The sequence below is a fragment of the Hyla sarda genome, chromosome 3, assembly GCF_029499605.1.
Source record: "Hyla sarda isolate aHylSar1 chromosome 3, aHylSar1.hap1, whole genome shotgun sequence".
Lineage (NCBI taxonomy): Eukaryota > Metazoa > Chordata > Amphibia > Anura > Hylidae > Hyla > Hyla sarda.
The window spans coordinates 118,476,615-118,620,793 of NC_079191.1; positions in this window are offsets into that span (position 1 = coordinate 118,476,615).

Sequence of the window (144,179 nt, forward strand, 5' to 3'; positions counted from 1 at the left end):
ACATCAGAGGGCTTCAAAGTTCAGCAGCAATTTTCCAATTTTTCACAAAATGTTCAAACTCGATATTTTTCAGGGACGAGTTCAGTTTTGAAGTGGATTTGAAGGGTCTTCAAATTAGAAATACCCCATAAATTACCCCATTATAAAAACTGCACCCCAGTATTCAAAATGACATTCAGTCAGTGTTTTAACCTTTAGGTGTTTCACAGGAATAGCAGCAAAGTGAAGGAGAAAATTCAAAATCTTCATTTTTTACACTCGGATGTTCTTGTAGACCCAATTTTTTAATTTTAGCAAGTGGTAAAAGGAGAAAATTTTTACTTGTATTTGTAGCCCAATTTCTCTCCAGTAAGCACATACCTCATAGTGGTGTTCGGCGGGCGCAGTAGAGGGCTCAGAAGGGAAGGAGCAACAAGGGGATTTTGGAGAGAACATTTTTCTGAAATGTTTTTTTGGGGGCATGTCACCTTTAGGAAGCCCCTAGGGTGTAAAAACAGCAAAAAAAAAAAACACATGGCATACCATTTTGGAAAATAGACCCCTCGGGGAATGTAACATGGGATAAAGTGAGCCTTAATACCTCACAGGTGTTTCATGACTTTTGCAAATGTAAAAAAAATAAAAATAAATGTTTACCTAAAATGCTTGTTTTCCCAAAAATTTTACATTTTTAAAAGGGTAATAGCAGAAAATACCCCCCAAAATTTGAAGCCCAATTTCTCCCGATTCAGAAAACACCCCATATGGGGGTGAAAAGTTCTATGCTGGCGCACTACAGGTCTCAGCAGAGGAGCAGTCACATTTGGCTTTTTGGAAGCAAATTTTGCTCTGGGGGCATGCCGCATTTAGGAAGCCCCTATGGTGCCAGGACAGCAAAAAAAACAACACATGGCATACTATTTTGGAAACTAGACCCCTCGGGAAACGTAACAAGGGGTTAAGTTAACCTTTATACCCCACAGGTGTTTCCCGACTTTTGCATATGTAAAAAAATAATAATAATTTTCTACCTAAAATGCTTGCTTTCCCAAAAACTTTTAAAAAGGGTAAAAGCAGAAAATACCCCCCAAAATTTGTAACACAATTTCTCCCGAGTACGGCGATACCCCATTTGTGACCCTAAACTGTTGCCTTGAAATACGACAGGGCTCCAAAGTGAGAGCGCCATGCCCATTTGAGGCCTAAATTAGGGACTTGCATAGGGGTGGACATAGGGGTATTCTACGCCAGTGATTCCCAAACAGGGTGCCTCCAGCTGTTGTAAAACTCCCAGCATGACTGGACAGTCAGTGGCTGTCTGGTAATACTGGGAGTAGTTGTTTTGCAACAGCTGGAGGCTCCGTTATGGAAACAGTGGCATACCAGATGTTTTTCATTTTTATTGGGGAGGGGAGGGGGGCTGTGTAGGGGTATGTGTATATGTAGTGTTTTTACTTTTTATTTTGTGTTAGTGTAGTGTAGTGTAGTGTTTTTAGGGTACAGTCGCACGGGCGGGGGTTCACAGTAGTTTCTCGCTGGCAGTTTGAGCTGCAGAAAATTTGCCGCAGCTCAAACTTGCAGCCGGATACTTACTGTAAACCTCCGCCCATGTGAGTGTACCCTGTACATTCACATTGGGGAGGGGGGAACATACAGCTGTTGCAAAACTACAACTCCCATGACAGACTGTACATGCTGAGAGTTTTAGTTTTGCAACAGCTGTAGGCACACTGGTTATGTATCACTGGGTTTGTGACCTAACTCAGTGTCTTACAACCAGTGTGCCTCCAGCTGTTGCAAAACTACAACTCCCAGCATGTACGGTGCATGCTGGAAGTTGTAGTTTGCAACAGCTGGAGGCACACCGGTCGTGAAACACTGAGTTAGGTAAAAAAAAAAAAAAAAAACTCTGAGTTTCACAACCAGTGTGCCTTCAGCTGTTGCAAAACTACAACTCTCAGCAGTCACCGACAGCCAACGGGCATGCTGGAAGTTGTAGTTATGCAACCAGCAGATGCACCACTACAAATCCCAGCATGCACTTTAGCTGTTTGTGCAAGCTGGGAGTTGTAGTTATACAACAGCTGAAGGTACACTTTTCCATAGAAAAAATGTGCCTCCAGCTGTTGCAAAACTATAAGTCCCAGCATGCCCATAAGGGAATGCTGGGAGTTTTGGTAGTCTGCCTCCTGCTGTTGCATAACTACAGCTCCCAGCATGCCCTTTTTGCATGCTGGAAGCTGTTGCTTAGCAACAGCAGGAGGCTGTCACTCAGCTCCAACTGCTGATCCACGCCGCCGCTGCAGGTCAGTCCCTCGCCGCCGCCGCTCCTGGGGCCACGATCCCAACAGGGATGCCGGGGATCGGGGTCCCCAGCTGCTGGGGTCCTCTTCCCGCACCCGATCACGTCCTCCGGAAGAGGGGCGGAGCGGGTTGCGGGAGTGACACCCGCAGCAGTTGCCCTGATTGGTCGGCCGGTAAACCGGCCGACGAATCAGGGCCACCTCACCCCTGCTGGCTATGGCTGTTCGGGGCCGTCACCGGGTCACTGGAGACCTGATTGACCGGGAATGACAATTTTAAACATATTAATTTTCATGCATGTAGTTATGATTTTTTCCAAAAGTATGACAAAATCAAACCTAATCGTTTGGACCTACAGAATAAAGATAAGGTGTCATTTTTATAAAAAAATTTATGGCATCGAAACGGAAGTCCCCAAAATTTACAAAATGGTGTTTTTTCTTCAATTTTGCCGCACAATGATTTTTTTTTCCCGTTTTGCCGTCCATCACCAATTAACGCCTTAGAGCATAAGCAGTATTATGATATTGGATGTTCACAGCCAGATATACAAAAATTAAAAGATGCAATTTAGATAAGAGAAAGGTATGATTTAGTATAAATATATAAATATATATATATATATATATATATGGCATTATCTGCACGGCCCTTGCAGAAATGCCAATAGATATATAAGGATAAAATACAATAAAGACTTTATGTAAAAGTACACATTATCCAATCTATATTGTTCAGCCTCTATAGCGAAATAGTGTGCAGGCAATGTGCCCACATTGCATGTGATGAGCAATGTAAATTTTCAGTAGCATACAAGTCTATGTTGGTATATAACAGTAGAGAGCTTATTGTCCGTGTAGTAGTTACTATGTAACTCTAGAAATACTTGTAGTCTGTGCAGTCGCTAGATAACTAGTTGTAATAGTTCAGGACAGTTTGTCTCACCCATCCTGGCGTGGTCCCGCAGAGCTCTCTCTACTTATCTGCTGTGGATTCCAGCCTGGATGTTTAGTCACTTCCTGGGTTTAGGGAGTCGTTAGCGCCGGAGAGCCAGGGAGGGAGAGGTCTGCTGGCCGGCATGTCGGCAAATTGTTTTGTGCACTGTGTACACCAAGAGTGGATACAGTTGATTGTAGCTGTATCTTTGCTTCAGTATGCGGCTGTTATAGATTGCTGTATAAGATGAGAGGGGGCTAGACGCGTTTCAAGATCTGCTGGATTTTTTTTTTTCAATAGTGATATAACGCTTTTGAAAAAGAGATCCAGCAGATCTCGAAACACATATGTTAGCATGCTATATCCTGCCCTGTTTGTATATTTATAGCCTGTCTGGTTTATCTGGTTGTTTGGTTGTTTCCCCGACTATGTTCAGTATTATTTAATTACCTTTACCCCCAATGCACATTAGTGCGGGAAGTGACCGGCACCCTGGTTTAGGGCAGATGGCCAAGTAGCAGGGAGAGTGTTTCTAGGGAGAGCTTAGGGCTCACTCTCCCTGTCCATCTCATCGGTCATGACAACAAATGGCACATAATAGGTTGAGGGCTTATAACAGATTTTATGGGTAATTTAAGATATTCCTATGTCTGGGACAAATTCCATCTGAGAATCCTTTGAAAATGCAGCCATGATACTATAGTTGTCCATCAGGTTCTCAGGAAGTACCTCTGCAGCTAATGTACGTATGTAGACAAAGGCAATCTTAGTCATTTATTTTAAATTTCTGCTTGGCTCCATCCCAGGAACTACTTCACTTATAAAATAATGCATATGTGGAAAACATAGCTTATGTTTACGGACAATATCAGATTCACGCTAGCAAGTCAACATCAAAATTGTATTTAATTTAAAGAAAAAAATATATATTGTATTTGTTTTGAGTGTTATGCTATTTTGTACATGTGTATGGTTGTAGGGATGTGCAAGATATGATAATGTATTAAAAGAAGATAATACAAATCCTCAAAAACAATATCTGACTGTTCTTTAAAAATACTGTTCGCAGATACACAACACAAAAAATGATCTTGGATTATATACAAATTGATCCATGGTCAAAGAAGAAAGGGCGAAAACCACGACTTGAGTAAAACCTGTCACATTGATATACAGCCAATATTTTAAATACAGTTAAAAACACTTGTGCACCAGGCCCACCAGCTGAATATTGAAATTCAATTTCTGGGAACATGAGTGGGACCAGATTGCTGAAATCTGAAATTTATTTAGGAGGCCTAGAATATAATGTGAAGGAAAATGGTTTTTACAGTGATACATAAAAGCCAATATTCTATAAAACAACTTGTAAAAAAACATCCACCCATTGGTGGAAAAACCACACAGGACCTTCCACATGTGTGGAGAAGAAACATGTAGGTTTATCTGAAAATTAAAAACACAGTCAAGTCATATGAAACAAATTTTATTAAAAGTCACCAGAAGTTAAGATACATGACTGCATTCAAGTCTGCAATAAAAATATGATACACACAGATATAGAGTGCTGTGAAAAAGTATATCCCCTTCACCAGGTTTCTTCTATTTTGTCTCTAATTTATCACATTTGAATGTTTCAGATCCCTACCCGCAACATGATTAATAGCAGCCTGCATGACACTGCCCGCTGAAACATCACTTGCAGCCCTCCGGAACCCTCCGCCTTTCACAGCTGAATAGATACTTCACAAGTCACGCCCCTGGTAAACATTAAAGCAAAACTGACAGTGGATTCACCTGTACTAAACCTGGTACACAGGGTTATAGTGCAGGTGAACTGGATATATTTTACCAAAATCCATGGTCCTATTCTGGAGACTGATCCATTATCAGCCAGTATCCCTAATATGTTTCTTATTGGTTCTGTGCATTAGAGGCGGAACTCGGCAAGGAGGCAGGGATGCTGGGTCCTTTCTCCATTGTGCAAAACCAGTGATTAAAATATTAGCAATGCTGGATAATAACGGGTCTGTCTTTGTCTGGAACTGACCGGGGATTGGGGTGAGCCCAGAAAACCTGTACCAAGATTAGGTTTGCCTTATTGTATATTCATATTTATTCACACATCCTATTGCTCTCCCCTGGAAAGGGGTGTGATGGAGGGGACATTTTGGCCCATGCTTCGTGCGGGGGTTGACACGCTTAATTCCTGGCGACTGCCAGGGTGCAGTGCAGGGTCCCAGCAGTCGGACTTATCCTTTGGATAGGGCATAAATTTTACTGCACGACAGTACTCCTTTAAGGCCACATACATTTGCATATTACAATCTGTCTCATGTGCATCACAAATATAGGCTCAGAATTATCAACCTTTCTGACAAAAACTGGGTTGCCCATCACAGCTTTCATTTTACCAGAACCATTTAAGATATGAAAGCGGAGCTATGTTTAATTCCTATGGTTAAATCAGACAGTTTTTGTCAGACAGTCATTGCATTTCAGGGTAGCTCCGCACACCACTAAAGACATGTATAATAAAAATGCTGTGTTATGTAGATCAGATAAATTCAGTGCTTTCTAGCAAAAAAAAAAAAAAAAACTCCATGAGTAAAATGAACAAATTAACCGCAATAAAATGTACAATATGTTTCTTTTTTGCTCCCCATATTACAGGTCAAAATGCATACACTCATGTGCCTAAGGCCTAGGTTATTATTTTTGCTTCATTTCACAAAATGGGTATCTTCTCTATTTTCTTGCAGCAGGGACACTTAAATGTATTTCTCATGAGTAAAGGATATTCTGAGAACATGGGCACAGGACACCCATCAGAATTATAGGATTAAATGTGAGTCTGTAAAGCAATCTTGAAGCGCACTGGATGTCCATCTCATGTGGGTATTATTAGGACATCTTCACAGTAGTCACATATAAGCATGTCATTATTCCACTGAATCTATTTGCATATTATGAAGTATATTTGCAAATAGAATATGTGATTAAATCTACAGTATCCGGCTGTCTCTGTCGTGCTGTGACTTTTCCTAACACAAAGAAATAGCATATTTTTAGGTGTTGTCAGTAACTTCATGTACTTCTTAATTAATTCATTAACAAAGACATCAGGAGGCAGATTTGGACTGCTGGGAGGATAATACTGTACTTTACATGCAGCTTTATAACAGCCACTGTTCTTCAAATACAGTTCATTTATTTCTTAGCTGTATCTCAGAAGAGAGACGAGGCAGATATGGAAATGACTAAACAGTGTCACTTATGGAATACTTGGCTGTTTCTCAGAAGAGACTTTGAACAACTTTATTGAACAGCTGCACCTGCACTTATTTCAGTTATTTGACCTTGATTTTATTTTCAAAGTTATAGTACTGTACTTCACTTAATATGAGAGGGAACAGGAAAGAAATATGAGAACTTGTGTGTCTCATCACTTTGTCTGCTAACCCCAATACTCAATATTGTCTGAAAAAGGGATATTTTTACCTGAAAGAGAAAACAGATTGCTCCCATGATTTGGAGGTGATACTATCAAGGCGTACCTTACTTTAAAGAACAAACAAGAGACAAAGTAATTTTACTGTCTAAAAATGGGAGTACATTTCAGTAAAGAAGTATTTCAGGTTTAGTTTTTGCCCATATCATTTACATTCACCATCATTAGTCCTACAGCACCATTTGTTTTATCCCAGCACAGCTAAATCTATGCATTTCACTACTGTAACTTGGTTGTGCGATCATCAGTCTGTCCTTAGTGTGAGTCACAAGATGTCAGCTGGGTTCTGTCTTCCTGTGAACTATAGGATGACATCATAACCTTCCAGATCCCTGCTACGAGCTCTCAGACCTCTCCCCACCCCTCCCAGCTTCAATTGCTATCTCTATGGCATCAGGATAAAAAGTTATACATCTCACTTGAGGTTGTGTTTACACTTTGCGTATCTTGCTGCAGTTCTTCTGTTTTTTTTTTTTTTTTGCTGTAATTTTCCCAACATTGTGGCAAAAATAGTGCTATTGTACTGCAATACTGCAAACCGCAGTAAAGACATATTGCAGAAGATTTATCAAAACCCGTCCAGAGGAAAAGTTGCTAAGTTGCCCATAGCAACCAATCAGATCGCTTCTTTCATTTTGCAGAGGCCTTATTAAAAAGGAAAGAAACAATCTGATTGGTTGCTATGGGCAACTCAGCAACTTTTCCTCTGGAAAGGTTTTGATAAATCTCCCCCATCATTTTTACCCACAATGATACAAACAGGTATATGCTGCATAACTGGGACCACAATACTACAAAATAGACATTAACTTTTTCATTGCTCTGTTACATAGTTACATAGTTAGTGTGGTTGAAAAAAGACATACGTCCATCAAGTCCAACCAGGGAATTGAAGTGAAGGGTGTAAGGGGATAAGGGAAAGGGATGTAGTTTTATAATTCTGCATAAGTATTAATGTTATTTTGTTCCAGGAATGTATCTAACCCTGTTTTAAAGCTGCTAATTGTTCCTGCTGTGACCAGTTCCTGAGGTAGACCGTTCCATAAATTCACAGTCCTCACGGTAAAGAAGGCGTGTCGCCCCTTTAGACTAAACCTTTTCTTCTCCAGACGGAGGGAGTGCCCCCTCGTATATCACCTATTGTGAATACATGTAACCCCTGAAATGGAGGCATTGTGTGCAGTGGGTGCTGCAGCTGATTCCGAGAAGAGACACCAGCAGGCAGCAGCACTTCTTTTCCTAATGTGCCCGACTCTACAGTTCACAGAGCTTCTATATACCTCTACAACCTGGAGGGGGAGTTACAGAGATAACAATTATTTAAAAAATAATAATTATGGCAGAGCAAGGAACAAGGGGATGTGGTTATGCAAAAAGAGACAACCACACAGACAAGAGGCAGAGAAATATCCTGAAAGCCATCTGGCTCACTTTAAGAGGTACGGAGATAATCCCGGAGCAGCATCACCTCTGCAAATCCTCTAGAGCCCCTTGAGTCACCAACAGAACAGGAGTCTGCCCTAGGAAAGAAACCTGAATCCTATTCCATTTGTGTTTTTTCATTTAAATGATATGATCCCAAGATTGTTCCTGATATGACTCTATATCTGCTGCAATAAGGAGTGTGTGGACATTGCTAAGACTTTGATGTATGTGTGGTGTCCCGGTACAGGACCTGGTCCTGTCCCTTTGTCTAAAGTCCCCTCAGCCAGAGTCCCTCCATGTCAATAGTGCTCTCCTGTAGGACTAACCCCTAGTCGCCTCATATAAATGGTATTTAATGTATATATATATATATATATATATATATATATATATATATATATATATATTTAATGTTATATAAGAATACCTCTGTATAGGACCTTAGAGGTTACGTGCCTTTCATTAAATTGCACTATGGTTTAAGGACCTTTAGGTCATGTGATACCCAGAGTCCACTGGGTCAGGATTTACTGGTCTGCTGACCAATGAGCTTTGTCCCACCCCCTTAATATATAAGGGGCTGCTGCCAATAAATTTGCGCTCTTAATTCCGGATTATCAGAGAAGCACAATCATTTCAGCACAAATCGTAAATCAAGCTAGGCCTCCAGCCTAAAGTCCAGCAGCCACAAAACCGTGAGTTACTCCAAGCTCAATCCTACAAATTCTGTGTGACTACTAGAAACTCAATTCTCCTAAAAATAGTAGCACAGTGGCTAGCACCAAAGCTCATTGATCCCAGAGTCCCAGCAAACCTGTGAGGAACCTGTACTGTTGTTCTCTCTCGCAAAGACTGCTATGTTCCATGCCGTTGCATAAAATATGCAGTAAAGTACTTCAAGTTTACTTCATAAAATCTGCTGTGGACATTCTGTTATTTCTCCCTGCCGTTTGTGGGATGGTAGGCGGTAGGATTAGTACATTGAGGAAACCTCACCCTGGCGTGATGCCAATTTAGGGTTAATTAGTACTAATATACCCTACACTATCACCGCAGCACCACAGACACCATTCCCCTTTTCCGGCACCACATATGTAATAGTAGTAGTGTGTCAATTTCTACAGCGGTGGGGCCTAATGATTGGACTGAATCTGTTGTATTGCTGAAGTTATTTTAAACTGTGCATTCTGTATTAGTTAGTGGAATATGTGCTAGTTTTCACTCACAAATTGGAGTATGATCATTATTAATTGTGGGTCAAAGTTATGGGTGTTTACAGAGATAGCTTGACAACCCTTTGCTAAACCTGCCATATTTGTATATGGTTACCTAAGCCAACCATTGAAGTTAAGCTTTGGCTCTTACAACTAAGGGTGTAATTATACAATATTTGAAATGTGTTGTTCTATATGTATTGATTTTTCTGTCAGTCTTTCTTCTGCTTGGTCTATCACCATTTAACCTCCTAAAAATAGATTGCCCAGTTTTTTTTATTCGTACTTCTTATCGTTATGTATTAAACTTAGGGGGAGGTTTCTGAGTTCACCCCTGGCAGAAGAGGAGTACCCTCCTGCATTCCTACAGAGCTCCAGAAAGATTTGGGGGAAGACACCGTACCATAGTGTGGTGAAAACCAAAAGTCAACCTGCCTACAGAGGTTTCTACATACAATATAAAATCACGTATTCTATTGTACTAGGCAATATTGTAGCTCCATATAACATGACCACTGAATAGCTTTCATAATAAGTCCTTATGTCTCACATATAATTCAACTGTTTAACAGAGTCATAGCTACTTTTTTTATTCTCTAAGAGCAATGATTTAGTTTGCTGTCCTAGCCCTGTTGTTTAAAGTTTTAATTTTAATATTTTATCTCAAAATGGAATCACAAAATCATTTCATAATAAATAAAAACAAAAGCTATGCTCTTACTGTATAGGGAGACCGTTTTTCTTTACTGCAGTTTTATGCATGAGGATCGGGACTGAATATATTAAGGTTCCAGGACTGCCAAATATATATTTTAATTGTAGAATATACAGTATATCAATAAAACCAAATTGGTATAATGTAAAATGATTCTCAGTTGGAAAGCTAATTTTCTAACCAAAGAAGGTCTCTAAATATTAAATATCTAAGACATAGATTTATTTGACTTAAATAGTAGTCAATATGAATGATGAATAGCAACAAGGTACTGTATGCATAAAACAATAACACAGTGGCATTTTGTTCATAGTGTTGCAGTGACATTTTTAATCTAAAATCAATGGCAGTCCGCTAATGGAAAAAAAAACCAACATTAACACTTGCAATTCCATCTTGTAAAATATCCATCAGTACGTAACTACAGTATGTGACAGTTTAATTACAAGAATGACCAAGTATATACAGTACTATAAGCATACTGTAGGTGGATCAAAAGGAAACCACAATATTTATTTGGAAGATTTGTTATATCCTGAATGTAAATAAAATGAGGGAACATTGTGTGCATGTGGAATAGCTTTGTGATGTCTGATATTGCTTTGACACAGCTGTTCTCCTCTGGGTGTCCTCGTAAGTCTCACATTAGGAAAATATTGAACGTTTGAGCAATTTATGAAACTCTAGTACGGGCAGCTGGTCATGATATACTGATCCATTCTATCATCACCATGGGCTGAAGTATAAATGAAAATATGTTATATAAAGAAGAGTACAAAACTTGGGGTTTATTGCACTAATGCTATATGGATTCGGTGTCAAGTAAAGCCAAAATAGTATTATGCAGAACTTGCACTATGTCAAATGTCTAAAGGATTTCTAAGCATGTAAGATGTTGTTGAATAAGAGATCATGCACACGTGGCTAGGATGTGTATTGTTATGTCATAGGATATGATCTGTTGATCTTGTTTATAGAACAGTAAATGGAAGAGCTACTGAACTAAAAAAAAACATTTTAAAGGGAAGAACATACAGATGTGTGTCAACTTATCCCATTAAAGTGCTGTACAGGCTGCAAGTGGTCAGCAGAAACGTTGCATGGGTGAATAAACTACCCTTTTTTTCGAATGCGGTTGGATCACTTGTATTGCTATAACCGTATATATATATATATATATATATATATATATATATATATATATATGTGTGTTTTTTCTTTTAAAGAACTCATGCTTTATATGGCGCATGGTCATGGCAAAGGAAGTGGTTGAGATATCCAATGTATATAACTGTGTAACATAGGAAAAGTTGTTTATGTCTAATGTAGGTCCTAGCTATGAGGAAGGAAATGTGTTACCCGCTTTTTTTTTTTTTTTTGTGAGGAGGGAAACTTTTCAAGATGGGTGGTGACCATAGTGGCCATTTTGAAGTCGGCAATTTTGAATCCAACTTTTGTTTTTTCAATAGGAAGAGGGTCATGTGACACATTAAACTTATTGGGAATTTCACAAGAAAAACAATGTTTTTAACGTAACTTTATTAATTCCTTAGTTATTCACAAGTTTCTGACCACTTATAAAAATGTGTTCAATGTGCTGCCCATTGTGTTGGATTGTCAATGCAACCCTCTTCTCCCACTCTTCACAGAGCAGAAATGCTAGCACAGGCTTCCAGTATCTGTAGTTTTAGGTGCTGCTGAATGGGCAAAACAAAAATTGGAACAGGACCCTCAGTTTACGCAGAAGATTTTGTTCAGTGATGAGGCAAACTTTTATGTGAATGGTGAAGTTAACAAACAAAACCACTGCTATTGGTCTGACACTAACCCACATTGGATAGGTCCCTCCAAGACTGTTGGAACACAAAAAATTGATGGTATGGTGTGGTATATGGGGTACAAAGATAGTGGGGCCATTCTTCATCAATGGAAACCTCAAGGCCACTGGATATGCAAAATTGTTACATGATGATGTGTTTCCCTCTTTATGCACTGAAACCGGCATGTTCCCTGAGTTTTTCCAGCAAGATGGTGCACCACCACATTATAGGTGTCAGGTCCGAGCATTCCTAGAGGAACAGTTTCTTGGAAAGTGGATTGGTCGTTGTGGGCCAGTTGAATGGCCCCCAAGGTCTCCCGATCTGACCCCCTTAGACTTTTATCTTTGGGGTCATCTGAAGGCAATTGTCTATGCTGTGAAGATACGGGATGTGCAGCACCTGAAACTACGGATACTGTGCTAGCATTTCTCCTGCGGTGTTGCTATCAGTGTGTGAAGAGAGGGAGAAGAGGGTTGCATTGACAATGGGCAGCACATTGAACACATTTTATAAGTGGTCAGAAACTTGCAAATAACTCATGAAAGAATCAAGTTACGTTAAAACCAAGCACATCATTGTTTTTCTTGTGAAATTCCCAATAAGTTTGATGTGTCACATGACCCTCTTCCTATTGAAAAAACAAAAGTTGGATTCAAAATGGCCGACTTCAAAATGGCCACCATGGTCACCACCCATCTTGAAAAGTTTCCCCCCTCACATATACTAATGTGCCACAAACAGGAAGTTAATATCACCAACCATTCCCATTTTATTAAGGTGTATCCATATAAATGCCCCCCCCCCCCTGTATATCTGTATATGTATATATATATATATATATATATATATATATATATATATATATATGTATATATATATACACACACACACCAATGAATACATACAGTACAGCACCAGGGAGCACCACCTGATTGTTTCGTCTGACTATGAAGAAGAGAGAGCAGTTTGTACTATATGTGAAAATATGCATGATGCAAATGAGCAACAAACTTTTTTTTTTTTTTTTATAAATAAGACCTGTGGAATTTTTTTTTTTTTTTGCTCCATAATAACTGCAGTGCAATAATTGAAAATAAATTCCATATAAGTGTGTTCATTGTTTTAAGGCAGTGTTTCCCAACCTCCATCTGTTGCAAAACTACAACTCCCAACATGTCCCGCATCTTCGGCATGCTGGTGGTTGTAGTTTTGCAACAGCTGGAGGCACACTGGTGGAGAGACCTTGCATTACAATCTTGTAGGACTCATGATGAATGCCCCAAGTACAAGTACAACTTCTCTTATTAGACACTGAAAAATGTGTCCTCCACCTTAGATAGCAAGCCACTCCTCTATGACGGCCCTTTTGAAAACTTTCTTAGGTGTCTTAAAAGAGTCCCAGCTGTTGGATAAATGTGGATTCAGTCTCCTTAGACAGTTTTAGAGCATTTTTACTACCATTTCACAGCTGCAGAGCTGCTATAATATGACTGCAGTTCGTATCTGGGTATAAGCTGTACAATTAAGTTAAAGGTGAACCTGCACTATATCTTACACCATATTTTTCAATAAACTTCCAGCAAGATAAATACTGGTGAGAACACAGCTGTCAAACTATTATCCTATACACATTCTATTAAGCACATAGTTCATGCTGCCATCTTTGGCCAAATGTAACTCCTTAGCATCTACTATTCATAAGGTCGCGATACACCAACATATGCAATGAGACACTGGAGAGAAAATGGAAAGTCAAACGACGAGCTATTATTCTATAGTCCATGAAAATCCATCTCACAGGTCAGACATCACTCTCTCTGTCAACCCCTTCTTCACCGCAGCCACTGAATTCCACTCTAATAGAAAAAAGACCTGCTGCCATGACCATTTTCCTTCTGAATGCTGGTGTGGTTTTCCATTTACCTCCATTTGTCTGGATAGCTGAAATGATACACTTGGCACCCAGAGAGTAACCATTGTACCAACGATGGGTCTGAAAAGCTGGAGAATATACAAATTACAGTAAGTGGTTGTAGTTTATCCTGGTGGTGTCTGAAAATAAATTCTGCAGGATCACCTTGCGTTTCCCCGTAATGGATCGTTTTGTACAGGTGTGCAGTTGAAAACTGAAAACAGCCGTGCTTAAGAAAGCAAGAGATACGATGTGCCACTGCATTAAATAAGGTAACAGCACATTAAAAACGCATGGGAAGCCGGCCAGAGTCTGACTGAAGAATTGACTTCAATTCTTACATAAATAAAACCCTCTATTTCAAATTAAATAAGTATGTGTGTATTTGTGGAAGGGAAAAAAGAATCAATCGTGGTTTGGTCTTGGGGCTTCATCTTTGCCTTTTTCTGTAACTCTGTGATTGAAAACAAATTGCAAGAAGTAAATTCTATTTCCCTGCACTGAATAAAATATCAGAAAAATCCCAAATCTGCCAAATACCTTTGCTTTCTCTTCCCAAAACCCAGACAAAAAATAATAATTATAAAAACTCTGAATCAACAGCAAAGTTATGGAGTCCAAATAATAATGGTATTTTGATTTAGTTCTCTCTAGGGCTTGGCAAATCTCCAATCTGAATAACTGGGTTTGCCCTGGCATATATTATATACAAATGCCATATTTCCTGAATCTGTAGATATATTTGTTACAGCTTTAATTTGCTATTTGCTCATGACTGGTATTATTCATGGTTAGATCCCAGGTGGTTTTGAGTAGTCCCCCGAGAAAATGAACAAGACCTTTTCACTCCCTAAATTATTGTATTAGCGTCATTTGATGCTGGCAGTTTATGCAGCTCAGTGCAAATTAGTCTCCAGGTTTCACATTGAATCCCTGCTCAGAAAGAAAATTGCTGTATTTAGACCTTAGCAGAAGCACACAATGAACAGAGAACATGAAGACGCTTCTTTGTAAGAGATATATGCTGTTAATATTCAAAGTGAGCAGTGTTTTACCTTTCATACAGCAAGCCGGCCAAAAATATTTGCAAAAAAATATCTATGCTGCTAGACCATGTTACATGTTTGCCCTCTCCATCCTTTTCCAAGTTCCATTCGACCTCTAGCTACACAACCATTCCTTTCATTCATAACTATATATTCAATGTCAAAAGGACTAGACATATTAGACATTTTGCTTAGGAGTCAAGTGAAGTGGCTATATTTCCCCTTTAAAAAAATATAAATAAAATCTATCTATTTTTCTGTCAGCCTATCTATCTATCTATTGTCTATTTATCTATATATCCAAATCTACCTATCTACCTACCTACCTACCTATCTACCTACCTATCTAAGTACCTACCTATCTACCTACTTATCTGTCTACATATCTATCTGTCTATCTATCTGGTGTATACACCTCTATTAGGTGTATATAAGGTGCCTTGGATGTTTCAGACCTTGCAATGCCTGCTGTACTGTTCACACAGAGGCATATTCATAGTGTAGGGTCCGTCCCAGAATGAGGTCACCTTACCGTGGCGGGACGGTCCACGCTATTTGGCCGCCAAATTTGCAAGCTAAGTACCTCATAATTTCATAGTTTCATATTTTCATTTATTGCACTACAGCTGTATAGCTTTTCATGTTCTATCTATATACTCATGTTTTATCTATTTACTCATGTTTTATCTATATCTTTGTGCTAGCAGTGTGCTGCTGTATTCTCCTGTTGCTGTCTATCTATCTGTTTGTCTATCTATCTGTCTGTCTATCCGTCTATCTATCTGTCTGTCTATCTATCTACATATCTATCTATCTACATATCTATCTATCTATCTATCTATCTATCTATCTTATGAATCCAGTGATTTATTGAACAAGTGTAAAAGAACTGCTGTTTTAATAAATCACTGGATTATTTTTGACCATTTTTATGTGCTGCTGGAATATTTTTTTGCTGTTTCAAAAGTGTGCCCCTAACCTTGACTCCAGAACCTGCGTGCACCTACTGAAATCTCCTCTAATTGGGATATGCTGCTTTTCTTCTTTTGCTATCTTTCTATCTATATCTATCTTTCTATCTAATTCAATGCAAATGGAGCAGCACAACCAGCAGTGTCTGGGTGAGTGGGTGCAAGCGGGCCCAATCGCAGCCCTGGTCAGAGGCAGCTGTGTTCAGATACCAAAAAGACAAATGTCCCACAGCACTCCAGTTAAGGTGAAAAGCAAAGGATGTTTATTCCTCACATGCGGCAGCAACGTTTCAACTGTCAATACAGTCTGAAAAAGACTGTATTGACAGTTGAAACGTTGTTGCCGCATGTGAGGAATAAACATCCTTTGCTTTTCACCTTAACTGGAGTGCTGTGGGACATTTGTCTTTTTGGTATCTTTCTATCTATCTCCCAAATCTCATATGCTAAATGTTACTCTCCATTAATCATTAGACACCACATAAATCAATTTACGTTAGCCAAAAAACTAACTAAGTAATAGTACCATAGGCCACTATAACATACTCTCACTAAAAACAATGAGGCCAAATATGGAAAAAAATCATATACTTTATTGAAAATACAATAAAAACTTATATTAAAAAATTACATAACAATAATAAATCGGTGGTCATACAACACACACTGCAAAAGAATGATGAGAATGTCCCGTATGAATAAACAGAATGCACAAAATACAGAAAGTCTCATTCAAAATGGTGGCATACCACATGGGTTATGTCAATATGTAAACACATAATATGTATAGGAATGAGATTATGAGGAACAGGAATCGAATACAAAGAAAGGAAGGGCAGGGTAAACAAGGAATGGAAAAAGCAAACAGATTCTGGTCATGCACCCTATCCTGGGACAGCTCACCTACCCCGAACGCGTTTTCGCTTGCCGCTTCATCAGGGGGCGTCAAGCGGCAAGCGAAAACGCGTTCGGGGTAGGTGAGCTGTCCCAGGATAGGGTGCATGACCAGAATCTGTTTGCTTTTTCCATTCTTTGTTTACCCTGCCCTTCCTTTCTTTGTATTCGATTCCTGTTCCTCATAGTCTCATTCCTATACATATTATGTGTTTACATATTGACATATCCCATGTGGTACGCCACCATTTTGAATGAGACTTTCTGTATTTTGTGCATTCTGTTTATTCATACGGGACATTCTCATCATTCTTTTGCAGTGTGTGTTGTATGACCACCGATTTATTATTGTTATGTAATTTTTTAATATAAGTTTTTATTGTATTTTCAATAAAGTATATGAATTTTTTCCATATTTGGCCTCATTGTTTTTGGTGAGAATAAATCAATTTACATTGGAGCGAAGGCAGCAGTAGAAGATCATGAGGTTTATAGAGTGCGTATTATTGGACAAGGTAAGATAAAACTGACAATTACTACATTGAAATTCCCTTACAGTGCTTACATTTCCTTTTGGTTTAGATTAAATCCAATATCCCATTAGGACAACTCCAGTTCCAGACCTTACTAAGGCAACTATTTATTATAGAAGACCTCCACAATGAGCACATACCATGATGGAGGATACAACTATGTATTAATCATTATGTAGAGAAGAATAAAGTATTGCACTTGCCCAGGTCTATGCAAAAGCAGCTTTAATAACCCCTTAAGGACACAGCCCATTATGACCTTAAGGACCAGAGCATTTTTTGCACATTTGACCACTGTCACTTTAATCATTAATAACTCTGGGATGCTTTTCCTAATCATTCTGATTCAGAGATTTTTTTTTCCGTGACATATTCTACTTTATGTTAGTGGTACATTTTTGTCGATATTTGCATCATTTAATTCCAAAAAATGTCATGAAAAATTTGAAAATGTATCATTTTTCTAATTTTGAAGCTCTCTTCTTGTAAGGAAAATAGACATTCCAAATACATTTTATATTGCTTCACATACACAATGGGGGAGATTTATCAAGACTTGTGCAGAGGAAATGTTGAGCAGTTGCCCATAACAACCAATCAGATCACTTCTTTCATTTTACAGAGGCATTTTAAAAAATGAAAGAAACGAGCTGATTGGTTGCTATGGGTAACTGGTCAACTTTACTTCTGCCCAGGTTTTGATAAATCTCCCCCAATATGTCTACTTTATGTTGGCATCCTAAAGTTGACATGTTTTTACTTTTAAAAGACATCAGAGGGATTGAAACTTCAGCAGCAATTTTCACATTTTTCATGACATTTTCAAATTTTTCAAATTACTGAATTTTTCAGAGACCAGTTCAGATTTGAAGTGAATTTGAAGGGACATCATATTAGAAATATCCAATACATTACCCCATTATAGAAACTGCACCCCTCAAAGTATTCAAAATGACATTCAAAAAGTGTGTTAACCCTTTTGTTGTTTCACAGGAATAGCAAGAAAGCGAAGGAAAAAATTCAAAATCTTAATTTTTTACACTTGTATGTTCTTGAACTGCTTTTGAATTTTCACAAGGGGAAATAAGAAAAAAAGCTCCCCAAAATTTGTAAACCAATTTCTCTCGAGTAAGGAAGTACCTCATATGTTCTGTGGGTACGCAAGAGGGCTCAGAAGGGATAGAGCGACAATGGGATTTTGAAGAGTGAATTTTGCTGAAATGTTTTTTGGGGGGCATGTCACATTTAGGAAGCCCCTATGGTGCCATAACAGCAAAAAAAATAACACACATGGCATATTATTTTGGAAACTACACCGCTCAAGGCATGTAACAAGGAGTCCAGTGAGCCTTAACACCCCACAGGTGTTTGACGACTTTTCTTTAAAGTCGGATGTGTAAATGAAATTTTTTTTTCACTAAAGTGCAGTTTTTTCCCCTTATTTAAAGGGTAATGGGAAAAATGCCCCCCAAACGTTGTAATCCCATTTCTTCGGAGTATGAAAATACCCCATGTGTGGACATAAAATGCCCTGTGGGCGAACTACAATGCTTAGAGGAGAAGGAGCCCCATTTGGCTTTTGGAAAGCATATTTTGCTGAAATGGTTTCTGGGAGGGCATGTCACATTTAGAAAGCCCTATGGTACCATAACAGCAAAAAAAAAAAAAAAAAAACATGGAATACTATTTTGGAAACAACACCCCTCAAGGAACATAACAAGGGTACAGTGAGCCTTAACACCCAACAGGTGTTTGACAACTTTTCGTTCAAGTTGGATGTGTAAATGACATATATTTTTTTCACTAAAATGCATTTTTTCCCCAAACTGTACATTTTTACAAGGGTAATAGGAGAAAAAGCCCCCCCAAAATTTGGAACACCATTTCTTCTGAGTATGGAAATACCCCATATGGGAATGTAAAGTGCTCTGCTGGCCCTAAACTGTTTCCTTGAAATATGCCAGGGCTCCAAAGTGAGAGAACACCATGCGCATTTGAGGACTAAATTAGGGATTGCCTCCGCTACCAAAAATATTCTACGCCAGTGATTTCCAAACAGGGTGCCTCCAGCTGTTGCTAAACTCCCAGCCTTAACACCCAACAGGTGTTTGACAACTTTTCGTTCAAGTTGGATGTGTAAATGAAATATTTTTTTTTCCACTAAAATGCAGTTTTTTCCCCAAATTTTACATTTTTACAAGGGGTAATAGGAGAAAAATCCCCCCCAAAATTTGGAACATCATTTCTTCTGAGTATGGAAATACCCCATATGTGGATGTAAAGTGCTCTGCTGGCCCTAAACTGTTTCCTTGAAATATGCCAGGGCTCCAAAGTGAGAGAGCACCATGCGCAATTGAGGACTAAATTAGGGATTGCCTCTGCTACCAAAAATATTCTACGCCAGTGATTTCCAAACAGGGTGCCTCCAGCTGTTGCTAAACTCCCAGCATGCCTGGACAGTCAGTGGCTGTCCGGAAATGCTGGGAGTTGTTGTTTTGCAACAGCTGGAGGTTCCGTTTTGGAAACACTGTCGTAAGATACATTTTTATTGGGGGGTACAGTGTAAGGGTGTGTATATGTAGTGTTTTACCCTTTATTTTGTGTAGTGTATTTAGGGTACATTCGCACTGGCAGGGTTTACGGTGAGTTTCCCTCTAGGAGTTTGAGCTGCAGTGGAAAATTTGCCACAGCTCAAACTTGAAGCAGGAAACTCACTGTAAACCCGACCGTGTGACTGTACCCTGTACATTCACATGGTGGTGGTGGTGGTGGTGTGGGCAAACCTCCAGCTGTTACAAAACTACAACTCCCATGCTCCCTCACTCCTATCCCTTCAGGCGGATTTGGGGTGTCCTGGACAGCCCCGATCCCCCTTATTTTCTGGGTCACCGGAGACCCGTATGACCTGGAATCGCCACAGATTGCCGGTCAATCCTTTGGCTAGGGAATAAGATGTCTAGGGGCAGAGTGCCCCTTTAAATAGGTGTTCAGACCATTACCATGTGAACTGGTGAACACTGTAATACTACAGACAATGAAGTGATTAACAAATGACTAAATAATTTGTACAATTCAAGCCCAATGGGCCAAGGGCATTGAGTCTTGTAATCTACCTAGTTTCTCTTTGTATCAAGAGGATATCCTTGTTTCCCCTGGATTCTGGAGTAAACAACAAATCTCAGCAGTTTACCATCCCCATTATGGCCATCATTCATATGAGAGATAAGTCGAAGTGCTCCCATACCTGTCCTTAGAGAGCTGATCCCCACTTTAGATAGGCGAAATCCAGTTGTGTTGAGCATGAATATTCGAAATGCAAATTTTTACCGCGAATATCGGCACATCGCGATTTCACGAATATTTATAACATAGCACTATATATTCATAATGAAGAATATTAGTTTTTTTTCTTCACAGTACACATCACTAGACATGAGCGAATCAAATCTGATGAATCCAAATTCGTTATGAATTTCCTAAAAAATTAGATTCTCAACGAATGCGAATATCACCACAATTCTCTCACGGGAATTGCTTCATTAAACTCTATTTAGTGCAGTCCAGGCTTCAGGGCATCTAAAATGGCAGCTCCAAATGTGAGGACATGGGGCAAGGAACTCTGGGAAGGAAGGAACAAGAGTAGGCGGGATGACCCTGAATCACATGCAGGATGCAGCCTATCAGCAGCCAGTCACCCCTGTGATGTAACAACCCTATATATTCGGCAGCCATATTCCGACTAGTCACTTCATCCTTTCACTGCAGGGACATAGGACAGCGCTGTGTTACACAGACAAGCTTTTACCAGCAGCGTTTCACCTCCTAGTCACATCAGTGATCCGGTGGACAGAGAGCAGTGCATTTTCACAGAAAATAATTTTTACTGCAGCCATCAACTGTTGGTGTGAAAATCAGCTACTCGGGGGTGTGGCAGTTTTTCATCAAGCATCCGGAGGAGGTTAACATAGCCATGTGCAAGATGTGTCAGGGTCCCAGTTGAAGCGTGGTCAGGGTCCCAATGTTGGAACCACAGCCCTGCGTCAACATATGCTGTGCCACCATAAAGTGGCCTGGGAGAACTGTGGCTCCGATGTAGTGGTCCAGCCTGCTGCATCACCCAGTGGCCATCTGCTCCCTCCTTCATCCAGCCAAGGCTCCACCACCTCAGCTGAAGGGAGCTGTGTGTCAAACCCTCCTTCTGTCGCTCCAGATGCTCCTGCTCCTCCTACTTTAAGTCAGTCATTCTGCCAGCAATCCATAGGTGAAGCCCTGTCCAAGAGACAACAGTATGCGCCCACTCATCCAACAGCGCAGAAGCTGAATGTACTCCTGTCCAAGTTGCTGGTGCTGCAGTCCCTCCCTTTTCAAGTGATGGACTCTGCACCCTTCAGAGAACTGATGGCTTGTGCCGAGCCGAGGTGAAAAGTGCCAAGCTGTCATTTCTTTGCGTAGAAGGCAGTACCAGCCCTGCACAATTTTGTGGAAGAGAAGGTGGTCCAGTCCCTGAGCCTGTCTGTGTGTACCAAAGTGCACTTCAGCATCGACGTCTGGAGCTGAAACTATGGTCAGGGACAATACATGTCCTTTATGGCCCACTGGGTGAATGTGGCTCATGCACAGTCACAACATCAACTTGGACAGGTCACGCCGCTTCCTCCTCCACGCTCTCATGCCGTTGGTCCTGTGACAGTGTGCGACTCCACCTCCTTATTCTCCACCGTGTCATCAGCCTCCACTGCACGGACAAGTCCACTGCACAGACGGATTCACACAGGGGAAGAACTGCTAAAAGTCATCCATAGAGAAATTGGAGCATGGCTTACTCCACGAAAACTGGAAATGGGAACCATGGTGACTGACAATGGGAAGAACATCTTGTCTGCCCTGCGTCAAGGAAGACTGAGCCATGCACCCTGCATGGCACACAAGTCCAATCTGGTTGTCAAGCGGTTCCTGCGAGACATCCTAACAATGGGAAGGAACTTTTGCATGCACTTCAGCCACTTGTACACCGCAAAGCACACCCTCCTTGAGCTGCAGCATCAGAATGGTATCCCCCAACATAGTCTGATTTGCGACGTTGCCACACGTTGGTATTCCCCACTCCATATGTTGGACCGACTATACGAAGAGAGAAAAGCCATCACCGATTTCTTGATGATCCAAGAGACTTTTCAAGTGAACACTCAGAGTATGGGGGTGCTCTGAGAGGCAGGGGCTGGAACAGGTGTTAGCTCGCCTCGTGGCCGACCGCCAGCTTGATGCTCACCAGAATAAGTAATCAAAAAATGTTAATAAATGAAAATGAAATTAAATGAAAATTAAATAAAATATCTGCCACATCCAGACGCTCTGCAGCAGTGATTCTAAAAGTGATACCGGTAATCTGCATGTCATACTGAATTACAGTATTATTTCACTAACACAGCACACTCCCTATGTGTGTTAGGACAAAGCAAAGTGAACAAACCACATTTTTAAAGAAAATTCGGCGAATCGGCCAAATCGAATTTTTGAAAAATTTGCTTATCTCTACACATCAATAATGTGTACTGTGTAAAAATAAAAAAATTATGATCCCTCCCTGCTTCCAGCTTGTGGTCCAAAGATTGCTCCAATATTATTTACTGTGTGAGTTGGTGTGGAGCGCGAATATTTTGTGTATGCGAATATGCAAATATTTGCAAATATTGGCACTTCCAGATGACACTGATCCCTCCCTTCTCAGGTTAGTTTAGCCGATAGGTTCTAGTGTAGGGTATAGTGTTAGTTAGTTGAAAGATATAATTGTTCATGCGCACTATACAAATTTCATTATGATTTTCGCACTGGAAAAAAAAAATTAACGAACATAGCGAATATGCGAATTTTGCGAACATAGGATGAATATATCATCCATATAGTGTATTTGCGAAATATCGCAAATTCAAATATGGCCCCTGCCGCTTATCACTAAAATCCAGTAGGATAAGATCTGAGGATGGTGCATAGCTTAAGAGAAAAATCATTGTGTAGCTTTTCATACATTGACCCATTGTCTAGCTGTCATTTAGCTTCTTCTTTATAATAAGCCTTTGTTACTATAACTATGCTGCCTCCCTTGTCACACTGAATCACTCTGAGATCATCTTTAGATTTTCATCACTTTAATGTGTGTTTATCATCTTCAGTTAGATTACTCACAGCTTTGGGTTATATCAAGGATTTTATTTCAGCAAGAATAGATTTACTGAATATGTCTATTGAACTACCCAGAATGACTAGGGGATAAAATGTTGACTGCATTCCTACTGTAAAATAAGTGTCTGTGGGTTCAGAGATTGTGGCTGATACGGCCTTAGCTGCCAATTTGGCTAGCAGAGTAACACATTTGGATTCCTCCTCGTCAAATGATTACACTACTCTGAACCCTAACAGGCCTATTACATAGGGCATTTCTCCTTGTCTTGTAATGTCAATTTTAAAGGGGTACTCTGCTGCTCAGCTTTTGGAACAAACTGTTCCGAACGCTGGAGTCGGCGTCGGGAGCTTGTGACTTTATAGCCCCGCCCACATCATGATGTCACGCTCCGACCCCTCAATGCAAGTCTATGGGGATGACAACCCATTGTTTACCAGTTTTAGGTCAAAGTTTACCAGTTGCAAATAGCAACCGATCACATTGCTTCTTTCATTTTTAACAAGGCCTATGAAAATGAAAAGAAGCTGTTTGGTTGCTATGGGCAACTGGGCAAACTTTCCTCTGGACAAAATTTGCTAAATCTCCCTCGTTGTCTTTTTAGCCCCCTATTTTTTACCCCTTAACCCCCATATGGGAAACTGAGCATCTCTGCAGTGGACCATGGAACCTTATTATCCAGATAGCTTGCCAACAGTGGAGCTGCCTGATAAAATAGCTGGTATTTGCTGATCAGATTCCAATACATGAGTTGGCCCTTTAAGATGCTGAGACATAGCATTACATAGAAACATAGAATGTGTCGGCAGATAAGAACCATTTGGCCCATCTAGTCTGCCCAATAATCTGAATCCTATCAATAGTCCCTGGCCCTATCTTGTATGAAGTATAGCCTTATGATTATCCCATGTATGCTTAAACTTCTTCACTGTATTTGCAGAGACCACTTCTGCAGGAAGGCTATTCCATGCATCCACTACTCTCTCAGTAAAGTAAAACTTCCTGATATTACTTTTAAACCTTTGCCCTTCTAATTTAAAACTATGTCCTCTTGTGTTAGTTTTTCTTCTTTTAACCCCTTCAGGACCAAGCCCATTTTGGCCTTAAGGACCAGAGCGTTTTTTGCACATCTGACCACTGTCACTTTAAACATTAATAACTCTGGAATGCTTTTAGTTATCATTCTGATTATGAGATAGTTTTTTCGTGACATATTCAACTTTAACATAGTGGTAAATTTTTGTGGTAACTTGCATCCTTTCTTGGTGAAAAATCCATAAATTTGATGAAAAATTTGGAAATTTTGCATTTTTCTAAATTTGAAGCTTTCTGCTTGTAAGGAAAATGGATATTACGAATATTTTTTTTGGTTCACATATACAATATGTCTACTTTATATTTGCATCATAAAATTGACAAGTTTTTACTTTTGGAAGACACCAGAGGGCTTCAAAGTTCAGCATCAATTTTCCAATTTTTCGATTTTTTCAGGGACCAGTTCAGTTTTGAAGTGGTTTTGAAGGGTCTTCATATTAGAAATACCCCATAAATGACCCCATTATAAAAACTACACCCCCCTAAGTATTTAAAATGACATTCAGTCAGTGTTTTAACCCTTTAGGTGTTTCACAGGAATAGCAGTAAAGTGAAGGAGAAAATTCAAAATCTTCATTTTTTACACTCGCATGTTCTTGTAGACCCAATTTCTGAATTTTTGCAAGTGGTAAAAGGAGAAAATTTTTACTTGTATTTGTAGACCAATTTCTCTCGAGTAAGTACATGCCTCATATGTCTATGTAAAGTGTTCAGCGGTCGCAGTAGAGGGCTCAGAAGGGAAGGAGCGACAAGGGGATTTTGGAGAGTACGTTTTTCTGAAATGGTTTTTGGAGGGTATGTTGCATTTATGGCACCCTATGGTGCCAGAACAGCAAAAAAAAAAAACACATGGCATACTATTTTGGAAACTAGACCCCTCGGGGAATGTAACATGGGATAACGTGAGCCTTTATACCCCACAGGTGTTTCACGACTTTTGCAAATGTAAAAAAAAAATTATAATTTTTACCTAAAATGCTTGTTTTCCCAAAAATTTTACATTTTTAAAAAGGGTAATAGCAGAAAATACCCCTCAAAGTTTGAATCCCAATTTCTCCCGATTCAGAAAACACCCCATATGGGGGTGAAAAGTGCTCTGCTGGCGCACTACAGGTCTCAGAAGAGGAGTAGTCACATTTGGCTTTTTGGAAGCAAATTTTGCTTTGGGGGCATGCCGCATTTAGGAAGCCCCTATGGTGCCAGGACAGCAAAAAAAAAAAACACATGGCATACCATTTTGGAAACTAGACCCCTCGGGGAATGCAACATGGGATAACATGAGCCTTTATACCCCACAGGTGTTTCACGACTTTTGCAAATGTAAAAAAAAAAAAAAAAACTGGAAACTAGACCCCTCGGGGAATGTAACAAGGGGTTAAGTGAACCTTTATAAACAACTTTTGCATATGTAAAAAAATATATATATATTTTTTTACCTAAAATGCTTGTTTTCCCAAAAATTTTACATTTTTAAAAAGGGTAAAAGCAGAAAATACCCCCCAAAATTTGTAACACAATTTCTCCCGAGTACGGCGATACCCCATATGTGACCCTAAACTGTTGCCTTGAAATACGACAGGGCTCCAAAGTGAGAGCGCCATGCGCATTTGAGGCCTAAATTAGGGACTTGCACAGGGGTGGACATAGGGGAATTCTACGCCAGTGATTCCCAAACAGGGTGCCTCCAGCTGTTGCAAAACTCCCAGCATGCCTGGACAGTCAATGGCTGTCCGACAATACTGGGAGTTGTTGTTTTGCAACAGCTGGAGGCTCCGTTTTGGAAACAGTGGCGTACCAGACGTTTGTCATTTTTATTGGGGAGGGGAGGGGGGCTGTGTAGGGGTATGTGTATATGTAGTGTTTTTTACTTTTTATTTTATTTTGTGTTAGTGTAGTGTAGTGTTTTTAGGGTACAGTCACATGGGCGGGGGTTCACAGTAGTTTCTCGCTGGCAGTTTGAGCTGCTGCAGAAAATTTGCCGCAGCTCAAACTTGCAGCCGGATACTTACTGTAAACCTCCGCCCATGTGAGTGTACCCTGTACGTTCACATTGGGGCGGGGGGGGGGGGGGAAACGACATCCAGCTGTTGCAAAACTACAACTCCCAGCATGCGCTGACAGACTGTACATGCTGAGAGTTTTAGTTTTGCAACAGCTGTAGGCACACTGGTTATGTATCACTGAGTTTGTGACCTAACTCAGTGTTCACAACCAGTGTGCCTCCAGCTGTTGCAAAACTACAACTCCCAGCATGTACGGGGCATGGTGTACGCTGACTGCTGAGAGTTGTAGTTTGCAACAGCTAGAGGCACACCGGTCGTGAAACACTGAGTTCGGTAAAAAAAAACTCTGAGTTTCACAACCAGTGTGCCTTCAGCTGTTGCAAAACTACAACTCTCAGCAGTCACCGACAGCCAACGGGCATGCTGGGAGTTGTAGTTATGCAACCAGCAGATGCACCACTACAACTCCCAGGATGCACTTTAGCCGTTTGTGCAAGCTGGGAGCTGTAGTTAAACAACAGCTGAAGGTACACTTTTCCATAGAAAAAATGTGCCTCAGCTGTTGCAAAACCATAAGACCCAGCATGCCCATAAGGGAATGCTGGGAGTTGTGGTTGTCTGCCTCCTGCTGTTGCATAACTACAGCTCCCAGCATGCCCTTTTTGCATGCTGGGAGCTGTTGCTAAGCAACAGCAGGAGGCTGTCACTCACCCAACTCCTTCAGGTCAGTCCCTTGCCGCCGCCGCCACTCCTGGGGCCCCAATCCCAACATTGACTCCGGAGATCGGGGTCCCCAGCTCCCAGGGTGCACGTCCCGCACCCGCTCACTTCCTCTGGAAGAGGGGTGGAGCGGGTTGCGGGAGTGACACCCGCAGCAGGCGCCCTGATTGGTCGGCCGGTAATCCGGCCGACGAATCAGGGCGATCGTGAGGTGTCACCAGTGCCACCTCACCCCTGCAGGCTGTGGCTGTTCGGGGCCGTCAGAGTAATTCCGGGTCACCGGGTCACTGGAGACCCGATTGACCTGGAATCGCTGTAGATCGCTGGACTGAATTGTCCAGCAATCTGCGGCCATCGCCGACATGGGGGGGGGGGCATAATGACCCCCCTGGGCGATATGCCGGGATGCCTGCTGAACGATTTCAGCATGCATCCGGCTCCAGTCCCCAACTGGCTAGCGGTGGGGACCGGAATTCCCACGGGCGTATGGCTACGCCCTCGGTCCTTAAGGACTCGGAATGCAGGGCGTATCCATACGCCCTATGTCCTGAAGAGGTTAAAAATCATCTCCTCCTTTACCGTGTTGATTCCCTTTATGTATCTAAGTCTCTATCATATCCCCTCTGTCTCTTCTTTCTTCCAAGCTATACATGTTAAGGTCCTTTAACCTTTCCTGATAAGTTTTATCCTGCAATCAATGTACTAGTTTAGTAGCTCTTTTCTGAACTCTCTCTAGAGTATCTATATCCTTCTGGAGATACAGCCTCCAGTACTGTGCACAATACAAGTGAGGCCTCACCAGTGTTCTGTATAGCGGCATGAGAACTTCTCTCTTTCTACTGCTTATACCTCTCCCTATACATCCAAGCATTCTGCTAGCATTTCCTGCTGCTCTAATACATTATCTTCCTACCTTTAAGTCTTCTGAAATAATTACTCCTAAATCCCTTTAGGGTTTTTACGCCCTAGGTGCTTTATCTTGCACTTATCCACATTAAATTTCAGTTCCCTTCAGTTGTCGGAGTCCTGACCATTCTTCTAGTCTTCCTAAATCCTTTTCCATTTGGTGTATCCCTCCAGGAACATCAACCCTGTTACATATCTTTGTGTCATCAGCAAAAATACATACCTTACCATTAAGACTTTTTGCAATATCCCTAATGAAGATATTAAACAAAATTGGTCCCAGTACAGATCCCTGAGGTACCCGTTTAGCCGAAGAAAAACCAGGAGTGTGAATCAGAATACAATGTGAGGAGCAGGGCTAGATCATCATTGGCGCTTCTGGAGTGCCTGCTCCGGGCCCTGTGCCAGCAGGAGGCCCCCATCACATTCTGGACAACCCTGTGTCCCGAAAAATATTTTCAGGACACAAGGATGTCCTGGTTACCTCTCTGCGGCCCCTCGCTAACTTTAAAAATGCAGGGGGCGCCGGGAGGTAGCGCACGCAGGGACGTCACAGACATCCGTGCATGCGCCCATAGGAGAAGAGCAGAGCGGAGCATCGAGAAGGACGCGTGCATGATAAGTCACCAGCACCAGCTATCAGCACATCATCTTCAGTGTTCCAACCACCGCTCCTCCGGTCCTGGGACCTACTGCTATGGCCCATAGGCCATAGCAGTGCATCGTGACCCTCGACTGGAGGAGCGGTGGTTGGAACACTGAAGTGGAGCAGTACACAGGCATATAGCCTCCAGCCATACACTGCATATGGCTGAAGGCTGTATGTCTGTGGGGAACTATATTGCACCTAATGTGGGGAAATGTACGGCACCTAATGTGGGGGAAATGTACTGCCAACCTAATGTGGGGGAACTGTACTGCACCTAATGTGGGGGAACTGTACTGCACCTAATGTGGGGGAACTCTACTGCACCTAATGTGAGGAAACTGTACTGTCAACCTAATGTGGGGGAACTGTACTGCACCCCTAATGTGCGGGGACTTATACTGGACCTAATGTGGGGAACTATACTGCCAACCTAATGTGGGGAACTATACTGCCAACCTAATGTGGGGGAACTGGGGGTGGGGTTGGTGAAGAAAAGTGTAGTGTAGAAGGACCAGGAGGGCATGAGGGGCTGAAGTGAGGTTGTTTGGGGGTGTGGGGTGAGGTAAGGTAAGTGTGGGTTTGGTAAAGGGGGCAGATGAGTGTGAAGGGGACTTTGGGGGGTAGGGGGTGCATAAAAGTGGAATAGTGGAGAAGGACCATGAGTGTTGAAGGGGGGGACTTAAGGACCAGGGGAGGACTAAGGCTAAGTTTCCAGAGAAGGCAAAAGCACAAGAAAAAATGCCAAAAAATAACCATAACACAGGAAAAAGCAGTAGCATTTTTTTCTGTGTTTTTACAGGTAAAAAAAAGAAACCTTGCCTTAGGGGTCTCTGGGAGCAGGAGTCTAGAGGAGGACTTAGGGGTCTGGGGGGGGGGGGGGGTAGAGGGATCTGGGGTAATTAGGGCTCACCACACTACGAACTTCCACCAGCAGAATTTTGCTTGTTTTCAATGGGATGCTGCTGCAGTGTGTGGTAGTTTTATTTTTATTTTTAAATAATGATGTTTGGCAGTATAATATACAGGGTACACAGGGTTTGGCAGTATAATATACAGGGTACACAGGGTTTGGCAGTATTATATTTAGGAAGCACAGTCTCTTGAAGGGTTATAATGATTGTTGTCTTTATACAGAGGATGAGGATCGGCTGACAAAGTGATAAACCAATTTTGTCCAGGCATTGAACTTTACAGAGGAAGATGGAGCTGGAAGAAGACAAGGCGTCTGGATCAGATGAAGAAGAAAAGAAAAGGAAAGACAACAGAGAAGACATATTCTGTGAGTCATTTTATGTTTATGTATTCTCCTGACTGTCCCATTAGATCTCTCCTCACTTCTAAATTTTGCAATAATAATGGATGAAACTGTACCCCAATTTGAGGCTCAAGCTGTTACAAAACTACAACTCCTATAATACCTGAAGCTCTTGGGTGTTGTAGCTTTGCAACAGCTGGAAAGAGTGACTTGAACTGAAGTGATTTCAGACCATGCAGCCCATTTTATTTTAACAGGGGCCTGACTCCTGTGACATCCACCAAAAAAAAAAAAAAAAGAGTCGTCTAATATGCCCATTGCCCAGGCCAATTTTTGGTATCAGCCTGTTCCTTACTGGACAGGCCCGCAACAAGTCTCAGTGGAAGGGAAGGGGGACTGTCGGGGCACAACCAAGACCACATGAGCAGAAGGTAATCCTACTGCTACGTCTATACGGAGGCACAGCACGCTGCTATGACTGAACCACTAGTGTTACATAATGTTTTTGACCTTTCAGAAAACTCAGGACAGAAATAGAAAGATTTATATTTTAACTCCTCTTGTACATGCAACCCTTAATCTGGCCAAACTATATATGTAACTGATGAGTTTCAAGTTATAAGGGACAATAGGGGCTATAGAAAGAATATTAAAAGGGGGCAAGCACTGACTTAAAGGGGTACTCCACTGCTAGACATCTAATCCCCTATCCAAAGGATAGGGGATGAGATGTCTGATCGCGGGGATCCTGCTGCTTGGGCCCCCCCGCGATCTCCCGCAGCACCTGGTGTTCTAAACAAATGCTGGGTTCCTGCGGCACTGATCATGATGTCTTGGCTATGCCCCCTTGTGACATCATGTCACACCCCCACCATTTCATGTCTTTTGAAGGGAGCATGTTCGCCGATAGACATGAAGTGAAGAGGGCGTGGCCAGATTGCAACATCTGGAGGGCTACAGTTTAGAGACCATTGTATTGTGGTCTAAGACTGTAGCCCTCCAGATGTTGCTAGGCAACTCATCGGCTTCCGTAGGATCCAGGGAGCCAGCCTCACGACATTGCCCGCCGATCACTGTCACTGATCGCAGCCCGCTGCCGCCGAATATGTAAGTGGACCTTCGGCGCCGGTCCTCTGTCGGTTTCCCCGTTCTGCCCCACCTATTGTAGGTGGGCAGAACGGGGAAACCGAAAGTTAACCCCCCTGCCCCCAATCTGCTATTGGCCTTCGCTGCTATACGACCAATAGCAGGAATGGGAGGGGTGACACCCCTGCCACCTCACTCCTATCCCTTCAGAGGGATCGTAGGTGTCTTGGACAACCCCGATCCCCCTTATTTTCCGTTTCACCGGGTCACCATAGACCCGTATGATCCGGAATTGGCGCAAATCGCCGGTGTGAGTTCACCGTCTATTTGCGGCGATCTCCCCCTGGGCATTTGCACGTGGGGCCTGCTGATAGATATCAGCAGTCATCCCAGTCAGGTCCCCGCCCGACGTGCTGCAGGGACCAAAATTCCCACGGGTGTACAGTTACGCCTTTGGTCCTTAAGTGGTTGTGCAACCTCAAAGCCATCTTCCCTTTTTGCAGACACCAGGACTTATGTTGTGTCAGCAAATTGTTTACTCAGAAGGAGCTATATGTTATAAGTTCCCTGTGTGCAGACAGCTCGCTACCTCGTTAGCATCAAGCACCTATGCACGGACAAGCCAGCAGCGTCCCCGGACTTGATCAATAGGCAAAGAAGGAGAAGTCCAGCGCTAGGTGCAGCAAATTCAGGTATTTATTCTAGGATCAAGGATACAAGCAATGCATCAAGACAAGCAGCTGACGCGTTTCGGACCTCTAGGGTCCTTAGTCATAGCATAACAAATAAGAATAAAATCTGAGTTTAAATACTTTACAAAATTAGTCACATGTGGTATGACATCATCATTCAAAATGGGACACCTGCAAAACCTGGAAAAACCTGATAAATGCAGGAGAGCATTGTATACACTTACAGTGATAAAGTGAAAAAATTATCAGAAAAATATATAATACTCAAGAAAATAATAAATAAGTAGGATGTGTCGTCCAATACATTCAAATTGAGGAAGAGAGCACGGAGAAATAGGGTTTAAAGGGAACGATCTAATATGTCAATATCAGATCGTGTCTCAGATTCATACCATTTGGTTCCCTTGTGTTCAATAAAAAAATCCAAGAGGACTCTCCATTGAACAATTTTTGTTTTAGATCTCCGCCTCTTACTCCATTTTGAACTTTTTCAATGGCACTAACGCATAGTGTGGATACGTCCCCATCATGACAATTTCGGAAGTGTTGGGACAATGCTGAAAGATTGAACTGATTGCTTCTAGCATCCGAAATGTGACGTCTAATGCGCATTTTTAGGGCATTAGAGGTACATCCGACATCTGTGGTGCCAATCTTCAAAAAGGGCTCTAGGTCTTCCCCAGGAAACTATAGACCGGTAAGTTTAACGTGCATTGTGGGTAAATTGTTTGAAGGACTTATAAGGGATTACATACAGGAATACATAGGGGATAATTGTATTACAAGTGATAGCCAGCATGGGTTTACTAAGGATAGAAGTTGTCAAACCAATCTAATTTGCTTTTATGAAGAGGTGAGTAGAAGCCTTGACAGAGGAATGGCTGTGGATATAGTGTTTCTGGATTTTGCTAAAGCGTTTGATACTGTCCCTCATAGACGTCTGACAGGTAAGTTAAGGTCTTTGGGTTTGGAAATTTTAGATTGTAACTGGATTGAACACTGGCTTATGGATCGTACCCAGAGAGTGGTGGTCAATGATTCGTACTCTGATTGGTCCCTGGTTATTAGTGGTGCACCCCAAGGTTCAGTACTGGGCCCGCTGTTGTTTAATTTATTTATCAATGATATAGAGGATGGTATTAACAGCTCTGTTTCTATCTTTGCAGATGACACCAAGCTTTGTAGCACAGTACAGTCTATAGAGGATGTGTATAGGTTACAAGATGACTTGGATAGACTAAGTATCTGGGCATCCACTTGGCAAATGAGGTTCAATGTGGATAAATGTAAAGTTATGAATCTGGGTACTAATAACCTGCATGCATCGTATGTCTTAGGGGGGATTAAACTGTCAGAGTCACTGGTAGAGAAGGATCTGGGTGTACTTGTAGATCACAGACTACAGAATAGCATGCAATGTCAGGCTGCTGCTTCCAAAGCCGGCAGGATATTGTCATGTATCAAAAGAGGCATGGACTTAAGGGACAGGGACATAATACTCCCCCTTTATAAAGCATTGGTACGGCCTCACCTGGAGTATGCTGTTCAGTTTTGGGCACCTGTCCATAAAAGGGACACTGCGGAGTTGGAAAGGGTGCAGAGACGCGCGACTAAACTAATATGGGGCATGGAACATCTTAGCTATGAGGAGCGATTAAAGGAGTTACAATTGTTTAGTCTTGAGAAGAGACGTTTAAGGGGGGATATGATAAACGTATATAAGTATATTAATGGCCCATACAAAAAATATGGAGAAAAACTGTTCCAGGTTAAACCCCCCCAAAGGACGAGGGGGCACTCCCTCCGTCTGGAGAAGAAAAAGTTTAGTCTCAAGGGGCGACACGCCTTCTTTACCGTGAGGACTGTGAATTTATGGAACGGTCTACCTAAGGAACTGGTCACAGCAGGAACAATTAACAGCTTTAAAACAGGATTAGATACATTCCTGGAACAAAATAACATTAATGCTTATGAAGAAATATAAAATCCCATCCCTTCCCCAATATCGCGCCACACCCCTACCCCTTAATTCCCTGGTTGAACTTGATGGGCATATGTCTTTTTTCGACCGTACTAACTATTTAACTATGTAACTATATATTGGCAGCGGCATACACTACAGGCAGCAAGGTAAACCACCGAACTGGTGTTACAATTTATATTGGTTTTATTGAAATACCTCTTGCCTGTACTGTATGACGTAGAAGAATTTGAGACTGTTATATGAGAACATGTGATACATTGTTTGTGGCCACATCTCCATGTACCAGGAGAATGAAGCCAGGTAGGATTGATGTGTTTTTTGTAATGCTCATCTAAAAATAGGCTGGGGGACAGTGTGGAACCAAGTGACGGGCCCCTTTTTGAGACCACCCTAATAGAAGACTTATCCACTAGATTAAGATCCGGATCATTTTCAAGTATAGGTGAATGCTTTTGTAGTATATTTTTATGGGATAAAATTGTTTGCTGTAGTTAGTAATAAAAAGCGGTAATTTTGACTTGTTATTTGTGTTATTAGAAAGGGGGGAAAAAAGGGCTGGTGGCTACTATTAGTAATGAGCTTGTCCCGTGTTAATGTCTTGGCTCTGTTATACGCTATCCTTAAATTTTTCTCACTGTAACCTCTAGCTTTTAATCTATCATGAAAAATTGCTGATTTCCTCTCAAAGATATCATCACTAGAACAGTTTCTTCTGAGGTGAACCCATTCTCCAAATGGTATATTATTAATTACATGTTTAGGATGACATGAGTTCGCCTGCAGAATACTATTGCCTGCTGTTTCTTTTCTGTATGGTTCCACAACTATTTTAGTAGTTGGATACCATATCTCCACTAAGAGAGGGAGCACACAATTTGACATCCAAAAATGAAATACTGGAATGGGAAAATCGGGATGTAAATTTGAGATTGAAGCTATTGTTATTGATATATGACACAAAATCAAGAAAACGAGTCTCTGTATCCATCCAGACCACAACAAGATCGTCTATGTACCTACCAAAATATTTAATTGACGAGAAAAATGGATTGCTATCTGAAAAAACAAATTGTTTCTCTCAAAAAAATCGTATAGATATTTGCACCAGTAGCTTCATATAACGGCCCAAAAAAAAAAAAAACGCTGTACACATGTTATACTAACAAACACCACAATATATACTCATTGCGGCAAACACGTTCAGCTCCACAGTATACAGCAGTGATTCTAAACCACGGTGCCGGGGCACACGTGTGTGTCGTTTTGCACTGGCTGTGGAGTCGTGGTATTTTGCCGTGCTTTATAATTTATATATATATATATATATATATATATTTATAGACAAAGAATAAGTCAGCCAGCACTTTAGTTGATATCAAACTATTATATGGACCTGGCCTACAGGAGCACGCTACTTGGCTAGATATACAGCAACAGAAGAATGCAGCAGCACACTGCCAGCACAAGGATATAGGTGAAACATGTAGACACAGTTAAAACATGGAGAGCTATACAGCTATGGTGTAATAGATGCAAATGTGAAACTATGAAATAGTGAGGCACTTAGCTCGCAAATTTGTCTCCACCGGCGGTCAAATAGCTTGGACCGTCCCACCGCGATAAAGTGGCCTAATTGGGACGGACCCTACACTGTGAATATGCCTCTGTGTGAACAGTTCAGTAAGCATGGCAGGGTCTGGAACATCCAAGACACCTTATATACACACCTGATAGAGGTGGGTGGGGTGCAAGGCAAACATGGAGGTAGCCACTCCCCCGTATGTGCAATACAGACAAAGAATAAGTCAGCCAGCACTTTAGTTGATACTAAACTATTATATGGACCTGGCCTATTATGAACTGTTCACACAGAGGCATATTCACAGTGTAGGGTCCGTCCCAATGAGGCCACCTTATCGCGGTGGGATGGTCCAAGCTATTTGACCGCCGGCGGAGACAAATTTGCGAGCTAAGTGCCTCACTATTTCATAGTTTCACATTTGCATCTATTACACCATAGCTGTATAGCTCTCCATGTTTTAACTGCGTGTACATGTTTCACCAATATCCTTGTGCTGGCAGTGTGCTGCTGCATTCTTCTGTTACTGTATATCTAGCCTAGTAGCGTGCACCTGTAGGCCAGGTCCATATAATAGTTTGGTATCAACTAAAGTGCTGGCTGACTTATTCTTTGTCTGTATTGCACATACGTGGGAGTGGCTACCTCCATGTTGGCCTTGCACCCCACCCACCTCTATCAGGTGTGTATATAAGGTGTCTTGGATGTTCCAGACCCTGCCATGCTTACTGAACTGTTCACACAGAGGCATATTCACAGTGTAAGGTCCGTCCCAATTAGGCCACCTTATCGCGGTGGGAAGGTCCAAGCTATTTGACCGCCGGCGGAGACAAATTTGCGAGCTAAGTGCCTCACTATTTCATAGTTTCACATTTGCATCTATTACACCATAGCTGTATAGCTCTCCATGTTTTAACTGCGTGTACATGTTTCACCTATATCCTTGTGCTGGCAGTGTGCTGCTGCATTCTTCTGTTGCTATATATATATATATATATATATATATATATATATATATATATATATTTTTTTTTTTTTTAAATATCCCGCCCCGGCCTGCGTGCTTATGACTGTCGGCGCAGGAAGAAAGGGAAGTCTGCGTTCGCACTGCGTACATAGCGTCCCTCTGCATCCCTCTGCATCCCCTGTGTCCTTCTGCGTCCTTCTGCGTCCCCCTCCCTCCTGGAACCCCCATCCCCCTTGCGGCGCAGTGAGACGAAAATGGTGCCCTGGGACGTAACAAGCTGCGTCTGCGCCAGACTCCCGTGCCTGCCGTGGAACTGCAAGCTGCGCGGGCCGGCTTGCTTAAGGTACCGTACCTTTTCCACCCCTCTGTTACCCCTTCTCAACCCTGTCCAACCCCCCCCCCACCGTCACCCGGGTCCACTGTCTACGTCCACCCCCCTGTCATCCATGTCCACCCCCCGGTCATCCATGTCCACCCCCCCTGTCACCCATGTCCACCCCCCCTGTCACACATGTCCACCTCCCTGTCACTCCTGTTTACTCCCCCTGTCACCCCTGTCCACCCCCTTTGTCACCTCTGTCCACACCCATGTTCACCCCCCTGTCACCCATGTCCACCTTGTCCACCTCCCTGTCACCCATGTCCACCTCCCTGTCACCCCTGTTCACTCCCCCTGTCACCCCTGTCCACCCCCTTGTCACCCCTGTCCACACCCATGTTACCCTCCTGTCACCCATGTTCACCCGCTGTCACCCATATCCACCCCCCTGTCACCACCTGTCACCCATGTCCACCCCCGTCATCCATGTCCGCCTTGTCCACTCCCCTGTCCATCCCTGTCACTCATGTTTACCCCCGTAGTCTACCCTGTCCCCCATGTCCACCCTCCTGTTCACCCATCTGTCGTTTTGTCGCCCCAGTCCACCCCTCTCTGTCACTCCTGTCCCTCTTTTACCCCCTTGACACCCTTGTCCCCCCATCTGACCCCTGTCTCCCATGTCCACCCTCCTGTCATCAATGTCCACCCCCCCATTCAACCCTCTATCACCCCTGTCACCCATGTCCACCCCCTATTCACCCCTCTGTCACCCCTGTCCACCCCTCTGTCACCCCCTATGCCCCCCGTCACTCATGTTCACTCTTCTAAACCCATCAATCACCCATGTACACTCCTCAATACCCCTCTGTCACCCATGTACACTCCTCTATACCCCTCTGTCACCCATGTACACCCATTTGTCACCCATGTACACTCCTCTATACCCCTCTGTCACCCATGTACACCCATCTGTCACCCATGTACACTCCTCTTTACCTCTCTGTCACCCATGTACACCCATCTGTCACCCATGTACACTCCTCTATACCCCTCTGTCACCCATGTACACTCATCTGTCACCCATGTACACTCCTCTATACCCCTCTGTCACCCATGTACACTCATCTGTCACCCATGTACACTCCTCTATACCCCTCAGTCACCCATGTACACTCATCTGTCACCCATGTACACTCCTCTATACCCCTCTGTCACCCATGTACACCCATCTGTCACCCATGTACACTCCTCTATACCCCTCTGTCACCCATGTACACCCATCTGTCACCCATGTACACTTCTCTATACCCGTCTGTCACCTATGTACACTCCTCTATACCCCTCTGTCACCCATGTACACCCATCTGTCACCCATGTACACTTCTCTATACCCCTCTGTCACCCATGTACACCCATCTGTCACCCATGTACACTCCTCTATACCCCTCTGTCACCCATGTACAACCTTCTGTCACCCATGTACATTCCTCTATACCCCTCTGTCACCCATGTACACTTTTCTACACCCCTCTGTCATCCATGTACACTCCTCTATACCCCTCTGTCACCCATTTACACTCCTCTACACCCATCTGTCACCCGAGTACACTCCTCTACACCCATGTACACGCCTCTACACCCCTCTGTCACCCATAAAAACTCCTCTACACCCCTCTGTCACCCATGTACACTCCTCTATACCCCTCTGTCACCCATGTACAACCTTCTGTCACCCATGTACATTCCTCTATACCCCTCTGTCACCCATGTACACTTTTCTACACCCCTCTGTCATCCATGTACACTCCTCTATACCCCTCTGTCACCCATTTACACTCCTCTACACCCATCTGTCACCCATGTACACTCCTCTACACCCATGTACACGTCTCTACACCCCTCTGTCACCCATGAAAACTCCTCTACACCCCTCTGTCACCCATGTACACTCCTCTATACCCCTCTGTCACCCATGTACAGCCCTCTACACCCCTCTGTCACCCATGTACACTTTCCTACACCCCTGTCACCCATGTACACTCCTCTGTACCCCTCTGTCACCCATGTACACTCCTCTACACCCCTCTGTACACTCCTCTACACCCCTTTGTCACCCATGTACACTCCTCTACACCCCTCTGTACACTCCTCTACACCCCTTTGTCACCCATGTACACTCCTCTACACCCCTTTGTCATCCATGTACACTCCTCTACACCCCTCTGTACACTCCTACACCCCTCTGTACACTCCTCTACCCCCCTCTGTCACCCATGTACACTTCACTACACCGCTGTCACCCATGTACACTCCTCTACACCCTTCTACACCCCTCTGTCACCCATACACACTCCTCTACACCTCTCCATACACTCCTCTACACTCCTTTATCACCAATGTACACTGCTCTACAGCCCTCTGTCACCCATGTACACTCCTCTATACCCCTCTGTACACTCCTCTACACCTCGTTGTCACCCATGTATACTCCTCTACACCCCTCTGTACACTCCTCTACACCCCTTTGTCACCCATGTACACTCCTCTACACCCCTTTGTCACCCATGTACACTCCTCTACACCCCTCTGTCACCCATGCACACTCCTCTACACCCCTCTGTCACCCATGTACACTCCTCTGCACCCCTCTGTACACTCCTCTACACTCCTTTGTCACCCATGTACACTCCTCTACACCCCTGTTTCATTCATGTACACTCCTCTACACCCCTCTGTAACCCATGCAGAGCCTAATAGGTTTGTTTTGCAGGTTTAACGGTGAAGAATTGTGTGCGGAAGAAATCGTGATGATGGCCTGGACCAGATGGAGAAGAGAAGGCAACGATGCAAATTAGAGAAGAAGTCATTGGTGAGTTGCTGTATAAAGCAGCACTTTAAACTACATACCCACCGTTTTTTTTCCGAGGTGTGCCCCGACCCGAAAAAGGTTGGGAAACTGGTATACAGGCTCATAGCCAACGGTGTACATATTTTGCACTATATCTTTTAGATTTTATTTTAAAACTTTTATTGTACAGTGCCCTGCAGACACCACACATAAAGCACTGATGTATGTGCATTTTTTGATGAAATAATAAATATAAATAATTTTAAACTCATTTCTTTAGCATTTCATAACACATATGCACATATTTACAGGATTTACCTTCAGAACAGTAATACTCTTCTTTTTCTCCTATAATCTGAAGATTAAATTAATTTCTAATCCTAAAAGTCACAGTTCACATATTGATTGATTCCCCTATACCATACAGGGGAGAAGCCTGTCCAAATACATAAAAGTTACTAACAAGAAATAAGTTACAGAGCAATGTCATAGTAATGTTTTTTGGCAAAGTAACAAGTTACCTTTCTGAAAGCTGGTCTTTCCTAGCAGCTGCCTGCTTTAAGCTGAGTTAATGCTTGTAAATTAGGGCTGGGCAAGGTACAGAAGTGGCCCACACATTCAGAAACCTGGGTGAACTGCTGAGTGTGGCTACAAAGTGAGTGACACTAAAAGGGGATTTTAATTACACTTTCTTAGGATCATGATTCCAAATGTACAGGAAGAAAAATATCTTTCTCCGCATGTCGGAAAATGTGATATCACCCACCTACATGATGTTCCAAGCTGCACGCAGCAAACATTTCTTTCTACTTCGTTGATATAAAGTATAGAGGCCTCTCAAATGTTGCTTGTTTTACAGGCTACAGTATACAGACTCTTTTTTACAGTTTGATATTTTGTAGATTATTATACTGCTTTTAGCAACATATGCTACTGATATGCGTGCCTGTGGATACACAGCTTCTGATAGTCACAATTGTACTATTCACTGCAGTTGCACAGTTCATATAGATAATTTGGCATATTTACTGTCTATGAGATAAATATAATGATCAATGTCCATTTATTTCATACAAATGTTATGTTCCAAAAGAGTTACCACAAATGCTTTAATATCTAAAGTTTTATAGCTGTTTGCTTGTTTTTTTTAAATGGGCACTATCAGATCCAAAACACTTTTGATATGTTGTTACTAATAAAAAATTAAGACTTTTTGTAATATGGTTGTTTACAATATTTTTTAATATTTAATGAGGAAAACAGCTCTTTAAAATTCCACCTCTAGGGGTCCCCATACCTACTGGGACACTAACTAGTCCTGGAGCAGCATCAGGCTTGTCCATTAGTCATGGACAAGAGATGACTCCTGGACAATGTTGCATGGGCAGACACACCAATCACCCCCCACCGCCACAAGGAGGGACACACCCCTTCCCCTGAGAGGATTTCTAACACTGTGAGCTAATGAAAAAAGGTATTTTATCATAAATATAGGTGATAGTGGCATAAAAATGTGATTTACATGGACAGGATTAGGTACTGAGTAACATAATAATTCTATTTTTTGTGGGATATGACAGGTACACTTTAACAATATAGTGAGTCCAGTTCTAAAATATTTCTGCTCCAACATTTGGAAATAGAAAATACATTTGATACCCTATGATTTACACTATACACTATAAGAACCTCTGATAACTTCATGATAGTGCCAAAGTCATAGATGACTCATAGGGTGCCAGCCACAGTGCCTCCCTATTTGCATTGGCCTAAGCTTCTTAACTTAGTCTGGAGTCAAAATACCCCCAATAGTGCCTTATTTGATAATGATACACACTTTGTCTTATGGGAGAAGTGACCCTGATCTATAGCATGTAATGGAGTTATTCCAGCTTGAGTGCAATATTACCTGAGATCGTACATTCCCCAGTCCCCCTAGATTAATGTTTACTTTTGCTTGGAATAGATTATATTATTTTAGATTAGTAGATGCTTATTCTCTAAGTGTCTTACCCATTTTAGTTGTTAAAGTAGGCAGAAATAGGATCCCATCTGTCTGTAAAATGTGACAAGGTCAATAGAAGACAGGAGAATCAAACATTACCTGTTGCCGGGGTTGGGTCCGCGCTGCTTCAGGCCTCCGATGTGCATCCCCTGCGTCATTGCTATGTGATGCGAGACGCAATGACGTCAATGACGTCGCCTGAAGTAGCGCGGACCCGACCCCGAAAACAGGTAATTATACAACCGGGGATGGGGGAGGCAACGGGGAAGTGGCGCCGGAAATGGGTGCCGCTGCCCCTTCTCTCCCACTGGCTATCGGCGCCGCTGCCCCATTGCCGGCGCCGCTTTTCTCCCCCTGGCTATCGGCTTCGGCAATGGAGCGCCGGCACCAATAGTCAGGGGGAGAGAACGGGCAGCGGCGCAGATAGCCAGCGGGAGAGAAGCGACGGCCTCTCTCCCCCTGCCTTTCCTGGGGGCTTCTGCGGGGTCAGAAACAGTGTATCGGGGTATATGCATGCACACACACACACCCTCATTTTACCATGGATATTTGGGTAAAAAACTTTTTTTACCCAAATATCCTTGGTAAAATGAGGGTGTGTGTTATAGGCCGGTGCGTGGTATACCCCGATAAATACGGTATTTGTCATTATTACACCTTATTCATATACATTGTTTCCAGTCAGGAGACCTTTTTTATGCACCTTTGAATGATTGCACTTTATCATACTTATTTATAGCTCCCTGGTGCCCTAAATAGAGATCAGTGTTGGATCCCTAAAACATATATATACTATTTTTGCCCTAGCCACTGCCACTTTGGTTCTGGTCCACTGGACTATAATTTTTTGAAATATTTGCCATGATTTGAATTGTTCTTACTGTGGTTTGTCGATTTTTTGTCATAACATTGCTCTAATAAAATTTGTATTATTTGATCCATACAACCACATTTGTCTCTTTGGTGTTCTGGTTGGGTCTTTGTAACCCCCGGGATCTCTCTTTTGTGTAAAACCTGTAAAAGTAATTTGATTGGTTGCTATGGTCAACATTTCCCAGGTTTTGATAAATTTCCCCATTAACCCCTAAGGACTCAGCCCATTTTGGCCTTAAGGACTCAGACAATTACATTTTTACGTTTTCATTTTTTCCTCCTCGCCTTCTAAAAATCATAACTCTTTTATATTTTCATCCACAGACTAGTATGAGGGCTTGTTTTTTGCGCGACCAGTTGTCCTTTGTAATGACATCACTCATTATATCATAAAATGTATGGCGCAACCAAAAAACACTATTTTTGTGGGGAAATTAAAACGAAAAACGCAATTTTGCTAATTTTGGAAGGTTTTGTTTTCACGCCGTACAATTTATGGTAAAAATTACATGTGTTCTTTATTCTGAGGGTCAATACGATTAAAATGATACCCATTATTACATACTTTTATATTATTGTTGCGCTTAAAAAAAATCACAAACTTTTTAACCAAATTAGTACGTTTATAATCCCTTTATTTTGATGACCTCTAACTTTTTTATTTTTCCGTATAAGTGGCGGTATGGGGGCTCATTTTTTGCGCCATGATCTGTACTTTTTTTTGATACCACATTTGCATCTAAAAAACTTCTAATACATTTTTTATAATTTTTTTTTAATAAAATGTATTAAAAAAGTAGGAATTTGGGATTTTTTTTTTTTCGTTCACGCCGTTCACCGTACGGGATCATTAACATTTTATTTTAATAGTTTGGACATTTACGCATGCGGCGATACCAAATATGTCTATAAAAAATGTTTTTTACGCTTTTTGGGGGTAAAATAGGAAAAAATGGACGTTTTACTTTTTTATTGGGGGAGGGGATTTTTCACTTTTTTTTTACTTTTACATTTTTTTACATTTTTTTTTACACTTGAATAGTCCCCATAGGGGACTATTCATAGCAATACCATGATTGCTAATACTGATCTGTTCTATGTATAGGACATAGAACAGATCAGTATTATCGGTCATCTCCTGCTCTGGTCTGCTCGATCACAGACCAGAGCAGGAGACGCCGGGAGCCGCACGGAGGAAGGTGAGGGGACCTCCGTGCGGCGTTATGATTGATCGGATCCCCGCAGCAGCGCTGCGGGCGATCCGATCGTTCATTTAAATCGCGAACTGCCGCAGATGCCGGGATCTGTATTGATCCCGGCACCTGAGGGGTTAATGGCGTCCTTAAGGGGTTAATATATCTTTCTCTTTCTAACATTGCTTTACTACTATTTGATCATCTAGCTCTAGGAAAGGAATTGCAATATCAATTATTTGAATTGATCCAAGATATGAGGTCCACAATTGTACCAAACCAACATTACCATCCACAAGCTACATCCTCAGCTAATAAGAAGATGCTACCAAAGTTTCAATGACAAGACTTCATACCTTCTTTCTTCTGAGAGCGTTAACGCGATATTACGCGGATATATATCAATTCCAGTTAAAGGGGTACTCCAGTGAAAAACTTTTTTTTTTTTTTTTAAATCAACTGGTGCCAGAAAGTTAAACAGATTTGTAAATTACTTCCTGTACTTATTAGCTGCTGAATACTACAGTGGAAATTATTTTCCGTTTGAAACACAGAGCTGTCTGCTGACATCATGAGCACAGTGCTGTCTGTTGACATCTCTGTCCATTTTAGGAACTGTCCAGATTAAAAGGAAGTCCCCATAGCAAACATATGCTGTTCTGGACAGTTCATAAAATAGACAGAGATGTCAGCTGAGAGCGCTGTGCTCATGATGTCAGCAGACAGCTCTGTGTTTCAAAATTATTTTTTAATATAAGTAATTTACAAATCTCATTAACATACCCATAAGTCAATTCCGCTGTCTTAAAAGGAATTGTACAAGAAATGAACAATTTGAAATTGAAGCAGAAGGACTCACACAACAATTTTTAAACAAAAAATATCAGCCAGATAAATTGAAACAATCTTTGGACAAAATCCGTGGACTAGATAGAGCCACTTTTTTCTACCAAAAAACCCCAAACCCCTGAGTAATATCTCTACAGATAATGCTAAATTAATTATGCCCCACAATACCCAACACCGAAAAATAGAAAGCATCATTAAACGTTATTGGCCACTTATCCAACAGAATAAAATTATAGGGAGTATTATTCCAGAAAGACCTCCTATAGTTTACACCAAAGCCCCAAATGTAGGCATAAAAATAGCACCGACTGTACGATCAAACAAACAAGAGAAAAATCCTGAGTCCACTTTATTAAATCTTAAAGGCTTTTTTAGGTGCGGCCAATGCCCTAATTGTAAGGCCACAAAATTTGAAAAGAAAACAACCCTAGTCCAGTTTACTGCCAATGATTTTAGCTATAATATCAAAGATTTTTTGAACTGGACCAGCAGGGGAGTAATTTATTTAATCCAATGTCCGTGCCTTAAACAATATGTGGGACATACATCCCGAGCATTGAAAACACGTATTCTAGAGCACAGATATAATATCAAAAAACAGAATGAGAAACACCCCCTGTCGGCACATTTTAAATTATTTCACCAAGGTAATCCCAATAACCTCAAATATGTAGCACTTCAGAAGATACAACCAGACTGGCGAGGTGGCAACTTTATAAGTAAAATGTCCCGAGCAGAGTCACGAAAAATATTTGAATTCGGATCCTTGGCCCCCAGAGGTTTAAATAGTGATATTGAAATATTCGGCTTCCTAGATTAATCTTATGGTTGGGTGCCCTTAGACGGTCCGTCGTGTGTCTGGCTGTTCTATCAGCACCACGACGAACCCTTTATCGGGCCCTTTCCTAAATTCTTCGTTTTTATATGATACATTTTTATATGACACGTTTTTATATGATACATTTTTAGATATGATACTATTTTTTATACAATACTATTTTTTTACATGATACAATTTTATGTCATACTTTTTTATATACTGGCATTTGATATTAATACATCAATTAATTAGATAGAGTATTTAGCATACATTTTTTACGAATTTTTTTATATTTTTTTAAAATATTTTACACATTTTATGTTATATGTACAGTACATTATGATTGATATTTTTTCATGTATTTCTATCAATATTTATATTGTATTATGTTTTTTATAATTCTATGTATCATATATTGTTCACATTTTATATAAATATAATTATATAGCGTATGATTTATATGATATATAAAATTTATCTGGGGTGTCCTTCGTTCTCTCTGGTTTCTATTCCCATTAATTCACTTATACACTATTCTGACACGTATTTATACATCCTCAATAGATCACATCATATCACATTTACACATATGTCCTTTACTATTAATTTCTACATTTATTCTCATATAATTATATTTTTTTGTAATTTATCTATATAGGTTTATATATAATTGATTTTTATGTACAGTTTTTGTGTCCTTTTATTAATATTATTATCACTTTTCTTAGTCATATGATTACCTTCTAGTGCAAATAAGACTTCCCATATATACATTTGTTTATTTATATTTAATATAGTAAGGTATATAGTACTTATCTATACACAGCCATTTGTTCAATTTTAAAATTCACTATAGTTCCATTCATGTTTTTTTTACTACTACAAACGTCTATTCACACTGGAAGTGACATTAGTTATTAGAGGAGGGGTTAATTATATACAAGAACGTTTAGGATCCTATATAGATTTATACTTATTGCTGCTGAGGAAAATACTGAGAAGGTATTGAAACGCGTCCAGCTTGAAGTATTGACCACTGAGACCACCACCATATACATCCTGCCAACCACAGACTTTGCCACTGTACCTTCCAACCAACGCCAGTCCCATGTGCGCGCTCATCAGCCACGAGGACGTGACCGGCATCACTAGTGGAAGCGCTGGAGCACCCGTGTTTGGGACCCACCGCCACCTAAACGCCACCAACCTAGGAGACGGCCGAGTCTCCGACGCCGTTCGCTCCTGCTGAGGGAGACATCTTACCACACAGGCAGACCATCGGATCACACGAAAGACAGCAGGAGAGATCGCAGTATCTCACACAGACTACAGTACCTGCCCTTCACAGACTGATGCCCGAGCGGTGAGCCTGTTCCATCCGATACCAGCTGAGCGGTGAGCATACGAATATCCCTTGCCACTTGCTTTAATTAGCATTGTCTACTAACTATTTAAAGATACATGTTCTAACTTTTTCAAGATACATTTCCTATATGCCGGCTACATCACTGAATATGGAAACATAGTGACAGTGATTATTCATCTAAAGCATATCTAAAGCATACCCATATTATACCACACAGACTGTTGCTAGTGGTACCTTCTGACTGTTGCTATAGGATACAGCAATCTGATTGTCACTTGTTACATCAGCGATTTTGGGAAAAAAATTTTGGATGGTTTTTATTGCAGGACTAATTAATCATTGGACTTTGTGCTATTAGTGCTATAGGCTATTATTTATAGGTGGTCCTATCATCATTTTAATTACCTTTTTACATACCATTTTATATTAGTTCTTATATTATTTCTATATTCAGTGATTACCATAATTACACAAGGGCCCTGTGAGTTATTGGTGTCCCTGTACATAGATGTATTATTTATAGAATATGTATTATTTATAGAATAAATTAATTTAAATATTTTAATTATATCTGCATCCTCAAATCCTTGACCTTGAGCCCCAATATTCTCTTTATCATTTATAATTTACAAATCTGTTTAACTTACTGTCACCAGATGATTTAAAAAAAAAATATATATATATACCCCTTTAAGTATTTCTGCCCATTACGTATGACTGCATCATAGGGTAGGAAAGGGTTAAAGAATTTTAGAGGTTTTTATTATTTATATATATATATATATATATATATATATATATATATATATATATTATTTTTTTTTACAATTTTCCTCATTACTATCTTTATTATAAAAGAATTCTGAAATCTTGCAGTTTTCATTCTGGTCACCTTGACTAATAATAAGCTGACACTTCCTGATCTGTGAATAAAACATTTCAGCAGTTTCCCCCATTATTATCATAGGGATTTTAATGGGAAAGAGACACTAGTATACAGAAAACAGAGGATCACACCGTTCACAATAGCTGATGTTCAGAGTTCAGCCTCCCCATCTCTGCAGTTTGATCTCTGCACAGTTCTCAGAGCATGTCTAGAAAAGTCTTGCATACTGTGCCTTTGTCCAAAGGATTAAATGGGTATTCTGGCCAAAGACATTTTCCTTTGGATAGGGGATAAGATGTCTGATCACAGGGTGGCCCACTGCCGGGACCTCCTGTGATCTCCATGCAGCAACCACATTCTATGTGGGGCTCCTGCTACAGTCTCGGAAACCTCTGTGTTTCTGGGAGTGGAGACCTGACATTTCACCACGCCCCCTTGTTTTTATTTTTATTTTTCAATTCTTTATTTTTTAATTTTTTTTTTTTTTTTTTTTTTAAATCTTAGTACAAACGTTAAAGGGTTCACAGACCCAACATATAACCCGTCACTAAATGACAACATTGATACGTCCATCATTCTGTCAGTAGAACATGAATTGCGAGCAAAAGTACAGACACATCGTATGGTCACATTTCACCAGTCTAAGTGCAAAGGCCTATGGCTGGTATTACAATCTGGTGTGTGAGTCGTATTGTATAATGAGCAGGAATGGTGTCACGCAAGTAAGAAGTTCAATATTATTAAGATTTGATAAGAAGTGGGAGATAAATTCAGGTAGAGAGTTGATACTAGTAAAGATGGAGAGGAAGAAAAGGAGGAGGAAAAGGGAAAGGAAGAAGAAGAAGAGTAGGGAGAGGAGCGGGCGTGTGTTCCATGCATGACATAAGGGAATAGGAGAGAAAGGGAAGGAAAGGGGTATCAGAGGGAGGGCCTACACAATGAAGGGCAAGGGAGAGGGGGAGGAGTGGGGGAGAGTAGGTGATCTTTAGTAATAGTGGAGCAAGGGGGGAGGGGGGGGGCATTGTTAATGCTGTGCATTGGCTGCTGAGGGGGGGTGGGGGCTAGGTAAGGGTGGATCTGTGTCCCTATAGTGATGCCACGGATGCCATGTGGCAAAGTGTTTGTCAAAGGAGCGGTCACTCCAGCTGGATAGTTCCTCCAACCGGCAAATGGAGTTAACTTTTGAGACCCATTCTTGGTATGTGGGAGGATGAGGGTCTCTCCAGTGTAGAGGTATTAGTGCTTTCGCGGCAAAAAGAAGGTGTGCTAAGAGGGAATGTTTATGTAGCGGCACATGCTCTGAAGACAAGTTTAATAAGACCAACGATGGTGTCAAGGTCAGCTGTTTGTCGAATATGTCATTCAGCCCTTTGTTAATCTCTGACCAAAACCGTACTATCTCAGGGCATGTCCACCATATGTGAAAAAGACTACCAGTGGTTCCACAGTTCCTCCAGCACTTATCTGACGGGGAAAGCCCCCATCGCTGAAGAAGCTCGGGAGTCCTGTACCAACGAGATACCAATTTAAATTGGCATTCTTGTAATCTGACACATCTGGAGAAGCCATGAGAGCGGTTCAAGATCGTTGCCCGGTCCACATCAGAAAAAGTCTGACGCAAATCCTTTTCCCACGAGAGTAAGTATGCAGGTGCGCCCCCAGTTTGTTCCTCCATAATGCGCTTTTTTACAGCAGTTAATTTGATTCTGGCTTCCCTAGCCAGTGGTAGGAATGACTCAGGCCAGGTGGGGTCAGCTCTGATGGTGTATGATTGTAACAGCTCCGAACACGCACCAGTGATCGCACGTTCATGTAAGTAATGCAGTCTAACGTTAGGTAGCAGTTCTCTCAGTCGCTCCCTCCCTGGAGGTCTTTTACCTGGGCAGAGGTCTAAGAGCGGGATTGTCGTAAATGTGGACCATATATCAGGGAGTAGCGACTCCCTTCCAGTCAGTATGTAGGGTATTAGTGAGCTCGGCATCATGGGGGACAGGGACTTGTTATGTGAGGCATCCCAGTTCATTTGGATATCATGGCACCTTTTTACCTCAAGTGTTCCTTTCAACAGAGGGTTTTGTTGTTTGTTTATCATTTCTTTGGTAGGGACCCACAATGAGCGCCTATCCGTCACCTCTCTCCCACCAAGTTGGATCAGTTCTAGTGAAGACCCCTGGAGTAAGCTGGTCTCTGACACCAACTCGATCCACCTGTGGATGTGTATAGCTTTATGAAGTTGTGCAACGTCCTGTATGCCTATTCCTCCATATTTTTTGTGTCTAGTCAGGAGGGAGTGTGTGAGGCGGGGGCGCTTTGAGGACCATAAAAACGATGAGAAGAGCCTCCTCCATTGGGCCAGGTGGTTTTTCGGGAGGTCAATTGGGGCCATACGCATCAAGTACAAGAGGGGGGGAACTATATAGGATTGCAGCAAGTTTCTCCTACCCAACCAGGATAGGTATGGTAGTTTGTATGCTTCCAGTTTGGTTCTAGTTTTTTGCAGCAGTGGGACGTAATTAAGGGCAAAAATCCTATCCAAGGATGAGAGCAGGGTAATCCCCAGGTATGTTAAACTACTCGGTGGCCAACGGTAGGGCGAGTCATGTTTTATGTCTTTTAAATCTTTTGGTGGTACAGATATATTAAGTATCTCCGACTTCGTGTAATTGACTTTAAAGTTGGACATGGTGCCATACCTATCAAGGATGAGTTGTATTTTTGGAAGGGCGGAGATGGGGTTTGTGATTAACAATAGCAGGTCGTCTGCAAATGCAGCTGCTAAGTGAGTGTTACCCCCCACCGTCAGCCCCCGAATCCCTTTTTCTTGTCTGAGTGTCTGCAGAAGAGTTTCCATCACTATGATATACAGGGTGGGGGATAGAGGGCAACCCTGGCGCGTCCCATTGCTAATATGAAATGAGGGGGATAAGGTTCCGTTTACCTTGATACGTGCACTAGGTTTGTCGTATAAGGACATTATTGCACTTATGAAGGGCCGTGGTAGGCCAAACTTTTGACACGTCAATTGCATGTAGTCCCAGGCCACTCTGTCGAAGGCCTTTTCTGCGTCCGTACTTACTAAGACCAAGGGAGTTTTTGTAGAGTTAGCGTAATGAATGGCCTGCATCACCCTAAGCGAATTATGCTTTCCCTTCCTGACCCTCACAAATCCTGTCTGATCCGGGTGAATAAGGTCTGGGAGAAAATGACTCAGTCTCGTAGAGAGCAACTTCGCCCATATTTTCACATCCAGATTCAGTAATGATATAGGTCTGTAACTGGGGCAGAGAGAAGCATCCTTACCCTCTTTCGGGAGAATGGTAATGTGTGCCTCTAATGCCTGCTTTGGTAGTGTGGCGCCGTTAAGTAGGGCATTGCACCAATTGGTGATTTGAGGGAGGAGCGGGGTTTGGAGCTTTTTATAGTAAAATAGGCTAAGACCGTCAGGCCCTGGGCTTTTCCCCATTGGGAAGGATTTTATGACTCGCAGTACCTCGTCATCGGTACATGGAGTTAGGAGTTGTTTGCCGTCTTCTAAAGTAAGTGTCGGCAAATGTAAGTCGTTAAGGAAGTTCTTTATAGCCTGAGTCCTATTTACTCCCACTTCCTCAGCTATTGGTAAATTGTATAAGGACTCGTAGTATTGTTGGAAGGCAAGGGCTATGTTTTTAGTGCTCGTGTGGGTGGAGCCGTTCCTATCAATTATTTTGGGGATAAACGCTTTTTCTTTCCGTTTCTTGAGCATGGCCGACATTAGGCGGCCTCCTTTGTCCCCGTGCATGAATAATTTGTGACGGAATCTAATAACGGTCTCCGAGTGTTTCTTATTAAGAATGTCTTTCAACTTGTCTCTCAGGGATTGTTTTTGTGCTTCCCAGGAGCTATCTGGGGTCACCTGAGACACATTTTCCAACAGTGCAAGGTCCTTAAGTATTTGGGAGATGGTTTCGTTGCGCTCCCTCTTTTTACGTGACCCGAGGGCAATCAACAGTCCTCTCATGAAAGCCTTATGGGTTTCCCAAACCACGGGCATGGGCATCCCAGGTGTCAGGTTAGTATCAAAGAAGGAGCTCAACTGTTCCGACAACTGGGATACCACTAGGTCATCCGTCAATAATGCTTCATTTAGTCTCCATGTCCAGTCTCTGTCAGGGATGTGGGGGAGATGAATAGTTGCCAAGACCGGCGAGTGATCTAATAGTGTTCTCGGGTTAATATCAACTGATTAGACAGTTGACAGGATAATGTCGTGGCAGAACAAGTAGTCTAGGCGTTGGTATGAGTCATGTGGTCTGGAGTGAAAAGAATAAGTGCGGTCAGAGGGGCTTAGGGCTCTCCAGATGTCTACTAGGCCCAGTTCATGCAATTTATTCCTCAGGGTGCGTAGTGCCACCGGAGAGACCGAGGATCGCCTTGTGGAGGAGTCCATCTTAGGGTCTAAAGTCAGATTAGCATCCATGCCCACTATGATTGGGCCCTCAGCGAAAGTGCGCAGCCTCTCCAGTACACCAAGCAGCCACGGAACCTGGCACGTGTTCGGAGCGTATAAGGAAGCTAGTGTATATGTGGCCGACCCCACCTTACCTTTTATTAGTATGGCTCGACCGTCTCCACAATCATGGCTCTCCAGAAGCGTGAAGGGTATATCCCGGCGGATCGCAATGGCCACTCCTCTGGAAGAGGAATTTGTGCTGCAGCTGTGGAACCAAGAGGCAAACAGATTAGTAGGTAGTGAAGGAAGTCTTCCTTTCTTAAAATGCGTTTCTTGTAAGAATAAGACATCTACTTTATCTTTTTTCAGGAGAGACAATACTCAATGTCTTTTGGCTGGGGAGTTGAATCCCTTAACATTATACGTGCAGAACCTGAGGGGGGCCGTGGTGAGTGGTAGGAAGTGCAACCAGGTGTAAAATCTCCCTCAAGGGCGATGGGCAACGTGAGGGGTAGGTGGAGGCGTAGAGGGTGAGGTCAAGATCGCCTTGGGGAGAGGTAATGGGTGGGGTGGGGGGGGTATCACTAGAAAGGGAGAGAAGATGTTAAGATATTGGGAATATTTGGGGAGAGTGGGAGCGAGAGTTAAGGGGCGCAGAAGAAAGAGTAGAGAAGGAGTAAAAAAGCAGAGGAAGAGGAAGAACAGTCAGTTATTGGAAGGGGGTATTGGTGGGGAGGGAGGAGGAGATATCTCAGAGGGGGTAAGCCAGTGGTAATTGGAGGGGAAGGGAAGAGGTGTAAGAGTTACAACAAATAACACAGCCTGCAAGTCACATAGTAAACTATTGTTCTATAGGTGCGTTGGTGTTGCTAAGACCCCGCAACCCACAACCCACACCCCCCCACCCCCCCAGCGAATCCAGCGGGACCCTCAGGTCTCGGTGTATATGAACCAGGCAGACCTGCCTCTACAGGACAGCAACTGAGGGACAGTGTGTAGAGAAAATACATTCCCTGGAGTCCAGAAACACAGTCTCACTAACGAGAACCAGGGGTATCAAGAGGAAAGGCCTCCGCGTGATGGGGCCCCAGGAGGGTGGTCCCCCTGCCGCAGAGCCGGCATCGCCATGTATGCTCAATGAGAAGGTCATTTCTGTGTTCCCGCGGCAGGTCCTGGAGGCACTAGCATGTCAGCACGGGAGGAGTGGGGACACACAGAACGGGATGAGAGCGACAGGGTCCCATGAGGAGGCAGTCCACTGAGTTCGCGTAAAGTAAAAGTCCCGCAGGGGGGGGGGGCAGGGGGGGGGGAAGGGTGTAGGCGAGGGGGAGATAAGGGGTACCGACTATAGGTGGTGGGGGATTAATACAGCATCTGATACGACCTGTCAGAGTTATGTCCCATGGGTACAGTCTCCAATGCAGTCCATCCAGATCTCCAACCTTCGTGTGCGAAGAAACCAAGAGGAACGCAGCATGGTGAACAAACAAGAACCGGGCTTTGTACAGGTGCGTACAAGTGTGGGATGAGAGAGATCCGACCAGCGATGCTCACGGATTTCATGCAGGAGCCAGGTCTCCTCTCTGGTTCAGCTTTTGGTTTGCTTTTTTGCTCTTTGGCGACTTGAACTTTTCCACTCTGGTCCATGCAGGTAGCTTCGGTAGTTCCGGCAGATGTGTACCCAGTTGGACAGGTAGCCAGGAGGGGATTTCAATAGGCTCAACGTCCAGAAAGGTCCATACTTTAGGTAGGTCGTCAGGAGAGCGTACTGCAAGCCGTTTGCCATTCCAGGATAGTGAGAGACCGAACGGGAACAGCCAAGTGTACGGAATATTCATGTCTCGAAGCTTCTGTAGCAGCGGATTGAGCATCCTGCGTTTCGCAAGCGTGGATGGCGCTATGTCTTGGTATAGTTTGATCGCAGTGCCCTCATAGGATACCACTTCTGTCTCGTGGTTTGCTTTTAGAACAGCAGCGGTGTCAAGAAAGCTTAGAAGTCCACAGTTGACGTCTCTCGGAGGATCGGAGGGAGGAGGTCGCAGGCGTAGAGCTCTGTGTACTCGTTCTATGACAATGGAGGCTGCGCGTTCTTCTCCCAGCAGGGATGAGAAAATCTGCCGCGTCACAGAGAGTAGTGCTTCATTGGCAAAGGACTCAGGTAAGCCCTTGAGTCTTATGTTTTTGCGCCTTCTTCTGTTTTCCTGGTCTCCCAGCTGCAGAAAGGCCGTGTTCAGATGATGTTCATGTTGGCGCAGTTGGTGTGTGGCTGAATCAGAGAAGGAGACCGTCTCCGTGACGGCGCTTTCTAGCTGTTCCACGGGGCCTCCTACGTGGCGAATGTCTGCCTTGATTTCTTGTAGTTCTTGGAGAACTGGGGCAAAGGCGGCTTGTAAAGATTTGGCCACCGCCTGGTGTACGATTTTTCTGATAAAGTTGCGGGAGATGGGTGCCCTGGACTTCTCACCTCCTGAGTCTCTTTGGCTGCCCGCCACGCTGTCCATGTCCGAGTCCTCCTCTCTTTCTCTATCGCTGTGTAGAGCGGGCGCCATCTTAGATGCTTGCGCCGGGCTTTGGCTGGTCTGTCTTTGCAAGAATTTAGCCATATTTGGCTGGCTTTTTGTGCCTTTCGTGGAGCCAGGGGTGTCCCCCAGGTGTGTCTTATCTGTCTTGCCCATGTTCAGTAAGATATAGAGCTGTTTGCCGCTAGTGAGTTCTTATGCCGTGGAGAGCTGCACTTCTATGCTGCCATCTAGCTCAGCGGTCAGGCTCCGCCCCCACCACGCCCCCTTGTGACATCACGCCATGCCCCCCTCCGTTCATGTCTCGTTTTTTTGGCTGATCCCTGGCCCTTTTACACGAGTCGACTATTTGGAATGAGCATTCCTAGGCATGCTCATTTAGCTGATTATCGACCATTTAAAAGTGGCTCAGATTGACAGCTTCAGGAGTTGTTTTTTTATTTTTTTTTATGTTGGCAAACCAGGCACCCAGGTGCCTTTTATATCTGGTGTAGTCAAACGCTGGAGGAAGTTTTCTTTACAGTAGAGTGACATAAGAAACCGCTTTGAGCATAAAGTATAACATATTGTGGAAGGTTAGTTCTGTAGAACCAGTCAAGTAGTGGTAAAATAACAACAGTCAGAAATGGAGACACATTAGTAACATTTAAACAGGGCTTACATTGTCTATTTGTCAGTCACAAAACAAACAATGCCCTTAAATCGTGCTTATAAATACACAAAAGAGCGTCGCTCCATAGCGCAAACCAGCAAGGCATGGGGAATTGTCACGATGCCGGCTGGCAGGTAGTGGATCCTCTGTGCCAGAGAGGGATTGGCGTGGACCGTGCTAGTGGACCGGTTCTAAGCCACTACTGGTTTTCACCAGAGCCCGCCGCAAGGCGGGATGGTCTTGCTGCGGCGGTAGTGACCAGGTCGTATCCACTAGCAACGGCTCACCTCTCTGGCTGCTGAAGATAGGCGCGGTACAAGGGAGTAGACAGAAGCAAGGTCGGACGTAGCAGAAGGTCGGGGCAGGCAGCAAGGATCGTAGTCAGGGGCAACGGCAGAAGGTCTGGAAACACAGGCAAGGAACACACAAGGAACGCTTTCACTGGCACTAAGGCAACAAGATCCGGCAAGGGAGTGCAAGGGAAGTGAGGTAATATAGGGAAGTGCACAGGTGATTACCCTAATTGGAACCACTGCGCCAATCAGCGGCGCAGTGGCCCTTTAAATCGCAGAGACCCGGCGCGCGCGCGCCCTAGGGAGCGGGGCCGCGCGCGCCGGGACAGAACAGACGGGGAGCGAGTCAGGTAGGGGAGCCGGGGTGCGCATCGCGAGCGGGCGCTACCCGCATCGCGAATCGCATCCCGGCTGGCAGCGGGATCGCAGCGCCCCGGGTCAGAGGACGTGACCGGAGCGCTGCAGCGGAGAGAGTGAAGCGAGCGCTCCGGGGAGGAGCGGAGACCCGGAGTGCTCGGCGTAACAGTACCCCCCCCCTTGGGTCTCCCCCTCTTCTTGGAGCCTGAGAACCTGAGGAGCAGACTTTTGTCAAGGATGTTGTCCTCAGGTTCCCAGGATCTCTCTTCAGGACCACAACCCTCCCAGTCTACTAAAAAAAAAATTTTCCCTCTGACCTTTTTGGCAGCCAAAATTTCCTTGACCGAGAAGACGTCCGAGGAGCCGGAAACAGGAGTGGGAGGAACAGATTTGGGAGAAAAACGGTTGAGGATGAGTGGTTTGAGAAGAGAGACGTGAAAGGCATTAGGGATACGAAGAGAAGGAGGAAGAAGAAGTTTATAAGAGACAGGATTAATTTGACACAAAATTTTGAAAGGACCAAGATAGCGTGGTCCCAACTTGTAGCTAGGGACACGGAAGCGGACATATTTAGCGGAGAGCCATACCTTGTCTCCAGGGGAAAAAACGGGGGGAGCTCTTCTTTTCTTATCCGCGAACCTCTTCATGCGTGAAGAAGCCTGTAAGAGAGAATTTTGGGTCTCTCTCCATATAATGGAAAGGTCACGAGAAATTTCATCCACAGCGGGCAGACCAGAGGGCAAGGGGGTAGGGAGGGGGGGAAGAGGGTGACGGCCGTACACCACGAAAAATGGGGATTTGGAGGAAGATTCAGAGACCCTGAAGTTATACGAGAATTCGGCCCATGGAAGGAGATCTGCCCAGTCATCCTGGCGGGAGGAAACAAAATGTCGCAAATAATCACCCAAGATCTGGTTAATTCTTTCTACTTGTCCATTGGACTGGGGATGATATGCAGAGGAAAAATTTAATTTAATCTTGAGTTGTTTACAGAGAGCCCTCCAGAATTTAGACACGAATTGGACACCTCTATCCGAGACAATCTGCGTAGGCAACCCGTGAAGACGAAAAATGTGTACAAAAAATTGTTTAGCCAACTGAGGCGCAGAAGGAAGACCAGGAAGAGGGATGAAATGAGCCATTTTGGAGAATCGATCAACGACCACCCAAATAACAGTGTTGCCACGGGAAGGGGGTAAATCAGTAATAAAATCCATACCAATCAGAGACCAAGGCTGTTCGGGGACAGGCAGAGGATGAAGAAAACCAGCGGGCTTCTGGCGAGGAGTCTTATCCCGGGCACAGATAGTGCAGGCTCGCACAAAGTCCCCAACATCCGTCTCCAGAGTCGGCCACCAATAGAAGCGGGAGATGAGTTGCACAGATTTCTTGATGCCCGCATGACCTGCGAGATGGGAGGAGTGACCCCATTTGAGGATTCCGAGGCGTTGGCGTGGAGAAACAAAGGTCTTTCCTGGAGGAGTCTGCCTGATGGAGGCAGGAGAAGTGGAGATCAGGCAGTCAGGTGGAATGATGTGTTGCGGAGGGAGATCAACTTCTGAGGCATCCGAGGAACGAGAGAGAGCATCGGCCCTAATGTTCTTATCGGCAGGACGAAAGTGAATTTCAAAATTAAATCGGGCAAAGAACAGAGACCACCGGGCCTGGCGAGGATTCAGCCGTTGGGCAGACTGGAGGTAGGAGAGGTTCTTGTGGTCGGTGTAGATAATAACAGGAAATCTTGATCCCTCCAGCAGATGCCTCCATTCCTCAAGTGCTAATTTAATGGCTAGAAGCTCTCGATCCCCGATGGAGTAGTTCCTCTCCGCTGGAGAGAAGGTCCTAGAGAAAAAACCACAAGTGACAGCATGCCCGGAAGAATTTTTTTGTAGAAGAACAGCTCCAGCTCCCACTGAGGAGGCATCAACCTCCAATAGGAAGGGTTTGGAAGGGTCAGGTCTGGAGAGCACGGGAGCCGAAGAAAAGGCAGACTTGAGTCGTTTAAAGGCGTCTTCTGCTTGAGGAGGCCAGGACTTGGGATCAGCATTTTTTTTGGTTAAAGCCACGATAGGAGCCACAATGGTAGAAAAATGTGGAATAAATTGCCTGTAATAATTGGCGAACCCCAAAAAGCGTTGGATAGCACGGAGTCCGGAGGGGCGTGGCCAATCTAAGACGGCAGAGAGTTTGTCTGGATCCATCTGTAGTCCCTGGCCAGAGACCAAATATCCTAGAAAAGGAAGAGATTGGCATTCAAACAGACATTTCTCAATTTTGGCATAGAGTTGGTTGTCACGAAGTCTCTGAAGAACCATACGGACATGCTGGCGGTGTTCTTCTAGATTGGCAGAAAAAATTAGGATATCGTCCAGATATACAACAACACAGGAGTATAACAGATCACGAAAAATTTCATTGACAAAGTCTTGGAAGACGGCAGGGGCATTGCACAGTCCAAAGGGCATGACCAGATACTCAAAGTGTCCATCTCTGGTGTTAAATGCCGTTTTCCACTCGTCCCCCTCTCTGATGCGGATGAGGTTATAGGCGCCTCTTAAGTCCAATTTAGTGAAGATGTGGGCACCTTGGAGGCGATCAAAGAGTTCAGAGATGAGGGGTAAGGGGTAGCGGTTCTTAACCGTGATTTTATTAAGACCGCGGTAGTCAATGCAAGGACGTAGGGAGCCATCTTTTTTGGACACAAAGAAAAATCCGGCTCCGGCAGGAGAGGAGGATTTACGGATAAAGCCCTTTTTTAGATTCTCCTGGACGTATTCGGACATGGCAAGAGTCTCTGGGGCAGAGAGAGGATAAATTCTGCCCCGGGGTGGAGTAGTGCCCGGGAGGAGGTCGATAGGGCAATCATAAGGCCTGTGAGGAGGTAGAGTCTCAGCTTGTTTTTTGCAGAAAACATCCGCGAAGTCCATATAGGCCTTAGGGAGACCGGTTACTGGAGGAACCACAGAGTTACGGCAAGGGTTACTGGGAACCGGTTTTAGACAGTTCTTGGAACAAGAGGACCCCCAACTCTTGATCTCCCCAGTGGACCAATCCAGGGCTGGGGAATGAAGTTGAAGCCAGGGAAGTCCAAGGAGAATTTCTGAGGTGCAATTGGGGAGGACCAAAAGTTCAATCCTCTCATGATGAGATCCGATGCTCATAAGAAGGGGCTCCGTGCGGAAACGTATGGTACAGTCCAATCTTTCATTATTTACACAATTGATGTAGAGGGGTCTGGCGAGACTGGTCACCGGGATGTTGAACCTGTTGACGAGAGAGGCCAAAATAAAATCTCCTGCAGATCCAGAGTCCAAGAAGGCCACAGCAGGGAAGGAGAAGGCAGAGGCAGACATCCGCACAGGCACTGTAAGACGTGGAGAAGCAGAGTAGACATCAAGGACTGTCTCACCTTTGTGCGGAGTCAGCGTACGTCTTTCCAGGCGGGGAGGACGGATAGGACAATCCCTCAGGAAGTGTTCGGTACTAGCACAGTACAGGCAGAGGTTCTCCATACGGCGTCGTGTCCTCTCTTGAGGTGTCAGGCGAGACCGGTCGACCTGCATAGCCTCCACGGCGGAAGGCACAAGAACAGATTGCAGGGGACCAGAGGAGAGAGGAGCCGAGGAGGAGAAACGCCTCGTGCGAACAGAGTCCATATCTTGGCGGAGTTCCTGACGCCTTTCGGAAAAACGCATGTCAATGCGAGTGGCTAGGTGAATAAGTTCATGTAGATTAGCAGGAATTTCTCGTGCGGCCAGAACATCTTTAATGTTGCTGGATAGGCCTTTTTTGAAGGTCGCGCAGAGGGCCTCATTATTCCAGGACAATTCTGAAGCAAGAGTACGGAATTGTACGGCATACTCGCCAACGGAAGAATTACCCTGGACCAGGTTCAACAGGGCAGTCTCAGCAGAAGAGGCTCGGGCAGGTTCCTCAAAGACACTTCGGATTTCCGAGAAGAAGGAGTGTACAGAGGCAGTGACGGGGTCATTGCGGTCCCAGAGCGGTGTGGCCCATGACAGGGCTTTTCCGGACAGAAGGCTGACTACGAAAGCCACCTTAGACCTTTCAGTGGGAAACAGGTCCGACATCATCTCCAGATGCAGGGAACATTGGGAAAGAAAGCCACGGCAAAACTTAGAGTCCCCATCAAATTTATCCGGCAAGGATAGGCGTAGCCCAGGAGCGGCCACTCGCTGCGGAGGAGGTGCAGGAGCTGGCGGCGGAGATGACTGCTGAAGCTGTGGTAGTAACTGTTGTAGCATAACGGTCAGTTGAGACAGCTGTTGGCCTTGTTGCGCTATCTGTTGTGACTGCTGGGCGACCACCGTGGTGAGGTCAGCGACAACTGGCAGAGGAACTTCAGCGGGATCCATGGCCGGATCTACTGTCACGATGCCGGCTGGCAGGTAGTGGATCCTCTGTGCCAGAGAGGGATTGGCGTGGACCGTGCTAGTGGACCGGTTCTAAGCCACTACTGGTTTTCACCAGAGCCCGCCGCAAGGCGGGATGGTCTTGCTGCGGCGGTAGTGACCAGGTCGTATCCACTAGCAACGGCTCACCTCTCTGGCTGCTGAAGATAGGCGCGGTACAAGGGAGTAGACAGAAGCAAGGTCGGACGTAGCAGAAGGTCGGGGCAGGCAGCAAGGATCGTAGTCAGGGGCAACGGCAGAAGGTCTGGAAACACAGGCAAGGAACACACAAGGAACGCTTTCACTGGCACTAAGGCAACAAGATCCGGCAAGGGAGTGCAAGGGAAGTGAGGTAATATAGGGAAGTGCACAGGTGATTACCCTAATTGGAACCACTGCGCCAATCAGCGGCGCAGTGGCCCTTTAAATCGCAGAGACCCGGCGCGCGCGCGCCCTAGGGAGCGGGGCCGCGCGCGCCGGGACAGAACAGACGGGGAGCGAGTCAGGTAGGGGAGCCGGGGTGCGCATCGCGAGCGGGCGCTACCCGCATCGCGAATCGCATCCCGGCTGGCAGCGGGATCGCAGCGCCCCGGGTCAGAGGACGTGACCGGAGCGCTGCAGCGGAGAGAGTGAAGCGAGCGCTCCGGGGAGGAGCGGAGACCCGGAGCGCTCGGCGTAACAGGAATCACTGAATGTTGAATACAAAAGGGTCCTCATGCAGCCTTCCTGCATGAGTATGGTGAATTGATCATGGAAATGCTTCAAAAGAAAGACAAAGCATCATCTGGAGCTTGACGGAGCAACAAACAGGTACATTTACAAAGGAAGTTTTATTGGACCAGCATGCTGGTCCAATAAAACTTCCTTTGTTACCTTACCTGTTTGTCAGTCCGTCTAGCGCCAAATGATCCTGCGTCTTTCTGCGTCACCAAAAATAAGAACGTACCTTTTTTGAGGCAACACTCCATCTCTGATCAGAGATTCCTCCCAGCCTCTCAGTGAACACTTGGTAATGATTCACCTCACTGCCTGTGCCTACTTGGGCCAACTTAAAAAAACTAGACTGGCCCAGAAAGGTAGAAAAATGACTGCTATACCTAACATGCCTTTCCTCTCATAAAATTCAGGCCCTATAACAGGACAAATTCCCTAGCACGTAATGTCTCTCCATAGATTGTAACTATTTCATGTATTCTCCATATCTCACTGAGATTTCTCTGGATAAAATATGTGTCTTTTAAAACCTGGTATTCACATAAAACAGTTACCTTGGGAAAATATAGCAATTTGCGATGACCATTCCTATCACAATAATATATAAAAAGACATAGCTATAAGTTCTCTACCTGAGCTTATTACCTTACTGATTATGAATAATGACTTTGAACTCTACATAGACTATGTATGAAATATAGTGTTAATCCATATAATGAGAAAATAAGGTATCACATGATGATTATATTTATTTTGCAATTAACATGATTCATCACGGTACCTCAGAGAAGATCATACATAATATAACTTTCCTTCTGTATAGTTGGGTCCTGCTTACAATTTCTGTCTACAGTACCACATATAGCTACTGTATGCTGCTAGTTACAACATGCTTATATGATGCTTTTTGATCTCTATATTTTTTATTTATTTATTCATTTATGAACTATAATTCTGGGAATTGCAAAGCTAAGCACTTTTCTTTATATCACAAAATACTTATAAATTATAGGCTACAAACTTTTCATTGTAGCTGCTAAAATGACAGGTAATAGGTACACTTTAAATATACAGCTATTACTCAGACTATTGTTTTTACATGTAATATTACCACGGTCAGCCAAAAAAACAGGCAAAAAAAGAGAAGAAATTGTCATTGTTATGCTTTCAGTAGCCGCAACACAAAAATGAAACCTGTGCGGTCTGACATTTCTACATCCAAATAACAGTGTTTGAAGAGTATGAGCAATTTGCTGTAGCAAGGAGGAAAGACAAGCCTAATGGACTTTAGTCTCACCAACATATTTTGATGTCACATAGATCAAAACAGCTGTCCCACACAAGGGAACAAATGCACTTACAGCCATTACAGGTGCTCCCCGAGTTTTGTTGTATGTGCTATTATCAACATATTTGAAAGCGAATATGCAGAAATAATATTTTTTTACCAAAAATGCTGATTCTTCAAAACTGTGAACAATATATGCCTTCATAGAGCTTATTTAAAGCAAAATGCCTGAGAATCGGTGCTCGGTCACCAATGAAAATAGAAATTCTCCTATAGACTACTCATTTACTGTATTTCCAAGCAGAACGGCTAAGTCGGATAGTGTTCTAAAAATAATTGTGAATTTTCTCCTGTTAATTGAAATTCTCTGCCTGCTCTCGAGGACAAATCTCATCTCAAGTGTAACTACTAAAGATTTCTATAGATTTACCGATTGTTATACTCTTTCTCCAGAATGTAAAAAAAAAAACACAAAGAAACAAAATAGACAAAAACAACATCATTTTAGGATTAGATTTAAAGGGGTACTCAACTGGCCAGCATTTGGAACATTTAGTTCCGAATGCTGTGCGGGCTGCAGGGGTCTGCCACGACCCTTGTGATATGCCAGTGGCCAGTGGAGTACCCATTGAACAACTGAAAGGAGAGCGGCACACAAGCACTTAAAGACTGATGGTCAATCCACAAAAAATTAGATTGCATAATCATTGAATAGCTTAGGGTGTCCCGCTCACACATGTTTTTATGGTTTCTAGATACTCCCTCCTGTTCCCAAGATATGAGGGTTTATAATGTGTCTTAAAAATAAGGGAATCAGTCAGATGGGTGTGAACTTGTTTTGAGTAATGGGAGTGACCATCTGGTCATATGTTGGATTAATGTTGTACATTAAGGGGTGTGTCTACATAATGCACATTCCCTGACTGTATAATCCAGACCATCATCTGATATTCTCTTTCATTACTAAAATTAAGTTAACGCCCATCTGACTAATTGCCTGAATTGTCAGACAAATTATAAACCAACTTATCTCAGGAACAGGAGGGAATATTAAGAAACTGTAAATAGGTATGTGATCAGTGCAGCCTTGGCTATTTAATGACATGAAAATTTGGCCGCTGTAGACTGAAACAAAAGTAAAAGAAAAAAAAACATAATTAAAAAGAATTGAAGAGGGAAAAAGAAAAAAAAATATTCAGTGTATAAATGGTGGTATAATGTTTATGCATTTTTTAGATCATTAAATAATTGTATTCTATTGGTTATTTTAAATTGGTACTCCAGAGGGGTAAAAACTATTCTTAAATCATCTGGTTCTGGAATGTTACAACATACAGCTTTGTTAATTACTTTTATTTAAAAATATAGATTTGTTAATTACTTTTATTTAAAAACTTAACAATTACAGTGCTTATAAGCTGATGTATGCTCCAGAGAAAGTTGTGTAGTCCTTTTCAGTCTGTACAATACTCACAATAGTCCCTGATGTACATTGCAGGAACTGTCCACATGTTTACTCTGGGGATTTGCTCCTGCCCTGTACGATTCCTGACATGTCAGGAATTGTCCAGGGCAGGAGCAAATCCCCAGAGTAAACATGTGGACAGTTCCTGCAATGTACAGGGGTGGCAGGAGAGAGCACTGTGCTGGATTGAAAAGAACTAGATAACTTTCTTCAGAGAATGAAGATAATGATAAATACTGGGACCAGGGCGTACAGGTCCTTAAGTCCTTGGTCCTTAAGGTGTTAAATAATAATCTTCTACATTCTTTCTTTTTTTTTTTATTCAACTTTAAAACCATACAGTGTGCAAGCGTACATGAAAAAATACTTTGCACAGTCTACAGTTTACACAGAAATTTCAGCATTGAATGGATGCGTTTTATTGTAGAAGATAATTATTTGTAGAAAATAGTCTTGTTGTGTATTTAGATGTTAACCAATAACCGGATCAGAACCTCCCTGCACCCTGCCCTGAGGATTTTTGTGAACACCTCTTATCACACAGGTAAGCTGTGGTTTTCTTTTGTGCAATAAAAGCCTAAATGGTTGTATTATTAAAATCATATGACGGCAATGATCATAGTTGGTCTCAATCAAGTGCAACATGTATTGTTATCAGGGCATAGCTATAGAGGGAACAGTCGCATAGGGGTTTTGGTATTCTAACAGAGCTGGCACAGTTTAAAAAGTACCTGTCACCAAATAAACTGTTCCAAACCAACTCAGGCTATGTTCCCTAACTGCTCCCAACACCCCTCAAGCTCTTAAAATTACAATAGTGCAATTTCCAGCAGGAGAAAGTGGGCGTTTCCCAGCGGGCATGTCATCACTGAAGCCACCTGGGGGGCCACTTCTGCTCTCACATGGTTGCAGTGCTGTGATGAATAGAAGACTTCAGGCTCTGTGCATGTATCAGCCTGTATGTATCAGTGAGGCTCTCCTGCATCTTTCAGTCTGTGCAGCTTTCTGTGAGAATCTGTGGAGCTTTAACTTTCTGTGCAGCTGTCAATAAAGCTCAGTGCAGCCATAAGCACTTCCTGAGTTTGGTCTCCTGCCAGGCTGGGAGAAGACCAAACTTACTGCATTAATTGTTGCAGGGAACAGAACAGAGCCACCTAGTGGCCATTTTTTTCTATTACATTTTAAACATATTTATGTTGATAATTTTAAAAGCAAGTGAATGGGAAAGGATCTGCCAATTACACAAGGAACACTATATTGAAAGTTTGATTTGGTGACATGTACTATTTAAAGGAGTATTTCAGTATATTTAATATTTTTATATTTTGCAGGATACAAAATAAAAAAGATAAAATAAATTATACTCACTTATCATCCCCCACTGTTTCTATTCCTGTGCCATCCGCTCCCAAGCTTCTCACTGCTTGTTGCTACTTCTTGGACAATACATCTCAGCAGGACCTGCCTGCTGATTTGTATTGTGAGATACCACTACTGCCAGCTGGCAGGCTCTGTTGAGAAGACTCATCTTGGAAGTAGTGACCAGCAAGGGGCTGAAAGATTGTAGCAAAATAGACAAATGTCAGAAAGATTAGATTATCTCCTGACAAATAAGCTTAGGCAGGTGGAGAGCACACCAGTTCAAAATAGGTTCTTATGATCCTTTTGTGATATATATATATATATATATATATATATATATATATATATATATACAATTTTTTTTTTATAAAAGTATTGTTAATATATATATATATATATATATATATATATATATATATATATTCATCTTTTTCATAAAAATCAGAGATCAGGATTTTAAACCTGGTCACATGAGAAGGGTGTTAGCCCATGGTCACAGTATACCAGTAAGGAAAGCATGAATTTCTTCATGGTATCTCATATTCATATTTTCTCCAACCATCTTATTCTATGTCACCCAATTATAGATCATATTTTCAGAACAATTTGAAATTCACAAGGCTATAAAACATTTTATATAAAGTTTTGTGAGCAGTGTATCCAATAAAGTAAGTTATGGGGACTCTCGGGGGTACTAAAGTGCTTTCACTGCATATAAACACACAGGAATGTCATGATAATTCTCGACAATAACGATTGTAATGTATTTGGATTATTTTAGGTAACTGCGATTATTTAGATTTATTTTTAAAGGAAATCTTGTTAATAATACATAAATAACAATAAATTGTTTAGTTGGATACAAGCAATGCCAAGTATTTACAGATCTTTGTTTCTTATAGGTATGAGCCTCATGGTGTTGTAAACTATTTTCTTAATATAAACATTGTATATCCTACAATGCTTTATGGCTTATTTGCCATACTGTACCCTCTATTAAAGCACAAGGAAACCTAAAAGGTGTGTGTGTGTGTGTGTGTGTGTGTGTGTGTGCTTCCATGTAGATATTCTAAATTGAATGACTTCTCTGGTAAATAACAACTTATTGAGACTTTCATGCTGTCTAAACCACAGGTAGTATGACAAAGTGACAGGCTCCCTTATGACAACAAACTATGGTTTGCTCTGAAATGCTGCAAGTCCCCATACAAGGTGTTTCACCAATTAGTTAGATTATCCCAGTTAGTGTTTAGCCCCCCTGCCAAGACTTTATTTTTAACTAAATTAAATGTTATAAAATTTTAAATCCAACAATAACAATATAAAATACCCATCACATTTATACTTATATTTTCCTATATATATATATATAAATATATATATATATATATATATATATATATATATATATATATGTCAGATACAAAAACTTTTGATATGTTGCAAAGCAAGCAAAACATACAGCAATTGCTTTCATTAGAAAATTTTCAGCATTTCATACTGATGAAGCCAGTGAAACAACTGCCCCCCTGCCTGCTTGGACACATAGTCCTGCAGTGTCCATGCATCATCACCTACATCATGGACACACGTCCTTGATTGACAGCTGTGAGTGCAGGGCTCACAGCTGGAGGAAAAATCCTCCCACTGTCAACCTGTGTCCCGCTACTGTCAGTGAGGACAAGTTGGGAGTTGTAGTTTTGCTAATGCTAGGGGAGATGTGAGCAGACAGCATACTGAGGGAGGGGGGCGGAGACCTGCACAGTGAGGCCACACCCCCTCCCTTTGAGAAGAATTCAGACTAGTGAGCTAAATTAAAAGTGTAATAAAAAATAAATAAAGGTGCTAGACACATAAAAATGTACATGGTCAGGATTAACCCCTTAAGGACGAAGGACGTAAATGTACATCCTGGTGATGCGGTACTTAACGCACCAGGACGTACATTTACGTCCTAAGCATAACCGCGGGCATCGGAGCGATGCTCAGATCATGCGCGGCATGTCCTGGCTGCTGATCGCAGCCAGAGACCCGCCGGTAATGGCGGACATCCGCGATCCCGCGGATGTGCACCATTAACCCCTCAGATGCCGTGATCAATACCGATCACGGCGTCTGCAGCATCGCAGTCACTTAATTGGATGATCGGATCGCCCGCATCGCTGCTGCGGCGATCCGATCATCCTGCACGGAGGTCCCCTCACCTGCCTCCGCTGTCTTCCGGGAGTCTTCTGCTCTGATCTGCCTTCCCGCAGACCAGAGCAGAAGATCACTGATAACCCTGATCAGTGCTATGTCCTATACATAGCACTGAACACGATTAGCAATTGAATGATTGTTTTAAATAGTCCCCTATGGGGACCATTAAAGTGTAAAAATAAAAGTTAAAAAAGTTAAAAAATAAAGTTAAAAAAATGTGAAAAACCCCCTCCCCCAATAAAAACGTAAATTGCCCCATTTTCCCTATTTCACCTCCAAAAAGTGTTAACATTTTTTTAATATACATATTTGGTATCGCTGCGTGCATAAATATCTGAACTATAAAAATAAAATGTTAATGATACCATACGGTGAACGGCGTGAACGTAAAAAAAAAATGTCCAAAATAGCTGCTTTTTTATCATTTTATTCCAAAAAAAAAATTATTAAAAAAGTATTAAGTTTTATATAAACAAATATGGTATCAATAAAAAGTACAGATCACGGCGCAAAAAATGAGCTCTCATACCGCTGCTTATAAGGAAAAATGAAAAAGTTATAGGTCTTCAAAATAGGGGAATCTTAAACGTACTAATTTGGTTAAAAAGTCTGCGTTTTTTTTTAAGCGCAACAGTAATAGAAAAGTATGTTTTCATGGGTATCATTTTAATAGTATTGACCCAAAGAATAAAAAACACATGTCACTTTTACCATAAATTGTACGGCGTGAAACGAAACCTTTCAAAATTAGCAAAATTGCGTTTTTCTTTTTAATTTCCCAAACAAATAATATATTTTTTTGTTGCGTCATACATTTTAATGTAAAGTGAGTGATGGCATTACAAAAAACAAGTCCTCGTACTAGTCTGTGGATGAAAATGTAAAAGAGTTATGATTTTTTGAAGGTGGGGAGAAAAAAATGAAAACGTAAAAATTAAATTTTCTGCGTCCTTAAGGCCCAAATGGGCTGCATCCTTAAGGGTTTAAGTACTGAGTGATATATAAAAAATTATTATTATAATATTTAATCTGACTGGTATGCTTTAACCTTCCCCAGACACATTTGCCCCTTATATAACTTCTTTTTCCGCTATAACCCTACCTTACCCTCTTTTACCCACTAGCCCTGAAATTCTAGACAGCAGAAGAGGTTGGAGGGGGCTTTGCTGGAGACACCACTTATGATAAAGATCTTACTTACATCACTATACAAATAGCAAAAATAAATAATTAGATACATAATGAAATAAATATATTAAGTAAATAAAATGAACTAGATAAAAATCTAATTAAAGGGGTATTCCAGTTAAAAACATTTTTTTTTCATATCAACTGGCTCCACAAAGTTAAACAGATTTGTAAATGACTTCTATTAAAAAATCGTAATCCTTCCAGTACTTATCAGCTGTTGAAGTTGAGTTGTTCTTTTCTGTCTGACAGCAGTGCTCTCTGCTGACACCACTGTCTGTCTCGATAACTGCGGAGGTATAAGAAAAAAGCTGCTGAGGCGCTCCCAAGGAAGTAACTCAAAGTCATGGGTATTGATGAAGAATAAATAATTTATTTACAGCATAAGAAAATAATAAATAAAGCAAGACGCGTTTCGGGAGTCACAGCTCCCATTCTCAATTGAAGGTAGTTGCTGTATGGCAAGGTAATAGGTGTACGTGTTTAAATATGAAAAATGGCGCCAAAACCAGATGAGCTGGTGACGTCATGGAGGGCGGGTGCCAGGGCCAGGTAAGGGCCGGAAACTAAGGACCTACATAATAAACATAATCAATAAAGGAGCATGAAAACCACAAAAAAACATGTAAAAATGCATAGGTATAGTCTTTTACGGGAGTATTGAGAGGTTCAAATAGAACCGTGAGAATAGTTCGTAGTAGTGACCAATCAGGAAACTGCCGGCGTCCGTGGGACCAATTTGGTCAGGGGGCAGGGGGAGGAGGCTGTCATCGTAGTGCAGGGTTGCCGCTGTGGAGAATGAATGGAGACGAGCCTCTCGAAGCTGATTGGTCGCTTGCTGTGAGATGGTGAAGAGGTGGCCAATCAGGAGCGAGCCGTACATGGCTGTTTATAGTTACGTTGTCATAGGGGAATTAGGCCGTATGGGGATATAGTCTGATGGTGAATAGTGTTGAGCGGCATAGGCCATATTCGAATTCGCGAATATTCGCGAATATATGGACGAATATTCGTCATATATTCGCGAATATTCGCGTTTTATTTTCGCATATGCAAATATTCGCGCGTGCGAAAATTAACATATGCGAAAATTTGCATATACAAAAACCCGTGCAAGCAAACATTCACATATGCGAACATTTGCACACCAGTCTCACACAGTAGTATTAGAGCCTTCTTTACACTACACAAGCTGGAAGAAGAGAGGGATGATCACTGTGATGTGTACTGTGAAAAAAAAAAAAAAAAAAAAAATATTTGTAATTACGAATATATAGTGCTATATTCGCGAATATTCACGAATTTGCGAATATGCGATATTCGCGAATAAAATTTGTATTGCGAATATTCGCGAGCAACACTAATGGTGAATAGGAGGATGATGGGCTGGATGCTGGTTGGCTGCTCATGATGTGAGAAGTAGTGTTGCTCGCGAATATTCGCAATTCGAATATTATTCGCGAATATCGCATATTCGCGAATTCGCGAATTTCGCGAATATAGCGCTATATATTCGTAATTACGAATTTTCATTTTTTTTTTTTTTTTTTTTCTTCACAGTACACATCACAGTGATCACCCCTCTCTGCTTCCAGCTTGTGTGGTGTAAAGAAGGCTCTAATACTACTGTGTGAGACTGGCGTGCGAAAATTCGCATATGCGAAAATTAATGTATGCTAATTTTCACATATGCGAATTTTCGAGTATGCGAATTTCCTATATGCTAATTTTCACATATGTTAATTTTCGCACACGCGAAATTTCGTATATGCGAAAATAAAACGAAAATATAACGAATATGCGAATATTCGGAATATATGACGAATATTCGTCCATATATTCGCGAATATTCGCGAATTCGAATATGGCCTATGCCGCTCAACACTAGTGAGAAGAGCCAATCAAAGGTGGGGCGTAAAAGTCTGGGTAGTAAGTCTCTGCCGCTGGTGGACAATCTGCCGCTGGCGGCCAAGACGTGTATATCCTCAACGGGAGATTCCTAGAGGTGTCGGGGGCAAATCCATTTTGAAGAATGCGACCAATAGCTGCTGGGCAGGTCCCGGCGGCGACCAATCATGAAGAGGGAAGTGTTGTAGCGCTGTCAGGATGTCGGTGTCAGATTTTATCATCGTCCGGGCGGGCTGTCATCTTATCTGGAGGTCATCGAAGTCCGGATCACAATCAGAATTTTTCATGGAAGAGCTGTAGACCTGTAAGGGAAGGAAGAGGTAGACGGGGAGGGGAAAGACAGGTGGTTCAGGCGGCGGCTGGTGTCAGCTTGTCCCGCAGTGAGGAGGCCTCTGGTGCGGCTGTCACGATGTCGTCGGGGCCTTGTGCTGTCTCTAGCGGGCATCAGTGCGTGGACTGAGTGCGAATTAGGTGACGTTTTCAATGTATTCATTCAGACCCGAGGGTGTCAAAGTTTTGAGAGTGAAGATCCAGAAATTTTCACGTTTTCTCAGTACTGCGAAGTGGTGGGCGGTGTCAGCACTACCTACAATGATGACCACAAAAGCATCAAAAAGATCATCACAGACCACTGGAAAATCCTCCTGCTGGATCCCTTCCTCAAAGACATTCTACCACCGAGACCTAACATCACTTTCAGAAAAAACAGGTCTCTCAAAAAATATGCTGGCACCCAGTAAACTGAAAGCACCAAAGAAACAGACCACTTTGCTGGACACCCCACCTGTCACCGGCTCATACAAGTGCAGTAAACCCCTTTGCAAATGCTGCAACAACATTGCAAACAAATGCACCAAATTCACCTGTAGGATCACCAACATCACCTACCCCATCAAGAGCTTCATCAACTGCAGCACCTCCTACATGATCTACCTCCTCGAGTTCTCCTGTGGTCTTCAGTACGTCGGACGTACCATCCAACCACTGAATCAGCGCATCAACAAGCACAAAGCAAATGTCGCCAAGGGGTACCAACTCCACAGTGTCTCCAGGCATGCAGCGGAAAAGCAAAGCAGCGACTTCAGGTGTCACACCATAACACCTATTGAACACATCTTTGCTGACACCGTGAAAATTTCTGGATCTTCACTCTCAAAACTTTGACACCCTCGGGTCTGAATGAATACATCGAAAACGTCACCTAATTCGCACCCACAGTCCACGCACTGATGCCCGCTAGAGACAGCACAAGGCCCTGACCACATTGTGACAGCCGCACCAGATGCCTCCTCACTGCGGGACAAGCTGACACCAGCTGCCGCCTGAACCACCTGTGTCTCCCCTTCCCGTCTACCTCTCCCTTCCCTTACAGGTCTACAGCTCCTCCATGAAAAGTTCCGATTGTGATCTGGACTTCGATGACCTCCAGATAGGATGACAGCCCGCCTGGACGATGATAAAGTCTGACACCGGCATCCTAACAGCGCTACAACACTTCCCTCTTCATGATTGCTCGCCGCCGGGACCTGCCCAGCAGCTATTGGTCGCATTCTTCAAAATGGATTTCCCGCCGACACCTCTAGGAATCTCCCGTAGAGGATATACGCGTCTTCAATCTGATTGGCCGCCACCAGGACCCATCCAGCAGTGATTGGCTGACACCTTTGAACTTTCTTTTACCACCACCAGCGGCAGAGGCTTACTACCCGGACTTTTACGCCCCACCTTTCATTGGCTCTTCTCACATCATGAGCAGCCAACCAGCATCCAGCCCACCATCCCCCTCTTCACCATCGGACTATATCCCCATACGGCCTAATTCCCCTATGACAGCGTAACTATACACAGTCATGTACGGCTCGCTCCTGATTGGCCACCTCTTCACCATCTCACAGCAAGCAACCAATAAGCTTCGAGAGGCTCGTCTCCATTCATTCTCCACAGCGGCAACCCTGCACTACGATGCCAGCCTCCTCCCCCTGCCTCCTGATTAGTCCCACGGATGCTGGCAGATTCCTGATTAGTCGCCACTACGAACTATTCTCACGGTTCTGTTTGAACCTCTCAATACTCCCGTAAAAGACTATACCTATGCATTTTTACATGTTTTTTGTGGTTTTCATGCTCCTTTATTGATTATGTTTATTATGTAGGTCCTTAGTGCCCGGCCCTTACCTGGCCATGGCACCCGCCCTCCATGACGTCACCAGCTCACCACGTTTTGGCGCCATTTTTCGTATTTAAACACGTACACCTTGCCATACAGCAACTACCTGCAATTGAGAAAGGGAGCTGTGACTCCCGAAACGGGTCTTGCTTTATTTATTATTTTTTATTATTTTCTTATGCTGTAAATAAATTATTTATTCTTCATCAATACCCACAACTTCGAGTTACTTCCTTGGGAGCGCCTCCGCAGCTTTTTTCTTATACCTCTGCATTACTCTAAGTACTCTCCTCTGGGCTCCGTCCACATGCTGCTGGCCTGCATACCAAGCTACCATCACCGGCAAGGGATACGCTACCCCCACCTGGGTACCCACCTACACCGGCTAAAGACCTACACAGCACCTGGCGCTACCTCCGCTTTTTTCCTCCATATTCTGCTCTTCTATCCGGCTGTCACGCAGAGCGCTCCGGGTCCCGCTGCCTCCCTGGAGCGCTCACGGCATTCCTCTGCATGCAGTGCTCCGGTCAGCACCGCTCACCGCGAGCGCTGCTCCCATGTCACCGGAGGGGACGCGATCCGAGGCACGGGACGTGCCCGCTCTCGGATCGCGCCCCATGTTTCTCACCTGCCCCGTACTCCTGCTCAGTCCCGGCGCACGCGGCCCCGCTCTCTAGGGCGCGCGCGCGCCGGGTCTCTCAGATTTAAAGGGCCAGTACACCATTGATTGGTGCCTGGTCCAATTAGTTCCAAGCACTCCCTACATTATAAAAGTCCATTTCCCCTTCCTGTCCCTGCCGGATCTTGTTGCCTTGTGCCAGTGAAAGCATTCCCGTGTGTCCATTGCCTGTGTATCCAGACCCTTGCCGTTGCCCTTGACTACGAACCCTTGCCGCCTGTCCCGACCTTCTGCTACGTCTGACTTTGCCTTTGCCTAATCCTTGTGTACTGCGCCTGACTCAGCAGTCAGTGAGGTTGAGTCGCTATCGGGTGGAACGGCCTGCCGCAGAAAGTCCATCCCGCTTTACGGCGGGCTCTGGTGAAAACCAGTAACCTCTTAGATTCCGTTCCCCTGGTACAGCCCACGCCATCACCTCACTGACACAGAGGATCCACCACCTGTGTCCTCCCTGCATACCAGTCCGGATCCTGACACCGGAACTGCCTCCGGCACACCGGCAACCAGGAGATTCGAGCGACGGTGCACTACAACAACCACAACAAGCTTCTACTACTGAAATACTGGATACTGGATACTGAAATACTGAAAACATATAGTTACATAGTTACATAGTTACATAGTTAGTACGGTCGAAAAAAGACATATGTCCATCAAGTTCAACCAGGGAATTAAGGGATAGGGGTGTGGCGCGATATTGGGGAAGGGATGAGATTTTATATTTCTTCATAAGCATTAATCTTATTTTGTTCCAGGAATGTATCTAATCCTGTTTTAAAGCTGTTAATTGTTCCTGCTGTGACCAGTTCCTGAGGTAGACCGTTCCATAAATTCACAGTCCTCACGGTAAAGAAGGCGTGTCGCCCCTTGAGACTAAACTTTTTTTTCTCCAGACGGAGGGAGTGCCCCCTCGTCCTTTGGGGGGGTTTAACCTGGAACAGTTTTTCTCCATATTTTTTGTATGGGCCATTAATACACTTATATACGTTTATCATATCCCCCCTTAAACGTCTCTTCTCAAGACTAAACAATTGTAACTCCTTTAATCGCTCCTCATAGCTAAGATGTTCCATGCCCCATATTAGTTTAGTCGCGTGTCTCTGCACCCTTTCCAACTCCGCAGTGTCCCTTTTATGGACAGGTGACCAAAACTGAACAGCATATTCCAGGTGAGGCCGTACCAATGCTTTATAAAGGGGGAGTATTATGTCCCTGTCCCTTGAGTCCATGCCTCTTTTGATACATGACAATATCCTGCCGGCTTTGGAAGCAGCAGCCTGACATTGCATGCTATTCTGTAGTCTGTGATCTACAAGTACACCCAGATCCTTCTCTACCAGTGACTCTGCCAGTTTAATCCCCCCTAAGACATACGATGCATGGATCTAAAATCTACTCGCTGGACAAAGAGAGACCGCCTCTTCAGGAGCCTCATTGAACAGCCACTTGTGACCGGCCATAACACCATGGACACAGGTACCACCAACATCATGGAGTTTAAAGAAATGAGAGACTTGTTCTTTGAACTCGAAAACCTGTCTAAGACAGAAATCCAGCACCACATGGACAGTCTTTTTTTGTCCCTATACAAAGCGGAGAATATAATACCTCGAGGTCTCCGCATACGAACTGCATCCACCTTTCCTGACGACCCTGACTTCCACAGCAGATTTGAAACAGCACTCTCTGTTTGTTCCAACACCATTATCGATCTGCTAATCGAAAAAAGGGATTCATTAGTCTCGGATGTATCCACAAAAATAGTTGACTGCATCATGAAATTATCGGACTATCGTGATACACCTGAATACCCTGATTGGGACAGGGGCACCTCCAACAAAATCAACAAATTTGAGAAAGATACCGCTGCTAACAAACTCAAGAAACTCAACCACGACCGCACGGATTACAACACTGGCAACATTAAATACTGGCTGCCACAAAAAGAAGAACACCCTGCTGCACCCAGGCAACCACCTGCTCACCCCAAGCAAAAACAGACTGTTCCCACCACCCGCCACCGCCCGCCCCTACCCCGGCGCACCTACCATCAAGGTGCTACCCCCCGCCACCCTGCTCCTTCCGCTCCCCGTCCGGTGGTACCTTTAACTACCGCGGCACCCGGCGGAGCTACCCCATCGACCCCCGCTCCCCGTCCAGTGGTACCTCCAACTACCGTGGCACCCAGCGGAGCTACCCCAGCACCTCCCGCTCCCCGCCTGGTGGTACCTTCAACTACCACGGCACCCAGTGGAGCTCCTCCCGCCATCCCCGCTCCTAGCCCGGTGGTACCATCAACTACTGCAGCACCCAGCAGAGCATCTGCAAAGACCATCGACCCCCTACCATCCCACCCGAACTTCTGGAATTCATCGAAAGGCAACACAAGAATGACAGCATACACCCCATCAATACTCCACTTCGGCTACCCTCCGGCCGCTTCGACTCATCAGCCAACGAGTCCTCCACCAGCTTTGATGACTCCCTCATCATGGTACACGGCAGCATCACACCGCCATGTACCCAGCAATCACCACCACTACAATCTGCCTCCAGAGACACTACCTCCTTCTTCACCCCCACAACCGGCTACCCACAGTCTCCCCCCAATCTCCACAGAAACGACACCACTGACCTGGGGGATTTCTTCACGATCAACACATCCCTGGCCGAGTCTTTTTTAGTCCTTCCCCCGGCTCTGAACTACAACACTACACCGCTCCAGGTGAGGGCTGTACAAGCGGGGATCATCAACCAGAACCTGGAGAAAGTCACTGTGGAAAAGAAAGAGAGGATGCAGAGGAGGAAAAAGAAAGAAAGAAGCAACACTTCCAGTAAAAGACTCTGAACCACCTGCTCCGTCCTCCACCCACCTGGACACAGTAAAAAATCTTCAACCTATCCAGCAAAACTCTCACTAAACACCATGAGAGTGTCCTCCAGAAAGGTCTGTCTTTTTGCCCATCAGCCAGACCCAATGACTTTACCCTGTTCCTGGACCTCAATGCCTACATCAGGAAATCAACTCTCAAAAGACTTTTCAACCTACCGAGCCACTACGCCAAAGAGATACCAGTAGCTGTACAGACATCGGCACCTGCCACAACTATTGATCCTCCACCGCATCACAGTGGACTCAAACCTAAATCTCAGTTCTTTCCAGCTCACCATAAAGGCAACTTCACCGACACCTTCACCACTGGAGTATCTACTTATTTTGAGAGACTCTGTAAACCCTCCAACAAACCAAAAGGCTCCAGCAACCTTACATCTCAACAGAGGAAAGCCATTAAAGAACTGGCAGATGACCCCCACATCGTCATCAAAACAGCTGACAAAGGCGGTGGCATCGTTCTACTCAACAGAACCGACTAGCTGAAGGAATCACAAAGGCTCCTCCCTGACCGCACCTTCTACAGCAAGTTGGCAAGAAACCCCATCACTGACCAACCGAAAGAACTCAGCAAACTACACAGCCATGGTCTAACAGATGGTATCATCACCAAGCAGGAGTACAACGACATTAACATCACAGAACCGGACACCCCGTTGTTCTACTACCTGCCTAAAGTCCACAAAGATCAAAAGGACCCGCCCGGTAGACCTATCATCGCCGGCATCAACTCCCTGACATCGAATCTGTCACAGTACGTGGACGTCATCCTACAGCCATACGTCCAAGCGCTACCCTCTTACACCAGGGACTCCACAGACTTTATCAACTCCATCCTCGATGTTAAGTGGGAAAGTCATTACAGCTTCTTGACTATGGATATTACCTCACTGTATACTATCATTGACCACCACCTGGGCATTGCCTCAGTATCCCATTTTCTCCAAAGTGATCCAACTATGCCACTTCTCCAGCACCAATTCATCTTGGACAGCATCCTCTTCATCCTGCAGAACAACACGTTCCAGTTCAACGGCAGCATCTACCACCAGTGCTGTGGCACAGTGATGGGGAGCCGATTCGCACCTAGTCTCGCTAACCTCTTCATGGGACACTTTGAGGAGATTTTACTGTACAGACATGAACTTTTCAAACACTGTATACAGTGGTCCCTCAACATACGATGATAATTTGTTCCAAATGACCCATCGTTTGTCGAATCCATCGTATGTTGAGGGATCCGTGCAATGCAAAGTATAGGAAGCTGTACTCAGCTCTCTCTGCCACTCCGGACCAGGTCCTCACCGCTCCCGATGCTGTCCCAGGGGCTCCCGATGCTGTCCCGCTGCTCCGGTGTCTTCTTCACAATCCTCCGGCTTCTTCCGCATCTTCTGCAGGGTCCGGGCCTCGCTTTCTGGTGACATTATTAATAATAGTTAGGCGAACCTGCCTGGGATGCTTAAACTGCTATCCGACAGCAACTTAAGCATTTTGCGCTGTCGGATAGCAGTTAATGCGATGGCCCCGACATATAAAAGCATCGTATGTCGATGCTGACATCGACATGCGATGGCCTCTGAGAGGCCATTGTATGTCGATTTTATCATATGTTGGGGCCATCGCAGGTCGGAGGGTTACTGTACTATACAAAAGATACATAGATGAAATCTTCATCATCTGGGACAGCTCTAAGGACAATCTTAACAACTTCCTCACATCCCTCAATGACAACTCCTGGAACATCCAGTTCACCTCTAACCACTCAGAGGACTCCATAGAATACTTGGATGTCATTGTCTACCACACCGAGGACAACCGGGTCCAGACCAAGACCTACTTCAAGTCAGTGGATGCGAACAGCCACCTCAACTATGACAGCTCCCACTTTAAGAAGTGGACACAGAACATCCCCTTTGGTTAGTACAAAAGAATCAGAAGAAACTGCACCGAACACTCAGGCTTTGTAGACCAAAGTAAAATCCTGGACCAGCGCTTCAAATCTAAAGGCTACCCTATCTCACTCATCAACCAGAGCAAATTCAAGGCCAGTAAATTTTCACAGAAAGAGTACTTGAAACCTATGGTCACCAACAATGACCCACCTGAACATACCCACTCCTTCAACTTCATCATTACCTACAATGATGACCACAAAAGCATCAAAAAGATCATCACAGACCACTGGAAGATCCTCCTGCTGGATCCCTTCCTCAAAGATATTCTACCACCGAGACCTAACATCACTTTCAGAAAAAACAGGTATCTCAAAAAATATGCTGGCACCCAGTAAACTGAAAGCACCAAAGAAACAGACCACTTTGCTGGACACCCCACCTGTCACCGGCTCATACAAGTGCAGTAAACCCCTTTGCAAATGTTGCAACAACATTGCAAAAAAATGCACCAAATTCACCTGTAGGATCACCAACATCACCTACCCCATCAAGAGCTTCATCAACTGCAGCACCTCCTACGTGATCTACCTCCTCAAGTGCCCCTGTGGTCTTCAGTACGTCGGACGTACCATCCAAGCACTGAATCAGCGCAGCAACAAGCACAGATCCAATGTCACCAACTCCACCGTGTCTCCAGGCATGCAGTGGAAAAGCACAGCAGCGACTTCAGGTGTCACACCATCACACCTATTGAACACATCTCTGCTGACACCGCCCACCGCTTCACAGTACTGAGAAAACTTGAAAATTTCTGGATCTTCACTCTCAAACCTTTGACACCCTCGGGTCTGAATGAAAACATTGAAAATGTCACCTAATTCGCACCCACAGTCCACGCACTGATGCCCGCTAGAGACAGCACAAGGCCCCGATGACATTGTGACAGCCGCACCAGATGCCTCCTCACTGCGGGACAGGCTGACACCAGCCGCCGCCTGAACCACCGGTCTCTCCCCTCCCCGTCTACCTCTCCCTTCCCTTACAGGTCTACAGCTCCTCCATGAAAAGTTCTGATTGTGATCCAGACTTCGATGACCTCCAGATAAGATGACAGCCCGCCCGGACGATGATAAAGTCTGACACCGGCATCCTGATGATTGGTCGCCGCCGGGACCTGCCCAGCAGCTATTGGTCGCATTCTTCAAACTGAATTTGCCGCCGACAACTCTAGGAATCTCCCGTAGAGGATATACACGTCTTCAATCTGATTGGCCGCCACCAGGTCCCCTCCAGCAGCGATTGGCTGACACCTTTGAACTTTCTTTTACCGCCACCAGTGGCAGAGACTTACTACCCGGACTTTTATGCCCCACCTTTGATTGGCTCTTCTCACATCATGAGCAGCCAACCAGCATCCAGCCCACCATCCCCCTCTTCACCATCGGACTATATCCCCATACGGCCTAATTCCCCTATGACAGCGTAACTATACACAGCCATGTATGGCTCGCTCCTGATTGGCCACCTCTTCACCATCTCACAGCAAGCGACCAATCAGCTTCGAGAAGCTCGTCTCCATTCATTCTCCACAGCGGCAACCCTGCACTGCGATGAAAGCCTCCTCCCCCTGCCTCCTGATTGGTCCCACGGATGCCGGCAGTTTCCTGATTAGTCGCCACTACGAACTATTCTCGCGGTTCTGTTTGAACCTCTCAATACTCCCGTAAAAGACTATACCTATGAATTTTTACATGTTTTTTTGTGGTTTTCATGCTCCTTTATTGATTATGGTTATTATGTAGGTCCTTAGTGCCCGGCCCTTACCTGGCCCCGGCACCCGCCCTTCATGACGTTACCAGCTCACCTGGTTTTGGCGCCCTTTTTCATATTTAAACACGTACACCTGTTACTTTGCCATATAGCAACTACCTGCAATTGAGAAAAGGAGTTGTGACTCCCGAAACGCGTCTTGCTTTATTTATTATTTTCTTATGCTGTAAATAAATTATTTATTCTTCATTAATACCCAACGACTTCGGGTTACTTCCTTGGGAGCGCCTCCGCAGCTTTTTTCTTATACCTCCGCATTACTCTACGGACTCTCCTCTGGGCTCCGTCCACATGCTGCTGGCCTGCATACCAAGCTACCATCACCGGCAAGGGATACGCTACCCCAACCTGGGTACCCACCTACACCAGCTAAAGACCTACACAGCACCCAGCGCTACCTCCGCTTTTTTCCTCCATATTCTGTCTCAGGAACTGTCCAGAGGATTTTCTTCTACTCTGGACAGTTTCTGAGAAAGACAGAGGTGTCAGCAGAGAGCACTGTTGTCAGACAGAAAATAACTACTAAACTTTAGCAGCTGATAAGTACTCGAAGGATTACGATTTTTTAATAGACGTAATTTAAAAATCTGTTTTACTTTCTGGAGCCAGTTGATATGAAAAAAAAATGTTTTTCACTAGAATACCCCTTTAAATAAAAAAATATAACAAAAACACCCCCTCCACCTTTCTGAGATAGGAGCAATCCTTCCTAAGTGGTGATGGGTGCAGGAAGATCCTGTACAAGCACTTTTACATTTTGCAAGCTAAACCTTAGTTCCCTCCCCCCCCTTTTATTGCTCCATAACTTCAGTCCATTATTAACTTGGACCTTAAGTTCTTTGACCTGCCATACTCACACCACAACCAACCACAACTAAATAAATAAATAAAATAATTTAAAAAAACAACAAACCTCCTCTTATTCAGTCTCTACTGTCATCCAACCCCCCTACCTACTCGCCTTTGTCAATCCAAATTTGACCCAAAACTCTCCACCCTGATATTTTTCCAATTCTTCCTTTTTATTGTTATATGATGGTGTCAATTCAAAAACTCCCTAAACCTGATACTTTTGTGTCATCCACACCTGATATGTCAACTCCATCAACAGTAACTCTTTCTTTTCTTGTGTACTTTTCAGATTCTTTTATCAATTCTTTATTGAAATTTTTTCAGAAATAGGATACGAACAGTACAACATATACTTTCAGGTAGCATCCTGTAAGACAGGTCAATGGGCTTGCAGGCTCCGGAAAAGTGAAATCCACTTAATGCATATACATGTGAAACATAGCAAAGAAAAAGCAACATCATGAATCTAAGCTCCAGGACAGAGCATGCGTGGCTAGAGTCACGCCTCCACCGTGGCCCAAGACCTGTCAAATAAGGCATAGTAAGGAACACATCAATACAGGGAAATGGCGGGGAGGAGGTAGGGAAAAGGTATCTAACAACACACTCACGAGGACTAGAGGTGTCTAGTGATAAAATCCTAGAGGGACGAAAGTAGGTGGAATCTCCAAGCCCTGCATGCAGGGAGACCTCATTAAAGAAACATATAGTTTAGGGTATGCCTCATGGAAACCAATTGCTTGAGAACCGGAACCGGTCTGCATCTCAAGTCTGCAACACCTGTGAGTGTGTGTAGAGGAAAACAGCTTTCGTCAACTTAGAACCATCCAACTGGAATCTCAAGGAAAAATAAGAAAGTCAAAGCTAGGAAACCAATGAATAAGAAACTCAAGAAAAAAAGAGCAGACCAAAACGTGACAGGGAAGTGAGGGGGAGGAGGGGGGGAGCATGTATACGATAAGACAGAGAGCAATGAGAAGATTGCAGATTAGAAAGCTCAGGAAAAACATAAGCGGGAGGAGAGGAAGAAGAAGTAGGGGGTGCAGGGCAAGAGCAAAATGGCAGATGACAAAGGAAGGGGCACAGAGGTTGAGTAAAGCAACGAACTAACAAGGAAGAGAAGAGAAGAGGGGCGAGGATAAGAGGGTGAACGGTCCGGTCCAATAAATGTGCAAGGTCAGGAGGAAAGGAGACAAGGCAGAGGTGGGAGAGGCATGGCAGAAGAAGGGGATGGAGAGGCGGAGGGAGGATGTGCCAACAGGTTTGTGGAATAATTTATCCATGGTGTTCATATTTTCAGAAAGCTATCATGAGTGTAAGTGCTCCAACTGGCTGACTCCTCCATTCTGCACAGTTCCCCTACTTTCTGATGCCAATGGGTCAGCGAGGGTCGCGACATCTGCAAACAATGAAGGGGTATCAGGACCTTTGCCACAGAGAGCAAGTGGGCCACCAATGACTTTTTATGTAGGTTACAATCTCCATTAGAGAGTCAGAAAAGCACCAACGGGGGTGTCAGCCTAATCTATTTGCCCAGTAAGAGAGAGATCAACCTACCTATTTCCATCCAGAATGGGGAAATGAGTGGACAGAACCACCATATATGTGAAAGAGAACCGTTACCCGCTTGGCACCGCCAGCAGTCTGTAGTGGCGAGGCCCAATGATGTAACAATTCCGGTGTACGGTACCATCTAGTCAGAAGTTTATAATGGCCCTCCTGCAGTTTGACACATTTGGAGACGCCTTGAGAGTATCTCAGCACCTCCTTACGTTCCTCCTGAATAAGCAACACATTCAACTCTTACTCCCATGAAAGTAAAAACAGCGGGACCGAGGACTCAGCCTCCTGTTCCATATGAGAACGCACTAAGCTGAAAGTAAGCTTCGATCTGGGGGCAACCAACGCCACCCTCTCCACCCAATCAAGATCAGCCCTGAGGACACACCCCTTTAGCATGGCAGCACAAGCCCTCCTGATTAAGTAGCAGTGGTAAAAATTAAGTTTGACCATCGGCAATAGCACCTGGAGATGTCCAGGCATCGGGGGTTTGGAATTAGGACATAAGTCCTTAAGCGGGACTTTGTCCAACTGTAACCAAATATCATCTATACCTATCGACTAATGATGTGTGATGTAGGGTTTAAGTGAGCTAGGCATTGCTGGGGAGAGAGCCCTACGTCCAGTTTCCCTGTCTGTGCGTTTGTCATCATAAGTCTGTTTAAGTAGCAAAGTAGCTTTCGTCAAAGGGTTAGTCACTAAACGGAGGGAGTGGGTCGAGGGGAGCCTGAGAGCTCTAGAGGCCAAACCTACTGTCTGGGTCAAGTGATGATATTCTAGAGAGTGTTCCGCTGAGGACCCCAGCCCTGATACTAGTTCTGCCCATCTCTGCAAGTGTACAGCCCTATATAGTTGGGATACATCAGGGACCCTCAATCCCCCCTGTCCCCCTGCCCCGTATCAAGAAAGCGTAAGGCAAGCGTGGTTTCTTGCCGGACCAAAAAAACGTGTGGAACAATCTTTTCCATTGTTGAAGGTGATGGTTAGGTATAGCTATAGGAACCATCCTCAGGGTATATAGCACTGTCGGGATAACATGGGTCTGCAGGAGATTCCTTACGTCCCATCCATGAGAGACAGGGTAGCTAATATTGTTCAATCTGAGCTTTTATTCTATTAAATAGAGGTGGATAATTGATCGTAAAAAGGTCAGCTAGCAAGCTAGATAAAATGACACCCAAGTATTTGATACCTTTCGACGGCCAGCAGTATGGGGATGAGGATTGCAGGGAAGCAGCCAGGGATGAGATAACCGTGACGTTCAAAATCTCAAATTGCTCAGTGAGGGACCGTATTTTAGGAAGCAAGTGCTGTTGCTTAGTAGTCATGATCAGTAAGTCATCTTCGAATGCAGCTGTCAGTTGTGTATGCCCCCCCCCATTGTGAGTCCACGCATGTCATCATCCTGGCGTATGGCTTGTAAAAGTGCTTCCATTACTGAAATATACAAGGTCAGAGAAAGAGGGCACCCCTGCCTCGTCCCATTCCTAATTGAGAAGGGAGGAGACAGGGTGCCGCTAATCCTGATTCGGGTCTGCATACAGAGACATTATAGCCTGCAGAAAGGGGAGTGGAAAATTTTATCTAAGCATGGTGTGCCGGAGTTAATCCCAGGCAACCCTATCAAATGCCTTTTCGGCGTCTGTTCCCAGGAGAAGAAAGGGTGTGTTAGTATACCTAGCGTGATGGATCAGATGTAAGACTCTGTGAGCATTGTCCCTACCCTCCCTACTCATGACAAACCCCCTCTGATCAATGGGGATAAGCCACGGAAGAAGCTGCCCATTCTGGAATGAAAACAGCTTTCCTAGATCTTTACATCCAAATTGAGCAAAGAAATGGGCCTATAGTTAGAACAAAGGGCAGTATCCTTACCCTCTTTGGGGAGGATAGTGATATATACTTCAAGCACCTGAGACGGCAAGGGCGCCCTCGCGAGTAGAGTACATAGACATAGACAGACGAGGAAGCAGGGTACATTTAAAGGCTTTATAATATAGAAGGCTGAGGCAATCCGGCACTGGGCTCTTCCCCACTGGGAAAGAGGAAAGTACTTTCCCAACCTCCTCCTCTGTACAGGGGCTAAGTAGCATGGAACCGTCCTCTGCAGAAAGGTCTGGGAGATTCAGCCTTTCCAGGAAGGACTTGATAGCTTGTGTCCTGTCTACAGGTGTAGTATCAGCGGGTGATAGGTTGTACAAGGAGGTGAAGGCCGATGCAATAGATGCTGTATCTGAGCACTGACGTCCATCCCCTGACCGTATTGTATGTATGAACTTTGAGCTTTCCGCTTCTTAATCATCGCAGACATAAGTCTGCTCCCTTTGTCCCCATAGAGGAAAAGTTTTTGTTTGAAGCGAGTGACATTTGGCGCATATTTGCTATGGAGTAGATCCCTCAAATCTTCCCTCAGCTTCGCCAAATCCCCCGCAATCTCCGACTCCCTATTTTCCAAGTAGGATATTTTAGCCAATAGTGTATGAATAGCCTTGGACCTGTCTTTTTTTAGCTTAATTCCTAATGCTATCAGGAGACCCCCTCATATAACACTTGTGAGTCTCCCACACAGTGGTGAAAAAGACATCTGGCGTAGTGTAGATGTCAAAAAAAGGTCCTAAGCTGGGCATCCAGGGCAATAACCTCACTAGTGTGATCCAGTAGCGAGTCATTCAGTCTCCAAGTCCAGTCCCTCAGGAGCAGGTGTGAAAAGGAGAGGGTTGCCTGAACGGGTGCATCAACTGATAACATGCGGGGGGCCTATATCTGAGGCGATAACAGATTGGAGTAAGCTATCGTGGCAGAGGAGATAATCCAGGAGCTGTGCTGAGCGGTGCGGTGCAGAGATAAAGATATATGTACGGTCACCCGGGTGCATGTTACGCCACACGTCCACCAAGCCAAGGGAATGGAATTTATTTTGCAGGGTGCGGAGTGCCACCGTGGAGATGGCAGAACGTCTCAGGGACGTGTCCCACTTGGGGTCAAGTGCCACATTGAGGTCTGCCCCCACAAGAATGTGGCCCTCAGCAAAAGCCCTCAACTCCTCAAGGGTCCGCAACAGCCAGCGTAGCTGACATCTGTTAGGGGGGGGGGGTAAAGGTGTATATCCTGGAGCCAATCTTACCTTTTAGAAACATAGCGCTGCCATCACCCGAGTCATGTTGAGCTAAGAGTTGGAAGGGAACATCCTTATGCAATGCAATTGAGACGCCCTTAGAAGAGGAGTTTGTGCTCCCGTTGTGGTACCAAATAGAAAAATAGTTAGTAGGCAAATTAGGTATATGTCCTAGTTTAAAATGAGTCTCCTGCCGGAAGGCCTCTGATATCTTATCCTTTTGCAGCAGTAAGAGAATGATGTGTCTCTTAGCAGGCGAGTTAAAGCCTTTTACATTGTACATTAAAAGATTCAGGGAGGCCATAGAGCAAATAGAGGGGCCCGAGAGGATACAACTTGAGGGTTATAATGTATATTATAAGATATTTCTGGGATAGAACGTTTTTTATGTACCACAATACATTACTGTATTGTATTCAGAGGGTACATGGCAAGGTTATATTCAGAGAGCGCAGTATGCTGTAGTAATATATTCAGAGGGTTCAGTGTGTAGTAGTATTATATTCCCAGGGCACGGTTTGTGGCGGTTTTATATTCAGAGGGTACAGTGGGTAGTAGTAGTATTATATTCAGAGGGAACAGTGTGTGGCAGTTTTACATTCAGAGGGTACAGTGTGTTGTAGTAGTATTATATTCAGAGGGTATGGTGTGTACCGGTATTATATTCAGAGGGTACAGTGTGTCAGAATTATATTCAGAGGGTGTGTGCCAGTATTATATTCAAAGGATAGAGTGTTTGGTGGTATAATAATAATTATTGTGTTCATATAGACGATCAGAATCCGCTGACATAGTGAGAAGCCATCCAGGCATCAAGTTCTGCAGAGAGAACATTTAGCTGGACCCGGCGGTATCTACATCTTAATTAGATAATAAATATATATATATATATATATATATATATATATATATATATATATATGTATATATATATATATATATATATATATATATATATATATATATATTAGATCCAGTGACTTAGATTAAATTAAAACATTTTTTTAATACAACAACAGTGATATTTCTTGTGTTGTCCTTTGTAGGGCCTTTACATTGGACTTACCACAATAAGACTGGTAGTAGATGTTCTGTACATAAATTAGAAAACAAAAATAAAATAGGCTTAAAATGTATAAGTAATAGGTGCTGGTATCCCAGTTAGGCAAATAATAGGTAGCGCTATATGTGCATGCACGGGGAACGTGCTATGCCAGGTGGAAAACAACTTCTTATAATCTGAGCAGCGATGTCTCTGTGTGGCTCATATCTGATAGAGATATTGCATGTGGCAGCGTATCGGTAAGTGAGTGAATTCAGTGCGCTCTGTGGTGCTCGAGATTCCTTACATGTGTCCCATTCTACCCTGACGGCACAGGGATAGAGATTAGTGAGTGGGATATAGATAGTCTGTTATTTGTAATCCTGTGGGTGCATGAAACTGCGCTCTGCAGCGCTGGAGACCACTCTACCCCCGCGGCATGGGGAAAGTTTGAGTGGGTTTAGGGGTTTGGCATACTGTGCCCATCACCAGCAATGTCCTGGAGCAAGGTTACCGGGCATAGGATTTCCCCAGGCAGACGTCCACTGGAAGGTAGGATACATGCAATCCCGGTAGCGTGCGCTGATATAGTTTTTGCAGCCGGATGGATAATGTCAAGTATGCCAATACAGGGGTAAGGGTGGTGGAGGCTAGACTCGTTTCGAGGTACTCATCTACCTCTTTTTCAATAGCAATTGCTATTGAAAAAGAGGTAGATGAGTACCTCGTAATGCAATTGCTATTGAAAAAGAGCATCTCCACTGTGCAGACTTATTTGGGTTATAATGGTCACTACAGTTATACTCAATAATTTAAACAGCAATAATAATTTTAGCCATCATATTGTTACACATGAATACTTACACAACGTTTCTCAAGCTCTACTTCAGAGGCAGTAGCCTGATTTGGATGAACGACATTCTGTATAATAGCGTTTGACATGATCCGTAGGTGTCTTATGTCATCTTACTGTGCCGACACCTAATAATACTAAAGCCCCGCCACTCCACCCCCCCACCCCACCCCCCCCTCGGTAGTTGCACCAATGGATAGATAGATATAAAAGATTAAAATAATGCAGATGCTGTATTATCTGCTGCCTACCTATAATATTTACAGACACACAATAATGCATTTTATTATATTTGAAAAATTCCCAGTAACCATCACAACTCTAAACTGTCAAAGTGGGTCAGTGGAGATGAACAGAATTCGAAGGGAAGTTATTTCATACATAAAATGATCCATTTTTTAAACATTAAAATCTGCTGGGGGAATGTTTCATTAACAATGCAACATCCTGTTTATGTTGTTAATGCTCTGACAGAAAAAAGTAATAATGTCAGCGCTGTGCAGCTAATAGAAGCAGAACAAGTCAAGGTGTTTGGAAACAAATGGTTGAATGGAAGAATAAGCTTTCACAAATAAGGGTGAAATTACATTTCCAATTTTGACAAATAAATTAGACACACATGGAATGTTACATTGGGACATTCAGCACGCATGGTGCTGACCTTAATTTACCGTTACGTTATAGAAATTAAAATATCCGTTTTTTTCTTTGTTGATGTGAATGCACCTGCGTGTGTTACATAGTCTATACATAGTATGGATACGCCTGTTTACATTGATTAGAACAAAGGAAAATGGCACCTTCCAAGTCTTATTATCTTTACCATTTTATTGTATATTTATTTATTTGTGTCTATGTTTAAAAAAAGCCAAGATTAGCCCACTTTTTACTGCACCTGTAGCCTTAAAGGGGCTATCCAAAATTAGATAAAACTTAGCACTTTCTTCCAAAAACAGCTGGCCCTTGGGTTTTCTAATAACAGATACCCCCTCTAATACATTACATTACATTTGTGTGCATTTTCTGAATTATTTGCAAGCCTTACCATACATTAACAGGTGCCTGATGTGACAAAGAAGATTTGGGATACTTTTATCCTACTGCAAAAATTGTAAGCCTGTCCTTCCTATACCAGAAGTTACAGCAGACAACTTATTGAAGGCAATATTCCTAAGGATAGTGACTCAAGGCATACCTGGCAGTGATGGTGAATCCACTAGGCAACTTTCAGATTTGCAGGGCTACTGTAGAGAGCTGAGTTCATGGCATTCATCATCCTTGCCCCCACCGGATTTTTAAACAGGCATCCCCAGTTACTACATTGAGCATAGTCTCTGAAAGCAATGTCTGATATTTAAAACTAAAGTACCATAAGTAAAAGCAGAAAACATGGTTATACAAGCAAAAATCTTTCTTTCCTCACAAGAGTGGAAAGAAGCAGAGGGGAAATGATAAAGTCTCCTATAGCCTTATAGCCTTCCCCTACATCTCAGATAAGAACAGGTAGAGTGTGGTCATCTTAGTTAACAGGCTGAAGGTCAGAGGAGGCAGAATTAGGTCATCACAAGTAACAGACAGAAACTCAGGACAGGCAGCAAGGGCAAGAATGGCCAGGGAAAAGCTAGCTCAGATACTTACAAGTACAAACAAAGCTACAACTTAACTGTTATTGTTAAAGTAGAAACCTTATTTGTGAGGCAACAAGTATCTTTGAATGCTTCCTCTGAACCAGACTCTTAGGTCTATGATGTAGGACAGATAAGATAAATGCACACTAGCCTTCTAAACATGCACTCTAAGGGTCTATTCACACGGCAGAATGTATGCACAAGATTTCTGGCTTTTCCAGAATTTATGCAGAATCTGTGCGGAATTCCTCATGCGGAAATTCTGCCGTGTGAATAGACTCATGTGGCAAACCGAAAGCAGTGGTGCCAATTAGGGTGGACCATGACATTGCTGTTTGTTTTTGTTTTTTCAAGTAATTATCCATAAATATAAGACCATTGTATAGATCAAGGCATACACTTTGTTGTAACCACAATACCATACTGAATGTAACTGGTTATTCCCTAATGTATGGGTCTAAAGTCAAAGTATGAATGATTGGCAACAATTCACAAAATCTACATACTGTTCTGGTCTGTTCTGGTCTGACTCCTATACGTACCTGCAACCTGGAGATCTGTCCCTCTGAAGATCTTCTTCCATCTTCCGTGAATTGCGCGCTGGAGGCGGGCGCTGCCAGCTCAATTTGAATATTCATTGTTGCGGGTCACGTGAGTGATGTGCCAACTGAGTGCTCAAATCACCTTCGACAATGAATATTCAAATCGAGCCGGCAGGCCCGCCTCCAGCGCTCAATTCATGGAAGATGTAAGAAGATCTTCGGAGGGACAGATCTCCAGTTTGCAGGTACGTATAGGAGTCAGTGGTCTCCTGTTTACCCACACTAAAACTCAGTGTATTGGATTTAGTGTGGATGAACAGAGGGACCATTTTCCAAAAGCTGCAGCCTGCTGGGGGACATAAAATAATAACATACAGCATACTTATTTTGTAGCACTGTTCACGTTTCACGTTTCTCCTGATGACGTTATAAACATACTGCAGCCTCAGTGACTGGATGTAATGCCTTTGAAACATAACTAGTCGAGCCGCAACAGTGCATTGCTTAGGGAAATAAACAGAGGCAGGGGGACTAGGCAAGAAGAGTATGCTGTATTTTAATATTTTTATTTAAATCCAAAACCTTTTTATGAACATTGGAGCTAAGTAAGTTATTGGTCTCAAATTGATGATCTTATCATCTGTCTGCTGTATGTGTTTTTTATGTAGAGCTACAGTATTAGAGTGAACTTGGAGATTCATATTACTTAACAGTTAATAAAAGGAATATAATGTCTACAATAATTCAATGTCACGATCAATAGCCTACCTGCTTTTTATTGCGACTCTATGTTGTTTTGTGTTGAATACAACACCACCTTCCTCCCCCTCTTTACGCCTGGGTGCTTGATTGGTGACCATGCATGTATAATACTAGGCTCAGCTCCGTACTGGTCTGTGGGAATCCAATCAGTAAACTAAACAAAGCCACAAGCCAAGAGCTCTTCTATAGACAACATTGATTAGAGACAATTTTCTGCTCTCACCGAGAAAAAAAAAAAAAAAACGGAAAAGATAATCAAAATTAAGAGCACCTCGGCGGAGTAATCAATGCCCCCCATGCTTCATTGGACCACAGTCCGTATTAAGGGGCTATACAATGTATAAACAATTCTGGAAATAAACCATGTAATGATGCCTAAAATAGTTCAATAAAACATTATGTTAATTCACATGCATATGCATAATGATTCAAGTTTTTATTTATTTTCAAGCAAAATATACAAGTCCAAATCCACCTACTCATTTATTTGTTCCAATCCCTGTTGTGTTCAGTAGAAAACATATTTTGTGGATACCTGGAAACCATCAACAAGCTGCTCTTGGCAGATCTGTGATTCTAATTTTACAGTCTGTTGCTATTTAAAGAGATTCCTAATCTTGAATTGAATAACAAATGTAAACAATAGGAGATGCATTTGCTCACAATGTCATTTAGAAAACTTTACTGCATCTTGTTGATCTACAGAAAAAAAATGAGAACAAAACGTATCTGAAGTTAAATACTTTCTAGCAAACCAGAAAAAAATTACATTTACAAGCTTTTGGGGGACCCTTTATCAGACAAATTAACAAATAAAAATGTGCATACTGTATACAATTAAACATAGTTGCATCCATTACACATGTTTACAATACTTAGTTAAAGGGGTACTACCGTGCTGACAACTTATCCCCTATCTAAAGGATAGGGGATAAGTTGTCTGATCTTGCGGGGTACCGCCACTGGGGACCCCCGCAATCTCACACATAGCACCAGCTCTCATCAGGCCCCGGTGTGAACATCCGCTCTGGGTCTAATGACGGGGCCGGTGATCGTGACGTCACAGCTCCGCCCCGTGTGATGTCACGCTCCACCCCTCAATGCAAGTCTATGGCAGGAGGCGAGACAGCTGTCTCGCCCCCTGCCATAGACTTACATTGAGGGGCGGAGTGTGACGTCACATGGGGGTGGAGCCATGACATCACGATACTCCGGCCCCATGATCGGCAGTCATCACACCCGGAACGGATGTTCGCTATGGGGCCTGATAAGACCTTGTGCTGCGTGCGAGATCGCGGGGGTCCCCAGCGGCAGGACCCCGCGCGATCAGGCAACTTATCCCCTATCCTTCTGATAGGGGATAAGTTGTCAGCACGGTAGTACCCCTTTAAAGCTGGAAAGAGAGTCATACTAAGCAGATGACAAAGACTCTCAAAATCAGTGGTCTCCAAACTGTGTCTTATCAGTATCCTGGGCTACCAAAACAGAATGGATGCTGTCATACACATGGAGTGGAAGCTTCAGGTAACAGAGGTTGGCCCAATGGCTACCCCTAAGCTGTCCTGAACCTTCGCATCTAGCTGGGTAGGAGGAAAGCTGAAGTGTTCCAGGAGTGGTGGTCCCTGCGGGGCGAAGAGAAGGCATTTGCACGCATTTCACTTTCACCCGTTTGAGCACAAAGCTCTATTTTCCTGGCCTTTTTGCTTTAGGCTACTATGATGTATTGTATATTTCATCTGATGATTGCATTCTTATTGCTACTGTTTGTCCACGTTAGACTTTGTATGTCACATGGATTTTTCTGGGTGCTGTGACTTTTGGGATGTCTTTTCTGGCAGTCTAGGGGAATTGTGTGTGACCATCACCTCTCTGGAACCCCGGGTCTCTGTTTTTACGGAGGTGACAACCAGTTTGTGCTCCTTGGTTGATACTTAATTGGCAGCCCAGGTGGATGTCAGGAGCAATTTTGGTTCCCCCTAAGCTCCAGAAAAGGAAGAACATCCATCCTAAATAGTGTTGCTCGCGAATATTCGCAATGGGAATTTTATTCGCGAATTCGCGAATATAGCACTATATATTCGCAATTACGAATATTTGTTTTTTTTATTAAATTTTTTTTTCACAGTACACATCACAGTGATCATCCCTCTCTGCTTCCAGATTGTTTGGTGTAAAGAAGGCTCTAATACTGTGTTAGACTGGCGTGCGAATTTTCGCATATGCAAATTTTCGCATATTCGAACTTTTGCATATGCTAATTTTTGTATATGCTAATTTTCCCATATGCAAATTTACGCATATGCGAAAATATACCGCGAATATTACGAATATGCAAATTTCACGTGAATATTCGTCCATATATTCACGAAATGTCGCAAAATCGAATATGGCCTATGCTGCTCAACGCTAATCCTAAACTCTTGCTTAAAAAATAAAAGTTAGGACAAGTTCCCCGCCTGCCTCTCCCTCCTCTCCGCCGCTCCTGCAATGCGCATCACCTATAACAGAAGTGTGAACCATCCCTATTCTGTACCACTGACTTACTTGACATATTAGATAATCCTATATTAACATAAACTAATTGGATGTTTTTTTTTTTTTTTTTTAGCATTGTCTGGGTATTCATATGTTTAGAAATAATTCCAGAGGAAATAAGTAAAAACATTTTTCTCCGGTGAAAAACTATTTTTTTTTTTTTTATCAACTGGTGCTAGAAAGCTAAACAGATTTGTAAATTACTTCTATTAAAAAATCTTTATGCTTCCAGTAATTATCAGCTGCTGGATGCTCCAAAGGTTCTTTTCTTTTTTAATTTATCTTCTGTCTGACTGTGGTCTGCTGACACCTCTGTCCATGTCAGGAACTGTCCAGAGCAGGAGAGATTTTCTATGGGGATTGCTATGGGGATGCTATGAGGATTTGCTCCTGCTCTGGACAGTTCCTGACATGGCCAGAGGTGTCAGCAGAGAGCACTGTGGTCAGACAGAAAATAAATTCAAAAAGAAAAGAACTTCTTCTGTAGCATACAAAGTACTGAATGTACATGAAAAGTACTGGAAGGATTAAGATCTTCAAATAGCAAATAGAAGTAATTAAACAAAGATAGTTTTCCACCGGTGTAGTGCTTTAAGTGAATCTTATCTTCTCTTTTTTATTTTTTTGTTTTTGCTTTGAAGAGTAGGGTAGGAAATGCAGAATTTGAAAATCCTAGATTAAGAAACAAACACTCACAGAATTTAGAATGAAATTGACAATATGCGAATAATATACACTTTTCATGAGATGAATAGTTAAAGAATTGAGCAGTAAAAGATTAAGAGAGAAAAACTAGAAAGGGGACAAGAACAGTGGCCTCTATAATGTCACACATCATTATTGCACTCTTTTAGTTTCACAGTTCACACCACAGCGCCTTGGCCCACTAAATGCTATTACAGAAAACCAATTGTGTTTAAGGAGATAACATAGATAAAAAAGACATTCCTGTACCTGGTGATCCACTTAAACATTTGCTAAAGAGTTTGAAAGGTGAAATGACTTTTATAGGTGGATACATTAGAATTAGGTGTAGAATCCCCATAAAAGTTACCTGTGTGTACATTTCTTCTTCTTACCATTCTGATCCCTCGGCCATACCTCTTTCGTCTCAAGGAGAAGTAAACACTGCTGTTTACAGTGGACTTAAAGTCCTGACATGTGTGTATACAAGGCTTATTTTGTAAATGGCAGCCTTCATAGGAGGATAAACTGTTCTTTGCTACAGACCAGATGACAAGGCCACTTTAACATCATCTTTGATTCCACTTTAACATCACCTTTTAAGAAAGTATAAATCAAAAAAACTAATTTACTGCAGTTATTTATCAACCTGGTATATTCATAATCATAACACACATTCTATACAACATGTGAATGGAGACTTTAACCATGTAATGATTTAAGGAAACTGTGTAAAATAACTGGCTGAGCTGCTTTTGGTTTTCCAATCCCCCTCTTACAAATGCAACCAGGCATTCAATCTCAAGATAGGTTAGGGTCCCAGAGGTGGCATCCCCATCTATCAGACATTTATGGTATGTCCTGTGGATATACCATAAATTTCCAAATGGGTATGCTACATTTAATTTTCGTTTAGTAAAATTACTTAAGGCCATAATAGGGACCATAAAATGTGTATCTTTTAAAGCCATCTTAAACTGGCCTTAGGCTATCTTCACATAGTGTTATGTCAGAAAGAGTATCAACCACATAAAATAAACTTAGAAAGCTGCACACACAGTGTACTAGGGCTTCACAAGTCTACTCCAGCCATACCTCCGATGATAATTTAGGGAGAAATAGATCTATATAAAGAACACTTTAGTAAACCCTTTGTCAGTCATCCTGAGTAGTTTGAGGCCTCTACCCTCGTTTAACATCAAACCCTCTCATTGATGGGGCATGAACAATGTCTATAGAAAGAGGGGAAGGAGGCGTGCCATAGTCAGAGAGAGGACTTGGGGCTCCAAAACATGGTGGATCCTTTGCCCTGCCTCCAGGATCATTTGGGCAAACTGCTGGAGAGTTTAGTAAAGTGTTTATTTTTTTTTTTTTTTTTATTCAAAGAATAGTTTATTGAACAGACAGAACAACAAGTACATTCGAGCCAAACAGGAGGCTCATAATAAATGTAGCACATAACAAACCAGGTAACATAAAGAGAGCCAGTATTCAGTAGGAACTAGAGAAAACTTATGCAGGCATGGATTCAGAGGCATGTGTGGACGCGAAGATGGTAATGGCCGTTTTTAGATCAGCTATACAGAGGGGATCCAACAATAGCGTCTCATTGAGGTGCTAAGTGAATTCCCACCGGGGAAGTGCGGGGAGTTGGAACGTGCAGGAGACTGGTGCATGGTCCGAATGAATCATAGGATCAATTATGCCGGCTCGGAGTGAGGGGAGAAGGTGATGGGAAATAAGGATATAGTCGAGTAGGAGAAGGTGATGAGAAAAAAGGATATAGTCGAGTCTGAAATACACTCCTGTCGCATGCGAAAAAAAAGTATAGTCACAATCAGTAGGATGGAGCAGTCGCCAGGCATCACACAGCTGGTCTAAATGCAAGGACCTCTGAATACCATTTAACGCTGTGAAGGAGAGTACACTAGAGCCTGAGGAGGTATCCATGGGAGGGTTAAGGGCAGCATTAAAGGGGTTATGCAGGAAAAAAAACTTTTTTATATATATCAACTGGCTCCAGCAAGTTAAACAGATTTGTAAATTACTTCAATTTAAAAATCTTAATCCTTTCAGTACTTATGAGCTTCTGAAGTTAAGGTTGCTCTTTTCTGTCTAGGTGCTCTCTGATGACACGTGTCTCGAGAACCGCCCAGTTTAGAAGCAAATCCCCATAGCAAACCTCTTCTAAACTGGGCGGTTCCCGAGATACGTGTCATCAGAGAGCACTTAGACAGAAAAAAACAACCTTAACTTCAGAAGCTCATAAGTACTGAAAGAATTACGATTTTTTAATAGAAGTAATTTACAAATCTGTTTAACTTTCTGGAGCCAGTTGATATATAAAAAAAAATATTTTCCTGGATAACCCCCTTAAGGTCACCACACACAATTAGCATACCTTGCGGGAAAGCATTGAGGTCCTCCAGCCTCCTCTCCAGAAAAGTCAGTTGCCCATTGTTCGGGCATAGATACAGGCCACAGTATATTTAAGACCCTGAATAGAGCATTTCACAAACACATAACGGGCGTCATGGTCAATAGGAGAATCAAGAATTTGCACAGCTAAGTATTTATGGAAAAAGATCGCTACCCCTTTAACCTTTTGGCAAGGAGAACTACTGTGGAACCAAGTCGAGTAATACCGGTTACAGAATCCAGACAGTTGGTCCTCGTGGAGATGCGTCTCCTGCAAGCAAACAATATGAGAGCACTGTTTATTGAAGCCATATAACAATTTTGCCCGTTTTCCAGGGATGTTAAATCCCTGCACATTCAGGGAAGAAACCTGAAGTGACGCCATTACAAAAAGGGAGCCACAAAAATGAAAGTAAAACACCACCGGAAAAAGGGTGAGATGGTCAAACTCCTATACAAATACCGGAGAAGAAAAGACAAGAAGAGAGGGACAGAAACAGGAGGGGAGAAAGAGAAAAATAACAAGAAGCAAAAGCGCACTGAAACAAGGCACATAAAAAACTAGTAAGACAACCAATGGCAATAATGTGGTAGCAGGCTAATGCTACCGACAACCTACGTGGGACATAGGAACATGAGTAGGAAATCCGAAAAACGTAAGCCATGTCACTCCGGAGGCAGCAAAGAAACGTCAGGCTTAAGAAATCCATATGACCGCTCAAAGTGACCTCAGTAAATAACAGGAAAAATGAGGAGTAAGGTGGGGCCCCGATACAAAATACAGGGGAGTGGGGGGCACAGGAGATAAGCATACTCAACAGTCCCAGCAGTAGGAAGTAAAGACCGCCAGCCCATCTCCACAGCATAGGAGTTTAAAAGTTCAGTGAGGATCAGGATCAGGTCCTGAGGGAGGACCATCTCAGGGAGGCTGCGTATACGGAGATTATTTTGGTGATTCTGATTCTCCAGATCATCAAACAGGGAGTGCAGGAGATGATGGTGATGTACTTGGGCGTCTAAATAAGAACACAAGGAGTCAACTGTTTTCTGGACCATGTCCCGAAAGGACTGAAGCTCTTGTAGTGGGGTGCGCAATGTATCCACCTCTGTTTGTACCACTTGGAGGTCCTGATGCCCCGCTGACTTCAGGTCTGCTGCAAGAGATGAAAGGTCCTGCTTAGATAAAAGTAGGGCCAGAAGGGCCTGCAGTTCTGGATGATCTCTCAGGATAAGATGAGCTGCAGCAGCAGCAAGAGCCAGTGAAGCAGAGTCCCGGTGGGCAGGAATGGGGACAGATTGGGCAGCGGTTGGGGAGTACGGCCCTCACGGAGGTAGAGCAGGGTGGAGGCCTGGGAGGAACCGGAGCACCATCATCATCCATCAATGGCCAGGAGGAGAGGCTAGAGGACCCCCATGATGTGGCCGGCGAGGCCGCATGCCCCTTGGCAGGAGAGCGAGGGGGGGCAGAAGGGGTCCAGTTGGGAGCATGGACCAGGTACCGCACAGGGTTGCAGAGGTGTGGCAGAGGAGCCCTGGAGACTGGAGCCAGGCACAGGGGGAGGCTCAGGAGTGTCCATTGAGGCAACCCCCCAGGGAGGCTACAGGACTGGAGAGTAGGGGACTTGGGGCCACTGTGGCCAATTCAGCTGCATCCTCCAGGTCCCAGGATAGCAGGGGGCTGGCAGGTACCGTGTTGCAGGCACTAATCAGGGGACTCTGAGGCTCTGGCAGAGCAGGAAGCGGCTGCACATCGTGCAGTGTGTGGTCAGGTGGCTGCTGTAACAGCAGCAGCTGGGGAAGACAGATCCAACAAGGGCACGTCGGCAGGCTTCAGGGGAACAGAAGGGGTGGCGCAGGGAGATGCTGTCATTTCCATTTGCAGTGGAGCAAAGAAGTTAGAGATGGAAACCCCCGAGGCAGCAGGGGTACCCCCAGGCTTGGGCAGCTTTTTGTTCCTCTTGGTCCCAGTTAGCAGCAGATTTCCCCTATTCAGGAGCGGTCAGTAGTGTTGAGCGGCATAGGCCATATTCAAATTCGCGATATTTCGCGAATATATGGACAGATATTCGTCATATATTCGCTAAATTTGCATATTCGTAATATTCACATTTTATTTTCGCATATGCGGAAATTCGCATATGCGAAAATAAGCATATGCCAAAATTTGCATAAACCAAAATTAGCATTAGCAAAAATTTGCATATGCGAAAATTTGCACGCCAGTCTCACACAGTAGTATTAGAGCCTTCTTTACACCACACAAGCTGGAAGCAGAGAGGGATGATCACTGTGATGTTTACTGTCAAAAAAAACATTTATAAATAAATGAATATTCGTAATTACGAATATATAGTGCTATATTCGCGAATATTCGCGAATTCGTGAATATTTGATATTCGCAAACAAAATTTGCATTGCGAATATTCGCGAGCAACACTAGCGGTCAGGGACGGAGCACAGGGAGAGTGCATCCTCACAGTAGCACAGCAGGACAGTACCCTACATTTTCATCAAGGGAATGGCTGGAGTAGGCTTTTATAGCCCACTTTCTATATTGTGCTCACCTTTTCATAGTTTTATTAGACAGGATTAACATAGGTGGAAAACATTGGGCATACCAAAAGATTGTAAACCTTCTCTTTTTTCAAATTTTTTATTAAGAAACAGAGAATTAAAGCGTACCCGTCAGATCCCCCCCCAAAAGTTTTTTTTAAAATATATCACTCAGTACCTGATCCTGACCATGTGCATCAAATGTTTATGTGTCTAGCACCTTTATTTATTACACTTTTAATTTAGCTCACTAGTCTGAATTCCTCTCAAAGGGAAGGGGCGTGGCCTCACTGTGCAGGTCTCCGCACCCTCCCTCAGTATGCTGTCTGCTCACATCTCCCCTAGCATTAGCAAAACTACAACTCCCAGTTTGTCCTCACTGACAGTAGCGGGACACAAGCTGACAGTGGGAGGATTTTTCCTCCAGCTCTGAGCCCTGCACTCACAGTTGTCAATCAAGGAAGTGTGTCCATGACGCATTGACACCGCAGGACTAGTATGTGTCCAAGCAGGCGGGGGGGGGGGGGGGGCAGTTGTTTGACTGGCTTTTTCAGTATGAAATATTGAAAATTTTCTAATGAAAGCAATTGCAAAACCTATTGGTTTTGCATGCTTTACAACATATCAAATGTTTTTGTGTTTTTGTATCTGACAGTGCCCATTTAAAAAGTTCCCATTATACCTATTGCATTGCTAGGATGAGAAAATTACCAAACCAATGTGGACTGTATGCAACCCTTAGAAGAAAACTATTTCTGATATGTCCAACATAGTTTATGAGCAATGGTGAGTTTTATAGAGCCAACAAATACTCTGTGCATCTGTGGCAGCCTTAAAGGGGTTATCCAGGAATAGAAAAACAGAGCTACTTTCTTTAAAAAAAAAAACACTCCATGTCTGTCTCCAGGTTGGGTGTGGCTCTGCAGCTCAGTTCCATTAAAGTGAATGGAGCCAAATTGTAAAACCAAACCCAACCTGGAGACAGATGTAGAACTGTTTTTGAAATAAATTAGCTGTTTTTCTAATCCTGTATAACCCCTTTAAGATCATCTGTGGCTAGATTCACATGGTAACTACAACACAAAGGTCATTTCTTTGTAAAGAAATAAACAGAGTCATCTTTGTATCTTTATAGGACAGAGATGTGTTTCTCCTGGTGGAAAATCTTCATTGACATCCATGTCTGTTCTGCTCCTTCATGCATGCGAATTACACATTCTATAGCTTGTTGGTGATTTAAGCTCCAAGAAACATTCAATGAATTTTGTAAGACATTTATTAGCAGCTTATTACTGCACTTCCAGACAACCTGTTTCCAGTGTATAAAAAAAGAGTATATTTTCTTTTTTGTTTTAAAAGCTAACATACTATAAGTTTATGATATATGTTTAGCACGTGTTTACATGGCATTTTGTATGCATATTCTAATACATAAGCTGTGCACGTGTCTTCTGTGCACAGTAAACTATATATTTTCTGCCAATTATTTCCAACCCATTTTGGTAAGTGACACATGACATTCTGCACACCAACAGAATCAGGTACCCAGGATGCTGATTAGAATGAAATATATGTCACACATCAGATTTCTACTGCATATATTGAAGCATATTTCCCCAATAGAGAAAAAATGTCATGGGAAAATGATCTTATAGGGGTCATAACTTTATTTGTCTGATACAAAGCTCCAAATCCACTGGACAAGCAAGCAAATTTTAACAGCTCTATAATGCTCCAAGATGCGAACATGGACAGATAGCTGATAGGAGATAAAACATATTATACCCGTCTCTTAGATGATGGCTGTTTGCAAAGTTATAAAATCATGTTTTCTTTAAAACTCAAGTGCCAAAGAGAGCAGACTGAGCCATAGAATGCATGCCTCCTCTACCCTCCACTACTCTCTGCCCTGCGTGACTGATGAACAAGGCTTAGTGTTGGAATACTGGACTATTCTTAATATTAAAAATTTTGGGCAGACTATTGGGCAACACATTCTATGTTTCTATGGAAGCCAAACCCTGTAAATCAGTCATGCAGAAGTGGACAAGTTAGGCAAGGGATGAGGCATGCTATACTTTTATTTAAAAAAAAAAAAAAAAAAAAAAAAAAGAGGGGGATCTAGATTGACTTAGTTAAAGGGGTACTCCGGTGAAAACCTTTTTTCTTTTAAATCAACTGGTGGCAGAAAGTTAGACATATTTGTAAATTACTTCTATTAAAAAATCTTAATCCTTCCAGTACTTATTAGCTGCTGAATGCTACAGAGGAAATTCCTTTCTTTTTGGAACACTGATGACATCATGAGCACAGCGCTCTCTGCTGACATCTCTGTCCATTTTAGCAACCATGCATAGCAGATGTATGCTAAGGGCAGCATGGTGGCTCAGTGGTTTGCACTGCTGCCTTACTGTGCTGGGGACTTGGGTTCAAATACCACTAAGGACAACAATAAATAAAGCATTATTATTATTATAATAACGTCAGCAGAGAGAACTGTGCTCGTGATGTCATCAGAGAGCATTCCAAAAAGAAAAGAATTTCCTCTGTAGTATTCAGCAGCTAATAAGTACAGGAAGGATTAAACATTTTTAATAGAAGTAATTTACAAATATGTTTAACTTTCTGCCACCAGTTGATGTAAAAGAAAAAAGGTTTTCACCGGAGTGCCCCTTTAAAGTTTCCACATTTATTTAATAATTTTAAAAATACATCACACCCAAGTGTATATAGCGACCAACATATTTTTGGCATGTCATTCGCCCTTAGTCATGATTATTGTGCATGCTCTATGACTCTTGAGCTTAGAAGATAAACATGATTTTATAACTTTGCAAACAGCCATCAGCTAAGATACAGGTGTCATATGTTTTATCTCCCTATGAGCTATGTTCCCATGTCTACAGCTCTGAGCATGATATAGAGCTGAACCTGATTATCCCTTCCTTTGTGATAATTAGACCCATCCAAATGATAAATATCTTTTATAACTATAACATAAAGAATTACTGATCACGTCCAAACTTCCTGCAGCCAACCACTTGTCCTTATTGGACACATGCAGATCATACGGGATGAGACCGCTGGCATTCCTGGCAGGGCAAACTGGAGTGGTGGTGGTGGCGGCACTGGATATGCATAAGTCTAAGGGTGAGTGCACTTTATTTTTATCCTCTTATCTTTCTGTTCCCAATATAAAAAAATAAATAAAAGACTGGAAAAACTATTTAACCTCTATTGCAAACATGTTACTATTATAGCAATAATTGTAATGGCATTTGGTGTAGGTCAGATAACAATGAGCCCTCAAACATTCTGAACATTTACACATAGCGATTGTTACTATTATCTGACCTTATAGTTTAGTTCAATGGGATAATTGCAACATGTGTATCCAGCTATACTGACAATAATGCCTCTAGCTATATTGTACTGTTCCCTCTGTTTTGCCAATAGCTATACTCATAGCTATACTGAGCTAAACTCATTTACAGTGTTTATATATTAACCCCTCACACATTGGATTCCAGCTAGATGAATGCAGTCATATGGTTCATTCATATGACACCATATTCTCCCCTAGAAGATATGCCTGAGGGTATATTACGGCATCATGGAACATACCATGAGTTTTTCTTATTGATTTCATACAAACATTTTAAAAATCTTTCAATATAATAAATTAATATTTGTCTAAAATTGGAGATGGAAAGAAGTATTGAATGGGACAATAGATTTTGATGTGTTATAAATAGACGAATACCAAACATTTGTACAACGGGGATCCATAATATGACTTTGTGCATCGGCCCTTACAATAGAAAGCAGGTTACAAGCAATTGTCAACCTTCAATGGAATTAAAGATGACAGTATGGCAATGTTTGACAAAAAAAAAAAAAAACACAGGCAAAACTTAAAAAAATAGAATATCATGCAAAAGTTCTTTTATTTTAGTAATGCAACGAGTCTGCTCCAAAATCTCCTGGTAGACGGATGTGTTGACCCTGGACTTAATGCAGCACAGTGGACCAACACCAGCAGATGACATGGCTCCCCAAATTATATAATATTTGGGGGATTTGGGGTTTTCATGAGCTGTAAGCCATAAATCCTCAACATTATGACACATCACAGATTGAACTATCTTGCTTTGCATGTTATGAGTCTCTCTCATATATCTCATATAGTTTTAACTTTTAAGTTACATTACTGAAAGAAATGAACTTTTGCACGATATTCAATTGTTTTTTAGTTTCACCTGTAAATGGTCCTATCGAAAACTTAGTATTATGGATATGGTCAAAATTTTGCTACTTACTGTAAGTTTAGTTGTGCAATGTATTAAAATCATGAAATGTTGTCACAGTGCCGATATATGCCTATTTCTTATGTATGATAATCATTATACAAGAATAAGCATAGAAATTATATTTAGCAAAAGACATTTGATATATAATATGCTACAATCCATGTTCAGTAAACTCCTGAGCTTCCCACAGTGGTGGCTGTAGGCAGCTATAATTATACCATTTAACTTGAAGGGGTACTCCTGCCATTTTTTTTTATTTATCCCATATGACTAGATACAGACAGCAGAGGGCCCCTGTGCAAAGAATGAGCAAAAAAAGTACTATGTCAGAAAATTGCACTGCAACTCACATTAACCGGTTGCCGTTTAAGGACAAGCTGGCTCGTCCTTGGACGGCAACCGTTGTATGGCATAGGATCCCAACTCAAGCCCGCGGTATACCGACCGGCCCCCAGCTGATTCCTGTAGCTGGGGCTGGCATTAATAGCTGACATGCAGCGAATGCTGTGGTCGGCTATTAACCCTTTAGATCGCTGCTGTCAAAGTTGACAGTGGCGTCTAAAGGGACATTTAAACCATCCCTGGTGGTCCAGTGGGGTGGATTGCCCCCTCTGCAGCACGATCGCGGGGGGTGGGGTGATCCACTCCTGAGGTAGCCAGAGTGCTTACCTCATGTCCTATGCCAGCTGCTGCACTGTGAATCGAGCAATAGAGCACAGAGCACACAGATCACTGTGGTTCTATGAAACCACATTGATCTGTATGAGCAATCTAATGATTCCTCCTAAAAGTCCCCTAAGAGGACTAAAAGTGTAAAAAAAAAAAAGTTGAATAAAAAGTAAAAAAAAACACCCATTAACCCCTTATTAAAAGTTTAAATCACCCCCCTTTTCCCAAATTCCATATAAAAATATGTACCCATAATAAAAATGAACATATGTGGTATCGCCACGTGCTTCAATGTCCAAACTGTTAAAATATATTGTTAATCAAACTGCAAGGTCAATGGCGTACACGCAAAAAAATTCCAAAGTCCAAAATAGCGTATTTTGCCCATGATGAAAAAATGAATAAAAAGCGATCAAAAAGTCTGATCAATACAGAACTGATACCGCTAAAAACTTCAGATCACAGCGTAAAAAAAAGCCCACATGCCACCCCGTATGCGGAAAAAAAAAAAAGTTATAGGGGTCAGAACATGACAATTTTAAACATATTAATTATCGTGCATGTAGTTATGATTTTTTTTCCTGAAGTAAGAAAAAAAACAAACCTAAATAAGTAGGGTATCATTTTAATCGTATGGACTTACAGAAAAAAGAGTGTGTCATTTTTACCAAAAAATGTACGACATAGAAACGGAAGCCCACAAAATTTGCTATATTGTGTTTTTTCTTCAATTTTGTCGCACAATTATTAATTTTTTTGGTTTGCTGTCGATTTTTGGGTAAAAAGACTGATGTCATTACAGAGTAAAATTGTTGGTGCAAAAAATAAGCCATCATATGGATTTTTAGGTGCAATATTGAAAGGGTTATGATTTTTAAAAGGTAAGGAGGAAAAAACGAAAGTGCAAAAATGGAATAACGCTCGGTCCTTAAGGGGTTAATCTGCAGCATTAGGTAGGCAGCAGTTCCCCCACATTAGGTAGCAAAGTTTCCCCCCATTAGGTAGCAGTTCCCCCACAATAGGTAGATTGGAAAAAAAATGCCATCTTGTAACTTTTAGGTGATTCTGATTCTATATAGATATATGTTTTATTTTATTTTACTATTTTAAAAAAATGATAACTGACCCCTGTTATCATGCACCAAAATTAGTATGTGTAAAATTGTCATTTTCTGACCCCTATAATTTTTTTATTTTTTGGCATTCAGAGCAGTATGAGGGCTAATTTTTTGCACCATGATCTGAAGTTTTCATCGATATTTTTGTTTTGATGGGACTTTTTGATCGCTTTTTATTCATTTTTATGGTATGCCCAATTTTGGAATTTGGAATTTTTTTGCAAGTATGCCATTGACCGTGCGGTTTAATTATTATATTATTATAGTTTGGACATTTATGCACGTGGCGATACCACATATATTTGTATTCATTTTTGTTTACATTTTTTAATGGGAAAAGGGGGGGATGATTCAAACTTTTATTGGGGAAAGTGTTAATCACATTTATTACACTTTTTTTGTACTTTTTTTTTTTTTTTACACATTTATAGCCCCCATAGGGGACTATAACATGCAATTTTCTGATTGCATATACTGATCAATGCTATGTCATAGCATAGCATTGATCAGTGTTATTGGTGCTCTGCTTCTCCAGCCTGGATCTCGGGCATGGAGCAATTGAGCGATGATTGGATGCTGAGGAATAAGGTAGGGACCTTCCTCGTGTGTCCTCAGCTAATGGGGACACCGCGGTGATCCCGATCAGCCCAACTGAGCTGCTGGGAAGCATCTTTTCACATTTTAGATGCAGCGATGTCCAGCATTAGCCACAGGTCCTTGCTGCTGATAGCAGCCGGGACCATGCTGGTATGATGCGAGCTCAGCTCCTGAGCTCGCTTCATAACCCTGCTGTGCTGCAGCGCTGTTTATAAAGTAATTTACTAATCTGTTTAACTTTCTGGCACCAGTTGATTTAAAAAAATAAATAAATAATATATATATATATATATATATATATATATATATATATATATACATATATATATATATATATATATATATATATATATATAAATATATATATATATATATATATATATATATATATATATATATATATATATATATCCATCCACCGGAGTACCCCTTTTTCATTTTTTCACTTTCATTTTTTTCCTTTCATTTTTTTATTGCACCTACAGATCCATATAAGGGCTTGTTTTTTGCATCACCAATTGTACTTTGTAATGACATCACTTATTTTATAACAAAAAAAATTATTTGTGGGATGAAAAAAAGAACAACCCCATTTTGTAAATTTTGGGGGCTTCCGTTTCTGCGGAGTGCACTTTTCGGTGAAAATTAAACGTATCTTTACTATGTAGGTCTATACGATTACAAGGATACCCAATTTATATAGGTTTTATTTTATTTTACAACTTAAAACAAAAATCCAAACTACAGGCACGATGATTAGTACTTTTAAAATTGTAATTTTCTGACACCTATAAATTTTTCATTTTTCTGCATACAGGTATGGGGGGCTCACTTTTTTAACACCATGGTCTGCAGTTTTTTTGGTACCATTTTTGTTTGGTTTGGACTTTTTGATCGCTTTTTATTCATTTTTTATGGTATTTTATGGTAAGTGCCTAAAAATCCACAAATTTGGACTTCTGTATTTTTTTACATGTACGCCTTTGACCGTGCAGTTTAACTAATCTTATATTTTGATAGTTTGGACATTTACGCATTCGGCGGTACAACATACGATTATGCTTATATTTTTTTACATTATTTAAAAAAAAAAGGGAAATAGGGGTGAATCAAACTTTTATTAGGGGAAGGGCTTATTCACATTTAATAACTTTGCTTTTACACTTAAATTTTTTTTTTAAGTCCCCATAGGAGGCTATACCATGCAATCTTTAGATTGCATTAAAGGGGTACTCCGGTGAAAACCTTTTTTCTTTTAAATCAACTGGTGGCAGAAAGTTAAACGTATTTATAAATTACTTCTATTAAAACATCTTAATCCTTCTTGTACTTATTAGCTACTGAATATTGCAGAGGAAATTCTTTTCTTTTTGGAATGCTCTCTGATGACATCACGACCACAGCTCTCTCTGCTGATGTTATTATAATAATAATAACACTTTATTTATTTATTGTTGTCCTTAGTGAGATTTGAACCCAAGTCCCCAGCACTGCAAGGCAGCAGTGCTAACCACTGAGCCACCATGCTGCCCTTTGCATACATCTGCTATGCATCTGCTATGCATGGTTGCTAAAATGGACAGAGATGTCAGCAAAGAGCACTGTGTTCGTGATGTCATCAGTGTTCCAAAAAGAAAGGAATTTCCTCTGTACCATTCAGCAGCTAATAAGTACTGGAAGGATTAAGATTTTTTAATAGAAGTAATTTACAAATATGTTTATCTTTCTGCCACCAGTTGATTTAAAAGAAAAAAGGTTTTTACCGGAGTACCCCTTTAACTGCTCAATGTTGCTCCATAGGACAGCATTGATCAGTGTTTTCAGTGCTCTGCTGCTCCAGTCTGCAAAGCCTTGCTGGGGACAGCAGAGCACCAATCGAATGGCGAGGAGGCAGGAACCGCCGCGTTTGAAGCACGCTCTGCTCATGAGTGTGCTTTAAACAGCGGAAATGGGACGCCCTGCTTCTTGAATGGGTTAAAGGGGTTATCCAAAATAAGAAGATTTTAATACTTACTTGTCAGACAGTTTTGGACATGCTTAGTAAGGATCTGTACTTCTCTTGTGTTGAGAGTCCACTTTAATGTTGCTCCATTCTTTTTGTGAAATGGCTATTTCCAGTTTGAGTTCCCTCCCTTCAAGTCCCAGGATACCTTGGCCGTAAGTGTAAGGTCACGTTTCTCCTTCCCACACATCGTAAGTGTAAGGTCCTGTTTCTCCTTCCCACACATCAGATACCCCAACTATTAAAGCACACCTGAGTTGTCTTCCATGCTGTGCTGTAAACAATACCAGTGTTTTCTAACCAGGGTGCCTCCAGCTGTTGCAAAACTACAATTCCTGGCAGAATGATCTCCCTCTCAATTAGCGGTCGCTCCATCCATTGAAGCAGACAGGCTCGCTTTCATCACCTGACTAGTGATTTAATGTCTTGTGCCGCACTGCTACCAGGGAAAATCTGAGACAACACTAAGTTTGTATGCTGTTAAAATAAACATTGAGGCAAAGATCACATAAATATTGCGAGACCAGCCATCAAACACAGAACAGACACAGTATTATGAACTGCACTAAATTTACAGCCTCAATAGCACAGTCAAATAAGAAAAAAAAAAAATCCTGGAATATCCCTTTAACCCCTTCCCAGCCTATGACATACCTGTACGTCATGAGTGGGAAGGTGTTCCCGACCCATGACGTACCAGGTACGTCATGAACATTTCTGCCGCTACTCGCGGCATCCCGCAGCGCCCGGTAAGATGGTGGCTATCACTGATAGCCAGCCATCTTACCATGCGACCACGGGGGGTTTCATCCCCCACCCCCCAGCGATTTCACTATGAGAATGCTTAGCAGCGCGGTGTGTGAGTCCCGATCACGGGGATCGGGACACACACCGCTCTGCTAAGTGTCCCTTACCCGTCCCCCGGCGTCACTTACCCGGCTATGCGGTGTCCCGAGCAGTCCCGGCGCGAGCAGCGTCCTCCAGGCGGTCCCGGCGGTGGTGCGTCCCCGGCGGTGAGTTTCCAGCAGCAGGGCGGCATCTTCATTGGCAGCAGTGAGATCGCCATAAAGCGATCTCACTGATGCCTCTGGGAGTTTCAAAACTGCAGTTCCCAGCATGCCCAGACAGCCTTTGGCCTTCTGTGCATGCTGGGAGTTGTAGTTTTGCAACATCTGGAGGTCCACAGTTTGGAGACCACTGTATAATGGTCTCCAATCTGTGCTCTTCCAGATGTTGCAAAACTACAAATCTCAGCATGCTCAGTCTGTCCAGGCATGCTGGGAGTTGTAGTTCTGTAACATCTGGAAGAGCACAGATTGGAGACCATTATACACTGGTTTCCAAACTGTGGACCTCCAGATGTTGCAAAATTACAACTCCCAGCATACCAGACTGCCAATGCATGCTGGAATTTGTCGTTCGACAACATCTGATCCTTCAGATATTACCGAACTACAACTTCCAGCATGCCTGGGCAGTCTGGGCATGCTGGGAGTTGTAGTTTTGCAACAACTGGAGGCACACTAGCTGGGAAACATTGTCCGTTTCCTAACTTAGTGTTTCCCAACCCGTTTGCTTCCAGCTGTTGCAAAACTATAACTCCCAGCATGCACTGACAGACCATGCATGCTGGGAGTTGTAGTTTTGCAACAGCTGGATGCACACTGGTTTGAAAACACTAAGTTAAGTAATAAACTTTCAACTGTTTTGCAACCAGTGTGCCTTCAGCTGTTGCATAACTACAAGTCCCAGCATGCCCTTCTGCAGTCACTGCATGCTGAGATTTGTCCTTTTTGCAACAGCTGAAGGCACACTGGTAGTGAAACACCAGTTTGTTATCTAACTCCGTGTTTTGCAACCAGTGTGCCTCCAGCTGTTGCAAAACTACAATTCCCAGCATGCACGGACAGCCAAAGGGCATGCTCGGAGTTGTAGTTTTGCAACAGCTGGATGTTTGCCCCCCCCCCCCCAATGTGAATGAACAGGGTACACTCACATGGGCGGAGGTTTACAGTGAGTGCTGCAAGTTTGAGATGGCGCAAATTTTGCGCTGCAGCTCAGACTCCCAGCAGCAAATTTGCTGTGAACCTCTGCCCGTATGACTATACCCTAAAAACACTACACTACACTTACACTAACCTAAAATAAAAAGTAAAAACACTACATATACACATACCCCTACACAGCCCCCCTCCCCTCCCCAATAAAAATGAAAAACGTCTGGTACGCTACTGTTTCCAAAACGGAGCCTCCAGCTGTTGCAAAACAATAACTCCCAGTATTGCCAGACAGCCATTGACTGTCCAGGCATGCTAGGAGTTTTGCAACAGCTGGAGGCACCCCGCTTGGGAATCACTGGCGTAGAATACCCCTATGTCCACCCCTATGCAATCCCTAATTTAGGCCTCAAATGCGCATGGCTCTCTCTCACTTTGGAGCCCTGTCGTATTTCAGGGCAACAGTTTAGGGACACATATGGGGTATCTCCGTACTCGGGAGAAATTGCCTTACACATTTTGGGGGGCTTTTTATTCTTTAACCCCTATGAAAAGGTGAAGTTGGGGTCTACACCAGCATGTTAGTGTATAAATATGAAATTTTTTACACTGACATGCTGGTGTTGCTGCATACTTTTCATTTTCACAAGAGGTAAAAGGGAAAAAAGACCCTCGAAATTTGTAATGCAATTTCTCCCGAGTACGGAGATACCCCATATGTGGGCGCAAAGTGCTCTGGGGGCGCACAACAAGGCTCAGAAGGGAGAGTGCACCATGTACATTTGAGGTGATTTGCACAGGGGTGGCTGATTGTTACAGCAGTTCTGACATAAACGCAAAACAATAAATATCAATCTGTGACCCCATTTTGGAAAATACACCCCTCATGGAATTGAATAAGGGGTGCAGTAAGCATTTACACCCCACTGGTGTATGACAGATCTTTGGAAGAGTGGTCTGTGAAAATGAAAAATGAAGATTTTGAATTTTCTCCTTCACTTTGCTGCTATTCCTGTGAAACACCTAAAGGGTTAAAACACTTACTGAATGTCATTTTGAATACTTTGGGGGTGCAGTTTTTATAATGGGGTCATTTATGGGGTATTTCTAAAATTAAGACCCTTAAAATCCACTTCCAACCTGAACTGGTCCCTGAAAAAGTACGATTTTAAAAATCTTGAGAAAAATTTGTGCTGAATGCTGAACTTTGAAGCCCTCTGGTGTCTTCCAAAAGTAAAAACATGTCAATTTTTTGAGGCAAACATAAAGAAGACATATTGTATATGTGAATCAATATGTAATTTATTTGGAATATCCATTTTCCTTACAAGCAGAGAGTTTAAAAGTTAGAAAAATGCTAAATTTTAAAAGTTTTCATGAAATTTTTAGATTTTTTACCAAGAAAGGATGCAAATATCAGTGAAATTTTACCAGTAACATAAAGTAGAATATGTCAGGAAAAAACTATCAGAATCAGAATGATAACTAAAAGCATTCCAGAGTTATTAATGTTTAAAGTAACAGTGGTCAGAAGTTAAAAAAATGCCCATGTCCTGAAGGTGAAAATGGGCTGGGTCATGAAGGGGTTAATGGAATTACAGTACTCTTACTGCTCATTTACTTCTGCATAAGTCACTTCTGTATGATACTACAGAATGTTTTTTTGCCTGTAAAAACCTTGGAACATCTTTAACATTTTATTCAAGAAAGCAAAACTGTTAACCAAGATCTGTTTGCATTTAGCAACATATTTTCACAGTGACAGCTCCGCAATCCCTTTAGTTTATAATCAATAGTCATTTATTTTCCTTACTTTCTCTTCTTAGTGAAAGCTGTCTTAATGCTGCATAGTAGAGGCATCTATTTAAGTCTGTCAAAGTGATAAAGTTACTCCAACGCTACGGTACTGTGATAGCAACTGTTGTCTGAGTGAGAATAATCACGATGCCCTTGTTCAGACTAAAATGAGCAATACAGTCTCTATGACAGCAAAGACAAAACACACTTTTCACCTTATAAGAGCTTTAAGAAAAAGTAGATAGTATGCTCAACCTTATGTCTCCGTGCTATCTATCATACTTCTTGTATCATTCACATTCAGGTTATGTTTTAAAATTTTTTTTTTCTTTATACATTTTTTTATAATATACATACAAGAGCCCCAAAAGAAAAAAAAAGAGGGTACTTCAAACAGACCAAAACATAAACATAAACACGCATACAAGACATAAAAGTTCTTGCATCTTTCACTATTGAACATATTTATCGATACTAATATTTCACAAATATGCAGTAATAAAGCAAACAAGTGAGCAAGTGAGTAAGAAAACAAATAGAAAGCAAATGAGCAATTAATCAAATGTTTATTTATTGAATAGCTATGTTGATTGTTTTTACCATTAAAAAAACTAAAAGATTTGTCAATTTCCTCAGAACTTGTTCTTTACACAGATTATACAGTGACTTGACTCTGGCCAATCCTCACTCACTGTGATGACATCCGGTCCATACTGAATTCACATCTAGAGACAACAAATTGTAATTTTGGCTGGGTCACATGACATTGCATGGTTGTCATGTCATCACATACTCTGTGTCAAAAAATGAGTACCGAATATTACCAGAATCTAAGTATTTTGTGAAGTCTACAGTTTACATGAACATTAAGAAAAATATACACAATAATTTTGACCCCTTAAGAAATGTTTTCTTCCTACCCTTTAAAGAGCCAACACTTTTAATTACCATATTTATCAGCATATAACAAGCACTTTTTAGGCTAAAATTTTTAGCCTAAAGTCTATCTGCGTGTTATACGCCGATAAGCCGCTGCAGTTCAATGATTTAAAGCGGGCGCTTTAAATCAATGAACTGCAGCGGCTTTGCAGGTGCAGAGACCTGCCGTCGCTGCCGGCTTCTCTGCCCCTGCCTGTCCTGGGGTCTAGAGCCCTGCTGCCGGCCCGTTCTCTCCCCCTGGCTATCGGTGCCGCTGCCCCATTGCCGGCACCGATAGCCAGGGGGAGAGAAGCGGCGCCGGCAATGGGGCAGCAGCGCCGATAGCCAGGGGGAGAGAAGGGGCAGCGGCACCCATTGCCGGCGCCGCTGCCCCGTTGCCTCCCCCATCCCAGGTTGTATAATTACCTGTTGCCGGGGTCGGGTCCGCGCTGCTTCAGGCCTCCGGTGTGCATCCCCTGCGTCGTTGCTATGCACTGCATGGCGCGGCGCAATGACGAGTGACGTCATTGCATCTCGCAGCGCATAGCAACGACGCAGGGGACGCACACCGGAGGCCTGAAGCAGCGCGGACCCGACCCCAGCAACAGGTAATTATACAACCTGGGATGGGGGAGGCAACGGGGCAGCGGCGCCGGCAATGGGTGCCGCTGCCCCTTCTCTCCCCCTGGCTATCGGCGCTGCTGCCCTATTGCCGGCGCCAGTTCTCACCCCCTGGCTATCGGCGCCAGCACCGATAGTCAGGGGGAGAGAACGGGCAGCGGCACCGATAGCCAGCGGGAGAGAAGCGGTGGCAGCAGGGCTCTAGACCCCAGGAAAGGCAGGGGGAGGGAAGCGGGCAGCGACGGCCTCTCTCCCCCTGCCTTTCCTGGGGGCTTCTGCGGGGTCAGAAACAGTGTATCGGGGTATACGCATGCACACACACGCACCCTCATTTTACCAAGGATATTCGGGTAAAAAACTTTTTTTACTCAAATATCCTTGGTAAAATGAGAGTGCGTGTTATAGGCCGGTGCGTGGTATACCCCGATAAATACGGTATTTATTTTAATTGGCAGTGTTGTATGAGGGCTTGTTTTTTTGTAGAAAAATTATTATTTTTAATTGTACCCATTATTTTGTCATTTAAAATTAAGCTATAAAAATTACAAAAAAAATTACCGGTTATCTTCACTCTGCAGGTAACTAGCATTTGACATTTTGCTTATTTACTATGTTTACCTTTCAGGAAAAATAACATATTCTAATAGTTTGGGTATTTTCACACTTATCAATATCCTTTATGTTATATATTATATATTTGTTTGAAAGGATGGGGGGTAGGGAATTACATTTTTCTTTCAGTTTTTATTTTTATTTTTATTGTTTAAGTTTTCCTTTTTTTTTTTACACTTCTTTTAGTCCTATTAGGGGGCTTATGACAGCAATGTGTGATGGCTTGAACAGTTTACAATTTGTACATTGAAGTTTACATTTGTATTTCAGTGAACAGTCATTTCTGTGAACTACCAGCACAGACTGCCCATGGCAGGCTGTAAAACATATCTATTAAAGGCAGGCAAAGTGGCATTTAAAAGGTCCCTGACTGCTTTGGTACCTAATCGGTAAATTATGGTAGCTTTACAGGGATGCCAATTGGAACTCTGACAGGAGATGCATCTGTTAAATAACTGTCTAGATGCAGGAATCACTACTGACCATGGCATCTAGGAGGGTAACATGCCAGCATCAAAGTGAACCTCAGTGGCCTCAAGAACAATACATAATTATCATTGAAACTGATCAAATTTACTGATACCACTCAGTTTGTATCCCCTTCTTTGCCTCTACATCTCGTACAGATACAAGACTTTAGCCTGGAATTCCTTCCCTCAGTCCAATAGACATTGTCCATTGTTACCAACCTTCAAACACTCACTAAAAGCATTCAGTATGTCTCCTAACAAGCATATAATCTGGCCTAGAGTCCCCATCCCTTATTTCAACATCATCTCCACATGTTTTTTTGTGTTTCTTCCCTATTCCTTGTTAGCTAGAACGGGCAGGGCTTCTACTTAATGCTTGTTGTAAACACTAATGTATCTGTACTGTCTGTTATAATTGTTACGCTATGTAATCCCAATTGATAGTGCTATATAAATAAATATTAAAATATATATATATATATATAGCCAGTAAATTAATTAAAGTTTGTGAACCCTTTAGAATTTCCGGAATAGTTCTGTACATATTTGACCTAAAACTACATCAGATTTTCACACAAGTAAATAAAGAAAATCAAATCAATCAAACGAATCAAAAAATAAAATACATGTTATTTATTTATTTAATCCAATATATGAAAGGTTCACAGATTTTTAAGAATCACTTTATACTTTACCCGCTAAGTGTTCATGTGATTAAATGGGACATTTGCCATGTCTCACACAGTACAACTTTATCATTAGATTAGTTGATTTGATATATGCTGCCACATGTATTCTAGAATTTTATTAAAGGCATATTTAGTGTTTATAGATAGGATCATGTCCTTATTTATCCTTAATAGGTACTTGATATGTGGTAAACAGATGTCCTCGGAAATTATGTTCCTGTGGTCTCTGAATAAACTCTTCACCGATTAAGTTCTTTATGGTTCACTATTTCTTTTCCTTTTTAACTGTGGCACCAAAGTATTGAATCAATCAATAGCAACAACTGTGCTATTTTATAAGGATCTTTGTATCATCCTGTGAATAATTCAACATTTTGCTTCACTGAAAGCCAAGGAGGTCACTTTGCAGCACTGAACTGGCTTTTCTGTTTGTTATCTGACTTTATGGGATATTAGTTTTTATTTTAAAAAAAAAAATTAATAATACTGTAATGTTTTGTTCAATTTTAACCCCTTTAGGACGCAGCCCTTTTTCCCTTTAAGGACTGAGCCCTTTTTCGCAATTCTGACCACTGTCGCTTTATGAATTAATAACTCTGGGATGCTTTTACCGAATATTCGGATTCTGAGATTGTTTTTCGTGACATATTCTATTTTATTTTGGTGGTAAATTTTTAACTTGCATCCTTTTTTGGTGAAAAATTCCCAAATTTCTAACTTTGAAGCTCTCTGCTTGCAAGGAAAATGGATATTCCAAATAAATTTTATTTTTATTCACAAATACAATATGTCCACTTTATGTTGGCATCATAAAATGGACATATTTTTACTTTTTGAAAAAATTTGAGGGCTTCAAAGTAGAGCAGCAATTTTCAAAAATGTCATGAAAATTGCAAAATCTGAAGGGACAGATGTTACAGAACTACAACTCCCAGCATGCCTGGGCAGTCTCAGCATGCTGAGAGTTGTAGTTTGGCAACATCTGGAGAGCTACTATTTGGGCACCACTGTAACAGTGGTCTCCAAACTGTGACCCTCCAGATGTTGCAAAACTACAACTCCCAGCATGCCCAGACAGCCTTTGGCTGTCTGGGCCTGCTTGGAGTTGCAGTTTGGCACCCACTAGGAAGGGCAGCAGTAAATATCGCTTACTGCCCCCTTCCTTCCCCCCCCACTCGTAGCTTCCCTACCTGCGCCGTGATCTCCGCAGTCTCCAGCGACGATCGGCGGTCCCCACACATCTTCTTTGCAGGTACCTGCCCTCCATCTTCTCCCCCCATTCTGCCCGACATCCAGGATTCAGTTCTGACTAATGGCAGGGGATCAGAGGAGATCGCAGCACTGCGACCTCGCTCCTATCCCTCAGGATGATCGGGGCTGTCACTGACAGCTCCGATCATCCCTATTTTCCGGGTGATCGGGTCACCAGAGACCCGATCAGCACGGAGTAGCAGAAAATCGCATGTCTGAATTGACATGTGATTTTCTGCGATCGCTGACTAGGGGAGGTCTCAGGACCACCCTCGGCGATGTGCCGGGATGCCTGCTGAATGATTCCAGCAGGCATCCCGGTCCGGTCCCCAACCAGCTAGCGGCGGGGACCGGAATTCCCACGCGTGTATCCATATGCTCTACGTCCTTAACCCCTTAAGAACGCAGGACGTAAATGTACGTCCTGGTGAGGTGGTACTTAACGCACCAGGACGTACATTTACGTCCTAAGCATAACCGCGGGCATCGGAGCGATGCCCGTGTCATGCGCGGCTGATCCCGGCTGCTGATCGCAGCCAGGGACCCGCCGGCAATGGCCGACGCCCGCGATCTCGCGGGCGTCCGCCATTAACCCCTCAGGTGCCGGGATCAATACAGATCCCGGCATCTGCGGGAGTTCGCGATTTAAATGAACGATCGGATCGCCCGCAGCGCTGCTGCGGGGATCCGATCATTCATAACGCTGCACGGAGGTCCCCTCTCCTTCCTCCGTGCGGCTCCCGGCATCTCCTGCTCTGGTCTGTGATCGAGCAGACCAGAGCAGGAGATGACCGATAATACTGATCTGTTCTATGTCCTATACATAGAACAGATCAGTATTAGCAATCAAGGTATTGCTATGAATAGTCCCCTATGGGGGCTATTGAAGTGTAAAAAAAAAGTAAAAAAATGTAAAAGTAAAAGTAAAAAAAAAGTGAAAAATCCCCTCCCCCAATAAAAAAGTAAAACGTCAGTTTTTTCCTATTTTACCCCCAAAAAGCGTAAAAAACATTTTTTATAGACATATTTGGTATCGCCGCGTGCGTAAATGTCCGAACTATTAAAATAAAATGTTAATGATCCCGTACGGTGAACGGCGTGAACGAAAAAAAATAAAAAAAAGTCCAAAATTCCTACTTTTTTAATACATTTTATTAAAAAAAATTATAAAAAGTGTATTAAAAGTTTTTTATATGCAAATGTGGTGTCAAAAAAAAGTACAGATCATGGTGCAAAAAATGAGCCCCCATACCGCCACTTATACGGAAAAATAAAAAAGTTAGAGGTCATCAAAATAAAGGGATTATAAACGTACTAATTTGGTTAAAAAGTTTGTGATTTTTTTTAAGTGCAACAATAATATAAAAGTATATAATAATGGGTATCATTTTAATCCTATTGACCCTAAGAATAAAGAACACACGTCATTTTTACCATAAATTGTACGGCGTGAAAACAAAACCTTCCAAAATTAGCAAAATTGCGTTTTTCGTTTTAATTTCCCCACAAAAATAGTGTTTTTTGGTTGCGCCATACATTTTATGATATAATGAGTGATGTCATTACAAAGGACAACTGGTCACGCAAAAAATAAGCCCTCACACTACTCTGTGGATGAAAATATAAAAAAGTTATGATTTTTAGAAGGCGAGGAGGAAAAAATGAAAACGTAAAAATTAAATTGTCTGAGTCCTTAAGGCCAAAATGGGCTGAGTCCTTAAGGGGTTAAGGACTCGGGATGCAGGGCGAATACATATGCCCCACGTCCTGAAGAGGTTAAGTATCACTCTGGATTCTTCAAAAAAGCTGAATAAATATAATCCTCTCTGTTATAAAGTTATAATTTAGTTTTACTTGTTTTTTTGGTATATGCCGAGCAGTGCATCAATCACAAAATCATCATCAATCGCAAAATAAGTGCAAATGTGTCACACAAAAATGTTTATCACAAACCCTTCTTTGAAAGGATAAAAGCTCCAACAAACCATCTTCCTCTCAAGGCTAAAAGGCACCTGCAAGCATCTAGTATCTATGTTCCACCTGGGCCTTTCAAAGTTGGCATCCTTTAGAAAATGGACCTGGGATTGCAGGGGTATGAGGAACCTAATGGCCCCAAACAGCTGCCCTAGATCTCCAGGAATGACCCCATGAGGGGAAGTAAACTTGAAAAAACATACATCTGGCCAAATCTATAAAAAATTAAATCCTATGTGACCAGCAGCCAGAAGGCTGGAGTTGAATGCCAAATAGGGTCGGAGTGAAATATGTGCAGGTGCCCGGGGTCACCACTTCCCGGGGCACATTGTACCTCAATTCTTACCCTATGTAATGGCTGGTGGTGTGGATCCACTGTACCTAAGTGGACGATGGCGTGAGCTGCACCAGGGAGCTAAGTCTAAGCAACTGCTGGTTTTTCCCAGAGCCTGCCGCAAAGCAGGATGGGCTTGCTGCGGCAGGCGGCTCCAAAGTCGCTACCCCTAGCATGACTCGTCCACAAAGGCAGCTGAGGTGATGCGTGGCACAGAAGGATGAGACATACTCAGAGTCGGGGACAGGCAGGTAGGTCAGGGCAGGCAGCAAAGAACAGTGGTCAGGAAACGAAGCACAAGAACTGGTACACGAAATAGTTGATACAACAGGGAACACTTTCTCTAAGGCAACAGGGCACAAAGATCCGGCCGGGAACAGGAGGAAATGCGGGCTTAACTAGGGTCAGTTCCTGACCAGCACCAATCAATGGTGCACTTGCCCTTTAAATCTCTGAGAACATTCGCGCGCACACCCTAAGAGGTGGGTATGTACGCGCCAGAGGAGAACAGAGGAGGCAGAAAGTCAGCGGGGAGCCAGCGGCACTACTTGTAACAGTACCCCCCTCCCTTAGATCTCCCCTTTTTTTTGGGGCCGCAGGAACCTACATATAAGATCCCGGTCCAAAATGTTTTCATTGATTTCTTTTACGTTATGCGCTCTGGCCGCACGCGCTGGCCGTGAGCGCATGGTCCCATTACCTGCTGCTGCCAGTGGGGCTGAGATTCGCATTGCGGGACGCGTCCCCATGGGAATCCTAGTCTGTCACTCACCGGGTGCTTCTCCTGCCCCCGCCTCTGCCTCTCTGCTCTGGCGCGTGTGTCTCCATCCCCTAGGGCGCCCGCCAGAGCTTTAAGATTTAAAGGGCCAGTGCGCCCATTAGTGTAGTACACCTGTGGCTCATTGATACATTCCTCCTCCTCCCACACTTCTCTGCCAGATCTTTGTTGCCTTGTGCCTGAAAGAAAGCATTACTCAGAGTAGCCTTGCTGTGTATCTGATCCTTTGCTCTGTGACCTGACCTTGCTCCTTTGCTGCTTTCCTACTGACCTCCTGCTACGTCCTGACTTCATTACTGTGCCGCCTGCCCAAATATTCTGCTATCCTGACTATGAGCTGCCTTATCCCTCCTGTGCCTCGCATCTCCTCAGCCACCTGTGTGGTTGAGCCGTGCCAGGGGTAGCGACCTGGGTGCCACCTGCCGCAGCAAGTCCATACCGCTTTGCGGCGGGTTCTGGTGAAAACCAGTGGCACCTTAGACTCTGCTCCCTGGTATGGTCCGAGTCATCTGCCACACAGGTTCAGCGGATTCACATCCACCGATGTTCCTGTCTCCTAAAACGTGATTGTTATAGTTAGATCCAGCCTGGATCCCGCTGAGGTATCCCTGCCTGAAGTTGCAGATCTTCCCTCTGTTGTGATATGTCAGTCTCAGCAATTGGTGCAACAGGCGCAGCAACTTACCTAACTGTCTGCTATGTTACAACAGCTATTGGCCGTGCAGCAACAACAGCAGCAGGTACTGCAACCTGGGCCACTCCCACCAACAGTTCCTGTAGTGTCTTCTGGCTCCCAACAACGTCTGCCTTTACCTTCTAAGTATGATGGGGATTCCAAGTTATGCAGAGGCTTCGTTACATAGTGCTCCATGCACTTGGAGCTCATGTCTGAACAGTTTCCGATGGAACGTGCAAAGGTGGCCTTTGTCATTAGTCTACTGTCCGCGAAAGCCCTGACCTGGGCTACACCCCTTTGGGATCGAGGTGGTCCTGTATCCTCCAATTTGTCGGCTTTCTTGGCAGAATTTTTAAGTATCTTTGAGGAACCAGCACGTTCCTCTTCCGCACTCTAGCCTTTGAACTTGCATGGAATGATGAGGCCTTGTGTGCCACATTTAAAAATGGACTGTCAAGCAAGATTAAAGATGCCCTTGCAGCACGTGATACTTCATCTTCTTTGACTGAACTTATCCGCTTGGCCACACACATTGATGTGCATTTTGCTGAAGGAGGAACTGCGATTAGAGAGGGAACCTGCCCAAACACGGAGATACAGAGATACTCTCGCCTGGCACCTGTCTTTTAACGTCCACCTATTCAGTTTCCTGCACCTCTTGCCAAAGAAGCTATGCAAGTGGATCGTTCTCGTCTCACGCAACAGGAGAGGTCACGACGACGCAGTGAGAATTTATGCTTGTATTGTGCTAGCCTAGAGCACTTCCTCAAGGACTGTACAGCTCGCCCACAGCGTCCGAGAAAACGCCCGCACCTAGGGTTTCGTGGGAGAGGCGTCCCTGGGTGTGAATACTACCTCTCCACTCTTAACTATTTCTGTACAAGTCTTTGCTTCAGCCAAGTCTTCCTTCAGCGCTACTGCATTTTTGGATTCTGGATCAGCAGGTGACTTCATTGATGCTTCTTTGGTCCACAAATATCATCTTCCTCTTACTCGGCTTGCCAAGCCCTTGTTTATCTCCTCTGTTAATGGACAAAATTCGGCCTGTATGGTTCACTTCCGTACAAAATCTCTCATCATGCAAGTGGGAGTATTGCATAATGAAAAGATTAAATTCTATGTTCTGCCTCACTGTACTCCAGAGATTCTTCTTGGCCTTCCTTGTCTGCAACGCCATTCTTCGCAACTGGATAGGAGAACTGGATAAATTATTCGCTGGGGACAATCCTGTCAAAATCTTTGCCTCCAACCAGTTCAGTCTAAAGTTGTTTCTTGTCCTCCTCCTTTACCTAGCCTGACGCCATCTTACCAAGATTTCTCTGATGTATTCTGTAAGAAACAGGCCGTGTCTCTGCCTCCACATCATCCTTATGGCTGCCCTATAGATCTTATGCCTGGTACCACTCCTCCTTGTGGAAGAACATACCCTTTATCAGTTTATGAGACCAAAGCCATGGCTGAGTATATCCTGGAGAATCTCCAAAATGAAATTTATCCGTAAGTCCTCTTCTCCTGCTGGAGCCGGTTTCTTCTTTGTAGGGAAGAAGAATGTCTCACACTGTCCTTGCATTGACTACAGGGGATTTAATAAAATCACGGTAAAGAACCGTTACCTATTACCTCTTATCTCAGAACTTTTTGACCGTCTATGTGGTGCCAAGGTCTTCTCCAAGTTGGACTTACGTGGAGCGTATGACCTCATTCGAATCTGCAAGGGAGATGAATGGAAAACTCGTAATGCCTTTTGGTCTCTGCAATGCTCGAGCCATTTTTCAAGAGTTTGTCAATGATATGTTCTGTGATCTTCTCTACACATTGTGTTGTCGTATACCTAGTTGACATCCTGATCTTCTCTTCCAACTTAGAGGAGCATCGTACTCATGTTTTCTGGTTCTTCAGTGACAATAGAAGAATCATCTCTACGCCAAACTGGAGAAATGTCTGTACGAGAAGTCTAGTCTTCCATTTCTTGGCTACATAGTCTCTCATTGGGGCCAATAGATGGATCCAGAGAAATTGTCTGCAGTGTTGGATTGGCCTCATCCTTGAAGCCTACATGTTATTTAACGCTTTCTGTGATTCGCTAGCTATTATCATCAATTTATCCCACATTTTTCGTCCTTAGTTGCTCCTCTTGTGGCTCTCACTAAGAAGCCTTCTAATTCTAAGTCTTGGCCTCAAGAAGCTGAAGAGGCCTTCTCCCGTTTAAAGTCTGTGTTTGCCTCATCTCCCATGCTTACAAGACCTGATCTGGAGATGCCCTTTGCTTTGGAGGTTGATGCCGTTCTTACTCAGAAAAACACCAAGGGCAAGACTGCTGAAAGGAAGTACTCCATTGGAGATCGTGAACTCCTCGCTATCAAGATAGCATTGAAGGGATGGCGACATTTATTGGAAGGTTCTTCTCATCGGGTCAGCATCTACTCCGACCATAAGAATCTTCTATACTTTCAGTCTGCTCAGCATTTGAACCCCCGCCAGGAAAGGTGGTCACTGTTCTTTTCTAGGTTCAACTTCTTCATCAACTTCTGTCCAACAGACAAGAACATCAGAGCAGATGCTCTCTCCAGGTCCTCTGATGTCATTGGTTTGGACTCCATGCCTAGGGATATTATTCCTCCTGACCGTTTGATTCCTGCTGCTCCAGCCGTAATTCAGCAAGTTCCTCCGGAAAAATCCTTTTTGCCCGCTAGATTGAGACACAAGGTACTTAAATGGGGTCATTCTTCCTTGATAGCAGGACATCCTGGAATACGCAAGACTCTACTTATAATCTCACGGCACTACAGGTGGCCCCATCTTGAACATGATGTTTCTGATTTTGTTTGTTCCTGTGAAACTTGTGCCCGTGACAAAACTCCTCAACAGAGACCTGAAGGACTCTTACAGCTTTTACCCATTCCAGAGACTCCCAGGCCCATATCGCCATGGATTTCATCACCGATTTGCCACCATGTCATAATAACACTGTCATTTGGGTCATTGTAGATCGGTTTTCCAAGATGGCTCATTTCATTACTCTACCAGGTCTGCATTCTGCTCCACAGCTGGCGAAGTACTCCTTGCTGCATGTCTTTCGTTTACATGGTCTTTCTGGCGAGCCCTTTGTAACCATCTGGACATAAATCTTGACTCCTCCTCGGCCTACCACCCTCAATCCAATGGTCTGGTGGAGAGGGTTATTCAAATTCTTGAGACTTATCTTTGGCATTTTGTTTCAGCTCGCCAAGATGATTGGTCCGTGACTTCTCCACCATCTGGCAACAGATACCACAGTCGTTATCCCAGGCTTCTTCACGCATGAAGGCACCAGCTGATAAAAGTAGAAGACCTCTTCCATCCTTCTCTCCTGGTGACATGTTGTGGCTTTCTTTCAAGTACATATGCTTCAAGATACCCTGTTACAAGCTTGGTCCTCGGTACCTTTGTCCCTTCCAGATACTACAAAAAATGTATCCTGTCTCCTACAAACGCCGTCTACCAACAATGTTACGAATTCCAAATTCTGGGCGACTGGGAGGGTTACGGTCCTGAGGAGAGATCTTGGGAGCCTAAGGAGAATATCCTGAACCGCGACCTTCTCAGTAGCCGTACAAGGAGGGGGAGACCAAAGGGTGGTACTGTGGTACTGTAACATTATGCGCTCTGACCACACATGCAGGCCATCAGTGCATGGTCCCATTACCTGCTGCTGCCGGCGGGGCTGAGATTCACATTGCGGGATGCGCCCACATGCAAATCCGAGTCCATCACTCACCTAATGCTTCTCCTGCACCCCCCCCCCCACAGCCTCTCCGCCTTGGCACATGTGTCCCCGTCCCCTAGGGCGTGTGCGTGCCAAAGCTTTAAGATTTAAAGTGTACTGTAGTACAACTGTGGCTCATTGATAAATTCATCCTCCTCCCACACTTCCCTGCTGGATCTTTGTTCCTTGTGCCTGAGAGAAAGCATTCCTGAGAGTTGCCTTGCCGTGTATCTGATCCTTTGCTCTGTGACCTGATCTTGTTCATCTGCTGTCTGCCTACTGACCTCCTGCTACATCCTGACTACACTACTGTGCCACTTGCCCTGACCTTCTGCTATTCTGAGTACGAGCTGCCTTATCCCTCCGGTGCCTGGATCTCCTCAGCCCCCTGTGTGGTCGAGCCATGCCAGGGGTAGCGACCTAGGTGCCACCTGCCGCAGCAAATCCATCCCGCCTTGCGGTGGGCTCTGGTAAAATCCAGCAGCACCTTAGACTCCGCTCCCTGGTTCAGTCCGAGTCATCTGCCACACAGATCCAGTGGATTCACATCCACCGGTGTTCCTGTCTTCTGAAACATGAGTGTTACAATTTCTCTTCCGGCCCAAACCCCTTCTAATCCCCCTGGCAGTCTTGGTGGCCAGAATCTCCTTCACCTTAAACACATCAGAAGCATCGGACACCGGTGAAGGAGAAACGTCCCCCTTGGAAAAACGGTTAAGAACTAGAGGCTTAGGGAGGGAGACATGGAAGGAGTTTGGGAAGCGTAGGGAAGAAGGCAGAGTTTGTAAGACACAGGGTTAATGTGGCGCAGGATTTTGTAGGGGCCAAGGAACTGAAGAAGCTAGTATGTAACTGGGGATCTTTGAACAAACATATTTTGCAGACAGCCTGACTTTATTTCCAGGAGAGAAGATCAGAGTTCTTCTCTTATCGGCCTAAGTCTTCATGAGGGAAGAGGTGTGTTCTAAGGATCGCCGGGTTTCCCGCTAAATAGCAGTGAAATCTTGGACCTGAACATACATGGTAGGTCCCCCAGAAAAAGTAGGAGGAGGGCAAGGATGGCGGCCATAAACAACAAAGAATGGTGAATTTGTAGTAGCCTCAGAATCTCAGTGATTATTGGTCTATGGGTGATTTGCAGAGGAAAAGTCCAACTTGACTTTCAGACCACAAAAACTTGGAAACAAATATAAACGAAAAATGTGCCGGAAGAATTGATCTACCAGCTGTGGAGCCAGCCATGCAAAGGAACAAAATGGTACATTTTGGAGAAACGATCTGTGACAACCCAGATGACCGTGTTTTTAGAGGAGGGTGGTAGATCAGTGAAGAAATCCATGGCAATGTGTGTCCAAGGACATTCTGGAATGGGCAGAGGTTGTAGTAGACCGGCAGGTATAAGTCGAGGCGTCTTGTCACGGGCACATGTAACACAGGAACGGACAAAATCTGAAACATCTCGCTCCAAAATCGACCACCAATAATGTTGGGAGATGAGCTGAGTGGACTTTCATATTCCCGGATGCCCAGCCAGTAAAGAAGAGTGTCCCCAATTCAAAACCTTCATTCTGAGGCGGGATGGCATAAAATATTTTCCTGGAGGAACTTGCTGTAAGTGAGGAGGGGGGGTGAGATCAAACATTCAGGAGGCACGATGTGCCGAGGAGAGGATTCCAGACCCACCACATCAGAAGCCCTGGAGAGGGCATCAGCCTTAATGTTCCTATCCGCGGGCTGAAAGTGAATAGGAAAATTGAATTTGGAGAAGAAAAGAGATCACCTAGCCTGCCTGGGATTCAGACGCTGGGTGGACTGAAGATGCAAAAGATTCTTATGATCCGTGTAGATACTGACTGGATGAGTAGATCCTTCCAGTAGATGACGCCATTCTTCCATGGCAAACTTAATGGGCAAAAGTTCACGTTCTCCAATTGAATAATTCCTCTCGGCAGGTGGAAAAGTCTTGGAGAAAAATCCACAAGTTACGGTTTTACCCCTGGAAGTCTTTTGGGTCAGTATTGCTCTGGCTCCTACAGAAAAGGCATCTACTTCAAGGAAGAAGGGTTTTTCTAGATCGGGTCTCGACAAAACTGGTGCAGAGGCAAATGCTAATTTCAATCGGGACAATGTTTCTTGGGCCTCAGAATTTGGGGTTACCATTCTTCTTAGTGAGAGCCACAATTGGTGAAACCAGGGAGGAGAAGTGTGGTATAAACTGTTGTTAATAATTGGCGAACCCCAGAAAGCGTTGTATAGCCCCCAGGCCAGAAGATAGAGGCCAGTTAAGAACCGAAGACAGCTTATCAGGGTCCATCTGGAGGCCTTGGTTGGAGACATTATATCCAAGAAACGGAAGACTTGTCTTCTCGCAGAGGCATTTTTTCAAGTTTGGCGTAAAGGCGATTATGCCGTAGGCATCGTAGGACCTGATGTACATGTGTGCGATGGACCTCCAAGTTGAGAGAGAAGATCAGGATATCATCCAACTACACCACAACACAAGTGTAGGGAAGATCATGGAAGATGTCATTGACAAATTCTTGAAAAACAACCAGGGCATTACAGAGACCAAAAGGCATCACAAGGTACTTGAAGTGCCCATCACGGGTATTAAAGGCCGTCTTCCATTAATTTCCGTCCCGTATTAAGATTAGGTTGTATGTTCCTCGCAGCTCAAGTTTGGAGAAGACCTTGGCACCCAGAGCCTCATCATTCCAGGCCAATTCGGAGGCTAGAGTGTGGAACTGGACCGCGTAGCATCCTCTTAAAGGAGGGTCAAAGGTACGGTTTCGGCTGAGAAGGCCCGTGCAGGCTCTTCACAAACACTGCGGAATTCCGAAAGGAAGGAGGACACTGGATAATTTCTGTCCCAGAGAGGTGTGCCCCAGGACAGGGCTTTCCCGGGAAGAAGATTGACCACAAATGCCACTTTGGCATGCTCCTTTGGGAGCTGATCAGCCATAAGTTCCAAATGCATAGAACATGGGGTCACAAACCTCCTGCACAATTAAGGGTTCCCTTCGAACTTCGTTGGCAGAGACAGACGTAACTTGGAGCCAACGGAAGCCACGAAAGCTGCAGACACGGGAGGAGCCACTGAAGCAGGTGGAGGCTGTTGTGGCTGTTGAGTGGAGAGGAGCTGCTGCATCACTGCAGATAGCCAATTCAGCTGTTGCACTTGTTGCTCATTCTGCAGAGATTGTTGTGCCACTCTGGCAGATAGATCATCAACATTCGGGACCTTGGCGAGATCCATGGCCGGATCTTACTGTAACGGCTGGTGGTGTGGATCCGCTGTACCTGAGTGGACGATGGCATGAGCTACACCAGGGAGCAGAGTCTAAGGAGCCGCTGGTTTTTCCCAGAGCCCGCCGCAAAGCGGGAAGGACTTGCTGCGGCAGGCGGCTCCTAGGCAGCCGAGGTGATGCGTTGCACAGAACGTGGGGGACAGGCAGTTAAATCAGGGCAGGCGGCAAGGAACAGTGGTCAGGAAACGTAGCACAAGAACTTGTAAACGGAATTGCTGATACAACAGGGAACACTTTCTCTAAGGCAACAGGGCGCAAAGATCTGGCAGGAAATAGGAGAAAGTGAGGGGTGAAATAGGGTCAGTTCCTGACAAGCACCAATCAATGGTGCACTGGCCCTTAAAATCTCTGCATGTGCCCTAGGAGGCGGGTATGCTCGCGCCAGCTAGCAGGGAGAACAGAGGAAGCAGGAAGATGGCGGGGCAGGTGAGATGCAGCGGACTGCAGGCTTTTGCATAGCATCATGCGAAGCTCAGTGCAGTCTGTGCAGGGAGTCGGGCAGGGAGAGCACCCACGGCCAGTGGCACTACTCGTAACAACCTACTTGTACCTTAAAGGTGTACTCCCGTTTATAAAATGTATTCCCTATCCCAGCCATCTCTGATATGAGACTGTGACTTTCACATCTTCATGCAGGGTCCATTGCTTCTTCACAGTATGCTCCGTCCCCCACCCTCAGAGACATGCTGAAGAGACGTGAAGGCCTATTTAGCCTATTACTGACCAAGATGGGGTCTTAAGTCGGCCATTACTTCTAATCTGTTCACTTCTTCCCTTTAGATATGGGATATTTTTTTATTATAAGAGGAAGTAACCCTTTAAGGCCAGATCCAGAGGGCAAGGTAGCTGCAGTTATAAATTGTGCCAACAGCTAAAATGTAGGAGGAAGTTATTGACTCATAGCAGAGGGATCATCTGTAATACAGTGAAGCAAGGTTTATCATTATATATGTGTATGATGTACATTACCATATTTTACCATATAAAGTACGGTATATATTTTAGCCTGTTGTTATTTGTAAAGATTTAAACAAATGTATATAAGTCTACCAGACCTAGTTTCTAATTTGAAACAAATTAAACTTTGTATCAATATTCAATATACTTCTATTATCCCCAGAGAAAGTTTTACAAACATTATTGATACTGCATAAACACAAATTAATAAAGCTTGATGTAGAACAGATTATGTAAACTGCGTGATATCTGCCTTACAGGATTCTAACTCTTTAATTTTGTCCGGTTGTCATGGTAGCACAAGAACTAGATATGTGTGACAGTTCCGTTTAACAATGAAGTCACATTGTTACATTAAATAGGAGTAATAGCTCCTCTGCAGGGTATAACACCTCCCAATGAAGCACATCTTCATTAATAAAGTAATGTGTTTCACTCTGACATATATAGTAGTAAAATTAGCTGGAACAAACATACAGTACATAATGTATGCTTTTTTTTTTTTACTGTATATTTTTATTAAATTTTTTCCAATAACATTTCAAGTCAAATCCAACAACAGTTATTGATAGCAATCTCACAAGTGAGTACAAGCAGATAACAGGGTCTTAATTCAAGATATCAACACAGCAATTTTTAGCAATCAAAAACCCAAGATGAGGACAAGGGATAAGGGAGGAGAGGACCAAAGGGAGAGGAGTGGGAGGGGGGAATGGTCACGAAACAAACAACAAGCATGAGGATAAAGCCAAGCGGGAACACACATAACAAAAAAGTCAAGAACAGAGAGAAAAGAAAAGAAGAGATGGGTCACGAGGGTCCCCCAGCCACAAAACTGTCCCAGGGGTCCCACAATAAAGGAATATGGGTGCACTACTATGGTAGATGTAAACAATGACATTGGCTATCCCTCAACACTGATGTTAAAATTGAGACATTCGCCAGTGTATCCTTATATGAAGGACACACCAGAGCCCGCACACCAACGCCAAGGTTTCTCAAGATGGTGCGGGACCTACGCTAATCCTACCTGTGCTTGATAAGCAAAACAGGGGCCAGTGGGCAATTACGGCAGCATTCGGTCGACTCACAACTTCCTCCCAGAGACCCTCCAGCGTGACTGAGCACACATGCAATGGGAGGTGGGAGGCAAGCTGCAAGCCCCACCTGAGTTGGCTAATATGGGTGCCTGGCCTCACAGGTGCTACCTTAATGCTGCCTTGAAGATATTCAAGGCGCATTTATTTTGGAGTTTATACACCACCAAGTATAAAATTTAAACAAACAACAAAAAACGTGGTCTCAAATGGCTGGAAGTGCTCAACCACAAATGCGGTTGTGCATTTATACTGGGGGAGCAGATCCTGCACTTGTAGTCCGTTGCTAAGGGCGATTCCCAGCATAAAAATGCATACAATGGAGGATGCCTGCAGCGGACTACAAGTGCAACAATAGAATCCTACACCAGATAAACGGTGTGGATGTGTAACAATTAGAATACAATAAAGGAATATGGGTGCACTACTATGGTAGATGTAAACAATGACATTGGCTATCCCTCAACACTGATGTTAAAATTGAGACATTCGCCAGTGTATCCTTATATGAAGGACACACCAGAGCCCGCACACCAATAACAAGGTTTCTCAAGATGGTGCGGGACCTACGCTTATCCTACCTGTGCTTGATAAGCAAAACAGGGCCAGTGGGCAATTACGGCAGCATTCGGTCGACTCACAACTTCCTCCCAGATACCCTCCAGCGTGACTGAGCACACATGCAATGGGAGGAGGGAAAAGTCAAGAACAGAGAGAAAAGAAGAGATGGGTCACGAGGGTCCCCCAGCCACAAAACTGTCCCAGGGGTCCCACAGAAAGGAATTTCAGGACTGTTTTGTTCAGAGAAGCAGTAAGGTACTCAAGAGAACGAATCTACCGCACCCTCGCCCGAAGATCATCTTTAGAGGGAGGAAGGGGCCATTTCAAACACTTCGCTATCAGGGTCTTAGCTGCCAGTACTATATGTAGAAAGAGCTTAAGTTGTGGTTTTAGACAGATCTTAAGTTGAGGTTTTAGACAGAGGACAAGTGGAGCAGATAGACTAAGGGGTCAAGGGGGACTAAGGCACCAAGAATCCTCAAAACCAACCCCCTCACCAGGGCCCAAAAGGGGACTATCAGAGGGCAGGACCTAAATATGGGAAAGGTAGTACCCAAGCCCACCCCACAACGCCAGCATTGCGGGGGGATAGCTGGATTCAACTTATTTAGCAACCCCAGCATATGATACCAGCCCATAAGTAACTTATACTGTGTCTCTCTATAGGCCGTACAGATAGAGGCCTTAGAAGCCTGTTCCCATATCACACGCCACTGGGGGAGGGTAATGGGAGTACCAAGGTCCTCATCCCATTGGCACATGTATCTATGTGAGGGGGGATGGTCAGGATGGGGAGACAATAGTAAGGAATAGATACTAGAGAGAAGACCCCGCTGCAAAAGCCCACCCCTGCACACTTGAAACCTGTAGGCAGTGAGACCGTCAAGGAGGCCTGCTGTGAAAGGAAATAGCAATGTAGTTGAAGATAACGAGGCTCCTCAGAGGCCCCCAGATCCCAGCGAGATTTCAATTGGTCAAAGGGGAGTAGCTTCCTAGTTCGAGGGTCAACCAGGTCAGCCCAGCAGAACAAATTCCAGGACCTCCACTCCTTCACCATATCTAAAGTCAAACCAGGCGGAAAATCAGGATGATACAAGAAGGATTGTAAGGGAGAACAATGAGAAAGGAGACTGAAATGACAGAAACAGTAGGACCAGACATAACGAGAGAAGGACATGGGGCCTAACAGGGGACAGTCCAGGGAGGGAAGGGAAGTAGACCATAAGAAAAAGTTAGGGTGCACAGGGGCCATCCACAGCTTCTCAAGCTCCATCCATTTTCATAGCACAGTGGGTGGTCCAGGACGCCAGATGCTGGAGGTGAGCTGCCCAGTAATATTTGGTCACGTCCGGAACACCCAAGCCCCCAAACGACCGGCTGGCCCTCATTACCAACATCGGGAACCAGTGTCATTTAGCTTCCCAAATAACCCGAAAAATAGCAGATTGGAAGGAACGCAGCACCATTAAGGGAACACGTACCGGTAGGGTTTAAAAAAATAGGGCAATTTAGGGAGGATAGTCACTTTAACCGCAGCTATGTGCCCGAAAAAGGAAATATATTGAGTCCACCAATGGTCCATCATGGTCCGTAGCTCACGAAAAAGAGCGGTAAAATTGACAGAATACAGAGAAGAGTAGCGGGGAGAGAAAGAGATACACCAAGGTAAGTAATAGCAGAAGTAGACCAACGAAAAGAGTAGTCGGTCCACAGAAGGGAGGCCAAAGGGGGAGAGAGATTGAGAGGCATAGCTTTGAATTGAGAGAGATTAACTTTATAACCAGAGACCAAACCACATTTGTGTAGCAGTTAATATATAGAGGGCAGGAAGAGTAGGGGGTTAGTAAGGGTAAGCAAGATATTGTCAGCAAAAAGACATAGCTTGAATTCCCTACCGTGCAAGGAAACCCCAGAGACGTCCGGATCCCCCCGGATCAGAACCGCCAGAGGTTTAATGCATAGGGCAAAGATCAGGGGGGACAAAGGACAACCCTGCTGAGTCCTGTTTCGCAAAGTGAAGAAAGGGGAAGAAGTAGAGGGTAGTTTAAGGGAGGCCGTGTGGGCGGAGTATAAGCTCTGAAGGGCAATAAGGAAATTACCAGAGATCCCAAACTTCAGCAAGGTGGCGAACATAAACGGCCAGCTCAATCTATCAAAGGCCTTCTCAGCATCTAAACTGAGGACCAGAGCCTGCTCAGATCTCCTATTTACCACCTCAATTAGGTCCACCACTCTTCTCATGTTGTCACCTCCCTGACGGCAGGGAATAAAGCCCACCTGGTCTTTGTGTATAAGAGAGGGCAGGAAATGACAGAGGCAAGTTGCCAGGACCTTAGAGAACAATTTCAGATCTGAGTTGAGGAGGGCAATAGTCCTATAGCTGGAGCAGTCATGAGGATCTTTGCCAGGTTTAGGGATTAGGGATTAGGGTAATTAAAGAATGTAGGAAGGGCTGGGGGATGGAACCACCCTCCAAGTAGGTGTTAAACAAGGAGACCAAGCAGGGAAGGAGAACATCAGGGCCCGGGGAGCGTCCTGCAGGAAGAGATTTTAGAACCTCAGAAAGCTCCTCTAAGGCCATAGGAGTATTCGGGGAGTCTCTATCAGCCACCGAGAGAGTCGGGAGGTTACATTTAGAAAGGAAGGAGTGTAGCACTTCAGAACGCTCCCGCGGGTCAGAGGGTAGCTGGGAGGGAAGAGAATAAAGTTTGGAGTAATAGTCAAAGAATAGTTTAGAAATAGAGTCAGGGTGGTGCTGAAGGGTTCAAGAAGGGTCTTTCAGTGCCGAGGGGGCCTGAGCGGCAGCTCGATCACGGCGGCGTCGCATCAACATAGTGTGCGCCTTATTACCTTTTTCCAAAAAATTTTGTTTTGCATAAAGGAGTTGACGCTCCACTTTGTAGAGGACCAAGTCATGTAACTGGGACCTCACCGCCACCAGACATCTCAGCACCGATATAGAGGGAGAGGAAAGCAGAAGGGCCTCGAAACCTTGAATTTGCCCCCTGAGTTCCCGAGAGCGATCCAGAGCATCACGTTTCAGCCTAGAGCCAAGTGAAATACAATGGCCACTAATGACTGCTTTGTGGGCTTCCCATAGAACAGCCTGTGAGGACACAGAGCCTTCATTATCGGCAAAATAGGTTGTAATGCTATTCAGGATCGAGTCCCGAGAAGAGGGGTTTTTAAGCAAGGAGTCATTAAGATGCCAATGACACCGGCGCACAGAAGATCTGAAAGGAGAGAAGGAAATAAGGACAGGGCTGTGATCAGACCAGGAAATAGGTTCAAGAGAAGCAGAGGAGAGCATACAGACCATGGGTAAGTTCCCGAAAAAATTGTCTATATGGGTATGGAGTTTATGTGGGTGGGAGTAGAAGGCAAAGGAGCGATCGTTAGGGTGGTTAATCCTCCAGAGGTCATAAAGCCCCACTGAACGTATCATGCGACAAAATTTCGCTGAGAGGCGCGACTGTGTAGGAGAGGGCGGTGTGTCCGACAGGGAGTGCCGATCAGCAGAGGGAGAGAAAAACAGATTAAAGTCACCTCCCAAAAGCCAGGTCGAAGAGGGATAAGACCGCAGACGAGAGAAGACCCTACGTAGGAAGGGGATCTGTGACGAGTTGGGAGCATAGACATTACAGAGATGGAGTTATTTACCACCCAGGGTCCCCTGGACTACAACATATCTACCAGAGGGGTCTGTGTAAGTAGAGGAAACCTGGAAGGGACAATGCTTAGAAATCAGAATAGCCACCCCAGCTACTTTCCTATCAGAAGAGGCTATTAAAGGCTGGGAGTAAATGTGCTGTAGGAAGTGGAAGGTACCAGTCTTGTTAAAGTGTCGGCACGCATTGCCACTAATTCCCTCTGCAATAAATGGTGCTTAGTAGGGGAGTTCAGAGCCTTTACATTCAGGGAGACACACTTAGCCATGAGGGAGGGTGTAAGAGGAAAAGTGCATGTGATCAAGGTACTTACTCAGTGTAGGACGGGTGTGCAAAGGTGGCTTAATCAGGGTGAAGAATCGAGTGAGTCTTGAGGGAGGACCGCTGATCCTAGAAAAGAAGTGAAAGAGCCACAAGAAACAAAAGACAGAGACAGTAGCAAGACATAACTTGGGGTGGACAGACAGGAAACATAAGGGGGAGAACAGGGGGGACACATAAAAACAACAGTAAAATGGAGAAACAAATGGCCCAAGGGCCAGAGAGGAGACCAAATCTAAATAAAGCAATAAAAGAAACATTTCAAGCAAGAACATACCAAAATTTATCAAGGCCTCTGGGGGGAAGGTGGAAGTACGTATCCAAAAGAGACTACGCTCAGGAACTAAGGCTCCACCCAGAGACCTGGCAAAAACAAAAACTGGAAAAGGGCAAGTGGAGCTCACAGCAAAAGGCACAAGGTTAACTAAGTAACCCTCACTCAAGGATTAAACATACAAAATTGAATCAAAGAAAACACTTCTTAGTCCTCAGTGTCTTATCATCAATAATGAGTGTGTAATAGACATTCGACACTATGTCATATAAAAGACTGCCAGCTGGTATGATATAATTGGCTATTTAATATAAAAATATGAAAATAAATGGATATGCAATATCTGGAAATCTGCCCCCACAGGGCCCTTGTGGTTAATAGGCTGACTCCAGAATACCAATATCAGTATATAGATATGATAAGTACAAATAGAATGCAATTACTAAAAATGCAATTATTAAAAATTCAGTCCACCTGCTATGAAAAATGATCCCTCAAACTGGATGACCTATAGAAAAAAATTGTTTTCTTCAAAACAAAAACTACCCGCCACTAGTAGTAACAGGGCATAAGAACTACCCGCCACTAGTAGTAACAGGGCATAAGAGAACCCACATCACTGTGACATTAGGCAAGATTTAAGGCCCGCCACAACAAAAACAATGCTAACAAGCAAACCCCCAAGGAGGTAGGAGGCCAATAGAAAGGATCACATGGAGAGTCATGGGGGATTAACGGAGGTGGGCTGATCACAATGCTGTCGGTCAGATCTACGACGTTTCCCCTGAGCAGGTTGCCACACTGTAGGGAGAGGGGGAGGTCAGAGCCCAGTTGGTAAGCTTCGGGATCTGGAGGTCCAGGGCAGCTCAGAACCCCAGAACATCAGCAAAAGACTGCAGTACTGCAGAGCGTCCATCCCGTCGAGCCTGAAGTGCAGACAGAAATGACCACCTGTAGGGTACGTAGCTTACGCAAGGTGATCTAGGAGAGATCTTGAAACAACTGGATAGGATCCCCATCAAAGTCAAAATTCCTCAGAGAGTGTGCTTTAGCCATGATACGCTCTTTCACCTGGAAATCAGCAACACAGCAGATCACACCCCTGGGAGGGCCACTGGAGGGACGGGGCCAAAGGGCCCGGTGAGCACGGTCAAGCTTGATCTTGTGAGATGTTGGTTCACCGAGGAGCATGTTAAAGATGGTCTCCAAGGTTGCATGCACGTCTTCGCCCCTAGTAGCCTTCGAGAGACCACAGACTCTAATGTTGTTACGCCTGCCCCTGTTGTCCAAGTCCTCGAAATGAGAGTGAAGGTCGCTCAAGAATTCGGATTGAGCAGAGATGGTAGCATGCAGATCCGCAATGTAGGACCTAGTAGAGTCATGGGCCCCTTCCAGGTCATCCACCCTATCAGAGACATGTTTAAGATCCTTTCGCATATCAGCTATCTCAGCCCTACAGGCAACTTTGACTTCAGCAATAAGGGCCTTAAAGTCCTCTTTATTGAGCATTTGAGAAAGCAACAAACTAAGGTCCGGTGTCAGCGGAATAGAGGAAAGCCCAGCTCGGGGTCCAGGCCAGCAGGCAAGTCCGTAGGGACAGGGGCATGGGAGAGCCGCCAGAGTGGAGAGCCGGGAGAGAGCGATCCTCCGTCGGCACACAGTCAGGTGCTGGCTCCAGTACTGTGCGCACAGCTGCCGAGCCCACCGAGCAGGAGCGAAGCGCACGCAAGGGTCCAGGCGAGGCAGGCAGGGAGGCCGGAGCCCCGAGCAGGTAGTGGGTGATGCGTCCCGGCGTGGCCTGAGGGTCCCAGCAGGTGGGCAATAGCTTCCTCTTTCTGCGGGAACCCCTCGGCATGGAAGCAGCAACGGTGGATGCAAATAAATCTCAGTTAAGATCTCTGGGTGTGCGGAGCTCCCCTAACATGCAGCCATCTTAGACTGTGGTAAGCCACGCCCCCAATAATGTATGGTATTTTAACATGGATTGCACAAAAGGTTCTTATATACATACAATAGCTTTTGGCTAAATGTTTAATCGGCCAAAAGCTATCATACCCCATCCCTCCTTAGACTTGAAGGCTCAGTTTGGTCAAATGTCCATGTGTTCTGTATAAAGAAAGGGGGAGTAAGCCACTGCCAGATTCCTCAGCAATTGCTTATGTCTCCAAAAACAAAAGGATTAGGCCAACATATCTGATCTCAGGTCACTTCTAAAGAAGCTGCATGTTTAGGCAGCTGAATGCTTGTGGTTCCCTAAGCAGTTACTCTTGTCTCCTTTCCTATGTCCTTAGACCTGTAGGGTTTGTGGTGCTGTGGCCTTATACTGGTGGTCACTAATTTTACGGTGTTGTACTTTTTGTTTTAGATATTTTGTGATTCCCCAAAAAGAACTTAAAGGAGTACACTTTTTTCCTTTTCTCCCGTCCGGGCTGCAAAATAAAAGAAAACACACTTTCTCTTACCTGTCCCGCCTCGGCCGGTGATAGGCTGAAGCTCCGTGTGACGTGCCGGGCTAACAGGAAGTAAGAAGAATACAGCCCGGGGACCGAACACCTGTACCGGAGTGTATCAGAGCTCTGGGGGCTCGTTGGCAGGTAAGAGAAAGTGTGTTTTCTTTTATTTTTCAGCCCGGACGGGATAAAAGGAAAAAAGTGCGCACCGGAGTACTCCTTTAAAAAATGTTAATGTTGGGTTAGGGGTTAATAATGGCTGACATTAGTGGGATTGCTGACAACGCCACCACCTGTGGTCTCTGGTTGCTACTAGAAGCAGGGCCCTACCATGCATGAGGCGAGAGGTGCTCCTCATATGCAAGACAATCCCCCCCCCCACTTCACTGTCGTGCTCACCTGAATACACACCTATATCTCTGGTGCTCCCACAGACAATGCATGGAGTTCATGCCAATACACCACTCCATGCAGGTTAGGAGCCAGGGTCCCATTTTGGAAGTCATGGGAAGTCCCAGCGTTGTTCCTTTTGAACAATTAGAACACTCTTCATGTTTTTCTATTTTGGGGTTGTGGAACCAATTACCAGTTTTCCATAGAGTTATGTTCTCAACATACAATGGTTTTACCATACAATGGCCATCCCGGACATGATTAATATTGTATGTTTAGGGACCACTGTACTGTGCTAGCCAAAGAAAAACAATTCTGACTCCCACAAGTCTGTAAATTAAAGTTAAACAGTTGGATAATTCAATTTAAAATACAGTGAATGTAGGGTGTAAATTCATTGTTAGGTCTTATAAACTAGATAGGGAATCTTTATTTTTCCCTGGTAGTTTCTATATTGAAACCTATGTCTTTCCCTTCTGCTTTGGACTGGTTCCTCCTTACATACTGTAGAAAACAGTTACATGACACAGCTCTTTAGAGATGAAGTAAACCACTTACCATATTACATCCAGTTTCGGTCTTCTAGAACTGTTTTACTTGGCCACGGCCAAAACAACAATGTTCTGCCAAAATATGGAGGCTTTAACTGACCAACCCTACCACAACGTTAACTCCTAAAGTGGTTAGTAGAAAATTAATTGAATACTTTGTATGTTAGGGAGCCAGCAAGTTCTAATCCCACACAGAAGATCAGCACTGGATAACTGAGAAGAATATTGAAACAAAAGGGGTTTCCAGACTGCAAAAACTATTCCCTGAATATATATTAATACTAAGAAGTTACCAATATAGTTTATTCTTAGTAATTCAATTCTTCTATGAGATTTTATCGCATTCTCCCTGGGTAAAAAGTCTTGAAGTTGCTTTTTCAACACAGACATGTCATCTCAGCCTTTTGCAGATGATATTCCACATCCTTTTCCATATCAGATAATGTGGTTATTTTCTCTACCAATCACTTCATATGAGAGAGGTGGGGCCAAACTGTTCAAGTGCACACAGACTGGTATACCTCCTCTCAAGCTCTCACCTTTCAGCCCTTCCTTTACTAATGTACAGAACTATTTACCTCAGTCTAAGAGAAGCTTGATAAAAGCCAGTTAGGAGGTATACCATAAACAACCTTTAAGTGGTAAACCCCTTGCGGGGAAACCCTTACTAGAAACCCCCCCCCCCCCTAAAAATACTTTATTAGTGTCAATATAAAATATAAAATACATATATACCCTTAAGACAGACACTTAAAATTATCAGCGGTTTTAATAGGGTAGCTAGTCAGCTACCTAACCGCTGTTTAACCCCTTAAGGACTGAGCCCGTTTTCCCCTTAAGGACTGAGCCCTTTATCGCAATTCTAACCACCATCACTTTAACCGTTAATAACTCTAAAACGCTTTTACCGAATATTCTGATTCTGTGATTGCTTTTTCGTGACATATTCTACTTTATTTTGGAGGTAAATTTTCGACGTTACTTGCATCCTTTCTTGGTGAAAAATCCCAAAATTTCATGAAAATTTTGACAATTTTTTATTTTTCTAACTTTGAAGCTCTCTGTTTGTAAGGAAAATGGATATTCCAAATAAATTTTATTTTTATTCACAAACAAAATATGTCCACTTTATGTTGGCATCATAAAATGGAGATATTTTTACTTTTTGAAAAAATTAGAGGGCTTCAAAGTAGAGCAGCAATTTTCAAAAATATCATGAAAATTGCAAAATCTGAAGGGACAGATTGTTACAGTACTACAACTCCCAGCATGCCTGGGCAGTCTAGGCGTTGCAGTCCGGCCTTCCTAGTGGTTGCCACAGTAAAGATCACTTTACTTTCACTTTCATTTCTCCCCCCCACCGTCGATTCCCTACCTGAGCCGTGATATCCGCTGGATGTCTGCGATGATCGCCGGGCCCCACGCATCTGGTCCATAGGTAAAGGTCTCCATTTTCTCCCCCCGTTCTGCCTGACATCCAGGGGTGGGCAGAACGGGGTTTCCATGGCAACCCCATGTCCTGCGCTACCATTGGTCAGAACTCAGTTCTGACTAATGGCAGGGGATAGGAGGAGATTGCAGCACTGCGACCTCACTCCTATCCCTTAGGATGATCGGGACTGTCACTGACAGCTCCGATCATCCCTATTTTCCAGGTGATCGGGTCATCAGAGACCCGATCAGCCCGCAATTGGAGAAAATCGCCTGTCTGAATTGACATGCGATTTTCTCCGATCGCCGACATGGGGGGGGTCTTAGGACCCCCCTCGGTGATGTGCCGGGATGCCTGCTGAATGATTTCAGCAGGCATCCCGATTTGGTCCCCAACCGGCTAGCGGCAGGTATCGCAATTCCCACGGGCGTATCCATACACCCTCAGTCCTTAAGGACTTTAAAATGGGGTGTATGGCTACGCCCGCCGTCCTTAACAGGTTAAAATATTAGCTAGCCCCCGCTAGGGCAGATTCCCTTTAAATTATCTTAGGTTTATATTAACCAGATTTTCCTTGAGTCCTCTTAGATGTTTTCAGGGGAACACTAGTGAAGGCCTAAGTGGGACTAGGGTTTGGTGTCCTATTGATATCCATAGTTTATGGGCTGGTTTCCTTATCTGATCAATTGTTATTGTAAGAATATATATGTTAGTATGTAGTAAAAGTGAAGATAAAGTGTCCCCATATTGTCCAGGGATTTTGTTAATTATACGATATTTAAACTAAGTTTTTTAAATGTATTCAAACAGTGTAGATATCACTTTTGGAAAGAAGGTTTTCAGTACTTTTATTGGTAATATATCACAATATGTAATTTAATTTGAGCAGGATCAGTCCTTTAACTAGGTTTTTCTCCCTATACAGGAAATAAAAGGGCCAGTATAGGACTTTGTGATGTTTTCAATCATTTTACATGGAAAAGCATAACTGATGTCTTCGAGGTCTGATCATGAGGTTAGAGGTCTGATTGAGTTTAACACCTAAGTATGTGATATACTTCTGTGGGCCATCAGAAGGGAAAAATGGTTTGGAGAATGTCTATCCTGGATTGTGTTAAGTTTATGACCAAAGCAAAGCCTCCTACTTATCAAGATTTATTTTAAAGTTGAAAAGGGCACCAAATATGTCAAAGATGTCTCGAATTGTGGGAAACTCTTTTCTGGATTAGTAGGGAGGATCAATAAGTCATCAGCAAAAGCTGCAGTTTTATGATTGACATTTTCGATTTCTATACCAGCTATGTCAGGGCACTGTCTAATGTTTTGAATTAAGGTTTCCATCACTAGTACAAATAATAAAGGGGAAAGCGGGCGGCCTTGTCTTGTTCCATTTAACATTTGGAAAGATGGTGTAACAGTGCCCTTTATGTGTAGTCTGGATGTAGGTTGAGAATATATTTGCAATATAGCAATTAGAATGATTGGTGGGGGGATGATGGAGAAGTTCACCCATTTACAATCATCCATTCCTCGGTGCACCATAGAATGGTTAATCATTTTTGATCTGTGGATTAGGTTAAGAAGGTGCATGTAGTTGACCTTTCCTTCCCAGTTCCACAGAGCACAATAAAGGTATAAAATTACTTCTTTGCTGTGTTTTTTAGGCTTACAAAGAATTTGTGTTAAGTAACAAAATAATATACTCAGCCAATAGACACCTGAGACTGGCACACAGGATCCTGGTCAGACGTAGATTGGATGGAGGCTTGGGCATGCCTGATTGCCTCTTTTATCACATTTCTGCAGTTCTGGCCTGGACTGTTACTCTGCAGTTCTGGCCTGGACTGTTACTCACCTTCCCCTGCCAAACTATGGATAGGTATTGAACGTGATGCCTCTGAATTAGACCCCCAAACACTTATGTGGCTGCCTGATGGTAGGCTCACCACACGGTCTCTCACTGCTTTGCCACCAGTCCTAGCGAGTATGGCTCATGTCCGTAGTGTTTTCCTGGCCTCCACGGACCTTTTCACTCCCGATGGCCCACTTACCCCTATATTTGGCAACTTATCCTTTCCGCCCGCCCTTTCCACCTCCCTCTTTCTAGGGCTTTCTGAATCAGGGGTCCCCCACTTTCTCCAGTCTCCTTGCATCAACATCTTTGAGACCACTTCACGACATCTTGGGAGGGGCTCCAGCTTCCTTCCTGGATGTCTTTCAATATTCTCAACTTAGTCACTTTTATGTACAGGCCAGGGACACACTTAAATTACACCACCCCCTTTCCACCTTCGACAAATTGTGTATTTCAGATTCTCGGACGTTTCGTCCAATTAGCTCCATCTATGCCCTTCTTCTTGATATGCTTTGGACTGATCCACTACCTTTTCGGATCGGTTGGGAGAAGGAATTAGCCACAGCATTCGATGATGAGGAGAGAGAGAAAGCATTCTGACTTTGCCATAAGATGTTGATTTCCTGCAGGGCACATGAAACTAATTACAAAATTCTAACGAGATGGTACTGGGCACCAACTTTTTTATCCAAATTTTAACCAGGTGATTCTGATGCCTGTTGGAGATGAGGTGAGCCAGGAGGGTCAATGTCCCATATATGGTTATAATGCCCGAAACTGACTCCTTTTTGGTCCCAAGTACTGGATGTAATTCACCAATTGACGTCTATCCGTCTACCTGTGTCCCCCGGCCCCTTTCTTCTCTCCATGCTCCCACCCTCTTTGCCATAGTGGTCCACCAGACTAGTAAGCTTTATCCTTCTGGCGGCTCGTACGGTCATCCCCCGATTGTGGAAATCTTCCTCTGCTCCCACATTCACTTCTTGGCTCCAGGAACTCTCCCATCTACATAGGATGGAGGAGTTGCTGGCAGATTCCAGAGGGCAGAGTGGAGAGACACTATCTCATATGGGGACCGTGGATATCCTTTCTCTTCTCCGACACGTACAGAACTCTCCACTTGACCTTGAGCGTGTGCCCTTACATATGATGTCAGTCTGTCCGATGTTGGGGTCCTCGCCAGTGCACCGTGCTGAAAGGTTAGTCCTCTTTATTGTCTCTCTCTCTCTCTGCCTGTGTTTTTCTGTCCCTTTCCAACTCCTCCTGTCTTCCTTCCGGTCTACCTGGGAGCCTTCTCCCTTTCTCATTTATTCTTGCTCTTCTCTTTTTCTTGTAGGAACACTTGTGCCAGACTAGGTACTTATATTTCATTGTCTGCCATGTATGCCCAAGTGTTTATTGTTGTCATGTTGGAGTCCTAAAAGACTAGTGTTACTGTTTATTTCTTTTGGGCGCATGTGCGCCACATATTTTGGCCCCTTGGTCACTTGCACATTTACTACTTTGTATGTTTAAAATCTTTAATAAACTTTACTATTGAAAAAAAATATATATACTCAATAGTTTATGGTTCCTAAATTATTGGGATCTTACCCTTCCATGTGGATAACTGCAATGTGTGATTCAAGGGGTGAGCTCGATGGAACAGCATAGGGTGGGGTTGTATCCTTTTTTTAAAGATTATTTGTCTTGTTAACAGTATTGTACAGGTAATCCATTCATTCCTTGGTTTTTACCAATGGACTTTTTGATATGATAGACTAATGGAGGCTTCATGGGCTGACTTGTAGAGGAAATACACAATACAGAGTGCATATGTCTTTTTTAATTGCCTCTAATCCTTGTTGGCATAACATGTATATATGTATATCTATATATATATATATATATATATATATATATATATAAAACTCAACGTGTGTGTATGTATGTATGTATGTATGTGTGTATGTTCCAGAATCACGTCCAAACGGCTAAAGATATTAACATGAAACTTGGCACTCATGTTACTTATATGTCAACAACAAACATAGGATAGGTAATTTAACCCTTACTCACCCCCATTTGCCAGGGGCGGGGTTTACGTTTAAAGTCCCATACAAGTTAATGGGAAATACATGTTACAGCATAACTTCAAAATGGCTGGAGATATATTGATAATATTTGGTCACATGTTACTTATATGTCCACTTAAAATATAGTAATAGTTAATTTGACCCTTAACCACCCCCATTTGTGAGGGTCTGGGTTTTTGTAAATCAATGGGGAATGTATGTTCCCACATAACTTCCATACGGCTGGAGATATTTCAATACCTGGTACACATATTACGGGTCGGGATAGGAGGTCGGGATAGGAGGTCGGGATATGAGGATGGGATATGAGGACGGGATGGGAGGACGGGATAGGAGGTCGGGATAGGAGGTTGGGATAGGAGGACGGGATAGGAAGAAGGGATAGGAGGAGGGCGATAGGAGGTCGATATAGGAGGTCGGGATAGGAGGTCAGGATAGGAGGACGGGATAGGAGGTCAGGATAGGAGGACGGGATAGGAGGTCGAGATAGGAGGTCGAGATGGGAGGACGAGATATGAGGATGGGATAGGAGGTCAGGATAGGAGGTAGAGTTAGGAGGTCGAGATAGGAGGACGGGATAGGAGGACGGGATAGGAGGTCAGGATAGGAGGTAGAGTTAGGAGGTCGAGATAGGAGGACGGGATAGGAGGACGGGATAGGAGGTCAGGATAGGAGTTCAGGGTAGGAGGTGGAGATAGGAGGTCGGGATAGATGGACTGGATAGGAGGACGGGTAGGAGGTCGGGATAGAAGGTCGGGATAGGAGGTTGAGATAGGAGGACGTGATAGGAGGTCAGGATAGGAGGTTGGGATAGGAGATCGGGATAGGAGGTCGAGATAGGAGGATGGGATATGAGGACGGGATAGGAGGTCAGGATAGGAGGTCGAGATAGGAGGTCGGGATAGATGGTTTTGATAGGAGGACGGGATAGGAGGTCGGGATAGGAGGACGGGATAGGAGGTCGGGATAGATGGTTTAGATAGGAGGACGGGATCGAAGGTCGAGATAGGAAGTCGGGATAGGAGGTCAAGATAGGAGGTCGAGATAGGAGGACGGGATAGGAGGTCGGGATAGGAGGTTGAGATAGGAGGTCAAGATAGGAGGACGGGTAAGGAGGTTGGGATAGGAGGTCGGGATATGAGGATGGGATATGAAGACGGGATGTGAGGATGGGATATGAGGTCAAGATAAGATGACGGGATATGAGGTCGAGATAGGAGGACGGGATAAGAGGACAGGATAGGAGGTCAGGATAGGAGGTCGAGATAGGAGAACGGGATATGAGGACGGGATAGATGGTTTGGATAGGAGGATGGGATAGGAGGTCGAGATAGGAAGTCGGGATAGGAGGTCGAGATAGGAGGTCGAGATAGGAGGACGGGATAGGAGGTCGGGATAGGAGGTTGAGATAGGAGGTCGAGATAGGAGAACGGGATATGAGGACCGGATAGATGGTTTGGATAGGAGGATGGGATAGGAGGTCGAGATAGGAAGTCGGGATAGAAGGTCGAGATAGGAGGTCGAGATAGGAGGACGGGATAGTAGGTCGGGATAGGAGGTTGAGATAGGAGGTTGAGATAGGAGGTCAAGATAAGAGGACGGGTAAGGAGGTTGGGATAGGAGGTCGGGATATGAGAATGGGATATGAAGACGGGATGTGAGGATGGGATATGAGGTCAAGATATGATGACGGGATAGGAGGTCGGGATATGAAGACGGGATATGGGGTTGTGATATTACAACAATATATGAGGATGGGATATGAAGTCAAAAGCTTCCCCCTTTGTTTATTTTTCTCCCCAACAAGGATTAGGAAGGAAAAACTGGGCAATGCCGGGTAGGTTTTTGTTTAAAGTCCCATGCAAATCAATGGGAAATGTATGTTCCCACATAACTTCCGTACGGCTGGAGATATTACAATACCTGGTACACATATTACGGGTCGGAATAGGAGGTCGGTATAGGAGGTCGAGATAGGAGGAAGGGATAGGAGGTCGGGATAGGAGGTCGAGATAGGAGGACGGGATATGAGGTTGAGATAGGAGGACGGGATAGGAGGTCAGGATAGGAGGTAGGAATAGGAGGTCGGGATAGGAGGATGGGATAGGAGGTTGAGATGGGAGGGTGGGATAGGAGGTCGAGATAGGAGGACGGAATAGGAGGTAGAGATAGGAGGATGAGATAGGAGGTCGAGATAGGAGTACGAGATAGGAGGTCGGGATAGGGGATCGGGATAGGAGGACGGGATATGAGGATGGGATATGAGGACGGGATATGAGGACGGGATGTGAGGTCGGGATTGGAGGTTGGGATAGGAGGTCGGCATAGGAGGTCGGCATAGGAGGACGGGAG